Source organism: Scardinius erythrophthalmus (assembly GCF_964197995.2).
Source record: "Scardinius erythrophthalmus genome assembly, chromosome: 3".
NCBI lineage: Eukaryota > Metazoa > Chordata > Actinopteri > Cypriniformes > Leuciscidae > Scardinius > Scardinius erythrophthalmus.
The window spans coordinates 60757892-60880801 of NC_138223.1; the positions used below are offsets into that span (position 1 = coordinate 60757892).

Genomic DNA, 122910 nt, shown 5'->3' on the forward strand with positions numbered 1-122910 from the left:
TAATAGTGCTGGGCTGATTTACCTTTATGGATGAGTTTGAAAGTTTTTTCATAACATCTAAAATGAATTTTTTGTTCATTTCAAACCCGTTCAAAAAAATACTTCCAGATCCGTCAAAGAGAAACACCAGATTGACTTCTCTCTCCGTGCATTCTGCAGAAATACCACAAGATATGGAAACACATCTGTTACGCCAACTTCTTTTAGCAATCAAACCATAAATTATTGACAAGATGGCCAATAAATCCATATTTTTCCCAAGTATTTAACATAATGCCTTTAATCATGTCTTTAGTCTTTAATTGAGTTGTCAATAAACACCAACTGGAATGTTACTAAGAACCCAACACATGGTGTACAGTATTAAAGACTGAAATAGTTAAACTGCATTCAGTGCTAAAAGTGTCGTTATCCGCTGGTTTCTGTGTCAGACTCGTCAGACCTTGGTAAGCGACGGTAAAGTTTGAGACGGCCTGTAAACGGCTGTTGAACTGGACGCAGACGCCATTCAGATACGAGTTTCCATCACACTCATGAGGAAGATACGGACTGCAGCTCTGAGAAAGAGACACAATATCTGAGACAACAGGAAGATCAAATCACACAAAAGATGAAGCAAAGACTCCAGTGCTAAAATGAGGAGGCAGAGAACATTCCCATTCTTCAATGGACACAAGTACAGAAGAGACAGTGATGAGAAGTCAAACACTGAAGTGACTAATGAAGGAAGCAGTTGAACTTACAGTCAAGCGTCCGACAGCATCAGACGACACAGCAGAAGACATGCCGAAGAACCGAGCGCTCTCTGAGCCTGTCAATCATCACCAGAGAGAGAGAGAGGGAGAGAGAGAGGGAGGGAGAGAGAGAGAGAGAGAGAGAGAGAGAGAGAGAGAGAGAGAGAGAGAGAGAGGGAGAGAGAGAGAGAGAGAGATAGAGAGAGAGAGAGAGAGAGAGAGGGAGAGAGAGAGAGAAAGAGAGAGAGAGAGAGAGAGAGAGAGAGAGAGAGAGAGAGAGATAGAGAGAGAGAGAGATTTATTTTTATTTTTAGAAAAACACTTTATTTAACAAAACAGTTTCATTGAATCATCTATACAAACAACTTCAAATTAATAACATATCAAAAATGAGTTCTCCTTCAATTACAGTACAGATGATATTATTATAACACCACTGCAATTTAAAAGACTCTATGTCATTCATTACTTTATAGTACTTGTATTCAACACCAACCCTAGCTTTTAAGAAAGCTTTAAAAAGAAGTACAACATCTTGACCATGTCTATTCTCCATTCTATTTCTCCTTGTGATGTAGATTGCAAGTTTAGCTTGTCCAACAATAAAATTAATTAGCTGCCATTTTATTCTCTGTTTTTGATAATATCTCAATCCCAAAATAAACACATTAAATGTGAAATTTTCCTGAAATCTTAAAAACAGATCCTTCAATAAAACATAAAAGTATTTCCAATCTAATACATTCTGTAAAACAATGAAAAACCATTTCTCTGGCTCCACAAAATGCACATTTGTCAACAACATCCGCATTTATAACAGAAACAGAAGCATTAATAGCTATAGCCCCATGCAATATACGCCACAGCAAATCCCCGGTTTGCTTGTTCAATGGTGGTTTGTATATCACCCTCCAAACTGGTTTATCTTCTTCTTGTAAGCCAAACTTTTCTCGTCACACAGTGTCTTTCTTCTCATTTAATGCCACTTTATTTAAAATTTTAACAAAGCATTTATACAACAATTTTCCTGCAACCAAAGCCAACTCCAAATCATGCAACCCTTTTAAATCCAGCAGAATACCAGACATTCCCTTTAACTCTGGTGAAATAACCATTTTCGGAAAGGGATCTCTCATATTTGGAACCAGGCTTCCATTACCAAAATTTTGCAACATGATTAATTCTTCCTCTGTTAATCTTCCTTTCCATGTTTTTAAAATTGCCTCAGTTTGACGGGAAGACCTCTGGCCTAATGCCGTGACCAATGCAGACACATTACTTAAGTCGGTTCCTGCAACATCAATTAAATATTTTAATTTTACCATACCAGAGCCACAAAGTCTTAGCGTAAGACCTGGAAAACACTCATTTGATAAATCAAAACGAGCTCCTTTGACCAACGGCTCCTCTAACAACCAGAATAAAGAATCTGTCTTTCCATTCCTGGTAAAATTAAAAAGCCCCAACATTTTAAAAAGTCCACGGTAGAAAGAAGGTAAGTCCATTAAGTTCAGCTATTTATGATCCATAAGTATCAGAGTTCTGTCAAGTCCAAGTCTATCAGTCTTCTGTAGGATAATCTGGGCAGCTTTTCTCCATACCAGATCTTCAGGACCAGTTAATAGTCTCTGGATGAATTGCAAGCGAAAAGTTGCCAGTCTACTTGGAAGGTGCACCATTCCTTGGCCACCTTCTTCCACAGGCAGAAAAAGTACGCTTTGAGGAACCCAATGGAGCCGATCCAAAAAAAGTGAACAAACATTACTTGCAACCTGGAAAGCAAGCCAGGAGGAGGGTCCACACATGACAATTTGTGCCACAATGATGAGACAGTCAAATTGTTAATTATTAAAACCCTAAAGGATAGTTGTGGATGTATCCACTTCCATTTCTTTAATCTACCCTCTATTTTTTCAACCAGCCCAACCCAATTTCTTCCTTGCGTGACAGTATCCCCGATAAAGACTCCCAGGTATTTAATCCCTCCATTTTTCCAAATTAACCCACCAGGTAATAATGGTGGACCTTTCTCCCATTTCCCAACAACCAATGCATCACTTTTACTCCTGTTTATTTTGGAAGCAGATATCAGTATTTATGGTATTTATGTCATTCTGTCCATTATCCATAATCATTACATCATCAGCATAAGCTGATATCTGATGCTGCAAGTTGTTGTGAGGTAATACTAAACCTTCTATTTTAGAACGTAACTTATTTAACAATGGTTCAATTGATAAAGAGTACAGCATTCCAGAAAGTGCACATCCCTGTCTAATGCCTCTATTAACTTTAAAAGGGGCGCTCAAACCACCATTGATTTTTAACATACTTTCAATATCTCTGTACACCAATAAAACCTGGGCCAAAACCAAAAGCATTGAGAGTTTTCCAAAGTTACTGGTGCTCAACTCGATCAAATGCTTTCTCTTGATCAACGGAAATCGGAGTCCTATATTGATACCCAAAAGGCCAGCAACTTCTATTATGTCCTGAACAAGAAAAATATTATCTAAAATAGACCTACTAGGCACACAGTACGTTTGGTCAGGGTGTATGACCTGCCCCATCACCTCTCTCAATCTGTTGGCCAGAGTCTTAGAGAAGACTTTCAAATCAGAGCACAACAAGCTCACTGGTCTCCAGTTCTTCATTTCTTGCAAATCGCCTTTCTTTGGTAGAAAAGTAATCACAGCTCTCCTACAACTCAGAGGTAGAGAACCCTCAGCTCTCATTGAGAACACCCAAGAAATCCTCACCCATCACCTCCCAAAAGGCTAAAAAAACTCAACTGGAAGACCATCGATACCAGGCGCTCTTCCGCCCTCCATGTTCTGCAGTGCATTCCAAAGCTCTTGCTCACACAAAGGCCTCTCAAGCACTGCCTTTGACTTCTCCTGTAGCTTTGGTAGACCCGCATAAAAGCTAGCAGACATTTCTTCATCTTCCTCATATTCACTCCCATACAGTTCATTATAGAACCTCACAGCCCGTTGTCTTATTTCAGATGGCACTGTCAGCTCTTGCCCATTTTCTGAGCGTAGTGTGTGAATATATATCAACCTTGGCCATTTTTTCTTTTTAAATTAAAAAAGAATTTGGACGGGGCATCCATTTGCGTGAGATTTTGATAACGTGACTTGATCAAAGCTCCCTTTGCCTTCGTGCCTAGCAGGTCCGCAATACATAACTTTCTGGACTTCAGGGCATCAATACCACTCTGCTCTTCAGTGACCTCTATTAAAGGATAACTCCGGTCAATTTTAACATTGAGCTCATTTTTTTGTACATTTGGAGTGCTGTCAATACAGAGAACAACGACAGAAATCGGTGTTGCCTAAACCGTGTTATCCTCTTTTTTAAAATTTACACCCTGTTGCCTTAAATGGGGCAAGTTTTAAACCTGCTTTTAGCCTCTTAACATCCTTGATGTGTCATTACAAGTACACAGCCTATGTGAGTGATTCGTTCAGAGTGATCACGGGTGAATCTGACTGCAGTAGATGTGAAAGATATGGATAAAAATGATATTATTTCAGCCAGCGCTCATACCTGTATTTTCTTCCTTGTTTTCGGTCGAAGTCCAAAGTAATCGATTGTCGAGTTCACACTCGTGATCATAGGTAACTAAACCTATGCGTGTGAACTCGACAATCGCTTACTATGGACTTCGACCGAAAACAGGATGTAAATACAGGTAGGAGCGCTGGCTGAAATAATATCATTTTCAGCAAATAAAACAGCCACCCCTCCTCTAGTAGAACTCATATGAGAGCACAGCACCACTCCTTCCCATTCTTTTCTCCAATCAATTTCATTTAGACCATCACTGTGTGTCTCCTGAATAAACACAACATCTATTTGCTTTAATTTTATTAATTCAAATAACAGTGCTCTTTTATATGGATCTCGTGCCCCATTCATATTAAGAGTGCCTACCCTCACTACTCAAAAAAAATGAGAGAAGGACTCGGATTAAGACAAGCTTCAGTATGTAGGAGCAAAAAGACTATATCGTTTCAAACCCATCCTCTGCTTGAAGTTCTGATCTCAACTTTGCAAAAATTTTCTTTAGTCTATACATTTCTTGAACAGTAAACTGTTCTTCACCCTCGCCTCACGTTAACATCCCCACAGAGTCAACGAACATTTTACGGTCTGGGAAAAAATCTGTAACCTGGACATTTTTCATGATTTTTTTTTTTTTTTTTTTTTTTGTAAAAAAGACCTAACTTTTCCAAAAGAGTAAGCACTATGCCTACTCCTTTTGTTCAAAGTATCACTATCAGAATCTTCAGCAGTACTGCATTCAACATCCTTATGTGCATCAACTTTTACTTCTGGCAGGTGTTTTGGCTTTGCATCCCCTTTTTTCGTTTTATTCCTTTTCCTCTTAACAGAGGGCGTCTTAAAAATTGCACCATCACTCACATACTCCTCACTAACCCCATCTTCCATCACCAGATCAACTGTTTTGTCAATAACATTTGGTGTTTCCCCCTCTACCATTCCTGAACCTCCCATCCCTGCATCACTCATTCCAGCCTCGGCTCTATCCCTCACAGCTCCAGCTTGTTCTTGCTCAACTGTTCTGACAGCATCATTCTCCACAGCCACTGTATTAGTCACTACATTTACATTAGTATCCTCAGTCTGTCCCAGACACAAACTTATAATGTGCCCTTCCCCTCCACAGTTAAAACATTTCATCGTCTCAGAACTTGCAAACACAACATAATCGAAGCCATCTGACCTAAATTTAATGCCACGTTTATTTCCTCAACTTCACTTTTTAGTACCATGTAAACTTGCCGTCTGAATGAGACTTCGTGTTTAAGTAAAGGGGATTTACAGCCCAACGGAACTTTTCTCATTTGTGACACAATTTTTCCATGCCTGGACAACTCTGCAATCAGCAACTCATCTTTTATAAACGGAGGGACATTGGACAAAATGATCTTTTTTGCCGGTTGATCTAAAGGCATTACTGGCGTAAAAGTCTCCTGTATGACAACCAGCGCTCGCTGGAACACTGCGCTCCTCAGTTTACCTCAAAATCTGCTACCCTATAACTTAATTACACAAAATAATATAAAAAAATGTTGTGTGAAACCACAAAAAAACTTAGGTGTTTATTTCCTAAAAAAAAATAGGGAGAAAAAGAAGGAAAACTCACGGTGGTGATCATGACAGATAGTGTGTGTGACGGTGATCATGACATATAGTGTGTGTGACGTGTGTGACGGTGATCATGACAGATAGTGTGTGTGACGGTGGTGATCATGACAGATAGTGTGTGTGATGGTGGTCATGACAGATAGTGTGTGTGAGACGGTGGTGATCATGACAGATAGTGTGTGTGACGGTGGTGATCATGACAGATAGTGTGTGTGACGGTGGTGATCATGACAGATAGTGTGTGTGACGGTGGTAATCATGACAGATAGTGTGTGTGACGGTGGTGATCATGACAGATAGTGTGTGTGACGGTGGTGATCATGACAGATAGTGTGTGTGACAGATAGTGTGTGTGACGGTGGTGATCATGACAGATAGTGTGTGTGATGGTGGTCATGACAGATAGTGTGTGACGGTGGTGATCATGACAGATACTGTGTGTGACGGAGATCATGACAGATAGTGTGTGTGACGGTAGTGATCATTACAGATAGTGTGTGTGACGGTAGTGATCATGACAGATAGTGTGTGTGACGGTGGTGATCATGACAGATAGTGTGTGTGACAGATAGTGTATGTGACGGTGGTGATCATGACAGATAGTGTGTGTGACGGTGATCATGACAGATAGTGTTTGACGGTGGTGATCATGACAGATAGTGTGTGTGACGGAGATCATGACAGATAGTGTGTGTGACGGTAGTGATCATTACAGATAGTGTGTGTGTGACGGTGATCGTGTAAGATAGTGTGTGTGACGGTGGTTATGACAGATAGTGTGTGTGTGGTGGTGATCGTGACAGATAGTGTGTGTGACGGTGGTGGTCATGACAGATAGTGTGTGTGTGACGGTGATCGTGACAGATAGTGTGTGTGACGGTGGTCATGACAGATAGTGTGTGTGACAGTGGTCATGACAGATAGTGTGTGTGACGGTGATCATGACAGATAGTGTGTGTGACGGCAGTGGTCATGACAGATAGTGTGTGTGTGACGGTGATCGTGACAGATAGTGTGTGTGACGGTGGTCATGACAGATAGTGTGTGTGACGGTGGTCATGACAGATAGTGTGTGTGACAGTGGTCGTGACAGATAGTGTGTGTGACGGTGATACCTGTCCAGAGCAGTGGTGTGCAGGACTGCAGATCTACTGTGCAACTGTACATTTCACCCGTTGAGTTTCCTTTTAATGGGGCTCCAACGATGATCCTGCCAAAAACACCCTCACAATCAATCAGACCCTCAGAAAACACATACACCCTAGCAACCAGTGTGTGTGTGTGTGTGTGTGTGTGTTTCACTCACTGTTTCCTGTTTTCAAACTCTGACTGATAAACGCTGTAACCAAAGAAATCTTCTGCCGTGCCGTTAAATCTCAGGGGATGTTCAGTGTCGATATTGAAGGCCTCTGAAAGAGACGCTGGAGAAGCGAGAGAGACTGTTGAGACATCAGGAGACGCTTGTGAGACTGTTTCTAAAAGATGTATATAACCACAATCGACAAATATGTATTTACATACAGTATGCAAGGAATGGACTAAGAAGGGCTTGCGTATTGTTACATAAATACAACTATAAATAGTTTGGTATTGCACATAGTTTCTATTGCAACAGTTTAAAGAGGAAGGGGCCTAGACATGAGAGATTTTCTGAGCCCTTTTCTCACTCCGGATCTATCCAGTTCTTGAAGGATGGCCAGCAGAGCATCAGTAATCCTCTCTGGTTTAGTGTCTGAGCATCAGCAGCACCTGTGGCTCGATTAACCTCCTCAGAAACACAAGCTCTGGAGTCTCTGTGTTTGTGCCACTTCTCTTCCATCTGTCCGGACCTGAAGTGGCTCAGTCACAGAGACTCCAGAGCTGGTTTCCCCTGAAGACCTCAATCATCTGCACTGGTTTGAGTGTGTTCTGCTGCAGGTCATGAGCAGATGAGCAGCTTCACCAGCATTAACCAGCCTTATTCTGGAAAATCTGTCAGTGTGTGTGTGTGTGTGTGTGTGTGTGTGTGTGTGTGTGTGTGTGTGTGTTTGTATGTGGTGTGTGTGTGTGTGTGTGTGTGTGTGTGTGTGTGTGTGTGTGTGTGTGTGTGTACCTTCATTTGAGCTAAACCTGACAAAACCTCAGTTTAAGGGCATCCTCATTTGTAAAAACTTGATTTAAAAAGAAATTATTGTAAAAATGCAGAAGGCTGTTAGCTGTCTGTTTTTCTGAACTGGTATTTGGTATCATATTATTTTAATTTAATTTTTATCATAAACCCACTGGTTTGTAGTGCAAATAGTTTGACTGCACTTCTAACACACTGTTCTGTATAGGTATTTTTATGTTTTCTATGGTCTTGCCCATTCACAGGAAACTGCTTGCTTCTGCATGGATATGAAAACAATAGACGTCTGTGGAATATCCCTTTATATGTGTGTGTGTGTGTGTGTGTGTGTGTGTGTGTGTGTGTGTGTGTGTGTGTGTGTGTCTGTGTTTGTGTCTGTGTCTACGTGTGTGTGTGTGTGTGTGTGTGTGTGTGTGTGTGTGTCTGTGTGTGTGTGTGTGTGTGTGTGTGTGTGTGTGTGTGTGTGTGTGTGTGTGTGTGTGTGTGTGTGTTGCTTTTCCAGCAACATAGTTTAGGATCCTGGCTGAAAAGGTCAGTTCAACCCTGGCAGTAAGATCGTATTTCTGACTTGACAGAGCAGCCATCATGTGTTAGTCAGTATTCTAGGTAACTATGTGCTGAGGATGTTTGTCCAGTAATTAGAAATTCTGTTTTTTTTTTTCAGAATTAAGTAGTAGGAAATTACTAGTCAATTTACAGAGTGAACAGCAGCGGTCCTAGTACTGAGCCTTGTGGTACGCCATACTGAACTTGTGATCGATGAGACATCTCATCATTTACTGCTACAAACTGATAACGGTCAGATAAATATGATTTAAACCATGCTAATGCAATGACCTCTGGAAGCATCTCTTTCAGTAGCTTAGTCGGTATAGGGTCTAACATACATGTTGTAGATTTAGATGATTTAACAAGTTAATTAAATTCTTCCTCTCCTATAGCAACGAATGATTCAAATTTTTCCTCAGGGAGACTACAATGCACTGCCTGATGTGATACTGTAGTAGACGGTTGCATAGTTATCATCTTCTCCCTGATAAGTTCATAAAGTCATTACTGCTGCAGCTGCTTGAAAACGTCATAAGTTGGAGCTTTATTTCTTGTTAATTCTGCGCCCGAAGCACATGAGGTGGCGGGGTTGGCAGAATGACTCCCCGAGGTCACGGAAGCGAAATGCGCACCGTATAGTGAGGTTTTAACCACTTCCCCCCAGAGGACACTGCCCTCAGAGGCCTGACACCACTGGCATCAGGACCTGCTCTCTGAAGCCTTCTTGGAGATATTGACAGTCCTCAGATCTGTCTTACCCCGAGAATACTTCGGCTGAGAGCGCCACCCTGATCCCCCAACTCCCAATCTACTAAGAGAACCAAACTCTCGAGACTGGTCTCTGACATAACTTGAGGAGCCAATTCGGTACCCTGAAGCGGATGACCGGCAGGGAACATCCGAACTGACTCCTCTGAAACCCTCCTCGGAGGGTGCGAGTCTTTCATTGCCGCAACATTTCCGGGCGGACACTGAGACTAGAACTCGTTGGTGATCGCTGTGCACACGAGGGGGCAGGGTTGGCAGAACGGCCCCCTGAGCGCACCGAAGGGAGAAGGGCACCGTATGATGAGGTGTTATACATTTCTCCTTGGGAATTTCACCATTTAATTCCTTAAAGTTAAATGCAGCCAAAGATTAATCAGACAAGTAAACACGGTCTGGATGAAAGGCTGAATAGTATATTAATACAGACATCTAACTGTCACATGTCTGTCCAGTCTTGTGCTGCACATGGGTGTTTGTTGTTTTGTGCCATGTGCTCTCCTGTCTATTGTCTAGCCCCTCCCATCTTGTTATGTGATTATTGGTTAATTTGTCCCACCTGTCTGTCTCGTTACCCTCCTTTGTTTGTTCCCCTATTTAGCCTCCTTGTGTTTGTAGTCTTGTGCTGGTTCGTTGTCCGAGTTCCCTGTCTTTGATGTTCCTGTCTGTTGATTATCTGAGTTCTGAGTTTTCTGTATTTTTGTCTGTGTTTGTTAATTAAATCTCCTCTGCACTTGAATCCTCGTCTCTCGCTCACTCGCCCCGTGACAGAACGAACCAGCCCAATATGTGGATTCAGCGGAGTGAGATTTTTTCTTCAGAGGAGGAGAAGGGAAATTCCATTTCCCTATTTGAATATTTCTCCAGATGTGTTCAGAGGACTTTGGAGGAGGAGAGCACCATGTCAGACGGTGATCAGATCGGAGGAGGTGGTCCGGTGGTCCGGAGACGGAGGAGGAGAAGGAAGACCTCCTCTGTGACTATTCCGGTGGTCTCAGTTCCGGTGGTCCCAGTTCCGGTGGTTCCGAGTCTGGTGGTCCCAATTCCGGTGGTCTCAAGACACAGGAGGAGGAGAAGGGTTCCCTCCATAATTGTTCCGGTGGTCCCAGTTCCGGTGGTGCCTGCCGAGCCTGTGTCTTCGGACAAGATGGCCGCCGCCGAGTCTGTTCACGTCACGTCTGCCGGGCCTGTGTCTTCGGACAAGATGGCCGCTACAGAGACTGTTCACGTCACGCCTGCCGAGCCTGTGTCTTCGGACAAGATGGCCGCCGCCGAGCCTGTTCACGTCACGCCTGCCGAGCCTGTGTCTTCGGACAAGATGGCCGCCGCCGCGAGTGTTCACGTCACGTCTGCCGAGCCTGTGTCCCCTGACCAGATGGCCGCCGCCGAGAGTGTCCACGTCACACCTGTCGAGCCTGTGTCCTCTGACAAGATGGCCGCCGTCGAGCCTGTGTCTGTTCCTGAGCCTGAGCCGGTGGTGTCTGTTCCTGAGCCTGAGCCGGTGGTGTCTGTTCCTGTTCCTGAGCCGGTGGTGTCTGTTCCTGTTCCTGAGCCGGTGGTGTCTGTTCCTGTTCCTGAGCCGGTGGTGTCTGTTCCTGTTCCTGAGCCGGTGGTGTCTGTTCCTGTTCCTGAGCCGGTGGTGTCTGTTCCTGTTCCTGAGCCGGTGGTGTCTGTTCCTGTTCCTGAGCCGGTGGTGTCTGTTCCTGTTCCTGAGCCGGTGGTGTCTGTTCCTGTTCCTGAGCCAGTGTCTGTTCCTGAGCCGGAGCCAGTGTCTGTTCCTGTGTCTTTGTCTGTGTCTTTGTCTGTGTCTTTGTCTGTGTCTTTGTCTGTGTCTTTGTCTGTGTCTGTGTCTGTGTCTGTGTCTGTGTCTTTGTCTGTGTCTTTGTCTGTTCCTGAACCGGAGCTTGTGGTGCCAGTTCCAGTGCCTGAGCCTGTGGTGCCAGTTCCAGTGCCCGAGCCTGTGGTGCCAGTTCCAGTGCCCGAGCCGGTGGTGCCAGTTCCAGTGCCCGAGCCGGTGGTGCCAGTTCCAGTGCCCGAGCCGGTGGTGCCAGTTCCAGTGCCCGAGCCGGTGGTGCCAGTTCCAGTGCCCGAGCCGGTGGTGCCAGTTCCAGTGCCCGAGCCGGTGGTGCCAGTTCCAGTGCCCGAGCCGGTGGTGCCAGTTCCAGTGCCCGAGCCGGTGGTGCCAGCTCCAGTGCCCGAGCCGGTGGTGCCAGCTCCAGTGCCCGAGACGGTGGTGCCAGTTCCAGTGCCCGAGACGGTGGTGCCAGTTCCAGTGCCCGAGCCGGTGGTGCCAGCTCCAGTGCCCGAGCCGGTGGTGCCAGCGCCAGTGCCCGAGCCGGTGGTGCCAGCTCCAGTGCCCGAGCCGGTGGTGCCAGCTCCAGTGCCCGAGACGGTGGTGCCAGTTCCAGTGCCCGAGACGGTGGTGCCAGTTCCAGTGCCCGAGACGGTGGTGCCAGTTCCAGTGCCCGAGCCGGTGGTGCCAGCTCCAGTGCCCGAGCCGGTGGTGCCAGCGCCAGTGCCCGAGCCGGTGGTGCCAGCTCCAGTGCCCGAGACGGTGGTGCCAGTTCCAGTGCCCGAGACGGTGGTGCCAGCTCCAGTGCCCGAGACGGTGGTGCCAGCGCCAGTGCCCGAGCCGGTGGTGCCAGCGCCAGTGCCCGAGCCGGTGGTGCCAGCGCCAGTGCCCGAGCCGGTGGTGCCAGCGCCAGTGCCCGAGGCGGTGGTGCCAGTTCCAGTGCCCGAGCCGGTGGTGCCAGCGCCAGTGCCCGAGCCGGTGGTGCCAGCGCCAGTGCCCGAGCCGGTGGTGCCAGCTCCAGTGCCCGAGACGGTGGTGCCAGTTCCAGTGCCCGAGACGGTGGTGCCAGTTCCAGTGCCCGAGCCGTGGCCGCCCGAGGGGTCGTCTCCGCCGTGGCCGCCCGAGGGGTCGTCTCCGCCGTGGCCGCCCGAGGGGTCGTCTCCGCCGTGGCCGCCCGAGGGGTCGTCTCCGCCGTGGCCGCCCGAGGGGTCGTCTCCGCCCTGGCCGCCCGAGGGGTCGTCTCCGCCCTGGCCGCCCGAGGGGTCGTCTCCGCCCTGGCCGCCCGAGGGGTCGTCTCCGCCCTGGCCGCCCGAGGGGTCGTCTCCGCCCTGGCCGCCCGAGGGGTCGTCTCCGCCCTGGCCGCCCGAGGGGTCGTCTCCGCCCTGGCCGCCCGAGGGGTCGTCTCCGCCCTGGCCGCCCGAGGGGTCGTCTCCGCCCTGGCCGCCCGAGGGGTCGTCTCCGCCCTGGACTCCCGTACTTTGTGTCCCGCCCTGGATTTCTGAACTGTCCATTCCCCTTGTCCCGCCCTGGTCTGTCCCTCCCGTCCCGCCCTGGTCTGTCCCTCCCGTCTCGCCCTGGTCTGTCCCTCCCGTCCCGTCCTGGTCTGTCCCTCCCGTCCCGTCCTGGTCTGTCCCTCCCGTCCCGTCCGAGTCTTGTGGAGCGTCTGGTAGCCGCTCCTTAAGGAGGGGGTAATGTCACATGTCTGTCCAGTCTTGTGCTGCACATGGGTGTTTGTTGTTTTGTGCCATGTGCTCTCCTGTCTATTGTCTAGCCCCTCCCATCTTGTTATGTGATTATTGGTTAATTTGTCCCACCTGTCTGTCTCGTTACCCTCCTTTGTTTGTTCCCCTATTTAGCCTCCTTGTGTTTGTAGTCTTGTGCTGGTTCGTTGTCCGAGTTCCCTGTCTTTGATGTTCCTGTCTGTTGATTATCTGAGTTCTGAGTTTTCTGTATTTTTGTCTGTGTTTGTTAATTAAATCTCCTCTGCACTTGAATCCTCGTCTCTCGCTCACTCGCCCCGTGACACTAACTCCTCAAAAGTCAGACGATCATTTAATTTCTCAAAATTAAATGCAGCCAAATATCAACTAGACAAATAAACACGGTCTGGATGAAAGTCTGAATATAGTACATTAATACAGATATCTAACTTCTTGTCACGGTCTGTGTTTAATTTAGTTTTCATGAACTTTTAGTTTGCATTTGTCAGTCACCATGTTTCCATTGGACACTCATTAACCCTCAGAGAGTCTTCGGTCACTTCTGACCGAAAAATTTTCTGTTTTGAATTTTAAAAATTCACAGCTTCATCGGAAGGTTATGATACTTGGTGACTTTTATGGCATTAGGTATGTGTATGCAAAAAAAAAAATTGAGGTCATGATCCGAGCATGCTAAGTGGTCATAAAAAAAATAGTCACACTCAGTGCCTTCGGTCAAAAATGACCGACCCATAGGAAATGAATGGGAAATTTACAAAAACACAAAAATTCTCTGAATTTTTGTCTGTACAATCTACAAATCGGCCACGATTCTAAAAAAAAGTACACCGCAGTAAAGGGGTGACACTCTACAACATCAAGAGTGCAAAAAATTCACACCCACCCACACACACACACATAGAAACACACTTTTATACACATACACACCAATAAATTCAGATTACAAAAAATCTGTTTTGAATTTTTAAAAATCACAGCTTCATTGGAATGTTACGAAACTTGGTGACTTTTCTGGCATTAGGTATGTGAACACAGAAAAAAATTGAGGTCATGATCCGAGCATGCTAAGTGGTCGTAAAAAAAATAGTCACAATCATGGTCTTCGGTCAAAAATGACCCCCATAGGAAATGAATGGGAAATTGACAAAAACACACAAATTCCCTACAAATCGGCCACGATGCAGAAAAAAAGTGCTCAGCAATGAAGGGGTGAAGCTCTAAAACATCAAGAGTGAAAAACATAACATAATTAATAATTATAATTAATATATATATATATATATATATATATATATATATATAATTAATATAATAATTATTAAAATTATTACAATAATAATTAATAAAATGTTATAAACCTTGGCAAAAAGTATTATTTGAGAATTTCTAAAAAAATACAATCAATCCACATCTTAAAAGTAAGTAATTTGGTCCAAAAACAACTAGAATTCACAAGCATCTCCATTTAGAGCTATTACAGGCATCTAGTGGTAAACCCATGCAATAACATGATTTATTTAATTTTATGTTTAATAAATTTATTTATTTTTTTTATTTTTATTTTTTTTCTGAAAGCCTAGTCTCTATTTTAACCGAAAATACCGCATAGAAAAATAAAAATAAAAAATAATAATAATAAAAAAAAAACATTATTTTCAATGGCAAAAAATGGACTATAAATATTGCATAAATATTAATAAGTTCAATCAAATTGTCTCTAAATACCAATTTAAAAAGAATAAATATTATAGAACAAAAATAAATTGCATTGGTTTTTACTGGGATGGAGGAAGTTTCATTTTTAGGTGTCCGGTCACTTCTGACCGGGAAGGCACTGAGTGTGACTGCTAAACGAAGACTCTCTGAGGGGTTAATCATCACGTGTTCGTCATTGTCTCATCATCATGGTGTATTTAAGTTCCTCTTTGTGCTTGTATTGTTTGTGTCTTGTTAAACGCTGCACGTTACCTGCTTCTCATATTGGATTATTTGAGTTTGTTTTGTAAAATAATACTTTGCTTTGGAACCTTTTTCATCATTCTCTTCATCCTCTGAACCTAGATGTGATACATGAGTATTTACCCTTTAATAATTAATAGGATTTAATTAAAACAAATAATCGTAGCAGATCTCAGCCGCCAAAATTAAGCCTATATTCCATGCCCCATTCCAATAAATGAGAGTTATTACTAAAACTGGATTTTAATGAACTGGTCTTTTATAAAAGTTAATTTTATCTGCATCTCAATTCAAGCACAAGATGATAAAACTATATTTTATTAACAACATAAATGTGCAAAAACCTATTTATTATAGGGAAAACTGTAATATATCTACTCTTATTACTGTCAAATTTCTAATAAACAAACATGTAATATTACTAGTAACTGCACATATTAATGCAACATTTTTAAATTTTTATGATTAAATTAACTTTATGATTACTTTAGATGCCTGTGAGCTTGTAAGGTCTATACAACTGTGCACGTGTGATAGAGTGTGTGAAGCAACAATTTCATTGTTGACATCATCCCTCACTAGAGAGTTTATATCTGAGCCGCCAGTACGACTGAATCTCTCCCGGGACACTGAACTGCATCACAGAGGCACACTGTTTGTTTTTACTCTGGTTATGTCAGTGTAAAAACAGTGTAAAAATCAGTGTTATACAGTGGTTATACCATTCGTTTCTTAAGTGGGTGGAAACACTCGTCCGTTCTACAGAACGGGAAAACCCATCTAACACATCTAAATGAACACATATTGCTTTAGGCCTACATAAAGTTACAATGACTGAAGACCGACACAAACACCACAAGAAAACCGTAGCATTATTAACTTTACGGATGATCTATATGTTATAAATAAACCTCTCACCCCATATGAAGAGAATCCAGCTGTGCGTCTCCATCCTGATGTTTCTGAGCTGGTCTGTGGGAGATTCCTGTTTCATTCCGTCTTAGTCACTCCTTTTGGATCAGAGTCAGAACTCCTGCGCTGTGTGTGTGTGTGTGTGTGTGTGTGTGTGTGCGTGTGTGTGTGTGTGTGTGTGTGTGTGTGTGTGTGTGTGATCTATGATTGTTTTCATTACACGGCATTAATCAGCATTACAGATTCTCTGGCTGATTATGAATCCCCTCATTGAGGCCAGAGCAGGATTTGATCTCATTTTACTGTCAGCGAATAGCAATTAAAAAAATCATTTATTTTATACCATATTTGTTGTCTTGGTGGGAATGATCTAATCGTGATCAACGTAAAACAAAGCCTCGCTTTCTTTCCAGTCTGGTCTCATGAATGCTTCACTTTGAATCAAAAATACAAAACTGGTGTGCACATCCCAAACACCCAGATTGGGCTCAGGTGCAGGACATCATATCATTTACATATAATGTATTGCCACACTTTAATATGTGAATTATATTATCAGACCACTGAACACATAAGTGCTGTCAGGCTGTTGTGGTTGATGTATAAACAGCTGAGCTGCGCACTCGGGTTTATGGCTGCTGTAAATGTGACCTGCCACATGATGGCGCTGTTTTCTACACTCTTGAACCTTTCAATAGCCCTACTCAATAGTTTTAGGCCTTTTTGCAAATGTTTCAATCAAGTTAGCTGTTTTTGAGCCTAGTTTTAAACACGATCTGTAATGTAATTTGTCATGTGTGTGGAAAAAAGCACACACACACAAAAAAAATAGCCACTCAGTGTCAGCGTGTTGAATGTGAGTTTTCTAATTTGTGTTGGACCTCTCCAATTCATTGGGTTGTGAAATTTGTCTGATTTCAATTGATTGAGTTGAACATCAGTATTTGTGGCAAACGTTAGATGCGTTTGGGTTCAGCTCTGGCCTTATAAACATGATTGGATTCACTTGCATAGTGACATTGAGAGTATTTTAAAGATCAACGGTAATTTAAGTGCTCCTTTTAAAGTTCAGAGGGGGGGTAGACAAGGATGTTCATTATCTGGCATGCTGTACTCTTTGGCCATAGAGCCTCTTCTGCACAAATTAACACAATCTCTTTTGGGCGTAAACCTTCCTGGATGTGAAACAGTTTTTAAATTATCTGCTTATGCTGATGATGTTGTTGTCATTGTCAAAAAACAAGAAGATATTGACACCCTTGTATAAAATATTAATGTGCTTGGTGTATTGCCCTCTGCTAAGATTAACAGGGGAAAAATGAAGCTGTAACAATCATTGATGAGTTAAGCAGAAAACTTGTTTTACCTGCCGGGTTAATTTGGAACAAGGGTGGTTTTAAAAATGGTGTTTATCTTGGGAGATTATACTTTTGTGTGTAAAAATTGGGACAATGTTTTAGAAAAAGTTGAAGGACATCTCAAAAAATGGAAATGGATCTTGCCACACATGTCTTTTAGGGGTCGTACACTAGTGATCAACAACTGTCTATGCTGTGCCACCGTTTATCAGGTGTAGACCCTCATTCATCTTGCCAGTAGGGGCACTGCTTTCCGACTCCAGTTTTTCCTGAGGCTCCTTGTTGGGCCCGCAGACCTTGTATGGAGACCCTTAGCTAGAACCATAGTGATCTGAGGCGGGAATTTGGGTCTTGCTGAGCCTTTGTTTTTAATGGACCTGAGAGCTAAAAAACTGTGCAACTCCCAAAGTTTTACCATGCACTGTTCACTGTGTGGGGGATGTTCCATAAAGAGAGAGTGGCAAGCTGTGAATCAGGCATGGCTGTTGAAAGAGCCAGTGGTGTATGGCACTCGCTTCAACGTAGAACACATAACAGGACCCTTTGTGATGCAGTGGTTCTGTGCGGCTGGGACTGTTACACTGAGACATGTGGTTGATCTGTGTGGACCTAATCTGATCGACACTGCAGGTCTAGCCACTCATGTGGGAGTTAGATCGATCAGGTCCATAAATCAATTGCTCAACACTTGGAAGTGCAAACTTACAAAGACCTACCCCAAAGCAACAAATAAAATAAAATTCCTTATCAAAATTTATAAGGAAAGACAAGTATTTTGTTTAGGCTTGGCTTATAGGGAATTCCAAACCTGCGTATATTCAAACGCACATAACTATAGAACCCATTCTAAATGCTCATGTGAGCGCCATCAGCGTTTCTCACAGGTTCGTGTTTAAAGTCTGTGTAGAGAGAATGGTGTCGTCTTAGCGGCCCCTAATTTAATAACAAATGATCATTGCGACGGAACCAAATCAATCAAAACTAACTTTAGATGGAAATAACTTAACTCTGCTGTAAAGCCGAAACAATCTCTGTTACCTTAAATTATACGCTTATCTCTGTAAAGCTGCTTTGAGACAATCTACATTGTTAAAAGCGCTATATAAATGAAGATGACTTGACTTGACTTGACTAAATTATCCTTGTTGAATGAATATTGTAATGGACACTGTCAACCAGTTGATGATTCTTTTCCTGCATTGTCTCTTTTTCCAGATTCCTGAGCTCATCTAGGGCTTGACAATAAGGTGAGAACGGTATGGAGAGCGATATACAAACCACCGTTGACCAAAAGGGTAGGAGACTTACAGTGGAGAATCCTACATGGTATTGTGGCTGTCAATGCTTTTATTTCTGTTTTTAATCCCAATGTAAGGGAAGATTGTCCTTTTTGTTTGCAGAGGGAAACAGTTTATCACAGATTTTTGGATTGTAGCAGACTTTGCTCTTTTTTTCAGTTGTTACAACAAATGTCTAGCCTGACGTCGTCATACTCAGACTCTAGTCAGAGAGTGAGACTGATCTGCTCCATTGGGCTGTGATTATGGGGTGTTTCAACCGAACCAGGAAAGAAAATGCCTCTGCACTCAATTGGATAGACCTACAACCAATCAGAGCAACGGAGTAAGTGACGTATGTTCTTCATTCATCTTTCCGATCGCCTTGATCGCGGTTCTCTGTTCCTCTTTTAAAAATGAATGCGCTGTCGATATCTTCTATAACAGACGCAATGGCGGACTCTACACATCTCAATTCTACAGCAGCAGCCATCTTTCTTCAACCCAAGCGCTCTTTGGTGACGTGGATGATTATGTTCCTTTTGATCATCTGTCCATCATCGTATAAAGCCCGCCCTGACAATTTGATTGGTCCGAACAGCTCTGGTTCAAGCATAGTTGCTCTACAATGGATCAAGTCTAGACCGAACTTCCCGGCTAACAAATGTTGTGAGGTTTGTATAAAATTTTTCTAAGCATTTGTTTATTCTTGGTTTCAAAAACATCAGTCTAACAATAAACAGACCCACCAATATCACATATTATAAACTAATTTATTTGTAAAATTATTGAATATTAATTTATCTTTTTTTCAAAAATATCAATACTTAGAATAACAAGATGAGGACCAGCTTTACATCACAAGCTGAAGATCATTAAACTAAACATACTGAACACACAATAATCCTCAAGAAAACAGTATCATACAACTAGAAAATTAAGGATGGTTAATAATATTCATATCCTTCCATACAAACATCTTCACCTTCATTTACTTGCTGCAAATAAACTGGTTTTATTCGTCAGTGTTTGGCGGTCCAGCACTGGGATTCTCTTCCTCTGTGCTGTCGTTCTCACTGTCTCCTGTGTTTTCTGGAGCACATATGTTAATGAAAAGAGGGTCTTCAACCGCAGTTAGATCTTCATCCTCTAAGTATTCCATTAACCCTCTGGGGTCTGAGCTGTTTTTGGGGTCCTTGAGATGTTCTGACATGCCCTGACATTTGTGCTTTTTTCAGTTGCTAATAAACATATTAATGGCAAAGTTGTAAATTCACTCTATAAAGCACAAACAGGGCTACCATATGTGAGCCACGTGTATGTACATGTTTTCATTTTTGAGAGAATAATGTTTATGCATGGTTATTGAAAAAACTAAAAACTAAAATTTCTGAAATAAGGCCACAAAACACATAGTAAATATGTGTCAATAAGACTTTTGAATAATGGATGTCCTCGCCTAGAGTTTTTTCTTCAAAAGTATGTGAAAATAGTCTTGCTTTATCGTTCACATAAAACCATGCATTGATTTAAATTGATGTAAAACAGGTTTTGCTTGGAAAGCCAATATGCGAGGGGGGCGTGAACGAGGAGTGGTTTACACCTGAGAATACAATGTCCCACCCACTCTGCATAATGACTCTGCCTAATGAGCCATTTGGCGCTTTTCCACTGCATGGTACGGCACGGTTCGGCTCGGTGCGGTTCGACTCGGCGCGGAACGGTTCGACTCGCTTCGCTTTTCCACTGCGTGGTACGACTCGACTCGGTACGGCACGGTTCGGTTCGCTTTAGCTCGGTTTCTTTTCCATTGCAGTTAGTACCGCTTCAAACTGGGTGGGACTGATCGTTATAGTTGCCGCCTCTACTGCCATGACATCATCGTAAACGCGCCACATTTCAAACGCACAACACAGGGGATGGTGCTCTTGATTCTCGGCATGTGGATGTTTTTAAATTAAATTAAACGTTCTTATAATGGTTTACTATATGTAAGGAAAATTCTTAACTTGTAATTAAACGTTGCGTTCATATTCTGGGCTCATCTGATTTTTTGTACATAGCATATAGCCTACTTTGTTATGATTTTAGTATCATAATGATTAATAAATGCACGCACAATTATCCGTGAACTTGATTTGAACAAATGCCTTTCAACTTGTGTGTGCAAAATTCAGAATTAAATGAATGTGCAGCAATCTTTACAAATAGAGAGTCTAGGCCTAATGTACTATTTTAAACTAGCCTACTGCCATTAACAAAGCGCATTTAGTTAATGTTATGTTATTTTTTTCCATCTGCCTATGTTGATTATGAAAAGTGAACAGCACGAGTAGAGAGATATGGAGCGAGTCGGACATAATTTTGACCACTTCATTAAGTTTTGTTTTGTAGAAAGCCTTTCTTTAAAGTGAATTTCGTTTTGTATAAATTGTATCTTAATATTAATATTTTTTTCATCAAACAATTGATGAAAAAACATCACATCCTCAAATACACAAAGCTTGAAATGTCTTTAAACAAAATAATTCAAAACAAAAAGAAATAAGCTACTCTTTTATAATCCATTATGTGCATTTCTAACTATAGGCGCGTTTACTACGAATATGGCGATCGTCAACTTCATCTTTGCCATGCACAGACACTGACAGAAAACACTATTTTATAAATAAAAATCAGTGCACGCGTTTTAATAAAATTAAAACTTTAATTGCGATCATTAAAATAATTGAATATTAAATATTTTGTGGCCAAGTTTTGCTCATTTATTAATAATATCTATATAGGCTATATATAGGCTTAATTGTATTAAACTGAACAAGCGCAAAATTCAGCATTCAATCAAATATTCAAAAAGACTTAATAATAATGTTATTTCAACATAATATCTCGTTATTTCGACATAATGTGCGTGCAACAAGCAAGATGTGCATTTGTAAATCCGGGGATGCGTGCATTGATTTTTATTTATAAAATAGTGTTTTCTGTCAGTGTCTGGCAAAGATGAAGTTGACGATCGCCATATTCGTAGTAAACGCGCCTATAGAGAGAAATAACATTATTATTAAGTCTTTTTGAATATTTGATTGCTGAATTTAATAAAATTAAAACTTTAATTGTGATCATTAAAATAATTGAATATTAAATATTTTGTGGCCAAGTTTTGCTCATTTATTAATAATAATAATAATAATAATAATATATATATATATATATATTAGGGCTGTCAATAGATTAATTTTTTTAATCGCGATTAATCGCACCCTTTTTGTGCGATTAACTGCGATTAATCGCACACTTATCGTGAAAAATTAAACATACACTTTTTATTTTGTTTAACATGTTTATTTTTGTCATCATTTCACAAAATTGTTATATCTAGCAAAGAGAACCATCAGAACAGTTTCAATCTCAATTCAATTACCTGCTTGCCAAACTAAAACAGAACAGCTTATTTTTCTAGTCTGCATTTAATCAGCTGCTAAGGCATACAACATGTTTATTTTTGTCATTTCACAAAATTGTCATATCCAGCAAAGAGAACTATACCAGAACAGTTTCAATCTCAATTCAATTTGAAGTTTTAAGAAGACATTTAATATTGCAAACTAGTCTGCCTAGAGACCCAATTCAGAATTAAAAGTCACTTTAATATGAACATTTATCATCAAATTAAAAAGCAAATGACCTGAACATACATTTGGACAGGAAACGCACTGAAATTTTACAGATCTCATCTCAGTTGATTCTAGACAGAAATGAACTTAACAGAAAAAGACACAGAAACCGCAGTATTTCATCAAATTATTCTAAAATCAAATTATCTGAACTGAAAAACAAAATTCATATCTCTGTAGGACAACCATTTGTATGTCTTTCTTTCAGAAGTATCTCGGGCAAAGTTAATACTTAGGCTAACTATTCCTGAGCATTCCTGACAGATAAACCTTTGAGCAAATCATATTACTTTTGCACATTTGCAATACATGTCTCTCCGTTTTGAATGTGGTGTTTTTTGTATGTGTGTGTTTATTTCATGGATGTAGTTTTTTTTTTTTTTATGTATGTATTTAGCAAGTCTGGTTCCCCCTCTTGTTTAAAGATTTTTCTGTTCTTATCTGTGTGCATGTCTTTCTCTCAAATATCTCGCTTTCTCTTCATTTAACACATAACCCAGAAAATCTTACCAGATTCCCTTTTTTCTTCTCCTCTCAATATTCCATATTTGTCCTAAAGTGGTGCTTATTTTTCTAGTCAGCATTCAACCAACTGCTAAGGCATACAAGTTTGTTAACATTCTCAGGTGCCAGAGCAGCCCTCTTCTTGTGCACTATGTGTCCTGCAAGTGAAAATAGTCTCTCGCATGGCACTGTTGAAGCAGGAGTTGGTAGATATTTCAGTGCAATGGTCGCCAGCTTGTCATGACTTCTGCTGTGTGCAGACCACCATTGCAGAGGGCATTGTTCAAGGCTTATGATAGGCTCTGCTCTGTATCTAGCAAGAGGACTGGATTCCAGTGATGTTTCATCGTCTGACTCTGTATCAGAGCCCATCAAGAGGAGACCAATTTTCTTTTGCGGCCCTGATCCCGCATCTGAGGAATGTGGACAAAGTTCCTCCTCTTTTAACATCTTGTCTAATGTTTCCCAAACTTCAGCTCTTTCTGCTTTAGGAATGCATTTCAGGTTTTTGAATCTGGGATCAAGAGCTGATGCGATTTTGAGCCAAGCAATGTTTGTGTTTTCTTTGCGCTTGGTCAAATCCTCTTTGAATGCATCCTTAAAGCGCACAACATAAGCAGGGTCATCTTCTGTGACAGCCATCTTCAGGGCCAGGTGGCAAAGGGCAGGCAACACAACAGAACAGGAGACATACTTTTCACCCCCAAGAAGTTCCATGACATATCTGAATAATAAACACACATCCAATTAATAGATTGCATTTGCTAACAATGACCTATCATTTAATGTCAGCATTTACAATTTTTTTTATTTTTTATTTAATGTTACAAGTATTAGTTAACTATAAAAACAAAGATTAACACTAAACAATACTTTGCTAGTAATTGGTTACTGTAGTTACTAACATTACTCACAATAACAACATGACATGAGCCATTTTAAATATACAGGACTTGTTTTAATAAAAAAAAAGAAAAAAATCATTAAATACTGTCTAAAAATAACATATCAAATAAACTGAAGTACCAACCTGCATGGTTCCAGTAGTTTCTCCAGCCTGGCAAGCTTATCAAACTCTGCAGATGTTAGAAGGGTTAGCTTGTGGTTTTGATGAGCCAAGGTTGCCATCAGGGGGTCTTTGTTCCGTAGTATCCGGCTGACCATCTCGAGGGTGGAATGCCACCTTGTGAGAACATCTTGCACTAGAGACTCTTCGCCCAGGCCATGAGCAATTTGCTGTGCTTTCAGGTCTATCATATTAGACGGGCTATGTTTAAAATGTCCGACTAATTTACGACATTTCACTAAAACGCCATCAAAGCCGCCTTCACGAAGAGCCATGACGATTGCCCTCTGTATAATGTGCGCTATACACGGCATATGCTCGAAAGGAAGCAATCTAGATGCAGCGATCATGTTTCTTGCGCTGTCCGTACCAACAGTAGTGATTTTGCTCTCTATCTCCCACTCCTTCGCTACTTGTATAAACTGTTCGGCGCAGGCCTCAGCAAAATGCCTTTCTTCACTTTTAAGCACAGTTAATGCAAATGAATGCATATGCCAGTCTTTATCGATAAGATGCGCAGTTGTACCTAAGTAATTATGCTGGCTTACCGATGTCCAGTGGTCCCCAGTCAATGCAACACTGTTTGATTGTGATAGCAGCTCTACTTTGCATTTCTTTTCGTTAATGTACAGTTCGTTAATCCTGGGCATGATTGTTGATCTTGACGGTAGCTCGAACGATGGGTCGGAAGTGGCAATCCTGATCACTTCTTTCAGGCCCTGGTCAGTTACGATGTTGACTGGACGGCAGTCCTTAGCAATCCACTTCGCTATGGAAGTAGTAAGCCTGGCTGACTTTTGACTATTCACACTCCGTGGTATACACTGATCCAGTGTGGGTTGTTGCACAAGACTCGTCAGATTGCTAGTAACGTTAGAACCTGTGATATGTTTTGCTTTTAAATGATATTTTAAACTCGATGAGCTTCGATGGTAGGCCAGTTCTTCCTTACAGTGTATGCACACAACTTTGCGTTTATCCAGAGTGCCATCCAATTTTCTTTTAAAAGAGAAATGTCCGCCTACCAGAGTTACTGCTTTCGCCATTATAGATGCTGATTAGACTCCCGCCCCCGCGCAAATTACGTTAATGACGCACCTTTGTGTATATCGTTTTTTTTGTTTTTGTTTTTTTTGGCGGTAATTTATTTGCGTTAAATTATTTTAACGCGATAAGGATTTTTTATTAATCGCATGCGTTAACGCGTTAACGTTGACAGCCCTAATATATATATATATACACACACGTGTGTGTCCTCAGCACATGCGTTAAAAATTATCCGGCGCCGCCCCTGACTGCAAGTAACAGCTTGCAAGAAACTTTTGAACTGCAACAAACTACAGCGTTGGCTGTTGTCTACTGGCGATTTAAATCTAGCGGGTTTGTCTCGTGCATGGTCTCGTGTCGCAAATACAATGACACTGGTAGTGACGATTCTGTCTGACCAATCAGTGATCTTCAGTGTTTTCACGTCACATTTTAGTATCGGTACGGTGCGCTTGGAACCTCAAAAGAGGTGGTACCATTTAAAGCGAGCCGAAGCGAGCCGTACCATACCGTACCATGCAGTGGAAATGCGCCATAAGTGAGCCGTACCGAACCGAGCCGTACCGTACCATGCAGTGGAAAAGCGCCAATTCATTCAGGTGTGAAACTGACTAACTTATTAAAAAGGTTACAATTACAACAATAATTACAATTTCAACAATATTTCAAGTGTACTCTTTCTTTGTAAAAAAAAAAAAGAATATAGGCCTACATTTTATCTATGTATTCATTACTTTTCATATTTCGCCTGACTGTAACGTTGTTTTCATGAAATATTAGGGCATATTGTTAATTTGCAGTTTAATACGTTGCTTATACAAATAGCCTACATTTTATTTCAACATATTTCAGTCGATTTTTACTCATCTCAGTATAGCAATACAGTTTGCTAAAACATCATCATTCATTCACACCCGCGATTTAAATTTAAACTGTCTTTGCCAGCTGTGGTAAACAGCGCGCATCTCTGCCGTTCATTCATTCATAAACAGAAACCCACGTGAAGAAATTCACGTGAGAAGGAAAAAACTTACTAGTATTCCTCAGCTCGCTCCTCGATATACCCGCACTTCTGAGGGACATGTTCCATTATTATTATTCCTCACAGCGCTGCTAGACGGTGTAAACAAGTAATGATCTGAATAAACGTGTGTGTTTTCTCGAGCTGATATGGGGGCGTTCACAGGATACAAATCTGATTCACACATCTGAATCAGCTGTAATGAGCTTGACTGGAATCGCTCTTTTAATACAGATTTCACAAGATGAGAATATTTGTTTTTTATATAAATTACTTCATTTAAAAGAAGAGAATTCAATCTTCATGCTTGTGTGTCTGTATGCCTGTTTGACTGAGTATTCGCTGAGTTATTGTTCATTTTCGGACGCGTTTCAGAATGGACTACACTGGCAGAGAGAAGGCAGAACTCGCTTCGTGTTTATTTTTCTTTATTTGGCAAAAAGCACAACACTTTGTTTTTATTGTGAGTATACACAAAAATAATACACATTTAACAGAATCGATTGATGTATGAAACTTGTTTTGTAAAATCAAAGTCAAAAGAGTATTTCGGGTCTCAATTCAACTCATAAGGAAAAAAGCAAGCAGATCACGCCGGCGTGATTGCCGACCTCTGAGGGTTAACTCTTCAGGACGCTTTCGTTTGAAAAACCCGCACTACACACAAACACACAGATGAACAGATTAGCTTGAGACTTTGAGAGGTGAATGATGACATCAGGTGTGAGGTGATCTGATCAGCAGGATCAATATGATAATGAGCAGGATGAGCCCGCCCCCTGCACCAGTTCACACGATCAGCATTAGACTGGGTGGAACGACAAACTCCGCCTTCACTGCAATCTGAGAGGAACAGAGAAACTCATCACCAACTGTACAAACGTTGATCATCTTTAAATGATGGATGAAGGAGTGAGATACCTGTGATGTGTGAGGGTCGTCCTGCAGAGTGAAGAAGAAATAGTTAGAAATATGACGGAACAGTGTCTGTATCTGTAATACTGTAAGAGTGATGTCAGTCATGGACTCCTGCAGGTCTGTGGTGTGAGTTCAGGCCGACACTTACAATCACGCGCTGATCAACACAAGCACAAAATCAGTTACGGCAAAGGTACAGATTTCTGTCACTCATCACCTTCAGGCCGGTCGACGTCTGGTTGTAGCGGCTTCTGTTGTATTGGAGCTCGGCGCTGATGTCCAAGGCAGAATCCTCTCTGAACTCGCTGAAGGAGTATTTCTACAGAAGAAGAAACAGAGTCTGATTTCAGAGTTAGTCCATCTTAAACTGGTGTTTGTCTGTGTTCGTCACTCACGCTCTCGTATTCCTCCACGTTCTGGAGAGCTGCGTCTGCCCTCAGGATGAAGTGAACTGCTGAAGATTTCTGCAGATCAAACTGACCACACTCGAACTTCCCGCAGTGACCGTCCTGAAACATCGACACAACACTGAGAACTGAAACACTGACACCAATGAACACGAGAATCAACTGAACTAAACAGAGATGAATCCAGCAGACAGAAGATGCGTTTACTGTGACTGCTTGAGATCGGATCTTAAAGGGATCGTTCACCCAGAAATGATCATTCTGTCATCGTTTATTCAGCCTCATGTTGTTCGAAACCTTTCTTTCTTTCTTCAGTGGAACTTTTTTTCTGGGCGCATTTCAGGTTGAAAGGGAATGCTGGCACGCGTGGCTGCCGCTCGGTTTTAATGTTTTACATACCACTCATGTTTTCCATCGTGATGTGGAATCGTGTAACAGTCATTGGATTACTGCTGCTATCTCTGGATGTTAGCAGATCATTAATCATCAACAGCGGTGTGATCCAGGACTTACACAATTGTGATGCTGTTATTCGCGTGGACTCCTCTACAATGGCCATAAGGTACATAAGGTCCCATAAGGTAATGGGAAACACGCTTTGGGGACTGAACCTCGCGCACTTTGCAATACCTATGGAATTGCTCGCCCAAAACGTTACCTACATCGATCATCACGTTGTGGGTACCTGGGTTCGTCTCAAGAAAATGTATTTTATCCGATAGCCTTACGTAAATCACCGCAGTTGTCATGGAGACCAACAAGGGCTGACTTAAAAAATTTTGACAGTTCTACGTGAGGAGGCTACTGGCTCGGCCGTTCCGGTGCAATTGCTGAAATGTGCACTGATAAATGTGCGCTCGATCAATAACAAAGCCCTGACTGTATGTGACTTAATTATAGATCAAAACTGGGATCTCATTTGCTTAACCCTCTGAGGTCTGGGCTGTTTTCTGGGCCCTGGAGGTGTTCTGACATGCTCTGACATTTCTGGTTATTTCTGTTACTTGTGACATTTTCATGGCTAAAGTCTAATTACACTGTATTCAGCACAAACTCTGCTACAATAATATATCAGCAGCAAGTATATAAAAGTTTGTAGTTTTGAGATAATAACATTTATGCGTGGTTTGTGAAAAAAACAAAAAACAATTGTCACTGAAATAAGCTCATGAAACCCATACTGATTATTTCTTCATAAGACTTTTGAAAATTGTATCATGTAGCCAAGAATATTTGCTTCAAAACTATGTGAAAATCTCCCTGACTGCTCATTCAGATAAGACAATATATTGATTTAAAATTTCTAAGACGTATTTTGTGTTAGAAAGCTTTATTCGAAGGGGTGGATCACCTCATTAATATGTAAGGTTTTCTCACCTGAGAAAGACAAAGACCCTCCCTAACAGTGTTGGGGGTAACTCATTACAAGTAACTTGAGTTACGTAATCAGATTACTTTTTCAAGTAACTAGTAAAGTAATGCATTACTTTTTCAATTTGCAATAAAATATCTAAGTTACTTTTCCAAATAAGTTACGCTAGTTACTTTTTCACATTTCTTGACTGACAGCTCTCCTGTCCCCATGTTGAGAGAAACAAAGTGAGGTGGTGGTGTGTGCGCTGTGTAAACATGATGGTTATTGTAGTTCTAGAGTAAATGTGAACTTACTCATCTCACTGCTCAAAATAAATAAAAACAGTCAAATGCAATCTCAGAATTTTACTCAACTTTTATAATTAACTATTAAATTACACAAATATACTTTGTGAATTTAATCTCACTTTATTAATGTCTTTGCTGCTGACCTTCAATGATCTAATTCAACCATACTAATAAGCAAAAATTACTTTATAAGATTTAGAAATAAGAGTGTTGAACTTCCTTCTCCTGTATATTATTGTTCTTTAATCCAGAACAGCAGCGCAGCTGAAAGGTTAGTTTGAGCGGCACCCTTTACTGTACAAGCTTAAATATACATTTCCTTCAGCCTGAGGCTTATTCAGTTCACTTTTGGTGTGAAAGGGCCTTAACATTTGCCAAAAATATAACTTTTTTGTTGGTCTTGTTATTAAAAAAACAAACAAGCAAGCCCAGCCCAGGTGAGAAGAAAAAGTAACGTAAAAGTAACGTAACACATTACTTTTCACAAAAAGTAACTAAGTAATGCAATTAGTTACTTTTTTGGGGAGTAACGCAATATTGTAATGCATTACTTTTAAAAGTAACTTTCCCCAACACTGCTCCCTAATGGCCCTATTAGGAGCAATCAAGCCCTATCATTCTGAGCAACCTTGCACAAAGAATGAGGAGATTTAAAAAATAATGGCTTTTAGATTGTTTTTAATTTATTTACAACACAACATAATCCAAAGATACACAAATGACAAAAAAACACATTATTTAACACACTGAACTAAAGACAGAGACTTGAACTGTCACACCCCTTTGTGCCATTCCTGAAACATAGTACATACGTTTCATTTCCATGGTGTTTGATTTTTCACTTTAGCATGTTCATGGATGGAGACTTATGTGAATGTTGAAGTCAGAAGGACTTATTCAGTGGCATCTTGTTCCTCTAAAAACAACAACAAAACAGCTGTGAACATGCTGATATCAAGAGAAACTATGCTGCACAATTTGGGGAATACATTTTAGATTTTTCAGGTTAAAATAGGTTTTTAAAATGTACAGAATACACACACACACACACACACACACACACACACACACATATATATATATATATATATATATATATATATCAGGGTTTCCGTTGTCCGGTAATTGCCGGACATTGACCGAAAAAAAAATGAAATGTCCGACAAAATTAAATCTCTCCGGTCAAATTGTCCGATTAAAATTGCCTTATAATCCCGCCCCCCTAACACAATCTGAATTTGAGAATAAGCCTAAAATGTATAAAGCAAAAATACACCGACCTTTGGCTATGTTATAAAGGAACAGGCTCAACCGTTTGAAAGTTATTAAACATTATTACATGGCTTGGTTGAATTCCAATGTGGAATGCGGCCTGTTATTTCTTGATATCAGACCGCTGAAGCACTAGCGGCGCCAGGATTTTGATTGTAGGTGGGCCTCCAGAAAACTGGATGGGCCAGTTAAAATAAGCCCAAAAATAAAAAAATAAATAAAAACGGGTTCCCCTTCATCTCCGTTTCAGCGCTTTTCTGGGCATTGAGGGCAGTGACTCAGTAGCCTACCTGAATTTAATGCGTAATTAGCATAGGTAAAAAAAAAAAAAAAAAATTTAAACAGGATTTTTTTTGGTTGCTTTTTTAATACAATTACAATTTCATTTAATTTATTGTTTAATAAAATTATAGGCCTATTAGGCTATTTTAGTTTATTAACTGCAACAACAGCTCAGCTGTAAAGATGAAGTTGACGATTGCCTTCTCCGTATAGGCTAGGCTAGTGAACGCGCCTAGAAATGCACATCATGGGTTTACATAATCAGAGAGTAGCCTATTTCTTTTCGTTTTAAATTGTTAAAAATACATTTCAAGCTTTCTTAAAATATATTTCATGTCTGTGAGGCCTACGCTGAGTTTCGTTAAATTAGGATGAGATGCGCTCCAGTTCACGAGAAATGCAAGTGACCGCGCGGGCGCCTCCATGATTAGGCCTATCGTCTGCTATATTTGCTGCTTATACTGGTTGATAAAAAATATTAAAATTAAGATACAATTTATACAAAACGAAATTCACTTCAAAAAAGTCTTTCAACAAAACCAAACTTAATTAAGTAATCAAAATCATGTCTGACCCGCTCCATGTCTCTCGATATTGCGCATATCGTGCGGTTCACTTTTCATAATCAACATAAATTAAAAAATAACATTATAATATTTTAACAAATATTAAACTAAATGAGCTTATTTAATGGCTACAACACGTAGGTTATAGTAGACCTAGACTTGTAGCCTACAAATTGCTGCACATTCATTTTATTCTGAATTTTGCACACTAAGTTGAAAGGCATTTGTTTGTGCATGCATAGCAAAACATATCTGCAACATTTATCAAGTTCACTGATAATTATGCGCGCATTTATTAATTATTATCTTAATGAATAATGAAAGAAGGACGAACCATATAAACGGCGTTGTTTGTTTAGAATGGAATGGATCGCAAATAGATCCGAATGAAGAAACGTACAAAACCATAGTAGAAAATGGTTTGTTAAACTATGAATGTGAAACCATAGTAAAAACAATTGGCGTTGATTGACGCCAATCGGACGTTAATGTTTTTTTTTTTTTGAAAGTTAGGCTAATAAACATGTTGCATTCGGCCTGATTATGTCATTTTTAGCGCAATTTTCCACCGGGCAAAATTGCGATTGTTAACTCATGATTTCTGTTCTGTCTGTGCGCACCAATCTTGCACTTCTATCTACTCCTCAACCAGACCACCTAGAGACTTCGGGTTTTCGGCATTATGGAAGGTCTAATCTCGGGAACGCACAAAAAAAAATCCAGGAAAAGATTTACTATCTCTTAGTGTTGTGATCCCATGACGTCAGAAAATTGTGCTAAAACACTCACTGAGTTTTTATTAGGCTACTTGTTTAAGTTACATAGCCTGCCTCCAGTTTTCCTCAACTTGACTAATTAAGAGGCGATATTTGACCGGCATATTATCAAAATGTCCGGAAAACGAAACCTCTGCCGGTCACTTTGACCGGCACCATTTTTTTCGAGCGGAAACTCTGATATATATATATATATATATATATATATATATATATATATATATATATATATATATATATATACATACTAGCCTACTTTTACCATGCTGTGTTTTATTATAGAATATAAAAACATCCTTGTGTCGAACATGTATACAAGCACTGAAACGTTGCCTACCATTCTAGTTCACATTTCATGTTTCTGTCTATATATACATGTACATATATGACATTAGGCTTAGTTCATGTTTTTACTCCAAACTCATTTCATAACATACATTTTAATCTAGCACGACCAGTTTAGCATGTCTTACCTTAAAAATCGTCTCATCTTCAAATCGCGTTCTTCTGAGGTAAATCCGATGTAAATTCAAGGTAAACAGCACAGCACAGCACAGCTTACATTCGTCCAAACTCGATGAAAGCAGAGAGGAGTAAGTTACGAAGTCTCTGCTTCTTTGTTTTGAGGTGATGAGGGCGTTTACAGGTCTGCGTTTCTCCGCATGGATCATTTGCATGTCAATCGCTCGTGTGCTCGTGGGTGTGGTCACATTATAGTTAATTAGGACGCTTTTGAGAAACTGTACTTGCCGCTGCTTTCGTATGGATTACTTAAAAATATAATATTTGTTTTTTATATAATTTACATACTTTAAAAATAGAGATTCCAAGCGGTGTATAGACATGCGTTTCAAGTCTGTGTGACAAACATTCGCTGAGTTACAGGCCATTTTCTGTCGCGTTTCAGAATGAGTTTCACATTGAGAGAGATGGCAGAACGCGCATCATGTTTATTTTCTTCGTTTTACGAAAAACACAACATTTTGTTTTTATTATGAGTGTACACAAATAAAAGAAGACATTTAACAGCTTTGAATGATGTACAACACAAGTATGTAAAATCAAAATCAACAGAGTATTTTGCACTGATATAAAAAAAAAAACGAGCAGATCACGCCGGCGTGATTGCCGACCTCAGGGGGTTAAAATTGCCGCTGTAACCCCGGTTCCAAAAACAAATAGCTGTGACTTTGAGAATCTAGGAAATTTTCGTCCCATCTCTAATCTCCCTTTTATTGCTAAAATCTTAGAACGTATTGTTGCAACACAATTGCTATCTCATCTATCTGTTAATGAACTCTTTGAGCCTCTTCAATCTGGCTTCCGTAAAATGCATAGCACTGAGACAGCATTAGTTAAAGTCACAAATGATTTGCTGATGGCTTCTGATTCTGGATGTTTATCAATACTGATCCTGCTTGATCTCAGCTCCGCTTTCGACACTATTGATCACTGTATTTTACTTTCCTGCCTGGAATCTGTCTTGGGTGTATCTGACTCTGCTCTGAGCTGGTTTAAGTCTTATCTCTCAGATTGCAAACAATTTGTTGTGCTGGGTGGCTGTAGATCGGAGGTTGGTATGGTAAAATATGGTGTACCTCAGGGTTCAATTTTAGGTCCTTTACTTTTTAGTTTATATATTTTTCCACTTGGCCAACTTTTGAGGTCTCTTGATCTCGATTTTCATTTATATGCTGATGACACCCAGATATACATTCACTCAAAGCCTGATGTAAAAGTGGCTGTTACTCACCTTTCTAACTGTATTGCAGGAATCAAAAATTGGATGTCTGTTAATTATTTAGGTCTAAATAGCGATAAAACTGAAGTGATGCTTATTGGTTCGTCTTACCAGTTACGTAGTGTGAAATCTGTAGCTATAAATGTGGACGGCTCTGATATACAGTTCCAATCTAAATAAAAAAACTTGGGAGTAATTTTTGATTCTAATTTAACATTTGACCTGCATGTACGTAATACTGTTAAAGTTTAATTTTTTCATCTTAGAAATATATCCAAATTACGGTCAATGTTGCCTTTTTCTGTAGCAGAAAAATTAATTAATACTCTGTTTTTTTCCAGAATTGACTATTGTAATGCCTTGTTGGCAGGAGCATCGAAATCTATTCTGCACAGACTTCAGTGGGTACAAAATCCTGCTGCACGTATTCTGACCAGGACCAGACAAAGAGATAACATAAAACCTGTTTTAGAGACATTGCACTGGCTGCCTGTTAAATTTCGTGTTGATTTTAAAATTCTTATGTTGACTTACAAGGCGTTAAATGGACTTGCCCTGCAATATCTTTCTGATCTATTCGTACCCTACATTCCGACACGTAATCTTCGCTCAGCCGATGCTGGTCTCTTAGTTATTCCGGTAACGCGCCTAAAAACAATGGGCGATAGGGCGTTTTCTTCGGTTGCCCCAAAGGTATGGAATTCACTGCCCTCACAAATTAGAAGTGCTCCATCTTTGAAATTGTTTAAGTCATCCCTTAAAATGTATTATTTTAAAGAAGCATTTGGGTAAAACGTGATTGCAGTGGTTCTACATGTGATATATTTTTATGGTTTTGCTATGTTTTGTTTATTGATTTTAAATTGTTTTTTAGGTTTATAATATTGTCTGTATGCATGCTCTGTTATAGTTTGTATTTCATGCTTATTTTATCTTCTTTAATATTGACTATGTAAAGCGCTCTGAGAATTGACTTTTAAAAGCGCTATACAAAATAAAGTTATTATTATTATTATTAACATAGAAGATGTTTTAAGAAATGTGTTTTTGGGCTGCACTGTTGTTTAAACACCAGTTCAAAACATCCCATCTGTGCTCAACAAAAGAAAGAAAGTCATACAGGTTTGAATGACATGAGAGTGAGTAAATGATGACAGAACAGTCATGTTTTGGGTGAACGATCACTTCAACAGCAGCTGTAAAAGGGTCTATGATCTCTTACCTGCGGTTTGATGAATCCACACGGCACTGTAGAGTTCTGTAGAGAAGAACAGAAGATGTTTATTCAGCAGAACACATGCTGGTCTGATGGTATGAGCTGATGAACGAGTGACGCACCTCCTGCATGCTGAAGCTCTGAGGAGTTAAAATCACATGTGCAGTTTGACAGGGCAGGGTGAGCTCGAGCGACACCGGCAGACCTTTAAGACCCAGATTCTCCACCTGTGGACACAGATACACAGACACACAGCAATCTGATCACGAGAAGCCCAAAAACAACACGATGAAGCTGTAGATGTGTGCTTGACTCTCTGACCTTGTAGACGATGCTGAGAGGTTTTGGACCTCTGTCCTCCAGAGAGAAGTTCAGATACGTCACAGAGTCTTCAGCCACTCTGACAAACACACAATAACTCTATAATAACTTCTCAGTCAATCATATGGTTTTCTGTTATTATAATATAATGTTACTGTTTCAGTGCATTAACTGCTAATGATAAAACAGAACAGAAAATAATCCGAACAGAAAGACATTCAGATGTTGAGTTTCCAGTCATTCAGAGATGAAGAGCAGATCAAACTGAAACAGAAGAAAAGAAGTTAAATAAATGCCACTCACAGACTGATCGCCAGATCAACAGCGAACTGAACCGGGATGCTCCTCCTCACCTCTGCACCGTTGATGTTTCCATTATTATCACTGTGAACAAACATACAGGATTTACTCATGATTGAACATTAAATCATTCTTCATAACCTGTATCGCGAGCGCACATCTCTGCTGAACATTACTGATATGAAACAGCCCTGAAAACAAACAAATCTGTCAAATTCAGCCTCATTCACCTGTTAGCAGTGATCATCATCTCCATCCTGTCGGACCAGTCGTAATCCCATTTCGCCATACGAAAGGTTGCCAGAAACTGAGTCTAGAAGACAGTAGATATCACAGGTGTTGGTAGCAATGCCAAGACAATGGTTGAAAAACATTAACCTCGTTATCATCTCTCACATATTTTTGACCTCTAGCAGGTAAAGAGAGAATGGTCCTTTTCAGGGTGAACTGTCCCTTTAAGAGAACGTCTCGGGTTACGACTGTAACCCTTGTTCTCCCAGAAGGGAACGAGACACTGCGTCGTCGTCGTGACGACACTATGGGAACGCCCCCAGCGTAACACATCTGAAGCATGAATGAAATCTGTCCAATCCTGATTGGTGCTGCGTCATGACGTAGTAGATGACGGCATACCCGGAAGATACAAAGGGACGCCGGCTCAAACACACGTTAGCTACTTTGCGATGAAGCAAGCGCTCTGAACGTGATAGGTGTGGCGGCGAGATGCAGTGTCTCGTTCCCTTCTCGGGGAACAAGGGTTACAGTCGTAACCCGAGACGTTCCCCTTCGAGGGAACTCGCACTGCGTCGTCGTCGTGACGACACTATGGGAACGCAATTCCCACTATGCCACACCGTAAGCACGCCACCCTAGTGTGAAGCTGGGAGACCAGGCACACTTAGGAAGCGATCACTCTGGTGCCAGGCATCACAGGGAGTTGCAGACTATAAAATCTTATGAAGGTGTGCAGAGTGGCCCACCCAGCCGCTTCGCAAATATCTTGAAGCGAGGCTCCAGAAAGGAGGGCTACCGAGGAGGCCATGCTCCTGGTAGAATGAGCCCTCACAGCTATAGGTGAAGGCAGATTGCGCACCTGATAAGCCGTGGCTATAGCCTGAACAATCCAATTAATAATTGCCTGCTTGGATGCAGGCAGCCCTTTTTAGGGTGAACCAAAGCACACCAACAACTGGTCTGACTTCCTCCACTGAGAGGACCTCTCAAGGTACGCTCTCAGGGCTCTGACTGGGCAGAGCAGGTGAAGTCTCCCCTCTTCCGCCGTCACGTGAGGTGGAGGATGGAATGCCTGAAGAACCACTGACCGTGCCACATTAGATGGCACCTTGGGCACATAGCCCGGTCTAGGGTGTAAGATGGCCTTAACTCCGCCAGGGGCAAACTCCAGGCAAGTCGGCATTATAGCCAAGGCCTGGAGATCCCCCACTCTCCTCAGAGAGGTGATAGCAAGGAGAAAGGCCACCTTAAGGGTCAGGTTCTTTGCCTCAGCCGACTCCATATGGCTTTCACCACCTCTGGGTGTAGTCGCCACTCCCCGGGCCTCAGCCCCTGCCTCGACAGGACGTCTGCTCCCTGATTTTGGTCCCCGGGGACGTACATCGCTCTGAGAGACAACATTTTCCCCTGGGACCACAGGAGGATCTGGTGTGCCAGTCTGCATAGAGGGCGCGACCTCAGACCCCCCTGGTGATTCAGATACGCGACAACGGAAGTGTTGTCCGAGCGTATCAGGACATGGTGGCCGCGGAGGTCTGGGAAAAAGCTCCTCAGAGCTTTGTAGACCGCCAGCATTTCCAGGCAATTGATGTGCCAGGAAGAGTGCCGGGTCTCCCACAGACCTCTCTCAAAGCGGCCGTCCATGACCGCGCCCCAACCAGTGAGGGAGACATCTGTTGAAACGGTTTTCCGGCAACATGATGCTCCCAGTACTGGTCCCTGGGACAGGAACCAAGGTTTCCTCCATATGACGAGAGAACGAAGGCATCTGCGCGTTACTCTGATCATACAGAACGGATTTCCCCTCGGGGAAAACCCCTTGGCTCTCAACCACCACTGTAGGGGTCTCATGTGTAGCAGGCCAAAAGGTATGACGTTGGACGCTGCTGCCATGTGCCCCAGCAGTATTTGAAACTGCTTCACCAACGCCTGTATGGAACCCACCCGAGCCGGAGACATTTGTGCCCGCAACGTCGTGGAATCCCATACCACTCCCAGGAACATAGTCCTCTGGGTGGCCGTCAATACGCTTTTCTTCGTGTTGAGTCTCAGCCCCAAGCACCTGATATGAGCGAGAACGACATCTCGATGTCGAACTGCCATATCGAACGACCTGGCTAATATTAGCCAGTCGTCGATGTAATTGAGTACACGAATGCCCTGGAGTCTCAGCGGAGCCAGCGCTGCATCCATGCAATTGGTGAAGGTGCGAGGGGAAAGAGCTAGGCCAAAGGGAAGAACCCGATATTGGTATGCTTCACCCGCGAAAGCGAACCTCAGGAACTTCCTGTGACATGGAAGGATGGATATATGGAAGTATGCGTCCTTCAGATCTATTGTGACGAACCAGTCCTCGAACTGGATCTGACTCACGGTGCTGGAATTGTGAGCATCTTGAACCTGAATCTCCTCAGAGAACGATTCAAGTGCCTGAGATCTATTATTGGACGCAACCCCCCATCCTTCTTGGGAACTATGACGTACCGGCTGTAGAACCCGGACTCCCTGTCTGGCAGAGGAACACGTTCTATGGCCTCCTTGACCAACAGGGATTGAACTTCCTGTTCCATGACCCGAACCTGCTCTGGGCCGACCACAGTCCAGACCACCCCGTTGAACTTCGCTGAACTGCAGTCTGTAACCCAGCTCTACAGTACGCAGGGCCCACGCAGATATATTCGGAAGGCATGACCATGCGCCGAGATAATCTACTAAGGGAACCAGCCTCTCGAGGCTGGCCTCGGGTGTCAACCGAGCCTCGTTCCCGACCCCCTGAAGCGGCTGACCGGCAGGGAGCAGTCGAGAATGATTTTCGGTGTGCGTACGCGTTCGCTGCCCAGCCGCAGGTCTTACTTGAGCCGGCTGGAGCGGCGTGCGTGCGCGGGAAATCAGTGTGCCCCGAAGCGTACTGGACGGCGGAAGCACAGCACTGATTCCCCGAGAGCTCCGGAACGGAGGCGACCTCAATCGCTCCATCCCGGGGGGACAGCTCTCAGCGGTCCGGCCACGCCTAGGACCGCTTAGAGGAAGCCTTCTTCGCCTGAAGGACGGTCCTCAGATCGACCTTAGGCTGGGAGGGCTTACCTCGAGAGCGTCGCCTCCTTTGCCAGGCTCCCTCAGGAGGGGCGCGGGCGGCGACACTCTCTTTCTGCACCTGACGGTTTTTCATAATTTTAATTATGCCAGTGTAACTGCAGTGTAAATGCATGTGCCACCTCTGAGCTACATTAAACAGGTAAATACATATAAATGCCACTTCAGAGCCACTTGTACAGCGCAAACATGGATTATGTTGATACCAATTTCATTTTATAACAGCATTTTAATTTAAGTAATTCATTACATTTAAGAATCTTACATAAAATATGACACATACCTTTAATAAAGTTAAACAACTTTCCCCTTATAAATGTTAATAACTGCCCTTGGAAGTAAAATACAGGATATATTTTTCAGTTCTGCCACTGTCTTCTGTGTGTGTTCATTCATCTCCTCATGCTGACAGAGATGTGAAACTAACAGCCTCTGCATGTTCATCTGTCCTTACATGAGGAGAGATACTACAGTGTGTGTGTGTGTGTGTGTGTGTGTGTGTGTGTGTGTCTGTGTCTGTGTGTGTGTGTGTTTTACCGTGGTGCCGCTGCGGTACACTGGTAGATTGATACTGCAGGTGGTTCTGTTCATAGCACCGCTGTCACGATCACCACAGCTGCTTCGAGTCCGGCTGGGCTGTTTGTTGAACACACACACACACAAGTGACATAATCCTTAAAGGCCAATTCACACTGTACCACCAAACACAGCACAGACAATTACCACCAGATTACAGTACGACACTTTTCAGACATTCCACGACCCAAAAGCATCTGGCAACATATAACACACTGATTCAACAGAACTCGACAGTGTAGCTGCTGGTCGATGTTGTCGATGCAGTCTGCATTAGACTCAAAACAGCTCAACATCAATTATTCAGACTTATATTTAGATATTTAGACATTTATTTTATATCTTTGATTCTTTGACCTATATCTTTATTGTAAATTTAAACCGAATACTTCAGATTGTAGAATTAGCACCGTTTCAGTTTCAAAAATGGAATTTAAATTTAATTCTGAATTACACACAACTGTAATATCAGTGTTTTACTGGAAATGAAGTTCTGTCATGAAACTCTAGATGGCACAGACTAATAGGTCTTTAAAGGGATACTTCAGGATTTAGCATTAAGCTTTGTATTAGTAGAAAACCTGTAGTATTTTCGCATTACCGTGCTTTCCACCCTCATATCCCCCTGAGAGGAGAGATTTATGTATTTTTTGTCTGGAAAAATCCTCCGATGACGCAAAAATCGTCATTTTGCGTCATCGGAGGATTTTCTGTCCAGAGGCTAAAGACTACAGCCAGTAGAGGGCGTTGTTCCGCATGTTTTCAGCCCGCCCATAGGAGGTGGGATCTCACTCACAGAATGTACACACAGTCAGCCGTCTTTCTTTGGAAGCTAAGCTAGCAGGCTCTTGATCTGTGGAGAAAGCTGAATAATAGGAGAAAGCTGAATAAGTAGGGAAAACCATCATCCTTTTCCCGGACTTGTCCGGCGGGCGAGATCGTTCAAAATGTACAGGATTCAGCTTTTGCGTTCTGCGGTCGCCATTCATTGTTTACATGCACACCTTTTGTTTCAATCTAGCTGAATTCATTCCGATTGGTGAATCTGAATGTAGTGTTTACATGAACGCTAAACAAGTGATCGGTTGATGTGCGTTTTACCATTGCTAAGAAAATTCCCGCTCCTCCGTGAGAGATGCGAGACCCGGCGCGTCTCAGTAATGACGCCACCGGCCTCGCGCCGTTCTCCCGCGCCCCTCAGCCTCGTCCTGCTCGCCACAGTAAACATGATGAATGGATGGCGACTGTAGAACGCAAAAGCCGAATCCCGGACATTTTGGGCGATCTGTAAATCCCTGGCAAACTCATCACGTAGGCTAGCTAGCCTTGTTGTTGTTTTCAACTGCGCTGAGTGCGCTCCCTTACCGGTAGGCGTGGCCTCCTAGGGCAGTGAAGCAAGTGCATTCTGGGAGTTGTTGTCTTTCATCCACATAAGCCAAAAATACATTTTCTGAGTTTTCTCAGTCTAGAAAGCTCCAAATTAAAACATTTCTTCACATTTCTTCTACTTAAATGACCTATTTTAAATACACATTCATCTTCCCAGAGGTGAAGTATCCCTTTAACTTATTTGGTATTGATCGCATCATCATCTGTATAGCACAGCTGATTGGTTGCTGTTGCCATGGTGACCAATGATCTGTGGCTCAACATTCAAACAAACAACGGTAGTGTTGCTGTTAGCAATGTACAGTACATCTATTGTTAATGAGAACGTCTCGGTTACGTATGTAACCCTCGTTCCCTGAGTACAGGGAACGGAGACGTGTCGTCGGGGGAGTTCCCTGACGAATTGGGATCACGCTAGGGAGACCAATTGCCTACGAGTGAATTAAAACGAGCCAATGAAATTGGCATGCAGGATTTGCATTCCGCAGCCCGCCTACCAACGCGGGTATAAAGGCGGAAGCAACGCACACACAATTGCTTTTCGCTGAGGAGCCGAACAGTGTCCAGTCCTCTGCGAAGGTACAGCAACATGGCGATGGGACGACACGTCTCCGTTCCCTGTACTCAGGGAACGAGGGTTACATACGTAACCGAGACGTTCCCTTTCGTCCTGGGAACTCCGTGTCGTCTGGGGAGTTCCCTGACGAATTGGGATCCCAAGTAAAACGCCATAGTGCTGGCCCCTTCCAGTGCCCAGCTAAGCTACCCTGCAGCAGTTTCTTGAATTAGTTGCGGGAGCTAGCTAGGGAATCACACTGCTGTTCCGCAAGACCCGCACAGTGGATTTGGATAACACTGGGAAAGCGTGCCCTGACCCCCCAGGGGGGGGGGGGGACGCTGCGGAAGCCCAGCCTGCCTAGAGAAGGCCAGGAATACACATGTGTACTAACCCATTTGGGGTAGAGAAACACATGGCAGTCCCTGAGGTAGTCCCAATCCGAGGGAAGTGGGAGCATACTCAACAGGGACGACAGAATGAGTCTGTCAAGGGGAAGACACGGCTGAACTGCACGTGGCATTATGGGTCACCATAGAGACCACTGGAAAACACCCAGTCTACTAGCAACTCCTACTAGAGGTAGCAGACCTGGCGCCAGACGGTCCGCCACGCCTGGCACCGGAGGGGTGATGGAGGAACTCACGAGGCTCACCGACGTAGGGCGCCAGCGGAGCAAAAGTCGCACGTATCCGGCCGAGGCACGGAATGGCGTAGCAAGCCGACACAACCTATTCCCTCGCAGCACTGGCCGTAGCGAGTACTCGGAAGGAAACAGATTCCACACATAGGCTATAGAACCTAGCGAACGTGTTTGGTGTCGCCCAGCCCGCAGCTCTACAGATGTCTGTCTGCAAGGCGCCTTGAGCCAAAGCCCAGGAAGCGGCAACACCTTTAGTAGAGTGAGCCCGCAACCTGGGAGGACAAAGAGCTGATCTGAGGTCAATATAAACCCCTCAAGGCGCGGATGGGACAGAGAAAGCTAGGGCTGGGTCTGCCTCCTCCTGGGGCAGCGCTTGCAGGTTCACTACCTGGTCCACGAAGGAAGTGGTAGGAACCTTGGGCACATATCCGAACCGGGGTCTCAATACAACATGAGAAAGGCCCGGCCCGAACTCCAGGCACGATTCGTCGACCGAAAATGCTACAGATTCCCGACCCTCTTGAAAGAGGCCAATGCTAACAGGAGCGCTGTCTTAATGGACAGGATATTAACCCTCTGAGGTCTGAGCTGTTTTCTGGGCCCTGGAGGTGTTCTGACATGCTCTGACATTTGTGGTTATTTCTGTTACTTGTGACATTTTCATGGCTAAAGTCTAATTACACTGTATTCAGCACAAACTCTGCTACAATAATATATCAGCAGCATGTATGTAAAAGTTTGTAGTTTTGAGATAATGACATTTATGCGTGGTTTGTGAAAATACAAAAATAAATTCTCACTGAAATAAGGTCATGAAACCCATACTGATTATTTCTTCACAAGACTTTTGAAAATTGTATCACGTAGCCTAGAATATTTGCTCCAAAACGATGTGAGAATCACCCTGACTGCTCATTCAGAGAAGACAATATATTGATTTAAAAATTTTACGACGTGTTTTGTGTTAGAAAGCAATATGCGAAGGGGCGGATCACCTCATTAATATGAAAGCTTTCCACACCTGAGAAAGACAAAGAACCTCCCTAATGGCCCTATTAGGAGCTTATCAGGGCCCATCATTCTGACCAACCTTGCACAAAGAATGAGGAGATTTAAAAAAGAATGGCTTTTAAAATTGTTTGGATTTATTTACAACACAACATAATCTAAAGATACACAACAAAAAAGCACTTATTGAAGAAAGAGACCTTTGTGCCATTCCTAAAAACATTGTACATACCTTTCATTTTCTAAGGTGTTTGATTTTCACTTTACCATGTTCATGTACAGAGACATGTACTGTGAATGTTGAAGTCAGCAGGACTCAGTGGCATCTGGGCCCTGAAAAAAAAAAAAAGTGAACATACTGATATCAAGAGAAAGGCCTGCACGATTTTGGGAATACATTTTAGATTTTTCTTGTTAAAATTGCTTTTTAAAATTCACAGAATACACACACACACTCACACAAATGTTTCCAACAATATATAATGAACACCAGGTTTGTTGTGCCTTGTAGGTATAGGCTATGCGCAGTGCTGCATAAAATAATAACAATATAGCAGCCTATATATATTTTCAAAAAGATTTCAGTAACAACTAAGCTAGAGAAAAATATATTGATTATCATGTTACTTCAAATGTTTCCATTCGTTATGATGATATGAAATGAGATAATAGTAAAAACATGAAGCCGTTTGGAGCGTTTTGCTTTTCCAAAATATGATACATTCAAACGCGATCGCGATCAAAAATATGATACATTAAAACGCGATCGCGATCAAAAATATGATACATTAAAACGCGATTGCGATCAAATATAAAACATTATGGTTAGGCCTACCATATACATAGCCTATCTACGTTTGAGCAGATATCCACAAACACAGTAACAGTAAACACGGGTCTAAATATTATAATATTCACCATATATCTAGCAACAGTTCAACTGCAATGTGAAATTTATGCAACAATAGCAAACTAATATGTAAGAATTTCTTACCTTATCTTTCTTGTCTTCAAATATCGTTCTTCTTCTTCTGATGTAAATCCAATGTAAGCTCAGGCACGTCTTTCAAACTCGACGAAAAGTGAAGTGAAGTGTTTTGTTGTTGAGGTAATGAGGGCGATCGCGTTCCATGTGGAGATTTGCATGTGAATATCTTTTGCGCGAGTGGGCGTGGCCGAATTAAAAATAATTAGGAAGCGTTTGAGAAGCTGGAAATCTTGGTGGTTTTATACAAATTACTTAAACAGAGAATATTTGTTTTCGTTTTGAATCCGATCATTTAAAAGTACACACTTAAATGTTTATAAAGGTGTATGGCTCATAAATGTGTAACAAGTATTCGCTGAGTTTTGTTTCAGTTTATAGACGTGCTCAAGAAAAAAAAGTTCACCGCGACGGAGAGGCAGAACGCACACACTGTTTTTTTTTCCTTATTTTACAAAAGCACAATGTTTTGATTTGATTGGAAGTGGACACATACAAAAGTAGAAATACCACAGATTCTTTTTTTATATTTATTTTTTCTGTATGACCATAAATGACGGAGAAATTTAAGTTTAAAGTGCTACAATGTGGAGAAAATCCAGCAAAACGCGCCGGCGCGTTTGTCGACCTCAGAGGGTTAAGCTCTACTGTCAGCAAAGGCTCAAAGGGAGGACTTTGAAGAGCTCTAAGAACCAGAGCTAGGTCCCAAGAGGGTACAGAGTGCAACACACGAGGTGGATTTAACCTCCTAGCACCCTTAAGGAATCTGCTGATCAGGTCGTGCTTCCCCAAGGACTTACCTTCTACTGCATCGTGATGTGCTGCTATTGCAGCGACATACACTTTGAAGGTGGAGGGAGACAGCCTTCGCTCCAACCCATCTTGCAGGAAAGAAAGCACGGCTCTGACCGGGCACGTTCGGGGGTCCTCCTGACGGGAGGAACACCAATCAACGAACAAGTTCCACTTCAACGCATAGAGGCGCCTCGTAGAGGGGGCTCTAGCGGAAGTGATGGTATCTACCACTGCCTGTGGCAGGCCATCTAGAACCTCCGCGTCCCGTCCAGGGACCAGACATGGAGTTTCCAGAGGTCTGGACGCGGGTGCCATAGAGTGCCCCGTCTCTGAGAAGAAGGTCCTTCCTCAGAGGAATCGGTCAAGGAGGGGCTGTTGCGAGGAGCATGAGTTCCGTGAACCAAGTCCTGGTGGGCCAATACGGTGCCACTAACAGGACCTGCTCCTCGTCCTCCCTGACCTTGCACAGAGTCTGTGCAAGAAGGCTCACTGGGGGAAACGCATACTTGCGCAGGTCCCGGGGCCAGCTGTGGGCCAGGGCGTCCATGCCGAGGGTCCCCTCGGTCAGGGAGTAAAACCACTGGCAATGGGTCGTGTCCGGAGAAGCAAACAGGTCTACCTGTGCGACTCCGAAAACACTCCAAATCAGCTGGACCAATTGGGGATGGAGTCGCCATTCTCCTGGCAGGGGAGGCAACCGTGAGAGCTTGTCTGCCACACGGTTGAGCTCCCCCTGAAAGATGAAAGGCATGAAGCGACCTCAGATGCTTCTGACTCCATAGGAGGAGGTGGGAGGCGAGTCGCGACATACGACGGGAGCGTAGACCACCTTGATGGTTGATGTACGCAACGGTCGCAGTGCTGTCCGTTCGGACCAGTACTGCTTGTGTCTGAGAAAGCCCTTGAGGCGACACAAAGCTAGACGTACTGCTTGCAACTCTAGGCAGTTGATGTGCCAATGCAGCTGAGGCCCCGTCCACAGACCCAAGACTGCATGCCCGTTGTACGTTGCCCCCCAACCCATGGCAGAGGTATCCGTGAACACCACGGCACGAAACCAACGCCTGGAAACCTGGACTAGGGGCACTCCGGCCCGTAGAAACACAGGGACCATGGGAAGAAGGTTCGGCGGCAGTGCGGGGTAACTTTGACCCGGAGCATACCGTTCTACCACGCCCACCTCGGGACTCGATCGTGAAGCCAGCGCTGAAGCGGTCTCATATGTAACAAGCCGAGCGGCGTTACTGCGGCTGCGGCTGCCATATGCCCCAGGAGCCTCTGAAATTGTTTCAGTGGAACCGCTGTCCTGCCTCGAGTCAAGTCAAGTCAAGTCATCTTCATTTATATAGCGCTTTTAACAATGTAGATTGTCTCAAAGCAGCTTTACAGAGATAAGCGTATAATTTAAGGTAACAGAGATTGTTTCGGCTTTACAGCAGAGTTAAGTTATTTCCATCTAAAGTTAGTTTTAATTGATTTGGTTCCGTCGCAATGATCATTTGTTATTAAATTAGGGGCCGCTAAGACGACACCATTCTCTCTACACAGACTTTAAACGCGAACCTGTGAGAAACGCTGATGGCGGTCACATGCGCATTTAGAATGGGTTCTATAGTTATGTGCGTTAGAATATACGCAGGTTTGGAATTCCCTACAAGCCAAGCCTAAACAAAATACTTGTCTTTCCTTATAAATTTTGATAAGGAATTTTATTTTATTTGTTGCTTTGGGGTAGGACCGCAAGACGAATTTTCCCGACAACGCCTTATCTGTAGAGTGGTAGTGGGATCCTCCATAGGGAGAGACTAGTTGGCACTTCAGCACTGCGTTGTCATCGGTCCAGGTGAAGGTCCTTCGTCAGATCTGGATACGGCCTGGATCCGGCAGGCTGCAGGAAAAACCTTGGGATAAACACAGACACTAAAATTAGCGTAGATGCCATTCTTCTCATGATGTAACGAGTACATCAGGATTTTTGGGAAGTGTTCCCGGTTCCGGCTGACCTAATCTATGCAGCATAACATTAAATTATAGAAGTCTATAATGTATTATGTGAAAGCTAGGTCAAAGAGATGTGTCTTTAATCTGGCTTTGAACTGACAGAGTGTGTCTGCTTCCCGGACAATGGTAGGAAGACTGTTCCAGAGTTTTGGTGCTAAATAGGAAAAGGATCTACCGCCAGCAGTGGATTTTGATATTCTAGGTATAATCAACTGGCCGGAATTTTGAGATCGTAATAGACGTGACGGACTATAATGTGTTAAGAGCTCGCTCAAGTACTGCGGAGCTAAACCATTCAGTGCTTTGTAAGTAATCAGCAATATTTTAAAATTTATGCGATGTTTAATAGGGAGCCAGTGCAGTTTTGACAGAACTGGGCTAATATGGTCATACTTCCTGGTTCTGGTAAGAACTCGAGCTGCTGCGTTTTGGACCAGCTGTAGTTTGTTTATTAAGCGTGCAGGGCAACCACCCAGTAGAGCATTACAATAATCTAGCCTTGAGGTCATGAACGCATGAACTAATTGTTCCGCATTTGTCAATGAGAGCATATGACGTAATTTAGATATATTTTTAAGATGGAAAAATGCAGTTTTACAGATACTAGACACGTGACTTTCAAATGAAAGATTGGTATCAAAGAGCACACCCAGGTTCCTAACCAACGACGAAGACTTAACAGAGCAGCCATCAAGTGTTAGACAGTATTCTAGATTATTACGTGAGGAAGTTTTTTGTCCAATAATTAGAAACTCTGTTTTTTCAGAATTTAGAAGTAGGAAATTACAAGTCATCCAATTTTTTATATCCGCTATGCATTCCGTTAATTTTGTGAATTGATAAGTTTCGTTAGGTTTTGAAGAAATATAGAGCTGAGTATCGTCAGCATAACAGTGAAAGCTAATTCCATGTTTCCTAATGATATCTCCTAATGGTAGCATGTACAGAGTGAACAGCAGCGGTCCTAATACTGAGCCTTGTGGTACGCCATACTTAACCTGTGATCGATGAGACATCTCATCATTTACTGCTACAAACTGATAACGGTCAGATAAGTATGATTTAAACCATGCTAGTGCATTTCCTGTAATGCCAACATAATGTTCTAATCTATTTAAAAGAACGTTGTGGTCGATGGTGTCAAATGCAGCGCTAAGATCGAGTAACACTAATAGAGAGATACAACCACGATCGGATGATAAGAGCAAATCATTTGTGACTCTAACGAGAGCTGTTTCGGTACTATGGTACGGTCTAAATCCGGACTGGAAATCCTCGCAGATATCATTTCTTTCAAGAAAGGAACACAGTTGTGAGGATACTGCCTTTTCTAATATCTTTGACAGAAAAGGTAGATTCGAGATCGGCCTGTAATTGACTAATTCTGAAGGATCAAGTTGCGTTTTTTTAACAAGCGGTTTAATCAAAGCCAGCTTAAAGTTTTTTGGTACGTATCCTAGAGACAAAGACGAATTAATGATATTAAGAAGAGGATCTATGACCTCTGGAAGTATTTCTTTCAGTAGCTTAGTCGGTATAGGGTCTAACATACATGTTGTAGATTTAGATGATTTAATGAGTTTAGTAAATTCTTCCTCTCCTATAGCAACGAATGAATCAAATTTTTGATGCGATACTGTAGTAGACGGTTGCATAGTTATAATTTTGTCCCTGATATTATCAATCTTATAAGTGAAGAAGTTCATAAAGTCATTACTGCTGTGTTGCTTGGAAACTTCGATGCTTGAAGCTTTATTTTTCGTTAGTTTAGCCACCGTTTCAAATAAATACCTAGGATTATGTTTATTTTCTTCTAATAGGGTTGAAAAATAAGCAGATCTAGCAGCTTTTAAAGCCTCTCTGTAAGTAATTGAGCTCTCTTTCCATGAAATGCGAAATACCTCTAGTTTTGTTTTCTTCCAGTTGCGCTCCATTTTTCTGGCTGCTCTCTTAAGGGCCCGAGTGTGCTCGTTGTACCACGGCGTTGGACTATTTTCTTTAATCTTCTTTAAGCGCAACGGAGCAACTGTGTCTAAAGTGCTGGAAAAGAGAGAGTTAAACGTTTCTGTTGTAATATCTAGTTCTTCTAAGCTATCTGAGATGCTGAGATGATGAAACTGATTAGGAAGATTATTAATAAAGCAATCTTTAGTAGCAGAAGTGATAGGTCTCACATATTTGAAACACGGAGTCGGCTTTGCAGCCTTGGCTAAATGCAAATTACACGAGACTAGATAATGATCTGAGATGTCATCGCTCTGCTGCAGAATTTCAACGGCATCCACATCTATTCCGCGTGATAATATTAGATCTAGAGTATGATTACGACGATGAGTAAGTCCTGACACGTGTTGTCTAACTCCAATTGAATTTACAATGTCTTTAAATGCCAATCCCAATGCATCTTTTTCATTATCGATGTGTATATTAAAATCACCAACAATTAGTACTTTATCTGCAGTCAATATTAATTCTGATAGAAAGTCCGCAAATTCTTTGATAAAGTCTGTATGGTGCCCTGGTGGCCTGTATACAGTAGCCAGCACAAATCTCAAACGTGATTTTTTTTTACACTATATATTTTTACATTAAGCACCAATGCTTCAAAAGAATTATATTTAAAACTTGATTTCTTAGTGGTTTTGAAACTATTACTATAGATTACAGCAACACCACCCCCTTTGCGTTTCAGACGAGGCTCATGTTTATAACAGTAATCTTGCGGGGTTGATTCATTTAAAGTAATGTAATCGTTTGGTTTTAGCCAGGTTTCTGTCAAACACAGCACATCTAGGTTATTATCTGAAATCATATCATTAACAATGAGTGCTTTTGAAGTAAGCGATCGAATATTCAGCAACCCAAGCTTTAGCATTTGCTCATCTGTATTATAGCTGTTTTTTATTTGTTAAACATCAATTAAATTTTTAACCTTAGTTGGGTTTAAACGTTTTTTGGATTTCCAAATTCGGGGAACAGACACAGTCTCTATATGATGATAGCTAGGTGAAAGAGGCTCTATGTGATGGGATTTATCTGACCTTGGTGACGAGAGGCCGCTAGCAGACAGTCGGTTTAGCCAGTCTGTCTGCTTCCTGACCTGAGCCCCAGATTGTCATGTTTGAGCTCTAAGACTATGAGCCATATTACTAGAGAGAAGAGCAGGACCATCCCAGGAGGGATGAATACCATCTCTTTTCAACAGGTCAGGTTTGCCCCAAAAACTTTTCCAATTGTCTATGAATTCTATATTATTAAGCGGACACCACTTAGACAGCCAACCGTTAAGCGAACACAATCTACTAACTATCTCATCACTCCTGCGAACAGGAAGGGGGCCAGAGCAAATTACAGTCCTTGACATCGTACTTGCAAGTTCACACACCTCTTTAATATTAATTTTGGTGATCTCCGACTGGCGGAGTCGAACATCATTAGTGCCGACATGAATAATGATCTTAGAGAATTTACGATTAGCATTAGCCAGCACTTTTAAATTTGCTTTGATGTCAGGCGCTCTGGCTCCCGGCAAACATGTGACTACGGTGGTTGGTGTCTCTATTTTCACGTTCCGTGTAATAGAATCGCCAATAACTAGGGCACAATCATTCTCAGTGGGTGTTTCACTGAGCGGGGCAAATCGATTTGTTATGGTAATCGGAACGGAAGAGTGGTTTTTAGATCCGCGACTAGAGCGATCCCTCACTGTCACCCATTTGCCCGGCTGCACAGGCTCTACTTCAGCCAGAACCGACTCATGTAAAGTGTGCACTATTCTATGCGCATCCAAAACATCTAAAGCACTAGCACTCTTACTATCCTCAATTAAAGTTTGGATGCGTGTTTCTAATTCTGAAATCTTCTCTGTCAACCTAACTGTCTCCTTACATTTATCACATATAAATCCTATATTGTCGACAGAGAAGCCTATACTAAACATGTGACATGAAGTGCAAGTGACAATAACAGGACAAGACATTACTCACCGTGTTTGTTGAGTGATTCTTACTCACCTGAGCTTTTTATGAACTCAAAGGCGCGGACGCGCGAGAGACAAATAAATAAATAAAATAGCTGAGCGCACGGGTGGCGCGTTAACAGGCTAGCGAATTACTAGCGTTTTGTGCTAGTAGTAAGTTACTAATAACAAAAGCTAGCGATGTCAGGTTAATCTGAGATGTTGGGTAAAATGTAGTAGTATAAACAACTAGAAATGGTAGTAAAATGATGGTTCAAAACAAAGAAATATATGGCTAAGACGGAGCTTATCGCACCGAATCAAACAAACACACTCACAGCAGGCAGCGAGGCAGACAGGAGCAATCGAAAGGACTTGAGGAAGGTGAGCACTGACTGGACGCGCTCCTCTGTGAGGCGCGCAGTCTGGGCGACCGAGTCCAGTTCCATACTGAGATAAGAGATCCTCTGCACGGGACAGAGTTTGCTCTTGTCCCAGTTGACCTGAAGCCCCAACCGACTGAGGTGCCGGAGCACCATGTCCCTGTGATCGCACAACACATCTCGCGAGTGAGCTGGAATGAGCCAGTCGTCGAGATGGTTGAGAAAGCGAACGCCTTGTTCTCTCATGGGAACAATGGCCACCTCCGCGACTTACGTGAAGACACGAGGCGACAGGGCCAGCCCGAAGGGTTGGACTTTGTACTGATACGCACGACCCTCGAACGCAAACCATTGAAACGGTCTGTGTCGAGGAAGAATCGAGACGTGAAAGTACGCGTCCTTCAGGTCGATCGCTGCAAACCAATCCTGGGGACGGATGCATTCGAAAATGCGCTTCTGCGTGAGCATTTTGAAGGGGAGTTTGTGCAGGGCCCGATTCAAAACTTGCAGGTCCAGGATTGGCCGTAACCCACCGTCTTTCTTGGGTACAACGAAGTATGGGCTGTTAAACCCAGACCTCATCTCGGCAAGAGGGACCGGCTTGATCGCGCCCTTCGCCAGCAGGACATCGATCTCTTTCCGCAAGACAGGGGCACCCACTGACTGCACACGGGTGCAGTGGACGCCCCTGAACTTGGGAGGCCGGTGTGCAAACTGAATTGCATAGCCGAACCGAATGGTGCGGATGAGCCATCGGGACGAACCCGGAAGCGCTAGCCAGGCTTCCAGATACTGTCCCAACAAACTCACCCGAACCACCGGCGTACCCACGGAGGGGCAGCGAGGTGGAAGACAGGGACCCGGCTCTGGTGGCACTGTAGCGACCGAGAGCGGGGTCTGGGCGTTTTAACTTGACACCAACCTGCTTCCACCTGTGGGCAGATGGCAGAGAAGGCCCGTGGGCATTCTGCTGCGGGCTGCCCGGTGGCGAGGGGAGGGGGAGAGACGAGGAACGAGGCCCTGACTCCTCGTGACCTGGTCTCTGCACCTCTGGGCCCAGCTGCAGACAGGAGCAATGCAGCCGAGGCTGTCACTGCTATCCACGAGCTGGAGAGAGGGGAACGAGAGTGGCGCCGAACGTGGGCGGCGCGCACTGCCATTCTGACCCTCTCGGACGGAGGAGACTGGTCTTACTGGTCTGCCAGACTCGACCGTGAGGGGAAACGAGGAGCGAGGCCCGGGGGCATCGAGTCCTGGTTCCCACCTCCTCACCCAGCGAGAGACGAGAGTGACAAGGCCGAAGCCCTCACTGTCATCTGAGCACTGGGGGCCCGTGAGTGACTCAGAGGAAGTGGACTGCTCAAATTTGGGTACCGCTGACTGGATGACCAGCGGCGGAACAGAAATGAAATTCTCCACCCGGCCCTCCCCCGGGGGAAGGAGTGGTGATGACACACACTCCCGAAGAGCAGACATCACATACTCCGGGTCGCTCCTCTCAGGGTCGTTTCCCTTACCCTTTGCGGGGGGAAACGAACTCCGAGCGGGCGGTTTTGAGGTGCTTCTGGACCACCAGCGTGGACATCGTCTGACCGAGGGCCAGCGCTGTAACTAATCACGGTCAGTCACTAAGCACAGCTCCACCCCGAATCAGAACTACCCACATGCACTGAATGTGCAGGGGCAGTGAGAGAGGAAAAATTTCCGCAGATTTAGGCATGTTTGGCTTGCCATATTGGCACCAAAATGCTTCCATACTGCCAAAATTTTTCACACACATCTAGGCACTTTAGACCCAGGAAGTGTGGCTGTCAAGTCTGAATCTTCAGCATGAGAACACACCATTACAGTGGAACTCAGCATCATTTTCAGAGTATAACAGCCCTCTCTCCGATGTAGCGATCGACATCTGTCCTCCCCTGGGGCCCCAAATGAAATGATTGGTCCCTCATGAGAAGGACCAAAAACCCATTCAAAGCCTCGACGGCACACGGCACGCTGAACGGCTCAAGCCTTTACGAGAAAGGAGAGACGAACAACGTGCCGACATGGTCATGCACTCATGAGAGAACATGAATCACCCATGAACGCAGTCTCAACACACTGATTAGGCATGTGAAACAGCGATCATGGCCGTCAACCAGGCATGCAAGACAGTGAACGTGGCCATCGCTGGCACACGGCACGCTGAGCGTTCAAGCCCTCAGGCAAGACGAACAACGTGCCGACGTGGTCATGCTCTCATAAGAAAGCAAAAACCACCCACGAACACAGTCTCAGCATGTTTGCGATGCGCTAGAGGAGTGAGTGGTTCGTGCTCACTGTAACCCTCAGATCACCAATGTTATTTGCCAAAGTAGCCCTCCTCTTGTGCACCAGAAGAGAAACTAGATCGGGAAATAAACAAAGGGACTCACCTCATAGAGGCACGCGAGTCTTGATCATGGCCGCGCATCTTGAGCGCCGAATGACGCGCGCTGGGTTGCCGTGACAACCCCCGCAGTCAACCGGCGCTCGACGGCACACGGCACGCTGAGCGGCTCGAGCCTTTAAAAAGGGGAGACAAAAAACGTGCCGACGTGGTCATGCACTCCTGAGAGAACATGAACCACCCACGAACGTAGTCTCACACACTGATTAGGCATGTGAAACAATGAACGTGGCCGTCATATGAGGACAGGAAACGATCGCATCCAGAAACACACGAGTGAAACGTCATCCTGAAAAGGACGCGATCTTCACTCGTGTTGCTCTTTCAGGAAGAAAGTACTCTCTTTATTGTGCTGAAGCACACAGGGACCCAACGCGGCAACACAGCGGGGAAACTGCAAGCCCGCTGTGCTCACTCAACCGTTTACCAGCTGTGAAAACAGCTTTTGAATTAACAAGTGTGTAGACGCAGCCGGTAGACAGGAAATCGCGCGGTCGCTGAAACGCCGTCACGCCAACACCGAGAGAGATCCCTTCCCGAAACAGCAGACTCGTAGAGCGTAAGACAGATACAATCGTAACGCTCATTCACTCAGAAAGGACACAATCGGTCGGCTCCGAAGCAAAAAGCAATTGTGTGTGCGTTGCTTCCGCCTTTATACCCGCGTTGGTAGGCGGGCTGCGGAATGCAAATCCTGCATGCCAATTTCATTGGCTCGTTTTAATTCACTCGTAGGCAATTGGTCTCCCTAGCGTGATCCCAATTCGTCAGGGAACTCCCCCGACGACACGTCTCCGTTCCCAGGACGAAAGGGAACACGTAGTGTGTGTTCCTAGAGTTTTCAGCAAGGTAGCTCAGGCTAGGGGTGTTGAAATCAATCGTTTCTACGATGCGGACGTGGATGATTCTGCGTCAATGCAGTAATAAACCATAATCGATTATAGTACTGACGTTTCTCTGACGTCATTTGTAGCATATATCTGCCAATGCAGCAGCTGGTTTTCTCACTCAACATCATGTGTAGATATGGTTGTATTGTCTATTTCTTCCATTAACCTGTGCAACTCTGCAGGGTCAAAAGTGCTTTATAATTGTATAGCAATATTCTCTTTCAGCTGTTGTCACCTGTTAAAGTTCCCTTGGCCTTTGGGATTAAAATAGCCCCACATAATCACATACCCTTCACCATACCTAGAGACTGGCATGGGGTACTTTCCATTAGATCATCTCTCAATGCAAATCAAGCCAGCTATTAGGCTAACTGAAATAAAACCATGCCAATCTCTAGCAGGGTTCATACGGGTGCTTGAAATCCTTCAACAATCGTTGATTGTTGAACAGAAATCATGTCAGATGGAGTGTCATACAAGTAGCCTACTGTAAGCTTGAGGATGGCCCTATGCAATATTACACTGCTCTAGATAAATGTATATGTCTTGGCAATGAAATTTTTTTTTTAATTAATATAGGCTATTTATCAGGCAGGTGCCTATGCACTGTCAGAGTCTTCTGGGTTGAAATGGAGTTACAGGTTGTTGTTGCACTGTCTCAGATTTTGTTCAAACCTTGTCTATATCAAGAATGTGTCCCAAAACCAAGGCCTGTAAAATATTTCAGTTCAAATCCTGTGTCTTCATATTTTCAGCCCTTGAAATTACTTCAGTTTTACAGCCTGAAAATCACATTATCTGGGAAGCAATATTTGGACATAAATATAATGAAAAGTATTATTCATAGGCATTATCTACTAAGACAGTGATACATTTTGAAAAATTAAACTTGTGATTTTCTTAAATATCTGATCCTTCTGCTATTACGAAACACAATTTTGGCTGTTTATAGCATTATCTCTGAGATAAAAACACTAAATAATAATTTTGACTATGTATTGGAATGTAATTTACGGTGGTGTAAGGTGCTGGAAAAAGCTTTAAAATGGACCTTGAAAGTGCTTGAAAAGTGCTTGAATTTGACCTTGGAAAAGGTGTACGAACCCTGTCTAGGTATGGTGAAGGCTATAGTATAGTATCCTGGATCCATGAAGTAACTGGCCTTTAAAAATAAAAATCTGCCTGCCTCAACATGGGGGTGTCCAGACTTATGCACCCTGTATTTTAAGGAAGAACATTTATTTATTTATGATACATTATTTATTCACAAAGAAAATTGGTGTCCTTAAAGGTTGGAGTTTTCCTTATTTTTTTAATTAAGGCATTAAGATCAATTTCCAAAAGATGATTTTTTATTCCTCTTTTTAGTCAACTTTAGCATGGGTGTGTTCACTTATGCTAATAACTGTATATGCAAATCACACTGATATTTAGATTTTAATGGCAAAAGCATTTTCAGAAGTTTTTTTCAGTTTTTGACAGTGCTTAGTTTGATGTGCAGACAGCGGTACCTTAACGGTGTCAAATTTTGAGAGCGAGAGGCCTTCTGGGTAGTGCAGCACTATGATGGTGTTGAAGGAGTCGTCGCCTGGGTTGGCCAGCGATACGAGGACAGTGAGATGAGCTTGATTCACCACCACTAACGTGTCGTTCCTGAAGAACAAACCAAACGCAGAGCCTTCATCATATTCTCATGTTTATTTCAAATCAAGAAGAATGGAAATATTCAGAAGCATTTACAGACATTTAACATTAGTATCATGTCTGATTTATTTATCAGTTGTTACTCACGTAAAACTGAAGTTCAGCTTCAGATCGGCCACACAGCTGTTGTTTAAATCACAGTTCCTTTGAAACGGCACCTAGTCACATACAAAACAGAAACTTTCAAAGAGCTTTTGAATGTTGCAGAAACTTCATACAGTAAAGCTGAAGGACCTGATATTTCTAGACGGAGAAGGACATGAATTTAACAAGCCTAGAGTGTATAAAGTCCAGCTCACCTCGACATACTCCTCTGTCCTGCTGTGGATGTCAAGGATAGCCGTGGAGTTTCCAGAAAGCATCTCGGTTTGTGAGAATTTCATTCGTATCTTTAGCGGAGACACGGTGTCTCTAATGCAGATCTAAAACAAACACAACATTTGCTGTTAAACTGAAGCTTCTGGGATTGGCTGAAGCTGTGATAGATGAAGCGTACCGGCATGAAGATGGGGAATCTGGAACAGGAGATCCCAGAATCCAGCAGGATGAACTTTTGCAGAGTCCTGGATGACCGATCACTCTGATCGAAGAATCCTCGATTGATTCTTCTCATCACATCCACATTCAGGTTCAGAGAAACATTCAGGTTCTTCTTGAGAGATCCTGAGAGAGATGAGAGGGTAAGACATACGGAGGCCATGCTCTTCATGTGACAGAGACTCTGAGATGTCTTTGACGTTACCACTGCTACTGGTCTGCTCCTTCACTGTGAAACACGAAGTGAGATTAAACGCATTAAACGCTTTGTCACTCGGGCATTCAAAGACGTTCGGACTGATTTCATTGGGACTGAAACTGAGCTGCGCAGATACAGACATCACAGGCCGAGCCCTGAGAAGAGAGAGAAAAGAGTAAATAGCTAATGATACAGTGAGACTAAATGGGCCTTCAACAACTCAAACTGATAGTTAGTTTCTTCAAATCATTGCATTAAAGGGTTAGTTCACCCAAAAATTAAAATTCTGTCAGTAATTACTCACCCTCATGTTGTTCCAACCCCGTAAGACCTTCGTTCATCTTCGGAACACAAATTAAGATATTTTTGATTAAATCTGAGAGCTGTCTCTCTCCTCCTGCAGGCTTATGGACACTATAACTTGCTGGCCCAGAAAATGTAAAGAGATCGTTAATATAGTCCAAGTGACTCCAGTGGCTCAATCTTAAGTTTATAAAGCGACGAGAATACTTTTTGTGCGCAAAAACAAACAAAAATAACAACTTTATTCCAGTTTTCATTTCCTTCTCTCTGGACCTCGAGTCTTTTCACGTAGTGTTTAAGCGTAGCGCGTCTGTGTTGCACGTCACTATTGGCCGATGCTGGTCATGTGTGATACGTGGTGACCTACAACACAGACGCGCTACGCTTAAACACTACGTGAAAAGACCCGAGGCCGAGAGAGAAGGAAATGAATAGTGGAATAAAGTCGTTATTTTTGTTTGTTTTTGCGCACAGAAAGTATTCTCGTCGCTTTATAAACTTAAGATTGAGCCACTGGAGTCACTTGGACTATATTAACGATCTCTTTAATACATTTTCTGGGCCAGCAAGTTATAGTGTCCATAAGCCTGCAGGAGGAGAGAGACAGCTCTCAGATTTAATCAAAAATATCTTAATTTGTGTTCCGAAGATGAACGAATGTCTTACGGGGTTGGAACAACATGAGGGTGAGTAATTACTGACAGAATTTTAATTTTTGGGTGAACTAACCCTTTAATTCTCCAAACTAAAGGTTCAATTACAAACTGGCCACTGAAGTGACTGTACTCAAGCAGAGCCAGAGTTCATAACTGAGACCTCGTGTTTAGACTGTCAGAGAATCTTTCCATTATTTTGTGAATGTGTTGTGAAATGTCCTACTTGAGCAGCACGATCCCTCCTTTAGCTCCGATCACGACATCTGTCAGATTATCATCGCTCATGTCCATCTGACCAGACAGAGACACTCCAAACTGCTGCAGACCGGGCAGAACCGAGCGCGCTGGGATCCGCTACACACACACACACACACACACACACACACACACACACACACACACGTTCACGTTCACGTTCTAGTTCATTTTATTTATATAGCACATTTTATAACAGCCACTGACTGACCAAAGTGCTTTACAGAACTACAAGATTAAAACAATAATACCATACATGAGAGCACAGCACAGATACAGCAGCCTTAAGCAGAAATAGCAAAAGCATTGTCGGACTTCAAAAAAAAAAAATAAGAAATAAGAAAACAGAAATGGCAAAACAAGATCAGACACATCAATGATAAAAACAGAAATGGCAGTATTAGACTTAGAAAAAAAAAAGAAAAAACAGCATCAGACTCAAAAGAGAAATACTAAAACTAACCATCCTTAATTATAGGCCAGGGAAAACAAGTGCGTTTATAAAAGTGACTTAAAAGAAATCACGGAAGGGGCTATCCTAACTACTAAGGGCAAATTGCTCCACAGCCGAGGCCCAACCACAGCGAATGCTCGATCGCCTCTGCGTTTGAGTCTGGAATGTGGGACTAATAACAGGTTCTTATCACTCGATCTCAGAATTCTTAATGGGGTGTATGGTTGTAACAATTCAGATAGGTAGCTTGGTGCTTGGCTACATAGAGATTTATATACAAATAAAATGATTTTAAAATCGATTCTGAAATTAATGGGTAACCAATGAACAGAATTGGGGTGATACGGTTACTTTTTCGACTATTTGAGAGGAATCTTGCAGCAGCATTTTGCACTATTTGGAGACGAGCAATCTGAGTTTTCGAAATACCGCAGTAAAGTGAATTGCAGTAGTCTAAGCGTGAGGAGATAAAGGCATTAACAGCCATCTCAAGAGTTTTGTGATTAAGGAAAGGTTTGACTTTCGACAGCAGACGAAGTTGATAAAAACTAGAGCTTATTACAGAGGAGATTTGTTTATCAAAGTTTAAAGACTCATCTAGTAGAACGCCCAGGTTCCGTACACGTGAGGATCTAAAAAGCCAATAGTCTGCCTAGGTCGAGGGTGGCAGCCTGAGGATTAACAGTGGACCCAAAGACAATGATCTCGGTCTTGTTTTCATTTAGAAATAAAAAAATTTGGTCCAGCCAAAATTTAACTTCATCTAGACAACTTAATAATGATAAAAGGGCAGAAGGATTGTTTCTCTTGATTGGTACATACATTTGTGTATGGTCTGCATAACAGTGAAAGGATACCTTATGTCTTCTTAGAATAGTGCCCAGTGGTAACATGTAGAGAGAGAAAAGAGACGGCGCTAAGATAGATCCTTGAGGAAGACCACAGGTTAGATGTGCAACGGAAGAGGAACAATTTCCTAACTTTACTCTGAAAGTTCGACCCGAGAGATAAGACTGGAACCACTGGAGGACGATACCTTTTAGCCCCACATAATACTCTAGTCTGGATATCAGGATAGAGTGGTCGACAGTATCAAAAGCTGCTGATAGATCTAAAAGTACAAGAGCCACAGAGTCACCCGTATCAGTGGATAAATAGATGTCATTTAAAACTCTCAACAGGGCAGATTCAGTACTGAATCCTTAGCACGGCAGGATCCAGTGAAGGCTTCTTGAGTAACAGTGTGACCGTGGCCACCTTAAGGGCAGCAGGGATGGAGCCGATGAGGAGGCACTTATTTACAAATTACACCAATCCTGGCCCTACTGAATCAACAATTAATTTAAGAAACTTAGGAGAAATGATGTCGAGAGAGCAGGATGAAGGTTTCATATTTGCTATAATGGAATAAACCACACACACACACACACACACACACACACACACACACACACACACACACACACAGATCTACTGTGCTAAAGCGGTTCATCATTGTACACGTTTATCCTGCCATGTCTGTCTGTTAATCTGAGAACATTGGGCTCATCTGGGATTCTGGGTTAAACTGGGCACAAACGCAGTGTTTGGGATTGAGGGAACTAAAGCAGACTCTCACCTGAGGAGCGGGTTCGGTGTTTATTCCATGTGTCCTGTCGCCCAGGTAGATGTAGACGACTCCCTCCCCTTCGTTCTCAAGCGGCGCCCCGACTGCCACATCTGACAGGCCGTCCCCATTCAGGTCCTTTAGTGAAGCCAGAGATGCAGCAAATCTGCCGGTGTTTGACTCGTTCAGTGTCTTCTGAAAACTCTACAGAGAGAGAAAGAGGACATAATCTTTATTCGTCTGCAGAGGACCCGCGCCAGTGCAATGTATTTCCATGACTTTAATGTGATAGTCTCGGAGCAGGGTTGGGCAACTTCGTTCCTTAAGAGCCATTATCCACAACTCCAACCCTAATCAAACACACCTGATCCAGCTAATCAATGTCTTCAGGATAACTAGACAGCTCCAGGCAGGAGAGTGTTTTATCAGGGTTGGAGCTAAACTCAGTTTCCCTCCAGGACTGAAGTTGTCCATCACTGCACTGGAGTAACTCAATGGTGATGACTAGCAACCTTCCAGTCACAGGCCCTGAACATTAACCACACTGTCCTTACTAATGGAGAATGTTGTGAATCTGTCCATACCTGCTCTGATAAAGCGTAGACGTACAGCCTCCCTTCTGCCCTCGGCCGAGACTGGTGAAATAACGGAGCTCCGACCAGAAGGAAATCTGACTCTCCATCCGAGTCCACATCCAACAGACTCAGAGACGCGCCAAAATACGAGCCAATCTGATGCCAGAAATGAATCAAAATTAATGTAATTGCATTCTAGCATATGATCTTTATAGCCTGATGTTCACAAATTGCAGTTGTTAGGGGGTGGTTACTAGGGTGTTGCTAGGCAGGTACTGAGGGGTTGGTAGGTGGCCGGTGAGGTTTTCGAGATGGTTTCAGTGATTTTGCAAGAGTGTTTCTAAGTGGTTGCTTCTTCCGTAGGATTTGGGAAGCCCTGCTCTTGCTGATGGAGAGTGTTAATATCGTGACAGAGGGTTCTTCTTCACTAACTTGTTCTCCGGTGATGTTCCTCGTCACTGTCCATGTGCTTTCATTCTTGGTGAAGAGGGTCACCAGACCCCTGTGTTCGGCCCGCGGCGCCCCAGAGAACAGAAGAGAGACGCCGCCTCTCATTCCCAGAACAGAAGAGTAACCTGAACATCATCAGCATCATTAAAACATGCACAGACACTTCACATCAGACAAGGAAGGACCAACAGCTTCAACACACCCATGTACGAGTCTTTACTGACAGATGGATCCTTAATCTCGGTCTCTTCAAATCCAGATCCTGATCCCGTCACTTCATATAGAGATCCACTCCAGTCATTAGATCCAACCGAACCCACAATCACAGAGTCCTGAAACAAACGCAGCAGTCTCCGCTTCAGTCTCAGCATATTGACTCATTACATACAATTATCACCAGAGATTCTTAAAAACAGCTCTTGCGATCTGATTGGTTGCTTTACGCAAGTTCTTAGAGTCCGTGTGTGTATTTATTGTGACATTAAGCAGCAAATAAACCCAATTGGTTTCCCTTTTCAAACTGGTTTTACTTCAGTACCCAAATTTAACATCAATTGGCGACCCAAAAATGATTATCATATCACATCATAAAAGTAAACAGAAATGTCCTTAAATATTTCCTATTTTCGAATGTTTTATATATTTTAATTTGACATTTTTATGAATGCAGTTCCCTCACAAACTCCCAAGGGATCAAGAGTCTAGTTTGGGAAACCCTGCCTTAATATAAATCATAAAAAGTGACATATACCATATATGTATATATGTCATATTTCTGACCTTGTGGTAGAGGACACTGAATCCACTCTGCGATAACTCTTTCTGTCTGTCTTTGCTGTGTGTGTCCTTTGACCCTGAAACCACAGAAGAAGAACTCTTAAATCATCAGTGGATTCTTCATTAGCTGCTTTTATTTTTAACGTTATACAGTATGTCCATTTTCTTTACGCTTGCATTTTACCTTCAATGTTGTAGATCTTTTTTTGCAGGACGTCAAGAAGTCCTTGGAGTCCATTGTAGTTTTGAATGTAGAAGGTGTTGGCTATTTTCGGTTCTGAAGCCAGTTGATGGAGTCTGGCTAAGCTAACTTTTCCCACCTGACAAACAACACTGTCATTAAGTCTGTCTGTGCAAAAACACTTTTAATATGCGAGTTGAAACAGGACTTTAGGGCTTTTCACACTGCTTTTCTCAATTGCTAACAGAATTCATTTAACAATTCAATTTTCTCACAACTATAAACACACACAATCTCATAACTACACACCAACCTCAAGCTTCCAGGTCAAAAATATTTTAATCACCAATCAGTCAATTAGCCTCAGATGACACAGTAAACCTAACTAATACACAGTTAGTCCAGCACAGTACACATGAGAAGAGGAGTGACGTGTGTGTCCTCGGCTCGATAAACACACTCCAGCTGCAGCTTCTGGATCAGTTGCAGAGGTTTGACTGATGCTGGACAGAGAGAGCATTACTATAGTCCAGTCTGGAGAGAACAAGAGCTTGGAGAAGGAGTTGTGTAGCTCTGATAGGAAGAGCCTGATCCTCCTAATGCTGTATAAGGCAAATCTGCAGGACCGGGCAGTTCTAGCAACATGTTTGTGTTTTATTAATGAGAACATGGTTAAGCCTGTGTAAAATGAGAGTATTTTTGTGTAGAGTTTTGTAACTGAGCCATTACATGGGAAAAGTCATTCAGCTTCGGTTGCAAGAGTGCAAGCCAGAATTCACTGCATTTAGACTTTCAAAGATTAAACAGGTCATAAGGAAACTCACCCCAATGACGTAGCGGAGGATATTTTGCTCATCGCATCTCCTGAGGGCATTTTCATCATCAAAATCAGTGGGTTCTCCATCTGTGATGATCACCAGGGCTTTCTGAGCGCTGAGATCGGCTCCAGACGACACGCTATTCAGGAGATTCTTTCTGGTGATGTGATAAATCAGAAATAATGACACAAACATTCGTTTCTACACCAATGTGTTTTTAACTTCTAATTTATAGAACGACAAATGTCCAACTCCAGTGTGTTTAACAGACCTGAACAAAAGAGCAAATCTACAGAAAGAGCCATCTTTAATTTTCATTTATGTGCATTTCAAGACCTTTTCTCTTAAAGTGTAAATTCAGTGAACATTCATAAGCATATGAAGGTTTCACTCACAAGACATAGTCGATTGCTCCGTGTGTGTTTGTGAGTTTGTTCATGTGTGGCTCTTTCATGAGTTTGTCTTCAGCGGAGCCGTCCTTATACGCGTTGAAGTCAAACACAGTTCTGAATGTAGTTGCAAACTGGACAGCAGCAAACTGACCCACAGAAGGACAAACAACAAGCACACGTGCCGTTAACATCATTAGCAAACCATAGACCATTACATGTCCATATTTCCACATTAATAGTGCTGGGCTGATTTACCTTTATGGATGAGTTTGAAAGTTTTCTCATAACATCTAAAATGAATTTTTTGTTCATTTCAAAATCGTTTAACTTCAAACTTCCAGATCCGTCAAAGAGAAACACCAGATTGACTTCTCTCTTCGTGCATTCTGCAGAAATACCACAAGATATGGAAACACATCTGTTACGCCAACTTCTTTTAGCAATCAAACCATAAATTATTGACAAGATGGCCAATAAATCCATATTTTTCCCAAGTATTTAACATAATGCCTTTAATCATGTCTTTAGTCTTTAATTGAGTTGTCAATAAACACCAACTGGAATGTTACTAAGAACCCAACACATGGTGTACAGTATTAAAGACTGAAATAGTTAAACTGCATTCAGTGCTAAAAGTGTCGTTATCCGCTGGTTTCTGTGTCAGACTCGTCAGACCTTGGTAAGCGACGGTAAAGTTTGAGACGGCCTGTAAACGGCTGTTGAACTGGACGCAGACGCCATTCAGATACGAGTTTCCATCACACTCATGAGGAAGATACGGACTGCAGCTCTGAGAAAGAGACACAATATCTGAGACAACAGGAAGATCAAATCACACACAAGATGAAGCAAAGACTCCAGTGCTAAAATGAGGAGTCAGAGAACATTCCCATTCTTCAATGGACACAAGTACAGAAGAGACAGTGATGAGAAGTCAAACACTGAAGTGAATAATGAAGGAAGCAGTTGAACTTACAGTCAAGCGTCCGACAGCATCAGACGACACAGCAGAAGACATGCCGAAGAACCGAGCGCTCTCTGAGCCTGTCAATCATCACCAGATAGAGAGGGAGAGAGAGAGAGAGAGAGAGAGAGAGAGAGGAGGATTAAACAACGTTTATTAAATTTTCAAATTTATCTCACACACACTCACAATAATACTATAAAAAATAATAAATAAAACACATAAAACATTCATTAGATATTCAAAACCAACTGACCCTCAAAAACCTCACATAAGACATCTTTACAACACCAGATATCACAAAAAAACATTTCATTTTTCACCAGTTTGTAGTACGCAAATTCAATCTTGATTCTTCCACCCACTAGTTTTCTAAACATCATTTCCACATCAGTAGACCCAAGTTGTGTTCCTTCATTTTTCCTTGTTTTCCAGATTGCTAATTTTGCTGTACCCAACAAATAATTTAATAAGCATGTCATCCTTCTCATAGAATACCTATACTTAACACCTCCAATAAATATTTGATCTGAAAATTCTTCATCAAAATCTTTAAACAAATCTTTAAGAAAATTAAAAAGATCTTGTAATCTTCCACATTTTAAAAATAAATGCTCTAAGTCTTCTTGGTTTCCACAAAATCTACATCCCCCCCCACTGCTGGATTCAAGTGTGCCACATGTCTGTCTGTAGCTATCGCCCTGTGGATAAGCCTCCACTGTAGATCCGCAGTACGCCTCTCTATAGGAGGCTTATACAGGGCTCTCCACCTGTCCCTCACGAGGAAGTCTGGTCCTAACAAACTTGGCCATTTTGAAGCTTTTATTCTCTTGAGAAAAACTTGATGTGTGACTTTTACTGAAGAATAGTAAATCGCTTTCTTTGACGTAGATTTAAAACAGTCCAGCTGTGGTGTATCAAAAGACAAAATTGAGTCCATATTTATATCCACCGTTTCCTCAAGTATGGCTGGAGACACTCTGATTTTTGGAAATTTTGAAAGAACTTCTATATCTCTTAAGTCCATTGACCGACGTCTTTCAATGTACTCTCTATGCCCACTTGGTAAAACATTCCAGATCTCCTCTGTCAGTTTCGAGACAAGACGATCAGATTTCAATCCTGTCACTTCTTTAAGAATTCCAACCGGCTTCCACCCATCATCGTCCAAGAGATGTCTGATTTTTACAATCCCATTGCGCTTCAAAACTGCAGATACGCTTACTGAAGACAACAGCCTTGTTTGGATCATTGGATTGAAAAATAATGGTTCTTCCAGAATCCAATGCCCTGTGTCATCACTACTTCGATCCACATTAAAAACTGTTTTCCAGGACTGAAACATTGACTTATAGAAGGGAGTAATCTCTGACAGACACACCTTCCCCAAGTCCATGATGAACAAATGTTTATCCAACCCGAGCCCACCTGTGTTCTTCAAAATTAATCTTGCAGTATGGGCCCAAGTCAAGTCTTTGTGATATAAAAGTCTTTGTGCTGCTTGTATCCTGTAAGAAATCAGTCGACTTCTCACATCCATGAGCCCTTGACCTCCTTCATGGACAGGTAAATAGAGAGCTGCAGCATGGATCCAGTGCGCCCCACTCCAAAAAAAGTTCACAATTGTCCTTTGTATTTTACGAACCAACTCCAGTGGAGGCTCCATAACAGTCATTTTATGCCACAATGTTGAGGCCGCCAAGTTGTTAATGACCAAGACTCGCCCTCTGTACGACAATTGTGGTAATAGCCAGGTCCATTTAGACAATCGGGCTATCACTTTCTCCAGCAATCCCTCCCAGTTTCTCAACTGAAAATTTTCATTTCCTAAAAAAATAGCTAATGTTTTTATCCCCTCTCTGCCCCAAAGTAAACCACATGGTAGTTTTGGAGGTCCTACTTCTTCCCAATTGCCAATAATAAATCCCTCACTTTTCCCCCAATTCACTCTGGCTGAGGATGCTTTTTCATATTTTTCAATAATTTCCGTTAAAACTTTCACATCATTTTGACTTTTTATAAACACTGTCACATCATCAGCATATGCTGACAGGGATACTTTAAATGTACTCTTTAAATCTGGAAGTGAAATACCAATTAGCTCTTTCCTTAATCTGCACAAAAAAGGTTCGATTACTAAACTATACAACTGTCCAGAAAGTGGACAGCCTTGTCTGATACCCCTGGACATCATGATAGGTGCACTCAATCCACCTCCAGCTTTAACCATAACAAATGCATTAGAATACAACAACTTTATATAAGATATAAAATTATCCCCAAACCCGAATTCTTTCAACACATTGAAAAGATATCCATGATCAACTTGGTCAAAAGCTTTCTCTTGGTCAAGCGAAAGAATCCCCAAATTAAGATTATTACTCTGACTAGAATCAATCACATCACGCAACAAAAATAAATTATCCATAATTGTTCTATCTGGTATACAATTAGACTGGTCTCTATGAACTACTACATATAAATATTTTTTAAGTCTATTTGCTAGTACCTTTGAGAATATTTTATAGTCTAAACATAGCAACGACACTGGTCTCCAGTTTTTCAATAGACCCAAATCTCCTTTCTTAGGAATTAAAGATAGAACTGCTCTGCAACAACTTGTGGGTAATGTCTTTCTTTCGATGCAATCAATCAGCAGTTCATTTAAATCTTGTCCAAGTAAATCCCAGAAAGCCTGATAGAACTCCACAGGTATACCGTCCACTCCTGGAGATCTTCCAGGGGATAATTGTCCCATTGCATCAGTAAGCTCTTGCAAAGTTATTTGTTCATCCAGCGATTCTCTTTGTTCATCTCTCAACTGAGGCAGATCACAGAGCAAATCGTCCACACTTGCAGAGTCACAACTCTGAGCATTATATAATTTAGAATAAAAGTCTATTGTCATTTCTCTCATTTCCAGAAAGGGTTAGAAGTTATAGCTCCATTCGGACGTCTTAGATGACACAACTGTTTTTGTAAAAATCTTTTCTTTTCAGAATAAAAAAAATAGGCACTAGGAGCACCCATATCTTTGATGGAGCAAATTCTTGATCTTATTAATGCTCCTTTTACATTTTCTTGTAAAAAAGACCCAAGTTCTTCTTTTTTCTTATTTAACCTTTCATTATTTAACAATCCCATATTATTTAACATGTCTTTTTCCAGAGATACAATGTCTCTTTGTAAACTTTTCACTGTTGTTTTCATCATTGCAGTAGTATGTGAAGTATAGTTTTGGCAAAAAATTCTGATGTTAGCTTTACCTACATCCCACCATTGACCAAGATTTTCAAAACTGTCTTTCTTAAGTTTCCACCTATCCCAGAAAACCTTAAACTTCTCACAGAAACTGATATCCTGTAATAATTTGACATTAAAATGCCAAAAATAACAAGGTTTAACCACTTTCTTTAAATTAAAATCAAAAGTAATCATATGGGGCCTCATGTACAAAGCCTTGCGTTGAATTCATACTAAAACATTGCGTACGGACAAAGCTGTAAATGTGCGTACGCACAAAAAAACCCAGATGTATGAATCTCTGCGTACGAAGGATCCCACGCATATTCTCTTTGTACATCCCAGTTAACATAAAATTGAGCGCACATGCACGAGCACAACGCCCCACCCAGTCTCCTCCCTTAATTCAATTAATCTAAATATGGTAATGAGTCCACTTTGGCAAAAGTAAGCAGTAAGAAAATGGTGACAAGAAACGAAACTTTACAGAAAGTGAATTGGAGGTGCTATCGGAGGTAGAAACGAAAAAAAAAATATTTGGAACTTTGTCCTCCGGAATTAATAACAAAAGGAAAAAATATGAGTGGGAGAGTTTGCCTGATGCCGTCAATGCGGTGGGATCGTCGTACTGTAGAGTAGACTGAGTACAGTTGAGACACTTTTTGCATTTTGATTTTTCACACAAAAATAGACACTGAAAAGAAGTGAATTTCCACATGACATTTCATTAGCTTGTAGACTAAGATATTATCAATCAATAATACCCACAAGTAGTTTATATTTTCCACAATTAGCTCATAAAAATAAGGTGCTTTTTGTCTCAAATTTGCCTCAACTGTACCCATATGTGGTACAGTTGAGACACCCATTTTTAATGATGTAAAGGTAAGTAACCATTCATTGTAAATATAATAAATAAGGAAGAAAATAACAATCGGGCAACATTTTTGTTTATTCATCCATTTATATTCATTCTTTTTATTTAAATTAGCACTGGTTAAAATGTATAAAGCAGGAACAAGATATGTAAAAATATTTATTAATAATAGCCTACACAATTTAAATACCACAAATATCTAATTTTATCCCCCTATAGTTTGAGCACACCCTCCGATCCCCCTTCTTGAAAAGAGGGACCACCACCCCGGTCTGCCAGTCCAAAGGTACTGTCCCCAACCGCCACGCGATGTTGCAGAGGCGTGTCAGCCAAGACAGCCCCACAACATCCAGAGACTTGAGGTACTCAGGGCGGATCTCATCCACCCCCGGTGCCTTGCCACCGAGGAGTTAAGGCCTTGCCACTTCTCAGCCTCCCTGGGAAAGTCTATGCCAGGGTACTGGAGAGGAGAATCCGGCCGATAGTAGAACCTCGGATTCAGGAGGAACAGTGTGGTTTTCGTCCCGGTCGTGGAACACTGGACCAGCTCTATACCCTCTACAGGGTGCTGGAGGGCTCATGGGAGTTTGCCCAACCAATCTACATGTGCTTTGTGGATTTGGAGAAGGCATTCGACTGTGTCCCTCGCGGCGGCCTGTGGAGGGTGCTCCGGGAGTATGGGGTCCGGGGCCCTTTGCTAAGGGCTATCCGGTCCCTGTACGACCGGAGCAGGAGCTTGGTTCGTATTGCCAGCAGTAAGTCAGACTTGTTCCCGGTGCGTGTTGGACTCCGGCAGGGCTGCCCTTTGTCGCCGGTTCTGTTCATAATTTTTATGGACAGAATTTCTAGGCGCAGCCAGGGGCCGGAGGGGGTCGGGTTTGGGGACCACACGATTTCATCTCTGCTCTTTGCGGATGATGTTGTCGTGTTGGCCTCATCAGACCAGGACCTCCAGCATGCACTGGGACGGTTTGCAGCCGAGTGTGAAGCGGCTGGGATGAAAATCAGCACCTCCAAGTCCGAGGCCATGGTTCTCAGTCGGAAAAGGGTGGCTTGCTCGCTTCAGGTTGGTGGAGAGCTCCTGCCTCATGTGGAGGAGTTCAAGTATCTTGGGGTCTTGTTCACGAGTGAGGGAAGGATGGAACGGGAGATTGACAGGCGGATCGGTGCAGCTTCTGCAGTAATGCGGTCCCTGTACCGGTCTGTCGTGGTAAAGAAGGAGCTGAGCCGCAAGGCGAAGCTCTCGATTTACCAGTCAATCTACGTTCCTACTCTCACCTATGGTCATGAGCTGTGGGTCATGACCGAAAGGACAAGATCCCGGATACAAGCGGCCGAAATGAGCTTTCTCCGCAGGGTGGCTGGGCGATCCCTTAGAGATAGGGTGAGAAGCTCGGTCACTCGGGAGGAGCTCAGATTAGAGCCGCTGCTCCTCCACATCGAGAGGGGTCAGTTGAGGTGGCTCGGGCATCTTTTCCGGATGCCTCCTGGACGCCTTCCCGGGAAGGTGTTCCGGGCATGTCCCACCGGGAGGAGACCCCGGGGAAGACCTAGGACACGCTGGAGAGACTATGTCTCCCGGCTGGCCTGGGAACGCCTCGGTGTCCCCCCGGAAGAGCTGGAGGAAGTGTCTAGGGAGAGGGAAGTCTGGGCATCCCTGCTTAGACTGCTGCCCCCGCGACCCGGCCCCGGATAAGCGGTAGAAGATGGATGGATGGATGGATCTAATTTTATTTTAATTTGCGTCCTATGCTGGCTAATTATGACGTTTAATCTGTTATCATAACACTGAACAACTAAACAGTGTGTTTCCTAATAGAACTCTATTGGGGGTACAGTATGGGTCTCAACTGTCCCCCGCTGGCCACCTCGCATATTTCTCTAGATTTTGCAATTACGTTGCATGACACAATACCATGAACTATGCCAGTTTTTAGGGCACAGAATAACGTTTGTGGTGATACCAGATACGTTTAACAGTCACATAAGGATAATAAGCTATTCATTGTGTAGAGTGCATGGTGAAGTGAACGTCATATCTTAGAAAATCTTAGAAGATCTATCTTCGGATCGGAGATGCGTCCGTTGTTCAAATTTCCCACGATCAAAGAGGACACTAATATGCACGACGTGCACAGCAAAAATCACAACTTGTGCTTGATGCGAACACAAGTTATTTAAAGTGTCTCAAATGTACACATGTCTCAGCTGTACACCGTCTACCCTAAATGACCTTAAAAAGAAATGGTCTGATATAAAGGTGGACATTAAACCAAAGCTGTCATTGTCATAGACTAAGGGTTGTATGTATCAGTTTGCATATGCTTTTATATGTTCTTACTTAATTGCATAATTGATAGAATATTCCCATAAGGCTCGTGTGACAATATATGTCAATTATTTTATAAATTGCAAATTAATAGCAATGCTTAGACTTGTAGAACAATTCGTTGTGTAATGTTTGCAACTTCACTTCATTGCCTGTAAGAGTCGCCAAAGGACAAAAACAATGAGAAATGTACGTACGCCAGACATGAAATTGGCGTGGAGGAACGCACATTCTCGCGTTAATTTCACTGTTAGTACATACGACCGTGAGCGTGAAAGCTCAAGTTTTTGTGCGTACGCAAGATTGATACATGAGGCCCATGGTGATCTGAAAAACCATTAGGCAAAATGGATACATTCATTACCTTATTATTCCAAATCTTCCCCAAATAAAATCTATCTAACCGAGCACCACTAACTTGATTATCTGATGCCTTTAACCATGTACAGTATATTGTCTAACGCCTATGTTCCTACTTCTCCACAAATCTATTAAAACAAACTCATTTATAATTTTTAACAATTGAATGCTTGACTGATTATGTGGCTCCTCTCCATTCCTATCAATTATAAAATTAGTTGTGCAATTCCAATCACCCCCAATTATCATGCACACAGTATCATAAATTTTCTGAATAACTGTTCTCAATTCCATAAAAAAAAAACACACGCTCATGTCCATTGTTAGGAGCATATACATTAATTAAAACAAATATATTTCCTTCAGACTCTACTTTAGTTAAAAGTGCTCTACCTTTTAAAATTTCCTCTGTTGATAGAATATTTACATTTAGATTTTTGGAAAAAAGAATAGCTACCCCAGCACTTGTGTTTGTACCATGGCTAAGAGCATATTTCCCTTCCCACCACATACCCCACTGAGTCTCATTATCAGTACTTGTATGCGTTTCTTGCAAAAAGACTATATCAGCTCCTTTAACAAACTCTGAAATCATGCCTAATTTATTCCGATCTCTACCCCCGTTTATATTTAAGGAACTGAATTTTAAAAGTTCCATAGAAAAATGAAAATAGAGAAAAACAAATGTGACTAGACAGAAAGCATGAAGTATGAAATTCACCCTGTGCATTTGAGCATCCTATTTTTGCACAGCTCTTTTTTCTTTCCGTAATTCCAATTTTATCATCACTACATTGGTTACCTATAAAGTTCCGTATTAATTACAAGGTATTGCTACTGACTTAAAAAAATTACAAGGTATTGCTACTGACTTATAAAGCCCTAAACGGCTTAGCTCCAGTTTATTTAACGGATCTTCTATCGCCCTATAATCCATCGCGCTCTTTAAGATCACTAAATTCGAGGCTTCTGGTCATACCTAGGATATCCAGATCCACCAAAGGAGGGAGAGCATTTTCACATTTAGCACCAAAACTCTGGAATAGCCTTCCTGATACTGTTCGTTGCTCAGATTCGCTCTCCCAGTTTAAAACTAGATTAAAGACGCATCTCTTCAGCCAGGCATTCATATAATACTTTTAATCTTACAGTTAAATCCGGTCTCTACTTCATAAACGCCAGAGGAGAACTGGCCCCCGACTGAGCCCGGGTTCTCCCAAGGTTTTTTTTTCTCCATTAGGTCACCTGATGGAGTTTTTCGGTTCCTTGCCACTGTTGCCTTTGGCTTGCTCAGTTGGGGATACTTAAATTGATTAATCGATTCACCAGTGCTATTGATCTGCATTACCAAACGTGGATGTTTTACACCAGAAACAAACACTGATGTACTATTTTATTTAATACTGTGAAGCTGCTTTGATACAATCTGTATTGTGAAAAGCGCTATATAAATAAAGTTGACTTGACTTGACTTGACTTAATTTAGCCAACATCTTTTTCAGCCTAAACCTCTTCTTCTTGCACAGAGCTTCATAACTAACAACTTTCAGCATTGACACCACTGACCATATGAATTTGTCTATCTCCGGGAAAAAATCCTTCACCTCAACAGTTTTTCCAAACGTCAAATCCAAAAAATCATTAATCTTCTGCGACCCAAACTCAGAAACATCCGACACCTCAGACAATGTATCATCCTCCCTCATTCCATAATCCTCACCTTTTTCAACATCATTTAAGCTTTCAGTATTTTCAATACTGATCACTTCGCAAGCAACACTTCCACTTACTTCCTCTACTACCACTGTATGTGTACTACTATGTTCCAAGACCTCATGCTCTTGTACCACATTCTCCACTTTTTCTCCTTCATTCTGATTTCTGTCTACACTTGCGCGTGATTCATCATTCTGAACAATACTCTCTTCATTAGGCTGAGTTATTGTATTTTTTACATAAGCGGCAGTTACTCCACTAGGCCCAGCGGCCTCCTCATTAGTCTGAGCTCTATGTGGGCATGTCAGCTTTTTGTGCCCAAGTTCACCACACTCAAAACACTTCAAGCTACCCGTATTAACATAAAGCATATACGATTTTCCTTCATGCACAACTCTGAAAGACACGTCTAGCTCCGGCACATTGAGAAACATAAACAGAGACAATCCTAAAAGACATCACATGTTTTAGTGCTTCATTTTTACATCCTAATGGGATCGTTTTAATCGCACTAGCACATTTACCATATTGAACTAATGCACGCTCAATATCCTCATTTCTAATAAACGACCGCCAGCAGCACATCCTCCACAGACACACCCTGCGCAGGTACACATCTGACTCCGTGACGCCGCGAAACAGGTGGTTCTCCACCCGCCAGCAACGACGCCATACCGGCGCCTCGGCGAACACCACCAATACGTGGTTTTAATTTCCAAATTTAGCTCTACAAAAATATTATGTCTCAAATCCCCTTTTAGATTTAAAAAGAAATGAGAAAAAAAAAAAAAACTATCAAACACCTCTCCGTAAACCCCTCACCACCACCCCAAACGCTCCCAGCGTGCACCGGAAGTGAGAGAGAGAGAGAGAGAGAGAGAGAGAGAGAGAGAGAGAGAGAGACCTTTAAAAACCTTTTAATTCACATAACATTTTTTCCAATATCAATACAAATCATAATTAACAGACATTAATCAAACATCTTAAAAAAAAAAAAAAAACAACAACAAAAAAAAAACGATTGAAATAAATATTTAAAATAAAATTATACAACTTCTCTTATGACACTCAAAAACTTATCTGATAACCTTGCCCTTCACTGGGCGTACACAACACGCCTTCTGTTCCCCATGTCAAAAGAAAGGTCTCAATATCATTGATCATATCAAAGTAAGCAAATTCTAACATCAAACGTCCTTTTATAAAACCTTTTGACATCAGCACTGAGTCTACTCCACTTAAGTTAAGAGTCTTATTTTTCCTGGTTAGCCAAATTGCCATCTTTGCTTTTCCAAAAATAAAATTCAATAATACAACTTTTTGTTTATTTGCAGCACTATACTTTGGTCCATATATAAAAAGTTCATTAGTAAACAAAAAACCTAATCTTTGGCAAACATCTTTTAACCAGAAGAAAAGTTCACTTAGTCTTGGACATTCAACAAAAAGATGATTAACTGTTTCAGATTCCCCACAAAAACTACATTCTACACTTTGCAAAGGGTTCAGATGTGCTTTGTATCTGTTTGAGGCTATAGCCCAATGTACAATCCGCCACTGAAAGTCACCCAACCTTTTTTCAATAGGCATCTTGTACAGGGACCTCCAACTACCTTTCGGGGAAGAACCGTGCACAGTCACTACAGTCCATTTTGACTCGATCACATTATCAAGAGCTCTTAAATTAAGAGCTTTCACACAAACGATGTACAAGGCTTTCTTGGAGGAAAGTTCAAAGTCCCCAAGTACAGGTGTTCTGAAAGTCAAAAGACTCCCTTCAGTCTCTACCCAGTCACCCACTTCCGCAGACACACGTAATTCAGGGAATAACCCGTCAAAGTCCACCAGATGTGATCTCCTCAGACACACAAGATTCTTTGCTTCTTCCAGCAGCCTTTGGAGAAATAGAAGAGACCGAATGTCTGTTTTAAGACGCAACTCTTCAGCTGTAATCCACTGGTCATCATGCTTTAAATGTCCAATTTTACAAATGCCAGCTTCTATCAGACTGTTACGTAATGTGCCTGAATTCAGTAGTTCAATAGGCAAAAGTCTGTTAAAAAATAAGGGCTCTTCCACAGGCCAGATGTCAACTCTTTCCACAGAAAAAATCTGCCACACTTGTAAAGCCGATGCAAAAAAGGGTGTGAGTCCATTAAGGTCCATATTCTTCAAGTCCATCAAGAACAGGTGTCTATCAAGACCCAGCCGACCAACCCTCCTCAAGAGGGCACATGCCACTTCCATCCAGGTCTGGTCCTGATGATAAAGAAACCTCTGGACAGCCTGTAGATGAAAGGCCGCACACCTAGAATTAAGTTCAATTAGGCCTTGTCCTCCCTCATGAACTGGTAGGTACAAAACTGCTTCTTTCACCCAGTGATTCCCAGACCAGAAGAAATTTACAAGAACTCTCTGGATATCCACAAAAAAATCGGATGGTGGGTCCAGAACATTTAGTCGATGCCACAGGGTGGATGCAACTAGGTTATTAATGACCAGCACTCTTCCCCTATACGATAGTTGAGGCAGCAACCAGTTCCATTTAGATAACTTAGCACATACTTTAACCTTTACATTCTCCCAATTCTTTTTCTGAAACTCCTCACTGCCTAAATAAATCCCTAAAAATTTAAAACCTATTTTTCCCCATTTCACACTTTCAGGAATAACTGGTAAAACTTCTGTTGAATGTTCAATACACCACAAAGCTTCAGTTTTACTCCAATTTAACTTTGCAGATGATGCTTTTTCATATACAGAAAGACACTTGCTAATTATGTTAACATCATCTTGATTTTTGACAAATACAGTAATATCATCTGCATATGCCGTCAACTTAATATCATTATAAATGCTATTTCCCACACATAAACCAGACACATTTTTTCTAAAAAAACACAACAAAGGTTCAACTGCAATTGCATATAACTGACCAGACAAAGGGCATCCCTGTCGGATTCCCCTTTGCATTTGTATTGGTGGACTTAAACCTCCTCCAATTTTCACTAAACATGAAGCATTTCTGTATAAAGTCTTAATCCAGGAGAGAAAACCATCACCACAACCAAAGGCTTTCAGTGTTTTAAATAAATACCCATGATCTACGCGATCAAACGCCTTCTCTTGATCTAGCGATAGAAGGCCCAGGTTGATACCATTCAATTTACAGTAGTCCAGTAAATCTCTAACGAGAAAGATGTTATCATAAATAGTCCTGTCAGGAATACAGTATGATTGATCTTTATGAATTATATCACCCAAAACACACTTCAATCTATTGACCAAAACTTTAGCCAGAATTTTATAATCGGTAGTAAGGATGGAAACGGGTCTCCAGTTCTTCATGAGACTTATATCTCCTTTTTTGGGAATAAGAACAAGAACGGCCCTCTGACAACTCAATGTTGTTCCTCATAACATTTCTGCACAACCTCATAAAAGTCTTCACCTATGATTTCCCACATAACTTTATAGAATTCCCCCGGCAGACCATCAATACCTGGCGCACGACCAGGTTTCATCTGTTGTACAGCTTCAGTCAATTCGTGAAAAGAAAAAACACTGTCCAGAGTCTCACGTTGTTTTCTATTAAGAGTAGGAAGTTGTTCAAGCAAGTCCGATGTACTCTGTGAATCACAGTTCTCAGCTCTAAAAAGATCCGAATAGAAGTCCACAGCAATTTTCCTCATTTGTTTAGGGTCAGATGTTTTAGACCCATCAGGGAAAGTCAAACAATGCATCACACTCGGCTTTTTTGAAACTTTTTTGAGATTAAAAAAATAAGTAGTTGGTGCATCCATATCACGAACTGACAAAAACCGTGACCTTATAAGTGCTCCCTTAGCTTGCACTTGTAGAAGAGAGGTAAGAGTATTCTTTTTTCCATATAAGTTATCAGTCACAGAACCTGATTGTAGCACCAAATTAGATGTAATCAGTACTATTTCCTTTTCTAATTCATTTATTTTTTCCTAATTTTTGTTGTAGAGAAAGAGGAAAACTGCTGACAAAAAATTCTAATTTGTGTTTTTCCCAATTCCCACCACTGAATTAGGTTTTCATATACCCCTTTCTGAGAAACCCAAGTCCCCCAAAACCATTTAAATCTTTCAATAAAATCCTTCTCCTGTAATAAACGTACATTCAATTTCCAGTAAGGACTTTTACACTGAGTCGGAGACAGTGTGAAATTAAAAGTAACAAAATGATGGTCTGAAAAACCACATGGCACAATGTTCGCAGCCACAATCCTATTATTAGTTTTCTTACAAACATATAATCTATCTAATCTGGCTGCACTTATTCTCCCTTGTGATATTTTTTATCACAAGAGAGTGTATTTTTTATATTATCAGTATATTTTTTCACTTGTAAATTCCTCTCTCTCCATACATCCACCAAGTTATTTTGAAAAATCACATTACTTAAAGCAGGTGCCTCAAAATCTGGTTCAGTATTATTCCTGTCCAATGTAAAGTCAACTGTACAATTCCAGTCACCTCCAACTATTAGAAAATCATCTACATTCACAGTACTCAAATAATCATTCAATCTTTTAAATAAAATTATTCTGTCTGCACTTCTATTTGGAGCATAAATATTAACAAATGTGAAATTATACTCAGCAATTTTTGTTTTTACAACAAGAAGTCTACCTTTTTCTAATTCTGCTTTTGACAAAATATCAACATTGAGGTAAGGTGAAAAGAGTATGGCTACCCCAGCACTTAAGTTTGTTCCATGGCTAAAAGAGTAACTGCCCACCCAACACAAACCCCAATCTGCCTCATTGCTCTCATCACTATGAGTTTCTTGTAAAAATGTTACATGCGACTCTTTAAGTTTAAGAAACTCAGTTAATAAAGCTCGTTTTTCTCTATTCCTCACTCCATTAACGTTTAAAGAACTAACCTTTAAGATTTGCATGTTAGAGGAGAAAAAAAGAAACAAGAAAGACAGAGAGAGAAAGAAAGAAAAAAAAATAAGAGCAGCACCCATAACCATGTGAACCTATTTATTCTTTTTATTTCCTTTTAAACTTTTACGGACTACAGTAGCCAGTTTTTTCAACCGAAATCTTTTTTGTTTTGATATGACATCAGTACTTGCACTTTTCTGAACATTCACAACTGACCTCAAAAATTTGCCAGCATCAGGAAAAAACTTCAGGACATCTACTTTCTGTCCTTTTGTATGATCCAGAAAGTCATTAATCTCGTCCACAGTATATAAATCCCCAGACGGTTGACTCAACTCAAACTCAGAAACGTCTGAACCACTATCACTATCACATCTTGACTCATCTACACACACGTCATCAACATCATCATTCTTCTCAACAACCTGTAAACCGCTTCCACTAGCCTTTTCAATTACCATTTCATCATCACATATACTACTCTGCCCAGCTCGTTCTGAAACACTACACACTTTCGTAAAAGAAGAGTCACTCACCTCAGATCTTATCATTGGCTCCGCATCTGCCTCAGCCTGCACCTGTCCATCTGAAAGCTGCTGTATATCCTCAAGGGGAAGTGCGCGTCCACTGTTAGTTGAGCTTTTATCCTCGTTTTGTACTTTTTGTTTTTTATTTTGCGGTTGCGCGGAAGTCTCTTTTAACAGTATGGGTCTTTTTTCAGTTTTGTCACTAGTTTTACTACGATCCGACTGAGTTCTATTTTCAACGTTTCCGGTCGCTTCATTTTCCTCCTCGGTTTGTTTTCTGTGAGGGCACAACAATTTCTTGTGACCTAAATCCCCACATTCAAAACAACGCATACTTTCTGTTGTTGCAAAAATCAGGTACGAGCTTTCATCGTGCTGTACGCGGAAAGAAATATCCAAAAACTTAGTCTCTTTGCCCAAGTCAGTTGAACCTCTAACCGGTTCCAGATTTCTCTGGCTGACTTTGGTTTGGGGCCTTCCCCGGCTAGGCCAGAGAGCGGGCTCCCCCAAGGCCCCCCGGCACCCAGGCGAACACGTAGTACCAAGGAACCCCGAGCAAACCCTTTGCCCAAATCAGTCGGATCCGAAGACCCGGCTGATTTTGCCCGGAGTACCCCGACCTCCCCGAGAAGTCCCCTGGGCAAAGGGCATGCATTACCGCCTGACCAGAGACCCTAGGCACCCCCAGCGAGAGTCGGAAACACCCTTTCAGAGTCCACTGGCCCCCGCAATGCGACCCCCAACCAGGCACGGAAGCGATTCCCTCCGCAACCCATGTCATCTGTCGGAGCCCCCATCCAAGGACCAGCGTAACCCCTCGGAGGCACCCTGGTGTGCATCCAACGGCCCCAGGCCGCAAAACGGGCCCCAGACAAGTCCGGTGCCCATCCACAACCTGGGGGCCCCCCACTGCATGAAAAGACTCAAATCCGGCAAAATACGGGCATGGTAAACTCCTGTGTAATTTGATGTTTGCAGGATGTATGCGGGAAAAAGCGGATCAGAGTAACATGGAACAGTATATTTCCAGATAAACCCGGAAACCTCACATATGCGGACATATACAGGAATCCGTGAAATTTCACGGACATATACAGCTGAAACACTGCTGGGTGTGAGAGGACTGACAACTGTTAGGTGTGAAGACCTTTCATATGTTAATGACTGACACTAAAGGTGCTGGCTGTTCTCAGAGGGAGGGGTGGCCAGGGAGGACTTCAGGGTTGAGAATTATCTCTGGATTACTATAGGCTAAAGCAAACAAGCTTTTTGTACAGAAAAATAAATAAATTCTTAAGGACCTGAAACACAAAACCGACGTCAAAGAACTAGCAATGACTAAAGCCGACTCTAGGGTTGGCTCACGTCGCCTGTGTCAGGGCCTTAAAACCACTGCATGAAAAAAAGTCTCTTAATCAAATATTTTTTATAAAAACAGGACAAAATAAACACCCAGTCTGAACATATACGTTCACAAAAACATCTGAATATTTAATGAAATAAACAAAGGAATTTAATTAATGCTGGGAAAAAATTAATCGCATCCAAAATAAAAGTTTGTGTTTGCATAATATATGTGTGTGTACTGTGTATAATTATTCTGTAAATACACACATATGCATGTATTTATTTAAGAAATATCTGCATGTATATACTGTATATACATTTATACACAATTTATATTATATATAAATATAAATAATTTAATAAAAAAAAAAATCTTAAATATATACATGCATATGTGTGTATTTATATATACAAAATAATTATATACAGTACACGCACATATATTATGCAAACACAAACTTTTATTTTGGATGCGATTAATCACGATTAATTTTTTTCCCAGCAATAAATTTAATGGAACAAATAAAGAAAAATGAACCAAACATTTCAGAATATCTCAAATTTTATTGTGAAGTTTTACAAATTGCAGACAACAACATTTGTCACCTTTTTCACAATTGGCTTTTAGCGTGCTTAGTTGGGGACATTTAATTTAATATTCAACAATATTATTGATCTGCCTGCGTTGACACTATTATATGAGATCTGAGCTGAGCTGGACGATGACATCACGGTTTTCTCCAAAGTGGCTATATATATCCACATTTAAATTTATTTATTTATTTATACAACAAAATGAATCACCACTGAACTGACTTAAGCTGGACTGTGAAGCTATTTTCTTCTGGAAACAAACTGTCTTGCATTACTTTCCTGTTATCTCTGTAAAGCTACTTTGAAACAATCTGTATTGTAAAAAGCACTGTATAAATAAAGGTGACTTGATATTTATTAAAAAGGTAGAAGGAACCTGAGCTTTTCTACTCCACTGAATTGAAGACCGAGGTCACTACAGTTAAAATCTCTTGCTGATTTAATCCACCTTTAAACTATTAATGTCTATGAACAAATAGCCTATGTATTTTTATGTTTGTGTGCCTCAGCGTTTCTGAGTGAACACCGCTGGTTTACTCACTATTTTAAAGTGTACTGTCGATCACGTGATATGACGTCATGACGTGCAGCTGACGTTACCTGAAAAATCTGTCCAAGATGGCTACCCTCTTGAGCGACGTGTATCAAGAATGAAACAACTTGTAAGTAAACCAAAACACTTCAAAACTACTTTGCTTGTTGTAATATTGTAAGAATATCATATTACACGTGATATTTGACTTAGACGAGGCTATTTTTAAGTTGCAAGCGCGGTGCCGCGGGCGCGATTGCCGTCAGTCCGCCTGCTAGTTACAGATAATATCCTGTGTACTGTTAATGTCGTGGCAGGGCAATAATGTTAACGTTAGTCAATAACTCTTTTCAGCAAGCGATAGTCCTTCTGTTTTTGAGTGTGTTGCTGCTGTTTGTGTTAAGCGCCCTGCTCTGGCAAGTTCAATGTGATGTTATCTACATGCTGATGCACCCAAATGAGCTAGTGGCTAACGTTAGCAGTTACGTTAACTTTTACTCAAACAAAGTTAAGGTTATGGACATAATAGTTACCGAATGAACTATGCAAGTTTTTATTAAACCCTTTACAAACGTCTTTTCATTATAGGTTTAAGTGGAAGGAGTGCAGTGAGCATCCCCAAAATCAAGGTGACTCAAATGTTAATTTAGTCTGTAACTATTTTTCACCATTTCTTTTATTTGGAGCCTAATTCATTAGCATCAATCAAACGTCTCTTAAAAATTAAATCTCTTGCTGTCTGTTTTTGTGTGCATGTGCAGACCTACATTGTCACCAGAGAGCAACTTTATCGGTAAGTTACATTCACTTGAAATTCTGTATCATTAATTTGTCATTAAAGAGGTTGATTGCATAATTTGACTGGTTTCATATTGATTGTTTTATCTGTGCAGGTGAAGGACTTCTTGGGGAAATGGCCGGCTCTTCGGATTGAATCACAGGTAAAACAGACTCACTTCTCTTTTCTGCCACTCTTCACACATATTTCACTGCCAAATTTTTAATATGTATCACATTCAAATGGAACAGCAAATGCCACTATTCACTGTGTGTAAGAACTATCACTTTGCATGTGACCATGTTGCTCAACAATGTATTTTAACGGAACATGTTGCATCACAAATGTGTTTTCTGTTGCAAATCGAGTATTAGTCTTTTTATATAATTATTTTTGTTTGTTTTTGTAGCTTTGTGCTGAGTTCCAACGCATCACAAACGTCAACATACGGAACCAGTTCTATGCTGTGCTTGACCAACACACACCTGCACTGGTGGCCTTGTATAGGCAGAAGGCGGCACGAACCGGTAAGATATCAGAGGCGCTGAGTGACATCTTAAAGACTTATGAACTGATATGTTTTGTCTCTTATGTTTACTGTGATGGCCAACTTATTCAAACTGAAAATTCACTTTTGAGGTTCTTGCAGATTGTGAATCCATTTAAACGCTTTTTAATTTCAAACTTTACAGGAACCCGTAAAGCGCCTCCATAATTCAGAGAACAACCCACACAAATACGATCCACAAACCGGGTAAGACTGCGTATTGTATACTGTAAATGTTAGTTTAATCTACCACTATATGGATTTGAAATACTAAAACTGAATTTCATTAATGATGCCTGCAACTTTTTCCCCCAGAATAAATTCATCACATAACCTGGCTGTGACCACTTATCTCTTCAAAGAATTAAGGACAACTTTTACAGACGTTGACCCTGAATGTGCAAAAGGTAATCTTAAAGATGTTGTAATCATTTTAATGTCCTCTGTTTTACTTAGTTTTATTGGCATTACATTTATTTATGATTTATTTAACAGGTTGCAAAACGTATTTTGAGACTTTGCGGAGGAAGTATTCTTTGGCTCAGCCTGAAAAGGCCAAGAAAAGAAACACTATGAAGAACACTGCAAAGAACCGTCAAAGAAAGAGACGGGTAAGTTAAGAAACTGGTTAAGCAGTTGTTGTTTTTTTCTTCTTCAGAATGTAACTGTCCTCCTCTCTGTGTTTTAGTGGTTAAATTACTGTCATGTTTTGCAGTTGCTGGAGACCATGTCCAGTGTTGTACAAACCCAACACATAAAGGGAACTGTGGAAGACTGCAACAATAGAACTGATGTCTGATGAAGATGCTATTGTTGATGGAAGGCCAGTGTGGATGCTGAGGTCTCCACCAAACAGAACCACAGAGTTATCTGCTCTCTGCCAGGTACTACAAACCAGACTAGAGGCTGACCGACGCTACGTCACACCACCAGTGCATCATGGCAGTTTGAAAAAATTAATATTTACATATATACACTTTAATTTCTATATTTATTTATTGATTTTAAATAGTTTTATATTGTATGCTTTGTATATTTGTTCCTTTTTGATGTGCATGTTGCTGATCTCCACGTTTTGTATTTTATTCCTTTACACCTTTGTTAACATTTCTTTTTCCCCATTCATTTTAATGTATGTTTATAATGTTCATGTTATATTTGTTTTTGTTCCTTTAAATTTTCATCACCTCAAATATTTTTGTTCCCCCATTCCTTTTTAATGCTTGTTTATAATGCTCTTTGTAATGTTTTATTTACCTTAATAAAAATGTCAGACTTTCTCATTGTTCTTTGTGTGTGTTTTTAAAATTATATTTGAATGTATTAAAATTGGGGTAAGGGGGGTTTAGTGTATACTGAGCAATATCTGCATAGCTGGCCTATAACCAATCAAATCACTGTGCGAAAAGGCCTAGGGTGGGTTATGTTCTAAAAGTAACCAATCAAATCACTTTCCTGGGTTTTCAATGTATCCTGTCCTCCAATAGTGGTCTGGGTAATGGGAGTGGTTTTAAAAGAAAAGGACCAATAGGGGGGAAAGCCAAAAGGTGCACAAAGGTGTGAAAATGTTCTCTTGAAAAAACCTTTGAGGGATTACTTGCCATGGCAACAAATGGCTGTAGCACGGGAGTATACGTCAAAAACATACATCCAATTTGGTATCATTTCGGATGTATACGGATATATACAGACCCATGGAATTTGAGCTATCCGGCCAGTATACTCCCGGATTCTTCCGAATTCCAGCAGTGTATACAGGAGTATACTGGTCCGGATACACCTCTTTTCATGCAGTGCCCGGAAGCCCACCGTGGTATCCCCCAGAGCCCCCCTTAGCTCCCCCAGGTCCCAAGCATGAGAGGAGCCCGAAACTATCGTTGGCCCCCCCTAGTCAATACCCAGGACCCGACATGGAAGCCAGGGAGGCCCCTGTGGGCATCCCTAGGACCCCCCGTCCACCATGTTAAATGGACGGATTTTTAAGGGCCTAGGTCGAGGTTCTGGTTGGCGGACGCACCGAGTGGTACAATCAAGCTTCTACCAACCTTCCCCCCTAGAGTGAAATGCAAGAACCAAACCGACGTTATCCTTACCAAGGACAACCGCTGGGAGCATCCACCCTAAGGAATTCTATGGCCCCCCTGTTGGTATATATTAAACGGTCTAGTGATTATGATGACGGTAAGTTTTATGAAAATATTAATTTTTATGTTTGGTACCTTAAAACTTACTCGGGGTGACCTTTGTTACTATATTCATGTTAAAAAATTATTTATGTGGGTTTGGGGTGTAAATTTGATCACCAAATTGTCCTAAATTGGCCTCTTTTTTCTCTAATTGCTCCTTAATTGGTTATTCTGTAATCTGATTGGCTAACGACCCCTATTAGGAGCTGTTTGACTTTTTATAGTTATACTAGATTGATTAATTGCGGGGTTATTATTTTTTTCTTATCTGGAGATATCTAATAGACTCCTAGTGGTTTCTGATGGTTCATGGCTAGTTTTTAGATGGTTTTCCTGGTGGTTTTTGGTGGTTTCTGGTAGTTTTAGGTGGTTTTTGATGGTTTTGTTGACTTTTAATGGCTTTTTAGGAAGTATTGATGGTTTTTGTGTGTGTTTTTTTGGCGTTTTTTAATGTTTTTCTTGTTGGGTTTGAGTGGTTTGTGATGGTTTTTGGTGGTTTTGAGTGTTTTTTTTTTTGATAATTTCTGGAGATCTTTTTGTGTTTTGGTGGGTTGTTTTTTTTTTTTTTTTTTGTTCTTGATGGTTTTTGGTGTTTTTCTGTTGGTTTTGAGCGGGTTTTGGTGGTCTTTGGTGATTTTTGCTGTTTTTAGCTGGTTTTGTTGGTTTTTCGACGGTTTTTGGTGGGTTTTTGGTGGGTTTTGATGGTTTTTGGTGGTTTTGAGTGGTTTTTGATAGTTTCTGGTGGTTTTTTGGTAGTTTTTGCTGGTTTTTGGTGGATTTTGGTAGTTTTTTGTGTTTTATTGGTGGTTTTTGATGGTTTTTGATGGTTTTAAAGTGGTTTTTGATAGTTTCTGGTGGTTTTTAGGTAGTTTTTGCTGGTTCTTGGTGGATTTTGGTAGTTTTTGATGTTTTATGGGTGGTTTTTGATGGTTTTTTAATAATTTCTGGTGGTTTTTGATGGTTTTTGGGTGGTTTTTTGTAGTTTTGAGTGGTTTTTGATGGTTTCGGTGGTTTCTGATAGTTTTCCGGTGGTTTTTTGGTGGTTTTTGATGGTTTTTGGTAGATTTTGGTGGTCTTTGATGGTTTTTTGGTGGTTTTTGTGGTTTTTGGTGGTTTTGAGTGGTTTTTAGTGGTTTTTGATAGTTTCTGGTGTTTTTTTTGTAGGTTTTGCTGGTTTTTGGTGGATTTTGGTGGTTTTTGATGTTTTTGCTTCACCTATAATGAAATTTAATAGTTGACATTTTATTTTTATTTTTTGCTGCATTTTCATAGCCAAGAATAAAACTCTGAACCATAAAAACTTCATAATTGTTGCTAAACAACAATTTAAAAAAGTAAAAAAAAAAACAATCTTGTACGCTCCATAAAACAATAAAAAAATGTCTCCCTTTTTTCACAAAAAGGACACACATTACATACATTTGGGTTAATTACACTCACAAAAGAATTAACAGTCTTCTATGTTCTCCAACATCTCCCTGTTAGCTCCTTTAAGATCAGGAGTAATGTATAACTCTGGAAAAGGATCTTCTTATTCGGAAACACCTTTCCTTCACCGTAACTCAAAAGGAGAGACTTTTCTTCTACAGCCAGTTTCTGTTTTAAAACATCCAGCAGTTTCCCTGCTAACCTTTCAGATTTTAAACTTAAACAAGAGGCTACCCCTTGTGAGTTATTTAACTCAGGACCCCCAGCAACTATTAGATGATAAAGCTGAACTTTTCTTGATGTACACATGACATTTTCAAAACCCCATGCAATTTCACTTCATACATCAAATCTAGCTCCAAACACAGTCGTTTCTTCTAGTAACCAATGCAAAGACTCAGAAACCCCTCTTCTTCTTTTAAAAAGGCTCCATACTCTAAAGATCCCTTTAAAAAAAGAGGTCAGTCCATTGAATTGAATCTTGCTAGAGTCCATTAAAAACAAAGTAGAGTCCAATCCCAAACCTCCAGCTTGTCTTAAAATACAATTAGCAATATTTCTCCAGACAAGATCTTCAGGACCTGCTAAAAGTCTTTGAATGAACTGTAAGCGAATGGCCTGCAGCTTTGCAAGAAGTCCACCTGGCGGCTCAGTACATGCCAATCGATGCCAGAAAGTCGAAGCCACCAAATTATTGTGTGTGACTTGCCTCTGAACGACATTTTTGGCCACAGCCATCTCCATTTTTCTAGTCGTCCTTTAGTTTTCTCCAAAACCCCTTCCCTTTTTCTGCATCATTGAATCATCCCCAACATATACAACTAAATATTTAAAACCACTTTTCTTCCACTCAAGTCCAGCTAGTAGTTTAGGAGGGCATCTACCTTCACACTTTCCACATACAATGGTTTCACTCTTTATCCAGTTTACCTTAGCTGAAGACATTTTTCCAAAATCATTGATTATTGCACGTAGCGTGTCTACTTCTTCTTGATTTTTTATCATGACAATAATTTTGTTGGCATACGCCGATAACTTGATTTTACACTCAGATTGCGATATACTCCAACCATCAGTACTTGCTCTAATTCTTAATAACAGTGGTTCAATAGCTAAAGCATACAGCATACCCGATAGTGCACTGTCACGGTTCATAAATCCTATGCCTCTATCTTGTCTTGTGTTTCTGTTGTTGTGTGTGTGTGTGCTGATTGTGTGGGCGTGCCGGCTGATTAACACTCATCAGCGATCAAGCTCATCACTCCCGTCACCAGCTGCAGCTCATCTCATCACCTATATATACTCACTCATTTCTCATCTCCTTTGTCAGATCGTTGTATGTGGTTTCCAGTTGTGTTGATCTCGTCTACGTTCCAGTCTTGTGCCCTCTTCGTTTCCTGTTCGTGTTCCCGTGGATGTTCACCCTGGATTTATCACGTCACGTCATCACTTCTCATCACGGCACTCATCTGACCATCGAAGTCCCTGCGCCACTACCCTGTTTCTCTCTGGACTGTGTCTATCATCATTTCCATTACTCAATAAAGAGAGAGAGCTTTACTTGCAAACTGCTTCCGTGTTTCCATCATGACATGCACACCCTTGCCTTATACCTCTTGTGATCCTAAAAGGAGCACTCAACCCTCCATTGATTTTAAGTACACTCTCAATGTTTACATATAACACCCCGATAATTTTGATAAAACCTGGACTGAAACCAAACTCTCCTTGAGTCTGCCAGAGGTAGTTATGCTCAACCCATTCAAAAGCTTTTTCTTGGTCTAAGGAAATAAAACCAAAGTTTAACCCCCATGATCCAGAGATGTCCAAAATGTCTCTAATCAAATGAATATTGTCAAAAATAGACTGATTGGGTACACAGTATGTCTGGTGTTGTAAAGTTTTTCCTTTCTTCAAAGCAGAGACCAGTCCCTTACGAAACAAAAATATATTGCAATATACTAGAATTTATATTGCAATACATTCGAAAATATATTTCAATGTATCAGAAACTTCCTCATATATTTGAAAATATATAGCAATATATGGATGGACAACCTATTGCTATATATTGATTCATATATTAAAATACATTGATATACAAACAAAACTGTATTACATTTATTGCATGTATGTTTATTGAAACAAAGTATTTTTTATGAGTTAAGCAAGCTCATGCATAGGTTTACAGAGAGATTGATTAACAATAGTCCAAATCAAATTTTTGCATGACATTCATTATATTTTACATTATATAGCCATATGGATGGGCCATATATGGCTATGTATTGATTCATATATTGTAAAATGTAGATGAGAGTATTGTAAATTAAATTATCATTAACAGCAGCAATTACAACATTTTTTTTTTTTTTTTTTTTTTTTAGTTCACTTTGAATTCCCCCACATGACATTTCATCCTCAACATGACCAAAGTCCAGCTTTCCAAGCGCACTCTACGTTTACACGGAAACGATCTGAAGAGAAAACGCAAAAGTGATCACTTTTTATTCTGCGTTTAGACGAGCGTTATCGGGGGAAATCTGCGTGCATGTGGTGACGCAAAAGTGTGTGAAATTCAATGTAGTGTGCACTCCAGGCGGCTAGGTGGCAATGTGAAGCACTGATCGGTGCCTTCACTGTCTAGCAAACTTTTGCGTTTTTAACGCGACGGTGGAGCGTTTTTAAGATTTCCACTCTGGAGGGTGGTTTCACTTTTTGTGTTTTTAAGCCCCGAAAACGCCGTCGCCGTCTAAACGAAAGGCACATCTGATAAAATATTTTTACGTTTTCACCCGCGAGCGTTCTCGTGTAAACAGGGCCTCAATCACAGTTTTTGTTAAGAGAAGAAATGCTTTGGAGAAATGCTCAGTGCTGCTGCCTGCTGTTTCATCAGATCTGCTCTCATCTGACTCTCCCCTGCTCACACTGGCAGCGGCGCCAGCGCGATCTGAATGCGCCACTCCTATTGGCTCTTAGCACCATAACATAACACTGCACTAAAGGATTGTTGTCCTGTTTTTTCCACTGAGGGATTGTTCGGTTTTTGTTGCACTAAAAACTGTTTTATTTTTTTACAATGAAGAACAGTTGTCCTTCAGCTGCTGCTTTTGAAATAAACCTCATTCAGTTAATGTGAACTATCGATGTCTTATTCAATCTATTATATTTTAAAATATATGACAGACATTGTACATTAGATTATTTCATATTTACCATGTATACAATATATAATATGATAATTATATAATATATTATGTAATATAAATCAATATATTTTTCAACATATTTAATATATGTTCCCATATAAATCTGATTATATTATCTTGTACATTGAGGTATATTATTGCATATAATTTTACATATATATTTACATATATATACAATGCCTCTTCCAATATATAATTTAATATAATGTGGGATATATTTCAATATACATAACAATATATTAAATAGTATAATAATATGTATTTATTAAATATATGAAAACGGCAATAATTGCAGTATTGTCCCATATATTGCAATATATAACTTACATATATAATATATTATTATATAATATATCATATGATATATTACTATGTCAATTTCACAATATATGGAGACACATGAAATATATTGTTACGTAATATATTGAGAAATATATTTTTGTTGTGTAAGGGGTGAGACAGTCGGGATCGCGTTTAACTGAAGTTATTCTTTATTGAGAAGTCCTCTGTACACGGCTGTAGAAACTTCCAACATGATCTGTCTAACATAACTTTACATGGTGTCTTATAGGCATTTTAGGAGGAGGGACTTTTGGGGGTGGAGACAAATTCAAACAAAGCATGTAAATGAGTATACAGGTTAAGGTAACACCCTAGACTGTGAGGGTCTGGCCAATCCTAATTTAATTAGCATAAGGCTCCAAGAGCCATTTGGGTCCAAAAGCCATTTGCAGAACAAAAGGTGAGATTCTCAGTGAATCATTCGTGTGCTAATCCCATCAGTCTGAGTGAAACTGGGACTCGAAGAGCCATTAAAGAAAACAGGAATTACAACTTTGCTGAGATCTTAACCTTAAAAGCTAAAATCAGTATTCTTCACTGTGATGTTATGTAAGGAAGCATATCTGAAATAGATTCTTAAATTTTAAACCTTCACTGGTCTACATGGATGACCCCACCACCCATACACAAAAGAAATATATTTGAAATATATAAATGTATTTGAGAATATATGCAAATATTTGAAATTGGCCCAATACATATATTTCATACTTATATTTCATATATTTTTGTTATATTTCAGAATATATTTGAAATATATTCTGAAATATAACAAAAATATATGAAATATAAGTATGAAATATATGTATTGGGCCAATTTCAAATATTTGCATATATTCCAAAATATATCCTGAAAATATATTTCAAATATATTTCTTTTGTGTATGGGAATCACATCTCTTAATCTAATCTCTAAGGCTTTGGATAAGATCTTCATATCCGAGCATAAGAGTGACACAGGTCGCCAGTTCTTGATGTTTCTGAAGTCCCCTTTCTTCGGCAGAAGGGTGATCACTGCTCTCCGGCAGCTTGTAGGCAGCGACCCTCTGGTCAAGCTGTCATTAAGCACTTGAAGATCATCTCCGAGTACTGCCCAGAGGGATCTATAAAACTCTACAGGAATACCGTCGATCCCCGGAGCTTTCCCACACTCCATACTCTTTAGGGCATCATACAATTCACCTTTCATGAAAGGTTTCTCCAGTTCAACATTAGCTCCATCTGGAACTTTAGGTAGACCCACATAAAACTCACTGGCTATATCTTTCACCTCTACGTGTTCACTCTTATACAGCTCTGAATAAAAATCAACCGCTCTTTTCCTTATTTCCTTAGGATTTATAATTTCCATGCCAGATTCAAAATGTCAAAGAATGCATATTTCCATTTTGTCCATTTTTCTTTTCAAGTCCAAAAAGAACTTGGCTGGGCCATCCTTCTGCGCTACACTTTGAAAGCGTGAGCGTACCAGAGCACCCTGAGCTTTAACACCCAACAAATCATCCAAAACTTTATTTTTATTTTTAAGAACTTTAATACATTCTCTGTCTCTTGCAAATTCTATTAAGTTTTGTATTTCTACAATTTCTCTCTCTAGATCTTCTAGTGATCAGGAAATGTCTCTAAAAGCATTGAAAGTCTACATTGAAAGCACAGTTGCTGTATTTCTATTTTTACATTATCCCACCATTGCTGTAGAGAATCAAATGATTACTTCCTATCCTTAAAATTTTTCCAAAAGTAACCAAACTGATTTTCATTTTCCTCCTTATCTTTCTGTCCCTCTCTTTCAATATTACTAATTGTTGCTTCGTGTTCTACATTCTCTGGACACGCACGGGCTAGATGCCCTCCTTGTCCACACTTGAAACATTTAATTGTTTCCGATGTGCCGTAAATCACGTAATCAAACTCATCAAGCCTAAACTTTATTGCAAGATTTAACTCCGCGCTCTCACTGTTTAAAATCATGTACCCTTGTCTTCGGAAAGAAACAACTTTTTAACTGCGTTGATTTACAATTTAAGGCAATTTTTTTTAAGCTGTGACATTTTTTTCCATGTCTGGCCAATTCTCTCTGAATCACTTCATCTTTTATGAAAGGTGGAACATTTGACAACAAGATCTTTTTCGCCGGTTGCATCAAAGGCATTACTGGTGTGTAAGAATCATTAATCACAATTCCATTTGCAACAATCTCATTTACTTTATTCACATCATCTAAGAACAAAACAACTGCACTGTTCATTCTTGATGCTGACAAAATGCTTTTGTAACCAACAACTTCCGCTACAGCTATGCTGCACTCCTCTATAGAGCAGCGTGGATAACTTAACATTGACCTGGATTACCTTTCTCCTTCGACTTCATCATGCATTAAGAACTTAGGTGATTTCTGGGATCAGAACCTCAAATTTGATAAACAAATAAATGTGGTGATTAGTTGTTGTTTTTTTCCAGCTACGTCTTCTCTCTAAGATCAAATCCTCTCTTTCTGAGAAAACCTTAGAGATTGAAAACCTCATTACATCGCGGTTGGATTATTGCAACTCTCTCTACTATGGCATCTCCAAATACTCTATTGCTCGTCTCCAATTAGTACAGAATGCTGCTGCAAAGTTCCTCAAAATAAAACGAAAATTTGATCATGTTTCTCCTATCTTAAAATCGCTGCATTGGCTATCTGTGCATTTTAGAATTGAGTTTAAAATTATTCTCCTTGTTTTTAAATCCTTAAATAATCTGGCACAGAGCTATTTGTCCAAGCTACTCTGTCCACACAATCCCACACGAAACCTGAGGTCTGGTGATAAGAGTATTTTGTCCGTCCCCAGATCACGGTTAAAGAATAGAGGAGACAGAGCCTTTGCTATAGGCTGTGAAACAGCCTTCCGGTTTACATCAGAGTGGCTCAGTCTTTAACTGCTTTTAAATCTTCTCTTAAATTTTTTTTTTTTTCTTAAGCTTTTGTCATGAATGTGTGGTTTGTCCTTGTTCTTTATCTTGTGTATTGTTCAGCACTTTAGTCAGCCTTGTTTGCTGTTTTTAAATGTGCTATATAAATAGATTCAAACTTGAAACTTAAAAACTTGTGGTAGTAACCAGAACCTCCGCATCCCGTTCTTTGTAGAACCAGACCTGGAACTCTCCAAGGTCTAGACATGGGTGCCGTCGTGCCCCATCCCTGAGAATGTACTCAGAGGAAGGAGTCAGGAAGGCTGTCGAGAGGAGAGGTCGGTTGTGGCAATGAGGGGCAACTAGCAAGACCTGCTCCATCTCTTCCTGATTTTAGCACCGTAGTCAAAGAAGGCTCACTGGGGAACACATTTCTGCGGGGACCCCAGGGCCAGCTGTGGCCAGAGTTCTTTCTGTGTCGAGGGATATCCGCTCAGACAGGAGAAGAAACAACTGGCAGAGGGACGAGTCCGGAGGGGCAACAGACGTGGCTGTTTTGCCACGAAGTGGTCTGTTACGCCCTTATTAGGAAGCAACAATAAAGGAGGAGGAAACGTTTATGGCGGTTACAATACTCTTTTTATTTACACATTCTTCATAACAAAGACTGTCTCTCAAGTTCTCGCAATACGCCGCAACGCCGATCAACATCTCGGTCCTGAACAGGGATCGATGTGACAGAATGGAACGCTCACTAAGGACGCCAAACAGGAAGCTTTTATTGACAGGCACACCTGTGCACCGGTGCACCCAATCCACCTGATTGCCTCAGCTCTGCACGCACCTGTAGGAGGAGCAAAACACACCCAGACACGGCAAAGACGACAATACAAAGTATACAGCCGTGACATGGTCCCAAACAGCTGGCCAGCTGGGGACAGAGTCTCCACTGTATCTGAACCAGAGGCTGTCATGAGGCTTGTCAGCGGCACGATTGAGCAAGCCAGCAGAAATAAGTGGGATGAAGCTTCTGAGCTTGTGAGGTGGCGGGCGATTTGCAACATGCGAGGGGAACGCAACTCAACGGTCGCAATGTTGTCAGAACAGTACATGCTTGCTGAGCAGCGATGTCTTGAAACGAGTAAACTGTAAGCAACTCGAAGCAATGAATGCCAGTGCAGTCAGAGGGCGCCCAGACCTCTGTTACTGCATGCCCTTTATATGTGGCCGACATTAGTGGACACTTAGTTCCAGGAGGCATTGGCCTGGGGAAACAAAAGGTCTATTTATGGGCTGAGGATTTGGCGACAGGCCAGGGTGTTTACCACAACAGAGTGTGTCGCTCTGCCACGGCCACCTCGGGACTCGGGCGTGAAGCCAGTGCTGAAGCGGTCTTCATATGGAGGAGCTGTGTGGTTGCATCTGCCATATGCCCCAGGAGCCTCTGAAAGTTTCAGTGGGACCCTTTCTCACTTCTCACTGAGCTCAGTGGCAATCTTAACATAGAGGCATAGGTAGGCGGCTGCTTGGGGCCCCTTACCAGCGGTCGTAGTAGGGGGCCCCCAACCAACCTCAAAAAAAAAGAAAAGAAAAAGCCCCTTATTATCATGAATGCTTCAAAAACATGGTAAATTGTATTAATATTCTTAAGAAATATGTTGAAACGTTGGAGTAGTTGTTAAAATGTCCAGTTCATGGTTATCTGTCCCTACATATACACCCCCTACTTTCACAATGAAATGGACTAGCCCGTAATGGTGCGCAGCGCGAAAGATAAACACGCAGTGACAGGAGGACTGGGAAGTACACAAACAGAGACGAAGCAAGATGAGTCTAAATGCGAAAATGAAACGAAGTTACCCAAGCAGCTCAAATAAAAGAAAAAAGCGAAAAGACGCCGAATAGTATTTGGCAACGCTGCCAAAGATTACAAACTTTTTTACGGCTACTGTTGGGGATACAGACAGGAACAACAACGTCCAAAGTGTTGAACATGCTGCTAAAGCAACAGCAGCTAGCTGTGAAGTGGCACTAGGTGAGGATAACGTTAACACACTCACATAGATATACGTGGATACACACTCACATGGATATACGCACCTCTCCCCAGTTCGCCCCTCTCACTCACTTACTATAAATACTATTTTGGCGCTTGTAAATGTGACATGACAGATCCCTAGCGGCACGTGAACCAATCATCTCTACTAGCTAATAGTAAATAAGCACGAATGAACAATGTTGAAAGATACAATCCACCTTACCGAAATGTATATTCCTCATACATAATATCGATCAATCAGTGTTTTTCAACCGCGGAAAGGGGTCAATAAAACAGCTGGAGAACAATTGTCACATAATTTTAAAAACATAATTAATGACCATAATATAGGCTATAGCATGTTTGTTGGCTAGAAAAAAAAGCTATATAGAGTATTTTGCTAAATATGTGTATTACATATTTAGCCTATATTTTTACTTATATCATTAAATAAAGTTATTATTATAATAAAAACGCATTATGTTTAATTTGAGTTATTTTTAACCTTCAATAATACTACTGCCAGCTGATAGGGCTCTCTGTATGTTAAAGCATTATGTGTTTTTTTTTTTTTTTTTTTTTTAGAAAAATGAACGCCTATCTTGTGTACCTATTTATCCAAATGAGTCAATATTGAATTAAATCACAAGAATTGAATTGAAATTGTGAAATTTGTGTCAAGCAATAATAAAAAAAAACATAGCTTACCAGAAATTGTACCATGTAAACATTGTAACATGTTTCTGTTTAGTTACTAAAATGTTTTGACAATCACAATACTTATTGTGATGCAAGATGTTTCAGGTGTTATCTAAACCTTATTCTCTGTTGGGTTCCATCGTAACTATTAGTTTGTGTAGTGCTACACTTTGTGTGTTCTCTGCTTTCCATCTTCATTTTGGAGTAAATAAGTGTATGCAGGGTTTAAAGGGGAAGGTTTTTTTTCTCCTCTCCAACCTTTACTTCCCCGTAGATTAGCTTTACCTGCCTATCCACCATTCAGTCTGTACATTTTTTTCGTTCTCATTTAAAGAACGAATGGGGGGCCCCATATATACTTTCGCCTTGGGCCCCCATTTTGCTAAATCCGCCACTGACTGAGCTGACACACCTCTATCTGAGAATGCGCTAGACCGAGACCATCTCCACACTAGACAACCACACTTCTCCACACTTCTTGTCCCTTGGGTGAGATACTCTTTCCCAGTTGACCTGAAGACCCAACTGGCTATGGAGCACTCAAAGGGTAGGACCATGTACTGATACTTCATACCTTCATAACTTCAAACTTTCGAATGCAAGAACACAGGAGGCCTGTGGAGCGGAAGGATAGAGATCTGAAGTACATGTCTTTCAGGTCGAACGCTGCAGACCAAGCTTGGGGACGGGGCATTGAAAATGCAATTCTTTGTTTAACAAGTAAATGGAGGCTTTCGAAAAAGGGCCCGTTTCAGTTGACACAGATCCAAGATGGTCATAACCCACCAAACATTAAGGGTACAATGAAGTACGGGCTCTTGGAAGCCAGACTTCATATCGGCTAGAGGGAACGGCTAGCTCGCGTCCTTCGCCAGTAGGACTGCGGCGTACACACACAGGACAGGAGCTCTGCTCAACACCTAGGTGTGATGAACCTCACTCATTTTCTTAGGAGCATCTCTGCTCAACACCTAGGTATGATGAATGATGAATATCACTGAGCCTGGGCGGAAGCCAAGCGAAATGAATCGCAAGCCGAGTCTGAAGGTACCGATTGGGGCCAGGCTGGGCATCGGTTGGGAAGTGTTTTGGACTTCCACGAAACCAGACCAGAGGCCAGCGACCACAGACTATACCCAAGGTACGGCAGCGAAATGGAGGACAGGGATCCGGCTCGAGAGGCTTTAGGGGGGAGACGAGGGGCCGCATTCAAAAAGCAGCGGCTGCCGGACACAGGTGCACCTGTGTCACGCCAGACGGCTCTATTAGAGGGACAGCCTTGCAACCCTTCACCGCTCCTCCGTCAAGGGTAGTGAGGGTGGAAAAGCTTATTCAGGCAGTTTCTGGCAGAGAAAGGTGCCGCCTACAACCTGGTAAGCTCTCCATGCATTTCGGGAAGGAAAGGCGGCGAGCTGAGAACCAGCGTGGACCGTCCCGAGATACCAATCATCCAACCGAGACTGTTCGGGAAACGGTGGAGGATTCCACTCAAGCCCGACAGCCTCGGTGGCCTGATTCAGCATAGCTGACGTTTCTGGATCTGGCTCAGGCAACGTTACACTCCCAGAGGGAGATAAGGCAGCCAAGTCATCATTTCCAGAGGTTAGCTCACTGATGCTGCAATCGGCATCCTGTCTCCTGGAGAGGCCCATAATGAAACGGCTGGTCGGTCCATTACAGAGGGACCAGCGCGCTCAACGGGGGGCTCCACCGACTGTGATGTGATAGAGGAGTGAGGGGCCCACAGGGATTGGTTACCAGGCGGGGAAGCCTCACTATGATCCTCTGATAACCCCTCCCACATGACGCTGTAGCGGGGCGTGGTAATATGGACTCCAACTTCACACGTGAAGGCGAGTCTCGATCTCAACACAGCGATAGTCATATCCTTGCAATGAGAACACAAACTATCCACAAAAGTTGCTTCAGCGTGCTGCATATATACACATACATTAATACATGTACATTCTACAAACACGTGATACAACCATTGTGACCATCCATTTGGAAGGACAGGGAACGATCGCATCCAGAAACCCACGGGTGGAATAGCATCTTGAAAAAGACGCAAACGCACCCATGCGTTTACAGGAAATGGGCCCATCACCAGAGCACACAGGGGAATGACCGCGGCAACACTGAACAGTGAACTGAAACAGTGAAGCACTCACTTTTCCGCCCTCTAACCCAACGTCAACAAACACAGAAATTTGATGCTGTTAAAACAGCAGTTGAGAGCTCAAAAACTCGAGACCACCACTGTGGAAATCAGCAGTACTGGGAGAGTCTTCCTAGAAAAACACAGACACATTCGCTCGTTGTATGGGCAAGGCAAGGCAAGGCAAGTTTATTTATATAGCACATTTCATACACAATGGCAATTCAAAGTGCTTTACATAGAAGAAATTAAAATAATGAAAAGAAATAAGAATAATTAAAACAGTTTAGAAAAAAAAAAAAAAATACAGTACAGTACAGTGGACGAACTGCGGCACAGTGCTCATTCAGTAAATGCACAGCTAAACAGAAGTGTTTTGAGTCTAGATTTGAATGTGACTACTGTAGGAGCACATCTGATCTCCTCTGGAAGCTGGGTCCAGCTGCGGCTGGCATAATAGCTAAAAGCGGACTCGCCATGCTTAGAGTGAACCCTTGGTATTTCTAGCTGATATGATCCTAGTGATCTGAGTGATCTGTTGGGTTTATATTCAGTGAGCATATCTGCAATGTATTGAGGTCCTAGGCCATTGAATGATTTATATACCAGTAATAATACTTTAAAATCAATCCTAAATCTAACTGGGAGCCAGTGTAAAGACCTGAGGACTGGTGTGATATGTTCATATTTTCTGGTTCTGCTCAGAATCCTGGCGGCAGCGTTCTGTATGAGCTGCAACTGTCTTATGGTGTTTTTGGGAAGGCCAGTGAGGAGTCCATTACAGTAATCCACCCTGCTGGTGATGAAAACATGCACTAGTTTCTCTAAGTCTTGTCTGGAAACAAAGCATCTAATTCTTGCAATATTTTTCAGATGATAGTATGCTGATTTAGTTATTGCTTTGACATGACTACTGAAACTAAGGTCTGACTCTAGTGTCACACCAAGATTCCTGACTTGATGTTTAGTTGTTTGACCCCTAGACAGGGCCGGATTAACCATTAGGGCAACTGGGCACTTGCCCAGTGGCCCATGAGATCTAGGGGGCCCTGACAAGTAGGAAATTCACAGAAATTTAATAAAGTTATCACACTCTTTTCAGTCTTCACTGCATAAACTGCATCTACGCGGGTTCACGCAGACTTTCCTCCCTCCCAGCTGAATGCCAGCGATTACTAATTCGTGAAATGCACTCCCGCTGGTTGAGCGCGGTAAAGTTCGTTTCAGTTTCGATATTAGCCGGACATTTGTTCTATAGGGTCGGTAGTCTAACAAAGATATCAATAGCAAGATTAGTTTTAACATTATGTGACCATTGTATATCGACATGATGAAATATTCGTTCAAAATCATTCATGCATTAATGCTGCATAATTATACCTGAGAATGCTTTGACGCGTTTCCACAGCGCACAATGCTTAAGGGAACGTCTGCCAATTCCACCAACTGCGTTAAACGTACTCTATAATTTGTATCATTTAAAATTACTTTTAACATTTAAAAACAGACGTTTTCAAATCCCAAAGCTTGCAGAAGGTTCCTATTGGCAATACTGACTAAGGCTACAGCTTTCCTGGTAGCCTTGAGTAAATTAACATGTCTAAGAAAATGATTCATAAAACGTATAAATATCAGTTGAACCTATGTTTATTTTCGTCACTGACACAGATGAAAATGAAAAGACTATCAGTCAAAGTTTAGCTTTAGGAGGGGTAGAAATAGGCCAGTATAAGAATACTGAGAGAATAAGAAATATGAAGATGAGGAGAGAGCAGACAAATAATATAATGACAAGGTTTTAAAGCTGGCCTATTTCTTATAATTTTTTGGCCTTCAAAAGTCCTAAATTGCACATATGTAGGTCAGAGAAATCCAATTTTTTTCGGGGGAGCATGCCCCCCAACCCCCCTAACTACGGGGGGCCTTGAGTCTTGTTGCCCAGGGCACAGGAAATTGTTAATCCGGCCCTGCCCCTAGAGTGAAGGTATGCGTTCACCTTGAGAACTTCATCTTTGTTTCCGAACGCAATGACTTCAGTTTTGTCTTTGTTCAACTGAAGAAAGTTTTGACACATCCAACTGTTGACTTCATCAATGCATTGACACAGGGAGTCAATGGGGCTGTAATCATTTGGCGATAGGGCTAAGTAAATCTGTGTGTCGTCTGCATAGCTGTGGTAAGCAATTTGGTTCTTTCTCATTATTTGGCTCATTGGGAGCATATACAGGTTGAACAGGAGTGGCGCAAGAATTGAGCCTTGAGGGACTCCGCATGTCATGGATGTCCACTCAGACTTATGGTCTCCTATACTCACATAATAACCTCTCCCATCTAAGTATGACCTGAACCATTTTAGGACTATCCCAGAAAGCCCCACCCAGTTTTCCAGCCTGTCCAGAAGTATGTTGTGATCGACAGTGTCAAATGCAGCACTGAGGTCGAGTAACACCAGCACTGATAATTTGCCTGAATCCGTATTTAAGCGAATATCGTTTATTATCTTTATGAGCGCTGTCTCTGTGCTGTGGTGCGGTCGGAAACCAGATTGAAAATTGTCAAAGTATCCATTCGAGCTTAAGACTTTGTTCAGCTGATTGAAGACAACTTTTTCAATGATCTTGCCTATGAAAGGAAGATTTGAGATCGGCCTATAGTTGCTTAATATGGTCTTATGCAGATTGCTCTTTTTCAGGAGGGGCTTGACAACTGCAGTTTTAAGGGAGTTTGGAAAACTCCCAGAGCGAAGTGAGGCATTTACCACTTCTAGAAGATCTGCTTCTAAACTGTTTAACACACTTTTGAAAAATGATGTGGGAAGTGTGTCAAGAGCGCATGTTGATGTTTTAAGGTTTTGTACGGTTTCTTCCAAAATTTTGCCATCAATTTCTTTGAAATCAGACATAGTAACTACTTTCTCAGGTGGTTTGATCTGTCTGACCTCAGTGCAGCTCAAGGATGTGCTGATCACCTTTCTGATATTATTGATTTTCTCAGAGAAGAAAGAAGCAAACTCACTGCACTTGTTCTCTGAGAGCATTTCTCTGGGAATCTGGCTTGGAGGGTTTGTCAGTCTCTCTACAGTAGCAAAAAGAGTGCGTGTGTTGTTTAAATTGCTGTTTATAATATTTGAGAAGAAAGTCTGTCTAGCTTTGCCTAGTTCCACAGTGAAAGCATGAAGGCTGTCTTTGTAGATGTTATAATGGACTACAAGTTTAGTCTTCCGCCACATGCGCTCTGCTTTTCTGCATTGTCTTTTCATAGTTTGCACCGTTGTTGAGTTTCTCCAAGGTGCTTTTTGTATACAACAATACTCTTTGGCTCCGAAGCAAAAAGCAACTAGTGCATGCATCCACTTCTGTATTTATACCCGTGCCGCGGGGGAGGAGTGTGTAATGTGAATCACACACGCCAATTTGCATTGGCTCATTCAATAGTACTCGAAGAAGACAGGCTCCCTGGCGTGATCCCATTCAGTCGAAGTCGACTACGTAACAGATAGTGTGTGTGACGGTGGTCAAGGCAGATAGTGTGTGTGACGGTGATCGTGACAGATAGTGTGTGTCGTGACAGATAGTGTGTGTGACGGTGATCGTGACAGATAGTGTGTGTGACGGTGATCATGACAGATAGTGTGTGTGACGGTGATCATGACAGATAGTGTGTGTGACAGTGGTCATGACAAATAGTGTGTGTGACGGTGGTGATCGTGACAGATAGTGTGTGTGACGGTGATCATGACAGATAGTGTGTGTGACAGTGGTCATGACAAATAGTGTGTGTGACGGTGGTGATCGTGACAGATAGTGTGTGTGACAGTGGTCGTGACAGATAGTGTGTGTGACGGTGATACCTGTCCAGAGCAGTGGTGTGCAGGACTGCAGATCTCCTGTGCAACTGTACATTTCACCCGTTGAGTTTCCTTTTAATGGGGCTCCAACGATGATCCTGCCAAAAACACCCTCACAATCAATCAGACCCTCAGAAAACACATGTAGATCACCCTAGAAACCAGTGTGTGTGTGTGTGTGTGTGTGTGTGTGTGTGTGTGTGTTTCACTCACTGTTTCCTGTTTTCAAACTCTGACTGATAAACGCTGTAACCAAAGAAATCTTCTGCCGTGCCGTTAAATCTCAGGGGATGTTCAGTGTCGATATTGAAGGCCTCTGAAAGAGACGCTGGAGAAGCGAGAGAGACTGTTGAGACATCAGGAGACGCTTGTGAGACTGTTTCTAAAAGATGTATATAACCACAATCGACAAATATGTATTTACATACAGTATGCAAGGAATGGACTAAGAAGGGCTTGCGTATTGTTACATAAATACAACTATAAATAGTTTGGTATTGCACATAGTTTCTATTGCAACAGTTTAAAGAGGAAGGGGCCTAGACATGAGAGATTTTCTGAGCCCTTTTCTCACTCCGGATCTATCCAGTTCTTGAAGGATGGCCAGCAGAGCATCAGTAATCCTCTCTGGTTTAGTGTCTGAGCATCAGCAGCACCTGTGGCTCGATTAACCTCCTCAGAAACACAAGCTCTGGAGTCTCTGTGTTAGTGCCACTTCTCTTCCATCTGTCCGGACCTGAAGTGGCTCAGTCACAGAGACTCCAGAGCTGGTTTCCCCTGAAGACCTCAATCATCTGCACTGGTTTGAGTGTGTTCTGCTGCAGGTCATGAGCAGATGAGCAGCTTCACCAGCATTAACCAGCCTTATTCTGGAAAATCTGTCAGTGTGTGTGTGTGTGTGTACAGTGTACCAACTTGATATGTGAGCTAAACCTGACAAAACCTCAGTTTAAGGGCATCCTCATTTGTAATAACTTGATTTAAAATAAATTATTGTAAAAATGCAGAAGGTTGTATCCAGTTATTTTAGCTGTCTGTTTTGCAGAACTGGTATTTGGTATCATATTATTTTAATTTAATTGTTTTCATAAACACACTAGTTTGTAGTGCAAATAGTTTGACTGCACTTCTAACACACTGTTCTGTACAGGTATTTGTACGTTTTCTATGGTCTCGCCCATTCACAGGAAACTGAAACGGAAACTGCTTGCTTCTGCATGGAAATGAAAACAATAGAAGTCCTTGCAAGTCCTCAACTTTGAGTCTTAAACAAGTCATTAGTGCTTTTTACACAAATAAGTGTCTCACTATTGATTATTTTAGTCAATTTAATGAATACTAATTTATTTCAGGAAGGCTTTTAAAATATGTATAAACAATTTTCACTACGGGCACCCATCTATCCCAAAGCGGCTGGATATGACGGGGAGAACCAGAGTTGACAGTGTGTTGTTTACTGAGACTCAAATAGATGCACTTCTGCCTTGCTATATTCCCTCCATATGAGCTCCATGACCCCTCCACAGACCCCGAGCTGAATGACCTTCCATGATCGCTCCCCAACCCCTGAGGGAAGCATCTGTCTTCAGTGTTGGGCGATGAAAAGGAGCTCCCAGTACAGGACCCTGGGACAAGAACCAAGGCTTCTTTCACATAACCAAAGTACGAAGCACCTGCATATAACTTTGATTATGTGGAATGAGTTGCCCCTCAGGGAAACCCCTTGGTCTTGAGCCACCACTGCAAAGGTCTCATGTACAGCAGGCCAAAAGGTATCTCGTTTGACACAGCTGACATTAGACCTAAGAGTCTCCAAACTGAGTGTCTGGCCTAGCTTTATCTTGCTCACGGCTGTGAGGATTGAACCGCTATGAGCAGGAGACAGACATGCCTGCATCATCGTTGAATCCCACACAGCCCTAAAAAAGTGGTCCTCTGTAATGGAGAAAGCACACTTTTCTTTGCGATCAGCCTTAACCCTCGGAGAACTGAGGTGTTTTCTGGGCCTGGAGGTGTTCTGACATGCTCTGACATTTGTGCTTATTTCTGTTACTTGTAATATGTCCATGGCTAAAGTCTAATTACACTGTATTCAGCACAAACTCTGCTACAATAATATATCAGCAGCATGTGTGTAAAAGTTTGTAGATTATGACATTTATGTGTGGTTTGTGAAAATACAAAAAAACAAAACTAAAATTCATAATCATAATTCAATATACCTACTTTATTTTTAACAAAATATCCCATACTACATATTTAACATATGAGCAGAAATTGTCAAACAAAAGCTTATTTGACGTGACAGTAGTCTTTTTACAGTAAAACTTTATTATCTATCCAAAACTAATCAATGAAATCTTGTCTAAACATTCATATTTCGTCTGTATCATATCGTTTTTATGACATATTTGCATATACATGTTAATTTGCAGGTTAATACGTTGCTTGTACAAAGACATTTTATTTCAACATATTTCAGTCGATGTATACTCATCTCAGGATAGCAATATAGTTTGGTAAAAGCTAAACTAGTAGATGTGTTCATGTAAAAATAACATGTTTACTAATGTAAGTGCGCACTGTTGTTTACAGCTGGAGTAAACATCTGTGCCGTTCATTCATTCACACACACACAGATACGGTTCATATTCAAACAGTCTTTTTGCATTTACCGACACTATTGCATATATCGCGATTAGAACAAAGCATTTAAGAATAAAAAACTGCAAATTGAAGAGAACCCAGTATCACACAAGTTGCATTAGATAAACTCAGCTAGCACAGACCATGCACTCCACCGCTTTGAGGGTGGAGGTTCTACAATTTCTTGCTGCATCCTTTTCTTTTCTTTTGACGAAGCTGAACACATTATAGTATTTGCTCAGCCTCATGCCCCGCTGAAATCATGCCCCGCTGACATCATTAATATGATTTTTCATTTCGGTAACACTTTATTTTGATAGTCCGTTTGTTGAGACTTTACTAGTTATTAGTAGCCATTCAGTAGCTTGTCAACAGTGCATCAGTTGACATTCAACAACACTGTCTCAACAGACAAGTAACATACGTTCAACTGACTGCCTATAGACTATAAGGTACAATTCAAGTGTTAATCTACAGATTTTACAACAAAGTGCCTGTTGACTGTCAATGTTATTTTGCAACAGGTTATTAACCAATTGTCGACTAACTTTCAATTGTCAACTAACTTTCTGTAGATTGAGTACCAACAACTCAAGATCATTCTGTCAGTTAAATGTCAACAGTCATGTCAGCATATGAAGTATATGATACTGTATATCCTACTCAAGGGGTCTCATTTGCATCAAATTAATGATTATTTTAGCTGATTTAAAGCTGTTTTAAAAAAAATAAATTGTTTATGATCAGTGGACTATTAATAGACATGCTCAACTAAGCGTTAGTCGATATATTTTAGGACTATCTAATTAAAGTGAAAGACAGTTTATATCAGTAGAAAGTCTATAACCTATCAACAGATTGAAAACATACTTTTTTTGTAGGTTTGGATAGATGCTGAAACGTATGATACAGACGTGTCTGCAACGTAGAATTATTACGAATTCACAGCTACAAAACATTTACGAATCATAAAGATATCTGTATCATTTCCCTTATACTGTTTTATAGATAAATGTAAGTTCCCTTAACCCTACTCCCAAACCTAAATATAAATTACTCATTTAAACAGAATATAAAAAGAATAAAACACTTTATGGACAGAGATGTGTAGGGAAATGCCAGTTTTATTTATAGCATTAAAATATATTTTGAGCCACTAACATTAATCCTACTCCTGCCCCTAAACCTACCCATAACCATTTCTTAAAACTATGCAGGCTAAAATTATGAAGAAAAACAACAGATGAGAAATCATAATAATTTATTGCGAAAATGTAAATCGGTACCAAAAGTCGCTCAAATGACGATGTGTTGCAGTCCTCTCTGGCAGTACATAATAGTTTTGTATAAGAGACAGAGCAGAATTTAAGTTATTAATCCATGAAAATGTTAACCCAGCTTCCCTCTGCGTGAAGACGGCGCGCACGCTTCTGCATTTCAATGTTGTTTCAACTGAAACACGGCATGCTGCAATCTGTGATGAAGCAGGCGAGAGCCAATGAGCGTTTGATATCACTGCCGTAAAACATGTCGTAACGCTTCTTGAGGGCGCAATCAGAGAATGTCTAATAACATATGCTGAGTCCCAATTCGCATACTATCCGTCCTAAATAGTATGCGAAACTAGAATTAGTACGTCCCAAATCGTAGCATGTTGAAATGAGTGTTCCAAAGATACCCGGATGGTCTACTATTTCCAGTTAGACTTCGAAGAGCAGATCAATGCACACGCTAACGGCTAATATTGCCCACAACCCATTGCGTGCGGGAGGGAGGAGCTTTGTGGTGATGGTGGTGATGTAAACCTGGCAGTCGGATGCAGCAACGGAGATGCGACCTCAGTTTTTAAGTGTAAGAATTCAAATGTTTAACCCTAATTAAAGTTATATTTTATTGTCTCGTAATATTAATGGGTTTATGTTGTGCCAAAAAAGTACCGTGTTTATCTTGTAGGGTCCGATGAAGATACCGAGCGCCTCATTGCAGGCTACAAAACAATAAATAAAAAGGCTCTAGTACAGTGTCATGCAAGTGTCTTTTTTTATGTATTTCTTTTGATGTTTCTGTCTGACTTATTTGTAGTAATACTGTGGCTGTACATATGTTAACTTTATCAGTCCAACCAAAGAAACATGGTTACTACACTTTTACTATAGTAAAAGCATGGTTCATTTTCATCGGGGTATTTTTAAGTATTATACATAAGTATAAGATTAAGTATAAAATACGTTAAACAATAGTTACACTATAAACTTTAAATATTTTAACTCAGAAAATAAGTAGCGCTAGCTTTCGTTACACACATTTGCACATGAACGTCAGAACCAGTCGCCTCACAAGCGACGTGCGTTTGGTTGATCTACGACGACGCCCTGCTTCACTCCTCAATTTGGTTGAACACATTGTGAATGTATTGTGGAAAAAAAAAGATGGGAATAGTAAATAAAATTATATTGGATATATAAGAATGAATGAAATGTTAAATGTTTTGTTAACAGTCGCGGTGTGCGTAACTAGGCAACCACGTTCAAGTTCACGTTGCATGACGTCATCGAAGTATGTCCCAGAACGTGCATACTCTTTTGCTACACACTCAAAAGTATGTACTTTTTCATCACAAAAAAAGTACATACTTTTAGGTCGTAGTATAAGTAGGCGAATTGGGACTCAGCCATAGATATCATATAAAGGCTAGATGGCTCAAGGCGGAGTCACTTCCGGCATCACCGGCGGCCATCTTAGGACAGGGCTCTGTGAATTAAGGTGAGTGAGCAGCACGCACACAAATCCTCTTATCTCGCTGAAATCTGGACGGATTTACAAACGGTTTGGTTTCTTACAAACGTTATTAACGTGGCTATAATTCTGAATGCTTAAACATTTTGAACATAATTATTCATATGTATGCAGTATAATAGCTACATCTCTGACGTTTATAACAAACCAAACCGTTTGAAAATCGGTAGAAAATTGAGCAAGTTATGGTTATTTAAAAGTACATGCAGCATGTTATGAGTGAGCGAGCACCCTGTGGTAAGATGGCCGCCGTGTGCGGATGTCGAGCTCCATTGGCCAGCAGCGCGGACGAGCCATCTAGCCTTTATATGACATCTATGTCTATGTTTCACTCTCAGTACACTTCCGGCTTCTGAACTGGTTGCAGTTCCACTCTGATTCCATATGAGGGCGCTCACAGGACGAGTGCAGAATGAATGGAGGTCTATGGCGCTATACCAATAAAAATCCACTTTTCTCAGGATATAATTTTTTGTCTAGTAATTTGAATGTTGTATTCGAAAGGAGATGTAAAGAAATTACACATTGCTGGGTGTTAGATTATTTAGTCACTTATTTGCTTTAAAAAGCATTTTAAAGTGTCAATGACGTCATATACATGTACGACCAGAGATACTGCTTCACGGCAATCCTTCAGTCACTTTGGTGCGTTCGCGCTCTGCACTTTCTTTTCTCTCGAGGCATCGACAACACAGCTGACACAGGGAAACACACGTGCTAGAAGAGTTTTTGTTTTGTTTGTTTCTGGTCCCGCTGCGGATGACACGATGCCATCAAGTGGTATCTCTGGTCGTAATCAGTCCTTCACTGACCAATCAGCGTTCATTAGCAGAATGCTAGCGTGTTATGGGCAACAACAACTCAACCTGTAAGAAATCAAAAGGACATAAGTACTCGTTCATTCAACTTTCGACCTAAAACCCATGTTGAACTTGCAAAACATACAATCAGATTGGAGATTTATCAACGGCAATCGGGTGAAAGAGATACATTTAGCCGTCTAGCCCCATTGACTCCCATTCATTCTGCACTCATGGCGATCGCCCCCAGTGGAGCTCTGGTGGAACTACAACCAAAATTCGGTACAATAGCGCTTAATAGGGAGTGGGCAGGCTCTCCGTAGACGGGCTCTGGCGCAATTTTTGAATTTAAATTCATCACGAGCGCGGGATTTGACGTTTACGGTCGCTGCTGAGAATGGAGATCGCTGGATGTGGATGAAGGGCTGAATTTGGATCTGTTTCTTGCTTGCGGATGGATTATAAAGATTTGGATTACATCTAACGTTATGTTAGCTAATAAAAATTATTTATTTTGTTAATTTATATTGTCTTTTGGTGTCTTATGGTTCTATAGGAGAAAACGCCTTTTGTGTCTCACCGTAACGTTAAATAAACTAAATGTTACAAAACGATTAAAGAAGGTATTGTTAAGGGTTTAAACTAGTCTTGTCTGTTAATCCTCCGAAGCGAGAGAGTTTGTAGCAGGAACAGAGATTATTTCTTAAATGAGTAACTGTTATAACGTTAAACTGCATTTAATAAATGCGATTTTCTGTAAAACTTACTGTCATGAAAGGCTAAATGTATTAATTAATAATTATTGTTATTTGTTGTTTATAACTTTTGGTCTTGGCCTCGGGCAGTTGAAATGATGTAAGTTAGACTATTGAGAGTTTTCTCATTTGGAATGCTCAATATCATTTTTCACACATAATCAGGTGGTTCAGATGTGATCGTGATATCCTAGTAAATAATGGGTTGTATTATTTTTTTTATTTTTTTATTTAATAAAAGTGATATTAATATTTTTTTCTCTGATGTGCTGGCCATAGTGTTTGTTCTACTTCAGTCAGGTTAGGTATGCAATCTGTTGATAGGTTATAGACTTTCTACTGATATCAACTGTCTTTCACTTTAATTAGATAGTCCTAAAATATATCTACTAACACTTAGTGGATAATGTCTATTAATAGTCTACTGATCATAAACAATTTATTTGTTGACAAGCAACAGATCTAATCTTTAGTTGACTATCAACAGATTGTCTACAAATGGTTAACAATTTTTAAAACAGTTTAAATCAGCTAAAATAATCATTAATTTGATGCACATGAGACCCCTTGAGTAGGATATACAGTATCATATACTTCATATGCTGACATGACTGTTGACATTTAACTGACAGAATGATCTTGAGTTGTTGGTACTCAATCTACAGAAAGTTAGTTGACAATTGAAAGTTAGTCGACAATTGGTTAATAACCTGTTGCAAAATAATATTGACAGTCAACAGGCACTTTGTTGTAAAATCTGTAGATTAACACTTGAATTGTACCTTATAGTCTATATGACATTTATGACATCCGCATCAAACATTACAATGCTCATGACAACTTTTGCTAACTCTATAATTAGTAAATCCTCTTAATGAATCAGAAAAAGGAAAAAAAGAGTTCTTGCTTGTGTTTTATCATTTAATCAAATGCCATCATCATATTTTAAGAAATCATTATTATCATGTTGATGTGTTTCTCATTACAATCATTTTGATGTATTTACCATCATTATCATTTGAAATGTCAAATGCTTTTCTTTTATTAATCTTTATGCCTCAAATGTGGCTGATTGACTTGATTTGTGCTTTCTGTTTAGATGAGGGCAAAAGTCTATACGTCTCCAATAGACAGACCACAAATGCTCGTATGTCTCAGAATAAAGTGATAAATGAATGTTATCTTTGCTGAACATCTTGCAGAAGGGACAGATGTCGTGTAGTTGCTCTGTATTGTGTATTGTATTAAGACGAACAACGTTCTGACACATTTGGAGTAAGAGGCAAGCTTTAGTTTTAGTTTCGATCTCTCCCGGGACACTGAACTGCATCACAGAGGCACACTGTTTGTCTTTACCCTGGTTATATCAGTGTAAAAACAGTGTAAAAATCCAACGCATTCTCATCCTAGGGCGTCATATAGGACGCTTTTGACATTTCGTCAACACCCGACACAACATTATGAAGCTGCAGACTCGGAGCCTGCATCTACAGTCCCGCACCCAGAGTCCCGCATTCTCAGACCCCTCGTTTGTCGAGACAGCGCCTCCTGCTGTCCGAAAGATCGTATAACACCCTTATCCAAATGCCACTGAAGACAATAGGATGCAATATTACGGTCTTGTTTTATTTAAAGTTATCCAAATAAATATTTGCGTTCCCTGCTTTATGCATGTGCCAAAAAAACTCATTGTGTTCTCTGACTAACAAATTACCCAGTAGCTATTTTTTGAGCGTGGGTTTAATTGAAAGAAAATTACTGATGGAAGGGACACAATTACAGATTGAACTATCTTCTGAAAAAATATTATGTGATATTATATTGCTACAATATATATATATTTTTTATTCAAATTCCTATTTTCTTTCAGTTCAACCTATAATGGTCTAATTAACATTATACCATGCTAACATTACAAAACCTGTTTTTTGATATTTTGAATGAATGCGAAGCAAAACTCAAATAAGAATAGACAAAACACCAATAATAAACAATTCTGTACTTTATTTAACGTCACTAAAATAAATTCTGTCACTAAAATAAAAGATGAATGCCGATGAATGCAGATGAACGAAAGTATTTTAATACTTACGTTTTAATTTAAGTAGTCTACAAAAATTATATAGGCCTAAAGTAAAATAATTACTCCGACATTAATTAGGCTAATTCAATTTATAGTTTAAAAAAAAAGGTCAAACGGTAAATCTGATTAAATAATTAATGATGACATTCTTTGATATTAACACACTTAATGTATTTAATTGGTCTACTTTAATGTCAACTAATTTTAATCAGATTTTTACAATATGCTTGTCTACAAAAAGTCCAAGGTTAAAGGATAACTTTCAAAATATTTTCGGGGAAAAAAGGCGAAAAAACATTAACGGCTCAAATTTAACTATCTTTACAAATATTAAATGGACTATTCATATGTTGGTGTATCGATGAGCTATAAAGTAGTTTGATTAAAAAAGAAATCTAATGAGTATGATTCGCTAAATAAAATTAAATTTGATAGGAGGCGCTGTCTCGAAAAACGAGGGGTCTGAGAATGCGGGACTCTGGGTGCGGCAGATTATGGGTAGGGTTAGGTCTGGTGTAGGGTTAGGGTTAGACCGCTAGGAGGCGCCTTCTGGCCCATATCTATCTGCGTCTCATATTGACGCTAAAGCCTGTTTTGTGCTTCTGCGTCGAGTCGACGCCGTACCTCCGCGGACCCCTCTGCGTCGACGCGAACCCCTCTCCAACCCCTCCGCCGTAGCTCGACGCGCACCTCCAAAAAATTGTAACTACGCGTCGAGGCGACGCAGACCCCAAGGGCTGTGATTGGTCAGATTATACATTATTTCCGGAGTGTAGCTTTTCCGGTTTCCCCCTCCCGCTATAGCGACATTTTTAAAGTGAACACTGCACTGTTTGTGTTCAACGATGGATCAGGTTTTTTTATATATTTTTTATATACTAAAGTTATTTATATTTTTGTATAATTATAATTGTACTTAAAACTTTGCCCTTTGTTCTTATTCTCTTATTCTTCTGTTCTTACTTATTGTATAGAAATTTGGGCCAATAATTATAAAAGTTCACTACTCCAAAAACGAGCAGTTAGAATTATACACAAGGTGAGATATTTTGACCACACAAATATATTATTTCTGCAATCTAAAATTTAGATTTTTATACTGCTCAATTCCTGCATAAAACCCACAAAATATGCATATGTATGGGTGATAAAATGTTGTTTTTTTATGATTTTTTATTGTGTTAATATATAGCCTAAGTATATATTTACATATTCATTTATCTTTTTTTAATCAATCAATAAATAAATCAACGTTTGTTTTGCAAAAAAGATTGTTGTTTATTTACAATACAATGTTCATGGTTACATCATGGATATACAGTTATTAACCAAAGTCTGCCACGGGACACTACATCTGCCATGGCACAGTTCCATGTGGAGACTTCTTTTTCTTCTGCGATTAAACATTTGCAATAAAATCATTTGTTAAAATACATATAAGGCTTCTATGATGTTTATCATGGATCGCAGTGGAACACGCACTGTGAATCCGAAATATAACGTTAGATGAGGAACACACTCTGTGAGGAGAATATTCATTCTTATATGGTTATTTTTATTACTGCAGTATAATTTCGTTAAGCTCTCTGGCTGATACACAAACATATAGCTTTGAAAGACGCTGGAACATTGTTGTTTAACGTCGATTAGCTCCAGCTGCAACAACACTCTCTCTTTCTTTCGCTCGCCATCGGAAATGAACAAGCGGAAACGGCGCACTGAACCAAAACAAACTAGCAAAGAGATTCGCGAACCCCACACCCCCCTAGCGTTCTGGCGGTGAAATGCACCGCGATGCAACGCAACCCGACGCAGAACTATAAAACGGCCACGACGCCGTAGGAGTGACGGCGTAGCTACGCGTTCTGTGAACGGCGTAGCTACGCCGTCGAGTTGACGCAGAAGCATAAAACAGGCTTAAAGGGTGCCATGTGCGTCGGATGTTGACGAAATGTCAAAGTTATACACTCACTGTTTACACCGTTAGTTTCTCGGTAGGTTCACAGAACTGGCTCTTTTAGAAAACAATGACTGAAGACCGACACAAACACTACAAGAAAACCTTGGCATTATTAAATTTACGGATGATCTGTATTTTATAAATAAACCTCTCACCCCATATGAAGAGAATCCAGCTGTGCGTCTCCATCCTGATGTTTCTGAGCTGGTCTGTGGGAGATTCCTGTTTTATTTCATCACTCCTTTTGGATCAGAGCCAGAACTCCTGCGCTGTGTGTGTGTGTGTGTGTGTGTGTGTGTGTGTGTGTGTAATCTATGATTGTTTTCATTACATGGCCAAGATAAATCAGCATTACAGATTCTCTGGCTGATTCTCTCATTGAGGCCAGAGCAGGATTTGATATCAGATGTACATTTTACTGTCAACGAATAGCAAATAAATTTATTTTATACCATATTTGTTGTGTTGGTGGGAATGATCTAATCGTGATCAACGTAAATCAAAGCCTCGTTTTCTCTCCAGTCTGGTCTCGTGAATGCTTCACTTTGCGTGTCGGAGTGCTTGAACTCAGAACACTAATTACTCCACTGGTTTATGGAAGTTCACGTCCATTTACTAATATATATATTTTTACATGATGTACATGATCATCAGCAGTGCAATGAAATTACAACACTCCTGACTGCAAATTAACAAATAATGAAAAGTTAAATACTATTAACAAAGAGTCCAAAACATTGAAATAATGTAAAAACAACAACAGTAATTATAATACATTTTTTTATACAGATTTTTAGTGAATAGATTTTAAGTTTAAACCATGAGATGAATGCTATATACAGAGATTAAATCTAGAGGCGTGTTTAAGATATATGTACAAGGATTAAAGGAGAACTCCGGACAATTTTAACATTGAGCTCATTTTTTTGTACATTTGGAGTGCTGTCGATACAGAGAACAACGACAAAAATCAGTGTTGCCTACACCGAGTTATCCTCTTTTTAAAATGTGCACCCTGTTGACTTCAATGGGGCAAGTACTAAACCTGCTTTTAGCCTCTTAACATCCTTGATGTGTCATTACAAGTGCACAGAAAATGTGAGTGATTCCTTCTGAGTGAACACGAGTGGATCTGACTGCAGTAGATGTGAAAGATATGTATAAAAATGATGTTATTTAAGCCAGCGCAAATACCTGTGTTTACATCCTGTTTTCGGGTGAAGTCCACAGTAGTCGATTGCCGAGTTCACACACATAGGTTTAGTTACCTATGATCACGCATGTGAACTCGGCAATTCAATTTGTGGACACTGGATAGTTCATTCATGGCACAATGTTTCTTCCAGATTTCCACGTCAGCGCTGTTTGATCCGTTAATAACGGAGAAATGTGAATGTTTCTCACTAGATCTCGCAGCGATGTTATTACTTCAGTGGCGAATTCAAATGCTTTCTTTACTGGATCGCTGTATAGTAACAGTGTCGCATGATCACGATCGGCTCGCGCTGCACTGGTCCAAACTGATAAACGGTCCTTCAACCACACAATAACGAGCAGTTTCGTTCCGCTTGCATTACGTCTGCCATTTGATGTTGGGCAATGTTGTGGTCGCGCCGGCGTCTCTTACATTATGAGCGCACTTGCCACGTGCAACGCGCCTATACATTTGAAATAACTAAATTTTGGTCAGCAGGAAAAAGCCTCGTACCGAACGGTTCAATACGAATACGCGTATCGTTACACCCCTATTTTTCATGTGATCATGGTATAAATATTGGGGGGGTTGTAATGCATAGATTTAAATATTGTAAATATTTAAATATTTACAACCCCCCACAAACTACGCCCCTGGCTAAAGTGTTACTTGCAACATTGGTAGCTCAATTTAAACATTAAACTTTTAATTAAACATGCAAATAAGAAATAACAAAACTTCACAAATGACAAAACTCCACAGAAAACACAACAGTGATATTCTTGTTTCAATCAGTCATTGCCATTAAAGTGAAATGACTGAACCTAAATAGGAGCCTGATAAAAATGCTAATTTTAAAACAAATGTCAGACCGACTTAAAGGTTTTAAAGGCTGCATGTCTTGTTTCATGTTGGGTGTTTATCTTTATTCAACAAACACAGTGCGTTTACCACTTTATATTCCTGTGTGGAGCGAATGTCAGGGCCAGTGAGATTAGATCTTCCACTTCTGTTGACTTCATTGATTTGAAGTTCCTCTGTGTTGCTCCTAAAACAGAAATTACCCTAAAGGGATAGTTCCACAGATGAGCATTGCTGTTATTTACACACACTCATGTTTCTTTAAACCTGCAGGAAGTTTATTTTATTTTTTGAGCATGAAGGCAGATATTTTAAAGAGTGCAGGTAACCAAACACTTTATTTTCCCCACTGACTTCCATAGTATATATGTTTCTACACTGTGGAAGTTATAACACGGAACAGCAACTGTTTGGTTACCAGCACTCTTTAAAATATCAGTTGCTGATCTGACAATACAACACACATATAAAAAGACGTCTAGGTTGCTTTAAATTGTGCAAATAAAATGTAATATTAGGCCTACTATCTGTGTAAATTTACATTTAGGTGCAACAGGTTTCGACACCAGTTTCTTCTTTATAACTCTGCAATCTTCTGAAATTAATGAATTTTTGTATGTTTAAATAAAAGGCAAAGTTCACAAATGCTTTACATTCCATAGTTCAATCATAAAAGATCAAATATAGCTGCAACACAGTTTGAACCCCTACCAGCTGAAGACATGTCTGTTTCACAATGAAGGGGTGGGATGGGGAAGAGAGGTAAAGTGTATACAGTATTGCCAAAAAACATCTCCTGGTTTTCTTCAGTCATTACGGCAGTTTTTGTTAGCTGCCGTTCTGGGGTTACTGGGAGAGAAACACATCCAGAGGCAGACAGCCTCACGCTACACACAGATGAAATGTTTCATTAATGGTGAAGAATAACACATTTTAAGAATCTATTTCAAATATGTTTAAAATCTGCTGATCCTACTTCCTTACATAACATCACATAAAAAACTAAGGTGAACTATACTGTATTGGGCATTCAAGGTGAACATAAGGGCATCCATTTACTGATTAGATTTAACAGTTTCCTTTGAAGGGGTTTTGTTAGTCAAGTCAAGTTATCTTCATTTATATAGCGTTTTTAACAATGTAGATTGTTTCAAAGCAGCTTTACAGAGATAAACGTATAATTTAAGGTAAGATTGTTTTGGCTTTATAGCGGTTCTTTAATAAAGTTATTTTCCAGCTAAAGTTAGTTTTGATTGATTTGCTTCCGTCGCAATGATCATTTGTTATTAAATTAGGGGCCGCTAAGACGACACTATTCTCTCTACACAGACTTTAAACGCGAACCTGTGAGAAACGCTGATGGCGCTCACATGCGCATTAAGAATTGGTTCTATAGTTATGTGTGTTTGAATATATGTGTGCAGGTTTGGAATTCCCTACAAACCAAGCCTAAACAAAGTACTGGTGTTTCCTTATCATTTTTGATACAGAATTTTATTTTATTTTATCACTTCGGGGGAGATACGCGAATTGAGTTTCCCGACAACGCTTTATCTGTAGAGTGGGAAAGGGATCCTCCATAGGGAGAGACTAGTTGGCACTTCAGCACTGCGTTGTCATCGGTCCAGGCGAAGGTCCTTCATCAGATCTGGATACGGCCTGGATCCGGCAGGCTGCGGGAAAACCTCGGGATAAACACAGACACTAAAATTAGCGTAGATGCCATTCTTCTCATGATGTAACGAGTACATCAGGATTTATGGGAAGTGTTCCAGGTTCTGGCTGACCTAATCTATGCAGCCTAACATTAAATTATAGAAGTCTATAATGTATTATGTGAAAGCTAGGTCAAAGAGATGTGTCTTTAATCTGGCTTTGTGTCTGCTTCCCGGACAATGGTAGGAAGACTGTTCCAGAGTTTTGGTGCTAAATGGGAAAAGGATCTACTGCCAGCAGTGGATTTAGATATTCTAGGTATTAGTAACTGGCCGGAATTTTGAGATCGCAATAGACGTGACGGACTATAATGCGTTAAGAGCTCGCTCAAGTACTGCGGAGCTAAACCATTTAGTGCTTTGTAAGTAATCAGCAATATTTTAAAATTTATGCGATGTTTAATAGGGAGCCAGTGCAGTTTTGACAGAACCGGGCTAATATGGTCATACTTCCTGGTTCTGGTAAGAACTCGAGCTGCTGCGTTTTGAACCAGCTGTAGTTTGTTTATTAAGCGTGCAGGGCAGCCACCCAGTAGAGCATTACAGTAATCTAGCCTTGAGGTCATGAACGCATGAACTAACTGTTCCGCATTTGTCAATGAGAGCATATGACGTAATTTAGATATATTTTTAAGATGGAAAAATGCAGTTTTACAGATACTAGACACGTGACTTTCAAATGAAAGATTGGTATCAAAGAGCACACGCACACACACACCCACACACACACACACACCCAGGTTCCTAACCGACGACGAAGACTTAACAGAGCAGCCATCAAGTGTTAGACAGTATTCTAGATTATTACATGAGGAAGTTTTTTGTCCAATAATTAGAAACTCTGTTTTTTCAGAATTTAGAAGTAGGAAATTACGAGTCATCCAATTTTTTATATCCGCTATGCATTCCGTTAATTTTGTGAATTGGTAAGTTTCGTTAGGTTTTGAAGAAATATAGAGCTGAGTATCGTCAGCATAACAGTGAAAGCTAATGCCATGTTTCCTAATGATATCTCCTAAGGGTAGCATGTACAGAGAGTGTGTGTGTGTGTGTGTGTGTGTGTGTGTGTGTGTGTGTGTGTGTGTGTGTGTGTGTGTGTGTGTGAGTGTGTGTGTGTGTGTGTGTGTGTGTGTGTGTGTGTGTGAGGGTAGCATGTACAGAGTGAACAGCAGCGGTCCTAGTACTGAGCCTTGTGGTACGCCATACTGAACTTGTGATCGATGAGACATCTCTTCATTTACTGCTACAAACTGGTAACGGTCAGATAAGTATGATTTAAACCATGCTAGTGCATTTCCCGTAATGCCAACATAGTTTTTGAGTCTATTTAAAAGAACGTTGTGGTCGATGGTGTCAAATGCAGCACTAAGATCGAGTAACACTAATAGAGAGATACAACCACGATCGGATGATAAGAGCAAATCATTTGTGACTCTAACGACCACTATGGTACGGTCTAAATCCGGACTGGAAATCCTCGCAGATATCATTTCTTTCATTTTATTATTATTTGAAATATACTCAATGATGATGGTTTATATAGTGTATAATACAAATTTTAAATTAGTTTTTACCTACCCACATGGAAATAACCTATATAAACATATGTTTTAATATAGGTTTTGATATAGGTTTTTAATATATGTGACATATATAAAATTGGCCGTTTTCCTATATTATATGTACATATATGCACCTATATGTTCACCTATATATGCACCTATATGTTTACCTATATATTAGTAAAATTAAAATCCATAGCTACTAGGCCTACACTGTAAAAAAAAAAAAAAAAAAATCCCGTATACAAACAGTAAATCTCTGGCAGCAAAGTTTCCAGATGGATTCCGTTAAATTACTGCTAATAACCATTTCACAAAATTACAGGCAAAAACTGTGAAAATACAGAATTGACTTTACAGTCTAAATTAATTAAATTACAGTACATTACTGTTGATAATGGCTTATTAAACCGTGGAAAAACGGATAAAGTGTCAAATTACATTAAAAAAAAACATTTAACTTTCAAGTTAAACTGTAAATTTAGGGTTTTATAAAGTTATTTTATAATAATGCTGTCTATCTACAGTAATTATCTTTTAATATATAGTTTTTCTGTGTATAATAACTATGAAGTTATAAAAATGTAATGTTTTGTACAAAAATTAAAATACAAAATTTGTGTATTTAGTTTTAATTTTTGCATTTCTAATTTCACAACTTTGACCAATCTCTAATTAAGTACTTAATATAATAAGAATATTATAAGAATACATGTAAAAATATCCACATTAAAAGGCAATTGCTGTATGCCTTTATACTCTAATATAACTTATTTTACACATTTACAATTACATTTTATCCAAAGTGACTTAAAAATTAAGAGAACAATAGAAGCAACAAGTGCAGTGACAAGTCCCAGTTAGTGTAGCACAGTGCACAATTTTATTTATTTATTATTTAAACAAAGATTTAGTATTATTGGGTCAAGTGTTTATGAAAAGATGGATCTTTAGCAGTTTATTGAAAATGTGTTGAGTTGGGCCGGTCATCCCACCAGCAGGGAACAGTCCAGGGAAAGGTCAGTGAAAGTGATTTTGTGTCTCTTTGGGATGATGGCACCGCAAGGCGCCGTTCACTTGCAGAACACAAGCTTCTGGAGACACATAGATCTGAAGCAGAGAGTTTAGGTCTTGCTGCAGAATCTGGATCAGTTGCAGAGGTTTGACTGATGCTGGAAGGCCCGCCAGGAGAGCATTACAATAGTCCAGTCTGGATAGAACAAGAGCTTAGACAAGGAGTTGTGTGGCTCCGATAGGAAGGGCCGGATCTTTCTGGTGTTGTATAAGGCAAATCAGCAGGATTGCATAGTTTGGCTGAAACCATAAGCAGTTCTGTTTTGGCAAGGTTGAGTTGAAGGTCGAGGTCATTCATCCATCAAGAATTGTCCATCAGGTAGGCTGAGATATGAGCAGCAACCATCAGATCCTCTGGCTGGAATGAAAGGTAGAGATATGTGTCATTAAGTGGTAGGAAAAGACATGTTTCTAAATGACAGAGCCTAGTTACACTGCAAAAAAAAATAGATGGGTGGAATCTAACACAATTGTGGTCTTACTGTAGTAAAACCAAACCTTGTGCAGCTCCAGTGGCCTCACAGGGATCAAATGAATATTCACATGGGAAAACACAGTATAAAACAAATAAAATTTTCTGCCCTTGACACAGATCCAAACTCGACTGATCAGCTAACCGTTGTGGGCGGGACTAAACAGCGGAAACGTAATGGCGGCGAATTTGAATCTGCGTCATCGCGCTCGCACACGCACACACACACACACACACACACACACACACACACACAAAGCCCTGAATGTGCAGCAACGGAGATTTGGAAAAATATTAATAAAATATACATGAAATTATGGGAGAATAAGACAATGAAATAATGATCAAAATGAGCATCTATTTGCAAGACAAGATTAAAATAGCCTATGAAATAAATAATTCAATACAGGCCTACTGTAGCCTATGTAGGGTAGGCTACTGTATGTACAAATACTATTATTTAACCTTAAAAAAACTCACTTTAACCCCCACATGCTTAATAATCTGTAAGGACAACATATTGAATAGATGCAGATTTCTGCAGTTATACCTTCTTTTCTTTGTTTTCTAATTTCACTGAAAAAAATCTGTAAAATATTACTTTGTAAAAATACAGACAAGTTCCTTTTAAAAAACGTAAAATTGATGTAAAACCAAAATACAAGCAATTACCTGTAAATTTAATAGTGGACCTTTAAATTACAGCAAATATCTGTAAAATAACAGGCATTCACTGTATAATGACAAAACGGTAAAGTTCTGTAAAACAAAATACAGACCATTACCTGTAAAATTACACTTTTTTTTTACAGTGTAGGCAACATAAATAAAACCCCAAAATGTAGAAATTTACATTATTTATTTACTTAAGAACAATCAAATAGTACAAGAATATGTACATCTTGTATGTACATATAGGGCTTATATGTGGATATAAAGAAGCAATACAGGAGACCTATATGGCCTGTATATGCACATACAGTATATGCACCTCAATTTTGCATATATGTGCATATAAACTGCATATAGGTTTCATATGTGCGCATACAGTATATCCTCATATAGGTTCTTTCCATGTGGGTGTTTGTTGAGGGAATTGTCCTAACTTTCCCCCCCCTGTACGGCGCCCATGGGTGAAGGCGGCAGTTATTTATTTATTATCTGGCCTGAGTAGGCAGTGCTTTCAAGGACACAGCTCAGGGTAGGCAATAGTATGACAAAAGATAAATAAATAATTTTTTTCCCCTAATCTTTGAACAGTATGCAATAATAGTACTATGAACATTAATTGGTATGAAGATTGATATCATTATTTTTGTATCGTATATGTGTGTGCACTGTGTGGTAACTAAGATCTTTTAAATATGAAATGTAAAATTAGAGAGTAGAACATGTTCAACTAAATGTTCCTTATTTACTTCTCTTCTCTTTCTCTCTCTTAGGAGTCAGTGATGATGCTGTCCATGAAGTTCTGTCTATGTGCTACACGTCATGAACAAATTTGTTTTGTGTGTGTTGAAGTTCAGTTGTTATATATTATTTTGTAAAATATACACAATCTTAAATCTACCCCCAGAGTCATCCTTGTCTTCCCTCTGTACTTGAAAATGTGGTCGATCTAGTGACTGAAAAGACTATAACGTGATTCCTTGTTTATTTTACTTGAGTTATTATGTTATGCTACTTAGACCCAATCATTTCTCAACATTCCTAGGAACCAGGTTTAATTGCAATAAAGAAAGTAGTATTTGTGTTTAATAAAACTTTTAAAAAACTGTAAAACTCTAATGTAGTTAAAACTGGGTGGAAATACTGCCTTGGTGGCTCTCTTTCCGGTCCTCCAAAACTAGGGTCCTGGAAATGCGTTCCTGAGACTGCGGTTCTCCGAGTCGGTAGGTGGCGCTGTCACAAAAACCTAGGGTCCTAGAAGTGGGCTCCTGAAAATGCAGCCTCCGGGACTGTAGACGGATAATATTGATGTGAAGGGCGTTTCCCCGGGAATAGCCTCGAGGTGGCCTAGTCAGTAGCAGTCCACCTTATTCTGTTTCTGTGGTCGGGTTATCCCATACTGTCTATGGTTTATCCATGCTAGTGTGTGTGAAGGCTAAACAGATCTTACTAAACATGTCAGTGCTCCTCCAGTTAGAAATGACTCCTAGAACTCAAATGTTGTGTGGAAACAGACACAGGGTTTTACAATTTCTCCAATTCTTTATATTATGCACGCCAATTCGAGCTTGCTTAATTCTTAAACATCCTCAATTAAAGGGAATAACCACTCAATTTGCTGATGACACAGTCATATTTTTTTGTTTTAATAATTCCCTGAACATTATTTCAGTATTTTCAAGAGCATCGGGCCTAAAGTTAAGAAACTGAGCGGTTTTCTCTGTATTCATGAAACATGGAAAGTACACAACACTTTGGTTTAACACTTTCAAAAGATTAAAATACAACATTGAACAGAGAAGGGATAGTATGAAAAAAATCTCTTACTCATTAACTTATGAGAGATCAGTCCAGAGTCCAGCTACTTACACAAGGTTGCTTTTTATTGATTTTAGTTTTGCGTTTAACTCCATTCAACCACACAAACTGTTGGAGAAATTAAGTAAGTTACAAATTAATCCTTTTATAAGGAAGTGGTATTATTCCTTCTTAACAAACAGGACACAACAGGTGAAATTGAACTCAGTGCTGTCGGATGTTGCAGTGAGTAGTACAGGAGTCCCGCAAGGGTGCGTACGTTCGCCACTTCTGTTTACTCTGTACACAAACGACTGCATTAGCCAGCAGTCAAACCAATTTATTGTGAAATTTTCGGATGACACGGTTTTATTGCTCTTGTTGACGAGAGACTGCAGTATTGACGACTACACAGCTGCTATAGAAGCGTTTGTGGGCTGGTGTGACGACCATTATCTACAGATCAATGTTAAGAGGTCATCACAGACCCCAGATCAGCGGGGGACAGGAGCTCTGCTGGGGTTTATGGTGAAGCTATTAAACGGGTTGCTGCTTATAAATATTGGGGGTCCACACTGACAGTGAGCTTAAATGACACACACACACGTGTCATGGGTCTGCACAAGGGTCCACCAGCGCTTACAGTTTCTACGGAGATTACGATTATTTGGAGTGAGCAGGAATATTATGTTAATTTTTTATAAAGCAACGATAGAGTGTTTTAAGATATGTAATTATTGTTTGGTTCGGAAGTTTAACAGTAAAACTGAGAGCTCAAATAAATAACTTGGTGAGAGTGTCAGTAAAAATCATGGGGACACGATCAGCTCTCTACCGGATATCTTTGAGCTTTGCACTATCCAGCAGGACAACTAGATTTGATTAGACTCTTCCCATGGGTTGTGTCCTGAGTATGCTCTGATGAACTCTGGTCGGAGATACAGGGTTACATTATGCAAGTATAACCAATACAAATATTCATTTGTACCGCTGTCTGTTAAATTAATTAATGATCAACTGCAGCAGGAAGTTAAATAACGGCAATAGCTGGTACAAGAGTACAAGAGCAGGAACTGAGGGCTGTGTTATGTTATATGGTATATGTACTGTTGTTATGATGCAGGATTTTAGGATTTGGAATGTTCGTTAATGTTGATCTATTAATATAATCTATCTATTAATCTAAAACAAATTTCTCCTAAGGGAGACAATAAATGCTGCCTTGACCTTGACCTTGATCTTGTCTATCGGGCAGAATCCTTTTGCAGAAGAAATATCTCAGCTAATTGACCCGTCGTCTTCTCTTTATTGTTCTCCTTAAAACTGATCAAAACAATCAAAACTGGAATGTTTAATTTTATATGGGAAAAAAAAAACTCATTATATTAAAGAATCCCAGATGATTAAAGATAATAAAAACTGAACAGGAATTAAATCATATTTAACACAATGTGGTTTCATATACCAAAGTGTGTATTGAAGAGAGTCAGAGGATTAGACTTTCTGCTCAAATGGGATTTGGAAATGTCCATAAGCAGATATACACCTCTGGAAAATGATATTCACACATAACTTCACACGCATGGATCCATCCTGTGGAATAATAGAGCCATTACAATAAATATGAAGACATTATTTAAACAAGAGTGGCATGAGAAAAAAGTCTGATAGATGAAGCTGGTCAGTTTATTCAATATACTCTTTCATGGAGAAATGTAAAGTGTTATAGTGTGATTAGAGCAATCCCTCTTTCATTAAAACAACTAATAATAAACACTCTTACATATTCAAAGGTGTTTGTTAAATTTCATTGAGGACAAAAAGTGCAACAACAAAGTAATAGGAAACGTTTTAAAATGTAAATTAATTTACTATTTAACACACCAGCAGTCGGTATGCAACATTTATAAACACATATGTGTAATTATATTTAATGTCCAACTGAAGCTCAAATGAAGGTCATTCAGTGTCGAATCATTAATAATGTGTGTTGCTGCGGTTTTAAGGGAAA

At 40.9% G+C, this 122910-nt stretch overlaps 2 protein-coding genes across 3 annotated transcripts in view; both read right to left on the reverse strand.

The window, feature by feature from the left end:
- The window catches only part of LOC308688008 (integrin alpha-M-like), a gene marked incomplete at its 5' end in the record, with an annotated part of 22824 nt that extends 15093 nt beyond the window's left edge, over window positions 1-7731 (reverse strand). Inside the window, 6 exons of the mRNA XM_081360827.1 lie at window positions 23-153; window positions 443-557; window positions 744-811; window positions 7028-7122; window positions 7219-7351; window positions 7662-7731. Of these exons, the coding sequence (XP_081216953.1) occupies window positions 23-153; window positions 443-557; window positions 744-811; window positions 7028-7122; window positions 7219-7351; window positions 7662-7731 (612 nt within the window). The remainder of the gene's footprint in view (window positions 1-22; window positions 154-442; window positions 558-743; window positions 812-7027; window positions 7123-7218; window positions 7352-7661) is intronic.
- Window positions 7732-26063: 18332 nt separating this feature from the next.
- LOC308687559 (integrin alpha-L-like) lies at window positions 26064-111863 on the reverse strand. Of its 2 annotated transcripts, none has more exons than XM_081360171.1 (30): window positions 111710-111863; window positions 100728-100842; window positions 100518-100612; window positions 63954-64021; window positions 63653-63767; window positions 63233-63363; window positions 62981-63123; window positions 62592-62742; window positions 61771-61906; window positions 61590-61663; window positions 61012-61141; window positions 60792-60934; window positions 60369-60515; window positions 59797-59988; window positions 57693-57823; window positions 56517-56665; window positions 56271-56437; window positions 56074-56196; window positions 55862-55932; window positions 55582-55723; window positions 38993-39091; window positions 35359-35441; window positions 35132-35212; window positions 34829-34907; window positions 34630-34734; window positions 34514-34549; window positions 26981-27094; window positions 26803-26904; window positions 26589-26609; window positions 26064-26510 (listed from the first exon to the last, which is right to left on the reverse strand). In XM_081360171.1, the coding sequence occupies exons 1-30, from the start codon at window positions 111741-111743 to the stop codon at window positions 26457-26459; spliced, it is 3231 nt and encodes a 1076-aa protein (XP_081216297.1). In that variant the 5' UTR covers window positions 111744-111863; the 3' UTR covers window positions 26064-26456. The 2 variants fall into 2 exon arrangements, with proteins under 2 accessions (XP_081216297.1, XP_081216296.1); XM_081360170.1 differs by having other exon boundaries at window positions 100728-100860.
- Window positions 111864-122910: the final 11047 nt, after the last annotated feature.

What these genes read in the sequence shown, in the direction of transcription:
- LOC308687559 (XM_081360170.1), bottom strand. Translation starts at nt 111,743, where the DNA reads ATGGAGACGCACAGCTGGATTCTCTTCATATGGG. An exon ending in AAAGATCTACAACATTGAAG is followed by an intron (nt 61,664 to 61,770) that starts GTAAAATGCAAG and finishes CTGTGGTTTCAG; the next exon opens with GGTCAAAGGACACACACAGC. An exon ending in GTTGATCTGGCGATCAGTCT is followed by an intron (nt 34,908 to 35,131) that starts GTGAGTGGCATT and finishes TGTGTTTGTCAG; the next exon opens with AGTGGCTGAAGACTCTGTGA.